Below are 118065 nucleotides of genomic sequence, written 5' to 3'. Positions count from 1 at the left end.
TAATAAATATAGATTATTGTTTAAACTTAATTCTGAAAAATCAGATCAAATCAGATCAGAACAGACCGGACCTGTAATATCCCGAATTTTTAGAAATTATTTAATAAACAGTTCTTATAATTTAAATTAATCTTATGAGTCTTAAGTATATAATTTTATGATTTTAATTAAATAAAATTCTGAAATTATTTTTCGGATATAATTTATATATTTTTCTGAAATTTTCATTTCTGAAAGTTTTGGACTACTTATAAATTTAACCTAAACTATAAATACTCCGTACCAAACCAAATTGCCTCGTGTAAGTTGACCCTTTCTTTTATTTGTGTTGTCCTCTTGTCGTCATCCCTAACCCTATCTCCATTGCTATCATCTCTAAGCACTGCGTTGCCTGAAACTAGAAGCATCAATTATCACATATACTTCTCCCTCTAGGATCTGCTTGTGTGTTATAATGTGCAATGCTAACTGCCTTGGAAAAGATAGCCATTGGCACCAACACTTTGGTTTTCACTTGAACTCTTAATCTCTTTTCTTTCTCTATGTCGTTATTTGCATTACCAACACCTTATTTTGATTTTATTATGTTTACAACTAATAGAAAATAAAACCATCATTAGACCATCGTGATTTGCGAGTCTATTACTTAAGTGTGATTTGCGAATTGAACTTATATAAGCTTCAGATTATTACTTTCGATTTTGATAATCTATTAATGTCTCAAAGGTGTGTGATTTATTTATTTTCCTCGTTGTTTTGGTATTAAGAACCAACAACATGATTTTTAAACAGAACTTTGACGACCACATTTTTAAAAGAAAGAATTTTGTTTTCGCTTGACAGGAGATGTTTTGAGCCCTTGAGGTGGTTTCTTTTGTTTTGTTGCTTTTAAGAAAACTAGTTTAAACTAGGGAGGAGAGAGAAGGGCGGCAGGAGGAGGGAGAAGGAAAGGAACGACGGTGGCGGAGGAGGGAGAAAGAGAGAGAAGGGCGACGAGAGGAGGGAGAAGGAGAGGAATGAGGGAGAAGGGCGGCGGGATGAGGGAGAGGGAGAGAGAGAAGTGAAGGGAATAGAAATCTCACCCAAACAACCTACCAAATCAAATGGTTTTTCTTTCCTTTTCTCCAATAATCAAGAAAGGAGGGAGTATTATATAAGAGAAGTTAGAGACGACGTAAATAGTGATTGTCTATTTTACCCTTTACTCAAATTTAAAAAATAAAAACAAATTAAACACAAATTTTTTTATAATACGATGTAAAAGGAATTAATTTAAAAAATATTTACTAAAATCATCAAATATTAAAAATATCAATAAAAGGTAAAAAGTTATTACCAAATAAATGTTATTGTGTATATGTTTTGTACGCATCGGGTGCATAAAAAAACTACTAATCAAATAACTATGGTCCTTAACAAAAGAATAGAAATGTTACAAGTATTTTGAAATGGCCGGAAAAGACAACGTGTTGCAACTTGCAAGTATTCTGAAACCAAATGAGTAGATTCAATTGGTGATTCCAAACCAAAACCATACCGCGCGCCGTACAAAGACTACAAAGCACAGTGGCAGTTTAAAACAACTCCGTCAGTTGATAATTCAATCATATTGGTAGCACGACTGAGTCACTATCATTCCAACAAATCAAAACACCTGCAATTCTCCATTAAACAAAGGATAATCCAGCCAAATCAATCGCACACCATGTTGAACTATTCCATTTCCAGAAACATTTGTTGGGAATTCAAACAACCCCATCAATTCTTCCCTGGAAAAGTTGTCAACGTTTTTCCAAGGAAAACATGGCACCTCTTTTCGAGTATTTTGTAGTTTGTGGAATTGGCCCAGAAATTCGTACTTTAGATGGAATTACTGGTTATTATGGCATGAATTATGTATATGAATCTTCTCTTATTGATCAATACCCTCGTTTTGGTCACTCCCTTTATGCTCCTTTGCCACCTGAGCTTCCTATGGTCAGTTGACTCACTTCATTTTTTTGAATTTTTTATATTCTTTTAGGGTTTTGATTGGTTTTGTTTGCTGTAATTTGAAATTTTGATGGGGTTGTATTATTGCATGAATTGGTATATTAGTTGGTTTTTCCGGGGAGTCGTTGTATTGGTGGCAATGTTGCTTGATTGAATTATTGGGATATTTGCACAAAAATGGAGTAGAAAAGTAAAATACATTAATAATAAGCTGCTGATTTTAAATATTAATAATACATTAGGGAGTATCTTAAAATGAAAAAGAAAGCTTGGAGAAGAATTACTAGACATGCTCTAATTTTGTGTTATTTTGAATGAATTCATATTGACTCGAATTTAGTTTTAGTGTCCATAGTTCAAATTGTGCTACTTAGCTGATTCTCTAATAGGTTGTGTGTAGTGTAAGAACGATTTCAGAAGACTGACATTTTGTATGGAAAACAGCAGTATGTTTTTTCAAGGAAATTTTCATGGAAGTGGAATAGCAAAAGATTAGAGTGTATATATTAAAAAGGAGTGTTATAGAACAACAGCCGACATACGTTGCATATCGGTGACCAGTTAGTCTTGTTTCAGTTTGTTGATATTCAATGGCCTTCATGTAGACAATGGCGACCTGAGACAAACCTGCAACCTTTGTTGTATGTATTGCATACCAGTTTCTTTGTCACAGTGTGATGCCACAAATGATTGGCAAGTAGAAATTAGGTAGTGTTTCTAGGGATTTTTTTACAAGGAACCATCTATAATCTAGGCGCTGGCACCATTCTCTAAATTAAATTGTAATAAACCACCTGGAACCTCAGGTTTGTTACATGTGCCTATATTTTTTGCAATCTCAATTGGTTTTCACCACAAATATCCAAATATCCATGCACATGATGCTTAACTGAGTCTTTGTTCTTCTTACTGAGTATAAAGTTTTGAGAGACTCATAAAGAGTAATTGTAGGAACTAGGAAGAGGGTAATGTGTAAACAAATTTGAGGTTCAGTTGATTTCTCAATGTTTTGAAACTTACAAGTGGTTACATGAACTACACCCCAAGTTGAGGTGGTCCCTTGCAAAATAACAATTTTACTGCCTCATAAACCTTTTTAGCAATAATTTAAACCATCAAGATTATTAGAAGCTTCATATGGGAAACTGATTTTGGCACACCACCTTGCGAGTAAAGCACGGAAAAATGTGTCTCACAGTGGTGTGCCAAAATCATTACCCCTTAATGTCAATACTCAAATACTGATGGCTACTTATGTTTCTGGGCACGGGAATAGCATCTTTACTGATCTTGTTGAAAAGCAAAGTCAGGTCAATATGTATAATAGCATCTATTGACATAGTGTGTCTAATTTCAAGCCTGCAACTTTATGTATGGTTCACTTTCTTGGCTGTGCTTAAGGAAAGATGAAGGTTCTTTCTTACTTTCAAATACTGTGGTTATACTTAATACATATGAAATATATGAATTTAATTCCTCTTGGTGCCTATAAATGCAGTGTGTTTTGCCGGCAGGGATTGAGTTCTATAGGTCAGGCTTGGATGCAAATGATCCCTCAAGTTATCCGCGGAGCTATCCCGTTGTTTTAACGGGTAAAGTTGTTAATTTGGGAATTTTTTCAATCGCATTTGATGATTACTCTCCATTATCATAAAGTTTACATAGCGGCAAATTAATAGTCGTTTTGATCTACTTATGTTTAACATTTTTTTCCTGTCCTTTTCCAAAATTTGGAAGGGCCCCTTCGTCCTCATGCGAGGCATGCCTTCTCTTCTGGGAACGTGAAGACAATTAAAACGGAATAAAATTACTAAGAAAATAATGTTCAGTGGATATAGGCTACTTGGTATGGCTAAAACTCATTGAATATGTGGAATTGTGGTGTTACAATCTTCTCATAATTTTATTTATGGTGATGATTTCTTTCGTCAGTGGGTAAAGGGATTGTTCTCAACGTAATCACATGGTTGCTTCGTGACCGACTACTAAATGTATTATTTTATCTGGTGTACCAGACTAGTAATTTTCCTATGGGACTTGCTGCCATTTAATTTCATTTTTCATTTGATCTAGGGTTTTCTCCTTTTTGTGCTTTAGATCCCTAATTAATTCACTTTTACATTTCTTTCAGCGGGTGATGGGGCTAAAATTTATGTTAGCTGTATTGCTTTCCGGGATTCTGTTGATGAAGACATTGGTGAAGCATATGGTATACCACTGAACTCATTTGCTGGAAAGTGTATTTCTCTCGTTTCACGAATGCCCTGTTTTAGTGTACTTCGTGATGCACTTGAGGAGATATTTGCTCTTTGCTTTTCCACTAGAGGAAGTCGGTGAGTGGCCCGTGAGGATGAACTTTGATTGCAGCTAAAACTTCATTTATTTTAGTTGAAATCATGTAGGATAAGAATTTAATGATGAAAGCAGAACAGCCTCATCCACATTGCTCTTTTAGAACCAACGATTAGCTTTCGGAGCTTACAAAAAAGCTTGCAGCCGTTTAAACATTTAGTTAACTTTGACCTAATCAATTCAATTATATTTCAGCAAGCCACTTTGGGAGGTTATATCAGCAACAGTTTGCAAAGTTCCTATGCCCACTCCAGGAATTGATAGAGTTCTGTTTGCAATCAACAACTGCTTGTTCTCTGCTGAGGCTCCTCCATACGGACTTCCGCATGCTGATGTATGAACTTATAGAACTTTAGCCCCCTTCTTATGTGGCAATGTACATTTATGCATGACTTATCTTAATGAGCTGTTAACTGTTGACAATCATTCTGAAATTGCAAGTAAATTAACAATCTTTTGACAAATGTTTGATCAATGATTGCAGATATCCTTTCAGCCGTTGGTAGAATGCCTGGATGCCCATAACATAATTATTCTTTTTACGGCAGTATTGCTTGAAAGGAGGATCTTGCTTCGATCAGATAAGTACGTGCCTTACTACAAAAGTTGAAACTTATTAGCTCCCCCTGACCCCCTCTAGATAGACTACAAATAAAAAAGATAAGTTTTCAAGTGGAAGTAAACCTCCTTGTTATTTTACGAGAGATTTCAAGGAATATCCCTTTTACACAATAGCAGTGAACTTGTGAAGTTAAGTAAGATTTAGAGTTTTTTCTTTTCACCTTTTTAAAAAGAAAAGTTTCGGGAATAAGTCAAGTTCAGATAAGGATGATGTAAGTTTAATTCACTGATACAAAAAGTTCATATTAGGGCCAATAAATAAGTCCAGCTGAGGAAAACATGTCTTATAGGAAGGTGATGGTGTGTGCAATAACAGATTGTTTGTCGCCAAAAGTACACTGCAAAAATCTTGTACAGATGTCAGCAATACTTACTCACCAAGTCACCACTCACCAATCACCATAGTGATCAATAATGGTTTTCTTTCTCTAGCTATTATGTCATATGATTTAGTGGAAGTCTGCATCCTTAAATTCTTCCACCCTCTTGTTGATAGAAGGATAGTTGTTCAGAATAAAACGAAAATCAAAACAAAAACTACCCACAAAATAACTAGAGACTAGATTGGACAGTTTTTTTGGTTTTGTTTTACCCCCAAACCCCTTGAGCTCATTCACCTCTCCCCCTTGAGATTTTACTTTCCGAAACTTCGAATTTTAAGGCTAATATGTACTTTAGGGTACCTCCGCACACTAGGAAACACTTATTAGATTATTCAGCTTATGAAATACTACCTCCGTTCCTAAAAGTTCTTTACACTTTGGAATGTGTCCAAATTATGAAAAATTTGACCGTAAATTTACACTATTATATATTTATATACATCAAAATATTATCGCGTGAGGTCTTATTAGATTCGTCTCGATGTGTATATTCAAAATATTAACTTTTAATAATTTTATCTCACACGGAATCGGATGTATTAAGATCAAATATTGCACTGGAGTCCATGCAAATAGTTAGTGTAAAGAACTTTCATGAGCAGAGGTAGTATATGTTTTCCGAGTTGTAGACTTCTACTATGCGTCGCGGACCATGATTTAATTCCTTTTACTGTAGCGCACCATTGCTAACTTCACCTTCACCTACCATAACCTTTATTGTCACTTGACACCATCTCCAATGATTCCACCCTTCCTTAACCATTTTCTCTCTCCATGCCAATTTTGCTTCCTCCGACAGAAAAAACAACTGGATTGCGCAACCAATTAGAACCTTTGCAAGTATCCCATATCTTATAAAATAAAAAATCTGCTTCTCCTTTTGATTATTTTTGTGTAATACCCGTTTTACTCCCATTTCTTGATGTTCAGGATATGTCCATATAAATATCATGAGAAGTCTATAGAAGTTTAATCATACTTTCTAGTGATTTTTTTTTACGTTGCTTATAATAAAACATGGATGAGGTCTAATGATAGAAAAACAAGAGCAGTGACAGCAATGCATGGTAATGAATGTAGAGTTATAATTGTTCTGTTTTAGGACTGACAGTGATTGCAGCAGTGAGAGAGTAGGAAGTGGTGATAATGAAAAGAAGGAAAGTGAGAGAATGAGGTTCTTTGGTGGTTGGAGTGCGGGGGGGGGGGGGGGGGGGGGATGCCACCACCACGAGGGAAAATGCATCTTGCTCCCCTTGAGGATGTCTAGTTCACATGGTCCATTGAATAGAAACATAATGTGGATTGGAGTACTAATTGGCAAAATGGAAGTGTTTCCCGGTTTGGTGAAACCTTGGCCTGATGGCTGTTTCCAATCATTATTCTATTGCGTTTGTGGTCTTACCTTATCTATTATGTAGATCTTGTTTAAGGATTTCAAAAATAATGTATCGGTATTGGAACATGTGTTTGGTGACTTTGCTGAAAGATAGCCTTATTTTAAATTCACGAGGGAGCTGAATATTTTTAAGAAGTTGGAAGCACAAAATTGAAGAAATATAGGTCCATTCGTATTAGTAAGAGATTCAGATCAAAAGGACGATAGAATGAGATGGAAGGAGCATGACTGACCTTTAGAAGAATTTGAGGACTAAAAATCTTACATTATTAAGGATTGAAGGACCATGTGCCAAAAGGTATGTTATGTCAGAATGTTAAATGTCAACATTAGTCGCTGTAGCAATTGAAACAAACAAAAGAGGTTGGAAATGAGGAAAAAGCCAATATGGAAATTAGAAAGTGAATAAAACAAGATGAAGAATAAGAGGTGTAAATTTTGTGGGAGTTATTTTTATTACTAATTTGTGGTGCGAATTTTCTGTTTACCTCTTCGTGCCTAAAATGATTGTGATTCGAAGAATTTACTGTCTACTTGTGGGCTGAAAAATCCCTGAATGCAGCATTGCAGTCTTCTTAGAGTTGATATATCGTACAATATCATCAAATTTGGCACATCTGTCATATTTTCCTTTGTTATGTAACAGGTACACACTCTTGACACTTGTCTCAGAGGCTCTATGTCATCTAATGTATCCATTTCAGTGGCAGGTAAGTTTTACAAGCTTCAGTAATAATCTGTAATTCATGTAGGAAATGTTAATGTACAATCCAAAAATGATTAAGGAAATGTGGGCCGAATATTTGATGTATATATGTGAAGCTGCAACGTGTAGAACCCTGTCTTAGAAGCAAAGGTGCAATCGGAATAGGCGTTACCCCCCAAGATTTTACACAACAATTTGTCTTAATGTGCACTCAAATAAGACGAACTTAGGAACTCATAATATGCTCAGAACAATAGGGTTAGAAAAATAGAAAAGAGAGGAAGAGTAAGAATATTTTCGGTGTGTTCAAATGAGCTCCCAAAACCTGATTATATCGGCATCAACATTTGTAACCGAAATCAGAAATCAATTACACAATCAAAACGTTTGTAACCGAAAATCAGAAATGAATTTCGCAATCAAAATGGAGACATAAATTAAGGGAGCGTTTTTTACAGTTACGACTTCAATTAAGAGTGTGGAGTGAGCTATGTAACTGAACGGTCTCATAATAACTGGACCGTCAGGTTACGAGTGGGGCCAAGGCCAAAAAGGAGGCCCCACCACATCGCACATGTGTCACGAAACGACTGCCCGCTTGGGGATGCCCCTTCTAGCCCAAACCATTAGGGGAAGCACTTCAAAGTATTTACAACACTTCCCCATATATAAACAAGGGAAACATCATTTTTCCTTTCAATGTGGGACAACCACTTTTCATTAAATACCAGACTTGAAACCCACACTTATCATTTCTTCCAATGTGGGACAAAACCCATTTTCACAGAATGGTAGAATTAAAACTCATTCTTTGCATTGTATCCAACAATTCATGTTCCTTGTTAACAGCTCTCTCTCTCTCTCTCTATAGCGTGTTGGTGTGTTCTTTTAGTAATGAGCCTGGCTCATAAATGTGTTAGAGTCAAGAACTTGTTGGCTTGTTGCAGGATAAAGTTCTGTAATATTTTAAATGCCTCCAAATCATTATTGATAAGTTGTCCGTAAGCTGGTAACAAGGGAAACAAAGAAACATAAACTTATTAAGGGTTTGTTCCCAAAGACAAATAATGACTTATTTGTTGTATTTACTTCATTTTGAATACTTTTTCGTTTATTTATATTGTGACTACCTGTCAGAAGATATTAGAGGTATTGGGATATCGTTGATGCTGATATTGTGTTGACTTTTAAAATTAATTTACAACAACTGAATTATGATTTTGTAAGGTCTATTCGCTAATGCTCCCTGTTACTAGTTTCATGAGCCTTGAAAGAGGGTTCCATAACTAGGTTTACTTCTTTGTAGGAGATTTTCAGCTGTATAGTCTACAACTTTGTTGCTAGTTAAATGGGATTTGAGTTTTCTTATTGCTGACAACTCAAACCATTAAGCCTCCCTTTATACTAAGTTTCATGTGTATGTTTAACGTATTTTAATTGCTGACCTCTAATTTGTTATTTCCGAAGAACGTCTACATTCCGTTGCTCTTCTCAAAAGGAGTGGACTACGTTGATGCTCCAACCCCGTATATCATCGGTCTTCATTCAAGTGTTGATACATCTGGACTTTCAATGGATGGTGTAAGCTGCTTTCATCTTCTTTCATAATAAGTGTGCATCCCAACTATACTGTTCTGCTGTTTCAAATTGTTTTATGTTTATGTATTTTCTTATCCATCTCATCGCACTTGCAGAGTTGCAGCCTTCTGATTAGACATGTCAAAAATCGACCCGACCCGAAAACCGACCCGAACCCCCCCCGAAAATACTGGGTCATGAACAAGATTTTGTGACCCGTAACCCGATTTATCCAAACCCGAGCAACCCGAAAAGTAATGGGTCAAAACCCGACCGAACCCGTTTGGGACCCGACCGATTGAAAATCATTGTATTTATACTAAAAAATGAGATTATGAGAAAATTTAAGCATAATAAACACGGTGTTTTTACTACTGTTGTGTGTAATATGATTTTAATTTGAATTATACGTCATTTTATGGTTGAATTTGAATACATATAAACTTGTGTAGGAAAATTTCTTAATTTCTGCTCATATTTTGTATATTTATCACCTAAATTAATGAAAATATAATGCGCGTTTTAAAATCTCTCAACCCGTTGGGTCGACCCGAACCCGAAAGTTCTGGGTCTTGAACAAGCATTTGTAAACCCGAACCCGAAAGTGACCGACCCGATTCAACCCGAAACCGAAAATAATTTTTTTTTACAACCCGACCCGACCGACCCGTTTGACAGGTCTACTTCTGATCATACTGCTGCCACTGCAATATTATCGATTACAATTTCCTTTCTGCAGTTGGCCAGCTAAATTTTTTAAATTTCTTCTATATGAATCTAACACTCAAGTTCAAGTGTCTGAAACAGAAGATAAAATCAAATGTCCCATTTCAACTAAAGATGCAGCAAGAATCAATCAAATAATTATGAGTTAGGGAACATACTACAGTTTGATTGTACTCCCTTTCCCTTGAGTTTGTGCTTGTGGGTGTAGCATGTCTAGCAACCAAAACCAAGGAAATGAGGAAGTTAGTGGAAAGTGGGTGCCTTCCTCGACCTTTTGGGTAGGAAAGATAGAGTTGCGTAGAGACATGATTATCATTAAATAGATAAATTGGACCCATGTTGTGGGGAAAGGGAGGATAAAACAGAGAATTCAAATTGCAATAAAAAAAGGAATAAAATGAAGCGAGGAAGAACTCAAGGGAACAAACTAAAACGGAAAGAGGAAAGAACTTAAAAGAATGGAGGAAGTATTCTAGATGATGATAAGATTCCCTTAGAGACACACTCCCTACTTCCCACTTTGCTTGTCCACTTTCTTTTTGTTACTTGTCCCTGAACATTGCCTCTTTATTAATAATGCGTATTCATACATTCTACTTCCATGGTTAAATTTCACTTATCAGTTACGCTTCTGTATATTTGTGAATGGTCGTCATGGACAAACATTAGGGGATGGAGGGAACATACAACTTCAAGTTCAGCACGAGAAAAGAGAAGATGGAGATATGAGGTCATATATATAGTGCTTCATACTCCTGAATGTGGATGTAATACTTTTTCAGCCAATGAAGCGCTGCGTCCATTCTTAATATCCACTTAAATTCGAGCCAATAGCTTTTTCTGTGACCTGTGTTAATCCAATTTTGGCAACTGTAGGCAACCTCCCATCAGTTCTACATTTTAAAATTTGTTCAGCTAAACTAAAAAATGTATTAAAATAATAACCTGAATGCCTTTTCTTGACTTATTAGCAGACGATTTAGATCTGGGCTGACTTTTGTGCATATAAAGTTAAAACTTTTATGTCGTGATATTGTCCATAACTTGCAGCACATTTTTGTGACATTCAACATCTCAGTACACTATTTTCTTTCCTTATGAGGAAAATTGAAGTGGACTTCAGTTTCTTGTATAGGTTGTTACTGTTGATATTGATCACAACTGCATCTCCACGTCAGAGGAGATACCTCCTGTACCAGAACCAGAGTTAAGCTTGTTGCATGAGGATATAAAGAATCTGTTGTATCCAGTTGTGATGCGTATAGACGAGATAAATGCTGGCTTTGGGGAACTATATATGGGATGCCCTAAAGTTGCTGCCAAGCCTTGGGGAAAGGGCCATGATCTTCAACTAAGGTGACATTACCATCCCCTCTTAGGTACTAATTAAGTAAGATGCATTTAGAATAACTGCATATGTTGTGTTGAGAGTTTCCTCTGTCATTTGATTTTATATTGCCATCATCATATTAAAGCTTTTCAGTCATGGAAGCAAATTTTTTCCAATCAAAACTGCAATTCGATTTGCAGATTTTAATATCCTTGAGATATATTCTGAGTTTGAACTTTGAAGTATCAATTCTTCAGTGCGCTCTTCTTGTGAATGTCTACTCGATCATGTTTCATTTCTCAAATGTTCATGACCACCTGACTGTGTCCCAAAGGAAAAGAATTTCTGTGTATACTGTATGCTGAACGTTTCTGATGCATCATATTTTTGCTGTTGTTGACCATTCTCAATGGTGTGAACCATGAGGTGATGCAATGATAGTTATGCTCAATATACTTTTCTACTGGTTGGATATTCCTGACGGGATTCTAGTTTGAATTTGAGTTGTCATATTTGGGAAGTGTAAAAGAATAAGATAGCAGTTTCCCTAAATTATTCTTTAGATTTTTAACATCTTGAATGTTCCTTCCATTTTATTCTTTGAAACTGCATATGTAGTATATATTTATAAACAGAGGAAGATATTTCAAATAGTGGATGGAGGGAGTAAAAATGAAATGCACTTGTTAGAGGTAAGGTTGTATAAATGTAGTGCTTTTGTTGCACTGTTCGTGCTAATTATTCTTCTCGCTGTATTGTTAGTAATTTAGAAATTCCTCATATTTAAATGATTTATACATGCAAAACGTTTGTTCAGGAGTCAAATTTATACGTGCCTTGGTTATATTACTTATGTATTTTGTACCGGCTTGTGCAGGCTTATATTCCTCAAGTTCTTTGCTAAGATCTTATCAGGATACCGTAACTTTATTGTATGTTTTTACGTCCAGTCTTATTTATCCGTCTTTCTCTATTTGCATGGTTCACCTTTCTAATATGCCTCATGTTCGTCACTGAACCTAGAATGGTTTGGAAATGTCTTAGATACACTGGTTTAAAATACAGAGATTACTCTTGTTCTCTCTCAGGTAAATAACACGGAATGTACCTTTGATGCTCAAGCATTTATAGTGCATAGGTGTCGTTCAAATAATCAAGTGCCAGATCCTATGGTATGCTGTTTTGCTTGGAAGTATCTTTCTCTTTTGTCATCTTTATATTTATTTTTAATTTGTCTATTAAAAGTCTCTTTCTCTTTTTAAAGGCGCTATTCCATTGCCAACTATTCCATCTTTGTCCTTTGCTACTTCCAATTGCAGATATTTCTCATCTGCGGCAGTATTTTCTTCCAGGGTGCGGTAGTTCAATATCTGTGCAGTTTGACTAAGACAGTATTGTACTTACCGTAAAATGGTAGAAGCTGCATAAGTACCCTGCGTTGTGTTATTTCGTCACATCTTCCTGGCTTCTTGTCCAATGAATAAACAAAGCTAAAAGACATATCAGAGCAAAGCTTGTTCCTTTATACTTATTTAGGTTTACCTTATAGCCTTGTCTGTCAAAGTCAGGCACAAACTTGTTATAATACCTGAGCGCATGTTAGAAATTGGTGGGTTAGAGGCTGTGTGGGGCAAGTCAACTATAAGATTAGACACTTTAGAGTTTTTTGGTAAGCTGTGCTGTCTAGGAAGGGTTGAAGAGAAAATCCTTCATGAATACCTTCAGCTTTTCATTAAACTAAATGTAGACTACCCATCCAGATTTCTGATGAAGAGTGTAACAATGGTGGGCTGAGTGATTTCCAGGGTTGGAGATGATCTTTTTTCATGAATAAGTTAAATTCTGGAAGGAGAAATTTTGGGTGTGGCTATTCTATTAGCCAACCCTGAAGAGTTTGATTTCCACCTAAAATGCATAAATTGCCCTGGCCGTTTGTGTACTCTTTTAAAGTGGTTGGTGTGCATGTATTTTGAAAGGTGAAGCACGCATTGCATGCATTTAGCTCTTGTAAGGACTAAGAAAGCATCTTATGCATAGGTATTCATCTGTCGGTTTTCGTGAATCAAGTGTCAAGTATGACCTACTCCCTCCATTCCATAATGTTCCTCATCCATAATATGAGGTCTCTAATGCATTACTTTGACCATTAATAGTCTTAATTTCGCATTAGTAAAAATTATAAAAATTTGGTATTTAGAAAATTTACATGGAAAGAAATCCAATAAAATCCCAAAATTTAATATTTTTTCCATTATTTATACTATTAATTAAGGTCAAAGTTTTTAAACTTTGACCATATGAATAGTAAACATGAGGAACATTATGGAACAGATGAAGTATAAAACACGTTCCTTCCCTTTTTCCCCTTAACTCCATGCTAAAGAGTATTTGTCCTTGTTTTTCTGGTCATGCTAAACGTTTGAAGTTAAATTGTTTCACTGCAACTAAGTCCTGATACCCTAGCGTCCCAAAACTGTCTCCCCCACTCCTCTAATTGTTTCTCTACAACTTGGTGTTTTCTAAATAAGACACTGTTCTTTTGAGCTGAATTTTACTGAACTGAACTACACTCGAACTGAACTGAACTCGCTCGAAAAGAAATGAAAGAACTGAACTCGAAAAGAACAGGGCCTAATTATACTTTCCTCGCAAATAGTTTTTACCATTCAAAATAATGATGTAATTCAAGAAAGTATTAAAGAGTATGTCAAAAAAAAAAAACTTCGTATATATATATATTAGGCATAGAAGAAAGATGTGATACCCTACAGAACGGAATTCTTCATGAGGTATTGTGCATCTGCACTACATTTACAGCCTGGAAATACTAACAGTTAAGAAATCAAAGAAAGGCTAAAGGAAACTTCTTTTAGTTTATTCATTTGTGGACTTGTGGTTGTTTCAGACTTACATGATTTAGTCAGTAATCATAACCATGTATTCTAATCTTGAAAATTGTTATTTATGGCAGATAGCTGAATTTCTTAGCTCTCAAGGGTTTTCAAATTACATAGAAAAAGTAATGTCATCTGGTGAAAGCAATGACAATGTCCTCGATAAGTTAATAGATGCAATTTGGAGAGGTGAAAGTCCTATGTCGGTATTTCCATCATCTCATTCAGACTTGATGATTATAACCATACCAGACCCTACAGATGGAGTTTCAGGTACTTTATCAAACGTTATTCATAAATGAATTATTTAGCCGGTAAAATTCTGTTCACAAGTTCATTTCGTATTCTTGCCTTGATTGTGCAGGTGGTGCTAAATGCACATATGCTAAATTTCCTGCTAACATTAGAGAAGAAGTGGAAGATGAAAAGAGGAAGCAGATCCTAAAATGCATAAAAGACAAGGATGTAAGATCTCTTGCACAAAACATAGCAACTTTTCATCATTCCCGTGCTGAGTGCTTTTACCAAACCCCCATAGTTCTTTAACAGTGTGCCGCCTGGAGTTTTGGTTTGCCTTTGATTAATAATAAATGCTATTATCCAATTAATTGCAAGTCATGTTGTAGTTTTCAGTCATTTCTTTTCAACTTCATGTTCTGGTAATTTCATATTTCCAATTTTAAAAAATAATCTAAGGCGGCACATTGTAAAGGATACATCGAAAGAAGTTGTTTTACGTTAATGAATGCAGATATGAAGTGTCAAACTGTCAATTAATCGAATTAGGCATTGTATAATTGCGATAATTAGTTTTAAATTACTTTTGCTCACAGGATGAGGAGAAAGGAGTGATCTTGGACATAAAAGTGAAGCTGCAGGTAGTGAAAATTCAAACAACTTTTTCGCCTAGAAAGGCTCACTTGGGACTTTTCAATTTTCCCAAGTGGCTTTTTGTTGCATGATTCTTCTCTTTGACTCGTAAGCCATAAAATCAGCATTTTACATGCATCTATATCAAGCTGTGGTGTATTATAACTGGAAACAAGCTACTGATCGGTGGGAGGAAGGAACAGTATTGTTGGAGATTTTAAGTAAATACCGCATAAGTTTAAGGTTTTCACAAGGCACTTTGCCTGGCCATATTCTGGAAAACATGACTTAGGCTATGTTCTCTTCACCTTAATCTTATTGGATATTACTTAATTTTGCTAAAATCAAACCAGATTAGACCAGACCAGAAAAAGCTGGCTTTTGTTGAATCTTTTTCACGGCTCGATAACAGAAAACATTCAAACCCAGGAAGACTCGAGCCAAAAATCATACGGGACCAGGCGAAGAGAAGAGGGCTCAAGTGTTTACTTTTATCTAATTGTTAATGATAAATAAATAGGTGGACATGTATTATATAGCCGAACCCAATTCACTTGGGATTACATATATTCAACTTTTACTCCCCTAAAATAGAAACCATCAAATTTAAACTTCAAAACTTCTTATGAACAGAAATACGTTGTGTGCTTTGCTTCTTTCTTTCAAATTCCTAACTCGTAAAGCAAGAAATTTACGAAATGGGAATTCGACCTTCGTTATGGAACCTACTAAAATTATTCAGCAAATTGACAAGAGGATTCCCTTCCATCAAACATCTTGAGTATTTGCCTTCCATTATTACATCACTCTTTCTTTTTGACCTTTTTGTTGGTGTGTTCATTAATGCTACTATTGCTGAAAATTCTCTATTTATGGCCTAATACACGATATAATTGAAATGAACAACGTTTTGAGCTGAAGAGAAGGAAGCTTGTGTTGACCTGCAGTTCTACACACGTTATTGCACAGATTGGGGGGGGGGGGGGAGAGAGGGATATGGGTCAAGTGTTTCATTCCTTTTTACCAGGTTCGATAAAAGGAAAAGGCAGAAAGTATCAGTTCCAGCATTTTCTTCTTCGTTTATTCGTCCACTCAGATGTTTCACCACCTAAAGCAACTTCTTTTCCTCCAGGACCAGGATCTCATTCAAAGGATGTGGGGTGGTTACTACTGAACCTAGCCCTGATTCGCAATAACGTTAATCCTCTGAAAAAGAGGACGCCGTTTCAAGTGTGTTAAGCAACCTATCGTGTTTTTGTTCCTAAACACCTGGCATTCAAGAAACATATGTCTCTTTAATGGAAAGGACAAGTAGCTAAGGAAATATAATTATTTTATTTTATCCTTATAGTTCGGTTTTTCAGTAACATTTTGCATCTATAGTTTTGATTGTTGACGAGAATACTGTAGAAAATGTGAAAATGTTCTTATCTGCTCACCGTTCGAAGTCTTCTGACTCTACTGAGTAAACTCTCTTTTGTTTTTGGTTATGTCAAAATAAAAACTTAACAAGTTAACTTTTTGTGATGTTGACGTCACTAGTTGCTTACTGGAAAAATTACAAGAGATTATTATTCTTTAGGATTTCCATCACTTTTATAGTTCCTCACCCTTCTAATCCTGGCTCTATAGTCTAAAATAGCTCTGGTTTGGATGGTCACTGTGATTAAGTTTGTAATTATGTTGTTTTGTTATTCAGGGATTGTGGATCTCCCTTCTGAAACTTGGAGATGCGGATGTTATTCTTTCATCCGATGAATATGAGACAATTCTTGGTATGTTTTCACTAAACAGTGTTCCAGAGGGGTGGTATCTCTTATTTTGAAATCAAAACTGATTGGGCATGGTTTTCCGTCTTTGCAGCTCTAGTTGAGACAGATGCCAAAGGAATTGTTGGTAGAACCTTAATTGAGTGTGTAAGGGAACACATGAATGATGTATGTGTTTCTGCCGAATATTTACTTGGATTATTGTCCACAAACTGTACTCATACTCCATTTTCATGCTGTGTTCAAGGGATGGAATGGTCAGTTGTCTGAGGAACAGTTTGTTGCTGTGAAGGAACTGGTAATGTTTTTTAAGTCCACGTTTTCAAGTTACATGCATGAGCAAACAGAAATTTGCATTCTCAGTTATAAGTCCTTGCACATCTTTCCAACTATTCCTCATCATACAAGTGTGGAGATTGTTTCCTTGTTTATATGTGAGGGAAAAGGTTCTTCAAAAAAAATCATTTGAAGACAGAATTTATGCTAATTGTTTAGAAATCTTTCTGTCTGATCATGCTAGTTACTGAGGCTACCAGTGTGTCTCACTTTTGTACATTTTTTTGCTCAACGTGGCTATTTAATTTGTGGGCTTCTAAACATCAGGTGAAAGTACTTATTACATGTGCAACCTACCAAAATGACATGCCAACTTTGAGAGAGGCGCTGGAAGTGTCGGCAGAGATGTACAGGAAGGATTTCAATAATGTTTCAGACTACATCCAACGTCATCTCATTTCTCTATCCATCTGGGAGGATATAGGGTATATTTTGTTTCCCCTGAGAAGCTTCTTATTCTGGTGATGTCAATGGAGTTTGAGGTTAGGGTGGTGGACTGCATATTGTATTCCATTGCATAGTTAATATCTTTTACAATGATTTTCACATGGAAATTTATTTGTCAACGTTTTTCAGGATTTTGACAAGTCTGTCTAAACATGAATACTGCAAATTTGATTTGGTTGGACTTAATTGTAACCTTTAATGACATTCTTAATCTGTGTTTTTCTACTTAAACTAGGGTATAATAAAGACTAAGCAACAAATACAACAACGGTTGGTTATTTGATAGAAAGTACTTCGGGACAAGTTTTGGGATCTCTTAAGAGGGAAAAGAAATTTGTGTGTTGCTCTATGTTGACTGAAAGCTTGACATTTGTTAGTTAAATAATAGTTTAAGCAGGAAAACTGAGAGAACTGCCATAGTAGGAAACTTCACTTCAGGAAGCTTTTTTTTAAGAGAAGGGGAATGAAGAAATTCAGGCCTGAGAAAGCTGCAACATTTCTAATGTTGAGTTATAGCAATTGAAATTGAACGTTTAGAATGATGTGGGATGGAGATAGCTTTGGAGAGGTTAGGAAAAGAGACCGTAATTTTTTTCAAGGGATACGGTTGATTTGAATCATCTATTTCTCAAGGGTAGCACCCAATATCTTTTCCCAAATCCTTACATTCAACTTATTCAAGTTTATCAGATACATATATATTGATATGAGGGATACCTAAGTAGAAATGTCATAGCATTTCCCTTTGATAATGAGACTATTCAGAATAAATTTGGTAGGGTCTTGAAAGAAAGCCATGGTTGATTTTGCAGTTTTGCCTCAATTAGTGCCTCCTATAGTCCTATATACACTTGAATCTCCCTTCAAAAAAATAATATACACCTGAATCTTATTAATAGTTATCTAGTCTTCCCTGATGAGATGTAAATTTTGGGGTGGGGGATTTTTTTTATTTAGGTTGAGATCCTCGTATGCAATTTCCAATTTGAAAATCTTTTGTTAGATCCATCAAATGGGCTGAGTTTCCAGGCTCAGTTAAGCTCTCAATATGCATTTTGTGCCATATCATTATTTAAACCAACTAGCTGATTCAGTTAGTTTGACATGCCTGATTCAGCTAGTATAAACATGCTCTGGAGCTCATTTATATTATCTGGAGTTCTGGGAGCCAGATTTTGCTGATCCTAGATGAATAACTCGAACTAGACCTTACTATTTAGTGTCTAGGAACCTATCTTTAGATGGTACGTGGCTTTTGTATTCCTGCTAGAATCAGGTTCCTCGTGGTAGGGAGTGATTAATTGCATGTAGATATTCCAAAGGAATAGATAGGACATGCTGGCAGTGATCCATGCTTCCTACACGGGATATGGAAGTTTCTCTCTTGGATTTCTTCTTTTCTTTCTCTGTGTAATAATCATTAGGTAAAGCGAATCTTGTTTCTTTTGCCAAAAACTCAAGGACAAGAAAGTGTTCATTATTCTCCACTCCTTGATCTTTGCCGTTTGTGTTCTGTACGCAATGCATTTGACACTATATTTGGGGTGGGAAACGATACTTCTATTTCAGGAGTCCTTTATATCGGGAGACAAGAGAGCTTTCCTTTTGAATTTCTTGAGTTTGAAGTGATTTCCCATATAGGTGAGTTAAGTTTACAAGTGCTCTCCCCTGTGTCCCGTTTATAAAAAACCAACAAAGAAACCAACCACAGCCTGTTGATTGAACCATATTCATTAGGAAGACTAAGATTCCAGTGAGTCAAAGCTTTGAGAGAATTTTATGGTACTAGCTCTCTAGTAAGGTAGGGTTGTGTTCACTGTGTCTTGCAAATATCTTACGGCAACTGCAAGAAAAATGTGTCAGCTTTGAGTCGGATTAAGGGGCAGAGGTACTGGTTTGATCAATTTTCTGCACTATTATTTTGTGTTATCTGGTTGGAAAGGAGTGATAGAATCTTTTGCAATCAAGTCTCAAACATTTTTTATAAACAATAAGTTTACCTTGCATTTCTGTCACATGCTGAGCCTGAGAGCCTAGTGGGCTGACCCTGAAATATTTTTTTTAGATGTACGATGAGATCTGAATGTTGTTCTTGTATCTACCTATTTTTTTGGAGGACTGCAGTTTTCCCTGCTGTATTAACTGTTTATTTTTTCAATAATGGAGTGTTCTCGTCTACAAAAACTTATTTGTACCATGATGGGCCTATGGTAGGGTTAATCATGGTTCATCCACTAGGATGAATACATGATGCCCTCCTCGAGGCCATCTCTAATAATGATTTTGATGTAATATGGCTCCATATCCTCTTTTTTTTTCCGTGTTTGACTGGGTAATATTGCAGGTTCTGGGAAGCATACTTCGAGAGTCTGATGGAGCAGTGTTTGAGCAAGTAAATTCTACATCTTTCCATACTCTTTTTCACTGCAATTGGTTACTTTAGAAGTTTAGTGGACCTTCCCCTTTTGTTCTCTTTACCATCTCAGAGAAAAAGTGGTATTTTATAAATTTCTTACAGCTATAACATGTTTACAGTTCAAGAATACTGAAATTTACAGTTGCTCTTTTTTTTATTTTTTATTTTTTTTATTTTTTTCTGCTAATACACTAACCTTATAGAATCCAAAATTATTTTCTCGGCGACTTATTAACTTCTATTTCCCACCATGTCTTGCTGGAATATCTTCATGGTAAAAGTGTAGCCTTCAAGATCAAAGCATAGCTATACCTGTCAAACGGGTTTTTCGGTTAGATAGTTTTGGGTTTGTGCGGATCTGTTTCGAGGCTGATATTGGGTCATAGCCATTTCTCAATTGCTTTTAGCTGGTGCTTTAGGAAATCTGACCAAAAGTTTTGTTCAAGACTAAAATTGTAGGCAGGTTTGGGTTGCCTTTTCAAGTTCTATCTATTCTCTTTTTTAATCTAAATACAGCACGTGATTAATGCATATACTGTGGTCTTTTCTGGTCGTATATCATATTTCACAAGAATGTAGGCCATTAATTGGCTACTGTCACAAAAGGAATATCAATTTGATCTTTCATGTAAATCAAATTTTTAGCTTTGTAACATTTGTAAATGTATTTGTTAGCAATATAAGAAATCAGACTCAGTTGTGATCCTTGTCGTCCCGTTATCGCTTTTGGGTCAATTGGAAACAACCTCTCTGCAATTGCAGGGGTAAGGTTGCGTACGTCCGACCCCCCTTACCCCGCTTCTTGCGGGAGCCTCTTTGAGGCAATGGGGTAATGATAATGATAATGAGGACTCAGTTGTGATCCTTGACACAATAATATTTGTGGCCAAAATTGTGTAATTAAGCAGTAGTCAAAATCACTAAAGGATGTGAACAATCTTGTTTCGTTTCTCATTGTGGTGCATTCTGTAGATGGAACGAACAATATGGTGCATTTGGCTCCGTTTGGTTTGACTGAATACATTTTCAAAAATGCTTTTTGGTGTAAAACATTTTTCAATAAAAAACAATATAACTAGTTTTCTTTTGTTTGGTTCCTTACAAGAAAGAAAAGTCATAGAAAAAAGAAAAATGAAAGTGGATGGGTGAGGATTGATGGGAAGAAGAGGGAGTTACGGAGGAAAAGTGGTTTCCATTCCTTTCAAATGGAAAATGATTTCCACCCTTGAGAGAGTTATTTAATCATTGGAAAATTGTTTTCCACTCCTTATCAAAACAAACAACATAAAATGTTTGAAAACATTTTTCACCAAACAACATCCCTGATCACATAACATCCCTTATTAAGTGCTTTTATAATCTGTGTGAAGAGATTATTATAGACGTGGTTCCATAGAAAAGGCTAGAAACACTATTTTGTTCCACAAAGAGACTTGTGTAGAATCTTGATTTCAGAAGACCATGAATTCCTTCTCAACCACAGGACTCGTTAGATACAATGGTTGTCAATTGATAGTCTTCTAGACGTGAACTGGATTTCTTCAATATATGTTTCGCCTGAATAGAGTTATGATGACATGACTTTTCAATTAGATAAAGCTTATGACAACAATCCAATGTTGAGAATGAGATATCCATTTTCCTTCTCGTTTCCATCCTTCCTTTAAAGTTAATAATTCCTCAATTTGTGGTTCCAGGACTTCCAGTAATGAGAGCCTCATTATGTCACAATTGGTCGTGGTAGCATCACATATGGTATTTCCTGAACATTTTCTTTTCTCCTGGCAATGCAACTTCAAATTACTAACGGTTCAGGAATGCCCGATATTTTCTGTTTACGTTCAATTGGAAGGGAGGCTTGGGTATGGCAGATACAGATGCGTGGCCAATAATACAAAATATAGCCCAGAAAAATGTCAGTTTTGAGCATTATGTAAGTGTTTTCAGTTTCTATCATGTCCTCCCACTCCATAAATAGATATATCAAATTCCATTTGTAGGGTTAACGAGTCATTTTGTCATTCCTAGCAACTGTAAATTACTCTTTAAGTAGCGCTGGAAAAATGATATGGACATGAGTACTTGAGAAGACCTTAGCATGATGACATGTAATAAAATACAAGCCATTTTATTTGTTGAAAACTTGACATGGAGTATATATCTATTAGTCTATCAGAAATCTTCTTGTCAAGACGGACTCTATTATGTCCCAGCCAGCAATCTAATTTCAGGGAGCTAGTGTATATAGTATGATCACTTAGAATACTTGATTGTTCAATTATCAAACCCTTAATTGTCATTTACTTCCTGCATATTGCTAGTTTTCAAGTTTCATGCATTATTTCTGGATAATTATTTTTACAGAATCCTGTGTATGTTGAATTTAAGTGTTCCTTTACTTAATTATCAAACCCTTCAGTGTCATTTACTTCCTGCACATTGCTGTGTCTGGAATTGTTCAGATACAACTCAGAGGGTACTTTTCATATATTCATCAACTACAAATGGTTTACTGGGGAATATCAGATTTAAAGGCTCAATCATTATCTTCTTCTGGCTTGCAATCCCCACATTTTCAAGATGCTACAGTAGATTGTCAACAACCTTCGAAGGCATCTACTACCGCAAGAAACTGGGTCAGGAGCATGTTTGGGAGGGAATCAGTGCTAAAAGTAAACTCTTTCAGCCATGCTCCTGGGTGGACATTTGAAACCGAAACAGCAGGTATTGTCTTGACATTCTCTCTCTCTTTCTCTCATCCTTTCAAATGTTTATTATTTATTACTTAACATGTTAATGTTTTCTGCGATCATGCTTCATTTTGCTACATCAGCTGCAACTGAGAGTGGTACGCCTCGCAAACAAAATTTTCCGAACTCAGGACAGAAGAGAAGTCAAACAAATGTGCGAGTTCTTAGGGGCCACCGTAGCGCTATTACTGCTTTACATTGTGTCACGAAAAGAGATGTTTGGGATGTGGTCAGCGATCGTGAAGATACAGGCTTCTTTATTAGTGGAAGTACAGACTGCACGGTAAGCCAGTTACTTGTTAAGTTTTGTTTTTGCAAAACTTCCGTTTTGAAGGATGGTATTATGTTATGGTTCCTGGTAAAGTAAAATTCATTAATCATAATAGAAGTTTTCTTTGAATTTGTTTCAGATGTAATGCAGGGAATTTATTTATATTTTGAATACAAGTATCTTTTTAGGGATATTTCATTGAACACGCATAAATGCGAAAGATCCTTTTTTATGACTGGATTTACATGAATTTCTTCTATATCACCCTCAGAAAATGGAGATTGGAGTGGAAAAAAGGTTATTACAAGTGGCATACTCAATAGAAAAAAAAAATTATATCCGGAGTAGAAAATTCATGAAAATAAAACAAATATCATATGAAATTGATTAAGATCAATCCGAGTTCAATGCATTAACTAATGAATAATAATTTTGAGTTACATTTCTATTATCTTCACAAGCTCTTTCACTGTCCAGGTTAGAATATGGGATCCTAATCAACGTGGTTCTGAACTTCGGGCAACTTTGAGAGGTCATACAGGGTAATCAATGCAAGTCCTTATCTATATATAGTTTGTTTAATTCATGCTGGTTTCTTCAGTGTCATATAGGTTTGGCAGGGATAAATTGTCCTTTCCTTTGGTGATCTTATTTACTCAAAAGTTGCATCCCTTTTGTAGTAAAATCCCTGTGTTCTCTGGTCCTTCCCAAGATAGTTGTCAATGTTTTCTTGCTATTTAACAGCATGCTCCCTTTCCAGTGCCGTGCGTGCAATAAGTTCCGATCGAGAGAAGGTGGTATCAGGGTCTGATGATCAGTCTATTGTGATCTGGGATAAACACGAGTTTATTCCTCTGGAAGAGCTGAAGGGTCATGAAGCACAGATTAGTAGCGTGCGGTTGCTCTCAGGTGACCGTATCCTTAGTTCTTCCCATGATGGAACTGTTAAAATGTGGGATGCCAGAAATGGTAGTTGCATAGCAACAGTTGCCCGTTGCCCAGGTTCCGTGCTTTGCATGGAATATGATGACACTACTGGAATTTTGGCTGCTGCTGGTAGAGATTCTACTGTGCACATATGGGATATCCGTGCAGGTAAGCATATCCACAAACTACTCGGACATACAAAATGGATCCGTAGCATCAGGATGGTGGGAGACACTGTGATTACTGGAAGTGATGACTGGACTGCTAGAGTCTGGTCCATTTCAAGAGGCGCTTGCGATGCAGTTTTGGCAAATCATGGGGGGCCAGTTCTGTGTGTTGAGTATTCAGCACTGGATGAGAAAATCATTACAGGGTCTGATGATGGGTCAGTTAGGTTTTGGGAGTATGCTGCTTACAACATTGAATGTACTAAAAATATGAATCTGCATAGTTCTATACTGTCTATTAATGCTGGAGATCAGTGGTTGGGAATTGGTGCAGCAGATAATTCCATGTTGTTATTTCATCAGTCTCAAGACAGGTCTGGTGGGTGGCAGCTGTACAGAACACCACATTCTTCAGCTACTATGGTTAGATGTGTAGCTTCAGACCTGGATCAGAAAAGGATCTGCAGTGGTGGTCGTGATGGTCGACTTAGACTATGGGATGCTACCACCAATTTCTAATGCTACATTGTCATCCCATTCTGGATCTAACAACTTCAGCTGCATTTAGAAAACTAGCAAGTGTTTTTGGGAGTGAGATAGGTTTTTATTGGTTGGAAACTAACAGTCCTTCCCTTGGAACTTAAGTAGGGTGGAAAGAATGATATTCTTGTTGCTTTCATTGACGATACAGTGCATCATTTACTGATTTATCCTTTGCTTTTAGATGGAGTGAAGTAAAGTAAAAAAAAAAAATCAAGGAAATTGAATATTGGACGCAGGCCACAGATGTAGGGCTTCTGTTAAGTTGGAATGTTTTAAGAGTTTTGTTACAGTGCACTTGTATTAGTTGTATATGTTGGACATGATATAAAAAAAATGTAACTAATCATACTCAAAACTATACAGGAAAGTTCTCATTTATGCAAAGAGTGATACCTTGGTAGGTTTGTACTTTGTAGCCATCTATAACCGCATTCGTGTGCGAGCCAATGCACAAACATCCTTACCTTTTATGGTCCCTATTTCCTATTATATTGATCTTTCTATCTATTTCAGAGCCTATACACTTACTTACACATCTTTTTTTCCACAATAAATAATTCATGCACTATCAATTTCTTTCAATAAATAATGAATTCACTACCCCGCTTGTAATTAGTTTATTAAATTCAATTCAAATTAATCTCCAAAAACTTTGTATTGGTCGATGCGTAACTCATATTAAAATACGGAGGAAGTATATGGAGTGCAATGGATTCGAAATTCTTGTTACATTGTTCAAAACATTGTTCAAAATGTAGGTAAATTGTTCGTCTTTATTTTTATTCATTAATATTAATATAAATACAATATTTCATGTTAATACGTTCTAGTTTTTTAGTGTACGTATTTAAAATTAAAATAAATAATTAGTTGAAGAACTCAATACTTAATATAAGAAATAGTTAAATCATGAGCAAAGTCAAATGAATAATGTGTAATTTACAATAAATTGGATGAAATTTATTTTTGAAGATTAATATTGATTACGAATATTAATAATAATTGTAGGTTTTTACTTAAACTTAGTTATGAAAAATCAGATCAGATCAGACCAGACATATTAGATCAGAAAAAAAAAAAAGTTCAAATCAGGAGAAAAAAGGTGAACTAAACGGGGCCTTAGTCCTTGTGGAAAAAAGACCCTTGCTTGTCGGAAGTTAGGATTTGTTTGATTAGTGGAAGTTAGTAACGACCTAATTTTTCCTTAATCAACTAGAGCGGTATGAGATTCGTCTTAAACATTTTGAAGGCCACATTCTAATCTAAAAAATTGGGTCCCTAATTTAGAAAAATGTATGATTTAAATAGCTCTTATGTTCAAAAAAGTTAATAGAGTTAAAAGTTGTTCGATTATGTAACACCCCGACAATTCCCATTTTCTAAAATAACCCTTTTTAAATATAACTCTAGGGAATTATCAAAGTATTTGTAACACCCCGACAATTCTCTCTTTTCTAAAACAACATTTTAATATAAAACGTAGAGAATTATCAAGGCATTATCGCCCGTGTGAAAACGTAACGGCTTATTCAGAATTTTGCAGCGGAAAACATAAAACTAACTTTAGGTTTATAAATAATCGATTACATAGTTAATCCCAAAACCAATCAACGAAAATAAGATCAACTAACAAGTTTAAAGTCCAATTAAACAAACCCAAGTTAACTTAGCAAATCAAAACTAAATACAAGCTCTCTATTCCCGATCCCAATGATGCAACATCTTCAAACCTGCAGATGGACAATGCTTATTGATCCTTAGAGACTGCTCACCAAAGATTGGGTCATCGCAGGATCAATAAGGCATAGCCATGATCAACATGCACAAGCAAAAGCACGTAATCAGCAAAGCTGAGTATTACATACTAAATCAATAATAATCCTAACATGATTCTATTAAACGAACAATCCTAACATGGTACTAAATAAAACATAAGCAAGGATAATCCAGATATATTGACTTGAAGACTATACTTGACTGAACTAGACCTTTGTATCATTAACATTATTTTAATTGAAATAGTCAATGGACTGAGTTGTCTACTAGAAACTTCTTCTTCTTCACTAAGGAAGACGAGGTACGGGCGCGACTCCGTAAACCCCAATGACCTGCGATATCGAGGGACTTTTTAAATAAAAATAGAACCGGTGATCAATCCGGCCCCAGAAAAAGCCATAGGCTACCCATGACCCCAACTCCTGATTGTCCGTCACTTTAGACGTGCACAGTCTAAAGCTATTGCTATTCATTTTCACTTTACATGACTTAACTTTTAATACTTGGTTATGACTCATCAAACATAAATATTATATTCAACAAGTAAACACAACTTCTTTTATCTTTGAATTAAACCAGTGATCACAACATTCAACCAAGAGCCAATTCCAACTATTTTAATCCTTCCTTTATCCATATTTTAAAAACCTTTATTAGGTATAAGGTTCAACTACCAAACAAGGTCCTCGACCCTTATAAAGTAGTGAAAATCTAAAGAGGAACAACGATCAATAAAGATCTAAACCAATATTAAATACTATAAAGTTCCCCAAAACCAACATGCTTGCATCAATATTCCATGCTAACATGATTCAATTCTTATAAATAAAGTTCTATGTTCAACGCATTAATTCAACGACATTAAACATGAAACTCCAACATAAACAAGTTCATAAATATATTCATCATATTCTCAATACAACACACATCCAAGCACACGGTATGTACGTACCTTGTGTAAACAAACTGATAGGCCACTTTAACGAATTCAAAAGTCGCCCACAAAGAATTCTCCGCCTAAAAACAACCAATAAAATTCCCCAATCAATTTCAAACAATTTACAGCAATACTAGAGTACTCTAAATACATCCTAAACATATTTTGTACCATCCTCAATATCGAAACTTAACTAATTAACCTCCAAGCATAATAACTATTAAACTAATGATCCCAAATCGTTCTAAACTCCAATAAAACATCCCTTTTAAAATTTCCAGCAATCTAAAATAATTAAAAACTTGCTCAAAATATATTCAACCTCTTTAAAATCATAAAAATAATAACTTTAATAATATATAATCGTTCTATTATGATTTAAAGCCATTAAAACCTCAAAAGTCACACTTTACTACTTAAAGACACTAATTTAACCAATATAATATAATCTGAAAATTAGTAACTTTATTATATAATTCGTATAATCTGAAATCTATAATTTAAATCATAAAAACTATAACTTTAATTCAAGAAAACATAATTCGAATTAATAAAACATGATTAAACCCTAACTTATATTTTAATCAACCAAAACTGAAAATAATTAGTTTATAATATCAACTCCAAATCTGAAAATCATATTCAAACCATAAAGATTATAAATTTAATTCAAGAACATAATTAGAATTAATCAACATAATTAAAACATTTAATTAGCTTAGGGTTTAAGAAAATCAACCAAATCAAGAGGAGAGAACGTGCTGGTCGGCGATAGGGTTGCGCGGCGGCGAGCAGGGGTGGCGGAAAGAGGTTAGCGACGAGCCGAAGGTGACTGCGGTGGTGCTGGGCTGGTGGTTGCTGGTTTGAACACAGAGCATCAAGTGAGAAAGAGGGGAAGCACACATACGAAATAAGGACAGAAACGCGAAGGGAGAGGAGGAGAGTTACCGGAATGGCGGAGGAGGAACGACGGTGGTCGGGTGGCGCGACTGTGTCGACGGCGGCTGGCAGAAGCAAGGGACGCAGCGTGAGGGAGGAGGAAAGTCTTGGGGCTTGAGAGTTCATGTGATTGCAAGGGGAGAAGATGAGGGTTTTTCTTTTTCTTTTCTCTTTTGGGTTTGCACGTGAATTAGAGGGAGAGAAGGATTGCTTTGGGTTTTTTTTGTGATTTGGGCTTTGCAAAATGGGCTAGAAATAGGATTTGGCTCTTATGATTTGAATCCAAAGATGGATAGGATCGTTTTCTAAATTCAATCGAACGGAAAGGATCGTTTTCTAAATTCAATCGAACGGAATTTCGTAATTCAAATTCGTTTTAACTTAAAATTCTAAAATCATTTTCGATTTCGTAAATCGTTGAAAATATTAAAAAGTAATAAATAAATATACGTTAATTATATATTTATTACTAAAGTTCATAAATTCCATTTAAATATAAATAATATACGTTAAAATATATTAATAAAATTTATAAATTTACGGGGGATTACAGTATTATCGTCTGTGTGAAAACGTAACGGCTTATTCAGAATTTTGCAGCGGAAAACATAAAACTAACTTTTAGGTTCATAAATAATCTTATTACATATTAGGTCCAAAACCAATTAACTGAAATAAGGAAATACGAATAATACGACAAATTTCAAATTAAGTTAACAAACCAAATCATTTAATAAAGCAAATATAACTACAAGCTCTCTAATCCCGATCCCAATGATGCATCATCTTCAAACCTGTAGATGGGCAACGCTTATTGATCCTTAGAGACTGCTCACCAAAGATGGGTCATCACAGGATCAATAAGGCATAGCCATGATCAACACACACAAACAAAGCACGTAATCAGCAAAGCTGAGTACTACATACTAAAACAATAATAATCCTAATATGATACTATTAACGAACAACCCTAACATGATACTAATGAACATAAACAAGGGCAGACAAAACATGATAATTTGACGACCATACTTAACTAGACTAGGCTAGACTGGACTGGACTTTTATAACAATACTAAGGAAGACGAGGTACGGGCGCGACTCTGTAACCTCAGTGACTTGCGATATCGAGGAACGTTTGAATAAAAATAGGACACGGTGATCAATCCGGTCCAAATTAAAGGCCATGGGCTACCACCATGAACCCCAACTCATGTTTGTCCGTCAATTTAGACGTGCACAGTCTAAAGCTATTGCTACTCAGTTTCACTTTACATGATTTACAAATTGACACCCTGTTATGACTCAACAATCACATAAGGCATACAATCCACATTTATTTACAACTGTTTTTATCTTGGAATTAAGTAAGTGATCATAAAGGCATCAAACAAGACTCATTCCAATTAACTCCAATCCTTCCTTTAATACTGATCAACCCTGTATATGGGTATAAGGTTTCAACTTACTAAATGAGGTCATCGACCCTCATAAAGTAGTGAAAAGCTAAAAGGGAACAACAATCCACTGATCTGAATTATATACAAAGTAATCTAGTGTTCCCAATCAAACATGTTTGTATCAACCATCCATACTAACATGCTATAATCCTCAAAATGCAATATAGGTTCAATATGTCTAACCAACAGTATTAAACATGCAATATTCAACCTGACTAAATTCATCAACGATATCAACATAACCAAGTTCATCAACAATTCAACATGGTTTCAACAATTAGCACACATTCCAAGCACACAGGTATGTACGTACCTTGTGTAAACAAACTGATAGGCCACTTTAACACTTTCAAAAGTCGCCTAAAGAGAATTCTCCGCCTAAACAACCAACAAGTAATCTCAATCAATTTCTAATCATTGACAACCATAATAAAGCATTCTAAATGCATCCTAAATATATTTAGAACTTTCCCCAATATCAAAACTTGAACATTTGCTTTCCTAGCATCATAATTATTGAACTAGTGATTGAAATTCGTTGAAAACTTTTGCAAACATCGTACTTTAAATTTTCAGCAATATAAATTCATTTAAAAACTTCACCAAGGTCAATCTACGTTCCTAGTATCTCAAAACAACCAATTCAACAATTCATACTCAACCTACCATGATTAATAATCATAAAAACTTTGAATTTCATACTTTAAACCATCAAAACCAATATTTCAATGTCATTAGGTAATCTGAAAATCAATAACTTTATTATAAATTCATATAATCTTAAATTTATAATTTAAATCACAAAACCCATATCTTTAATTCAAGAAAACATAATTCAAACTAATAAATCATGATTAAGCCTTAACTTAATTTTAATTAATCAAAACTGAAAATTAATTCGTTTTTAATCTCAACATCAAATCTGAAAATCATATTCACCATAAAAATTATAAATTTAATTTAAGAACATAATCTAAATTAACAAGCTTTAATTTAAAATAATTAGTTACTTAGGGTTTAAGAAAGTAACCAATTCAAGAAGGAGGAGAGAGAGTTGGCCGGCGGACGGAGGTGGCTCGCGGCAGGGGCTGGGCACGGCGGCACACGGTGGTGCGACTTGCGGTGGCTGCGCGAATCAGTGAAGGTCAGCCACGAAAAGGGAGGAGGAACACGTACGAAAATAAAAGAAAAGAAAAAAGAAAGAAAAGGAGGAAGGAGGAGAAGTCACCGTGCTCGCGGCGGCGTGAGGTGGTCGGCGGTAGGACAGTGCGACGGCGTGAAGGAAGGAGAGAGAGAAAACGGCTGAGGGATGGTGTATGGTGTTGTACGTGATTTGAAGGAGGATGGAAGGAGGGTTTCTTTTCTTTCTTTGGTTTCACGTGAGGATGGAGGGGAGAGAGGAGTATTTTTGTTGGGTTTATTGGTTTGGGCTTTGCCCAATTGGGCTAGGAGTAGGAATTTAGGTTGATGAATCCAAAATGTTTAGTACTTGTTTTCTAATTTCAATAGAACGTGGTTTCGAAATTCGAATTCGTTTTAAAGTAAAATTCGAAAATACATTTTGATTTCATAATATTAAAAGTATTCGAAATGAAATATAATAATTACATTTCAATTACATATTCGTTTCTAAAATCCGTAAATTATGTTTAAATATATATTAAATATATTAAATATTCGTTAAAGTGTATAAATAAAATTACGGGGGATTACAGATTACTCATATATTTTTATAAACTGACCCACCAAAACTCAGACTACATTATTTAAAGTGTAAAAAAAACTTCACAGAACAACTTCAAGTTATTATTCCTTTTACTGGAAAAGATCTATCCTTCTAACACTTTTTGAAGAAAATTCAAAAAGCTTGATGACATCTTTCCAAGTTTCGACATCCTTGTATTTGAGAAAATAAAACCACTTCTAGAAAGCTGGCTCTAAGGACATGGGGAAGACGACGAAATATTATTTCGGATCGACTCCCTTAATAGCCAACATTGTCCGAAAAGTTTCTCAGGTCGGATTGATTTGAACTCGGGGATGTCATTGGCAGACACAAGACAACAAGCAGATCCGTAAAGGAGGGAGGAGAGAGAAGGTATTGTTTCTTAACTTACGGCGACGAGGAGGGAGGGGGGAGATGAGAGAGAACTTGCGCCGACGAGGAGGAAAAGTGAGAGGAGATAGAAATATGCCGACAAAGATGGAGGTTGTATCGATCACGAGAGAGGATTAGAGGATAATGAGAATTAAAAAGGGACTAATGGTACTTAACTTGTGGGGGTCGAGTCCGGAAATAAAATGGGGAAAACAACAAGGGATGAAGGGAGTAATTTGATGTCCATTGACTCCAACGAAATAGCCTAAAAAGTAAATTAGGCGTGGATGTCTAAGCTAGCTAGTTATCTCCAAGATAAGGTTTTTGCCAACATATTCATTATTTAATTCTAAACCCTTATAAAAGCAAGAATTCCTCTTTGGAACAGTGGATTGACTGTGTCTTTGTAACGCCCCGACTTCTAGACACCATTAATTAGGTTAATTATCTTCAATTAATTAGCAGTGGAAATCCTAGCTTAGTAGGAGCGTCACATGTCGTATCCCCCTCGCGAGAAATATAAGGCAACATAAAGCTTCTTAATTTACTAGATAAACTTTTATAATAGTAAATATTCTTAACATTGATTAAACGTTAGTATATAAACTAACTTGATTCTTGAAATTAAACTAGAGTTAATTTAATACATCAATTATTACTAGTGATACACACTTATTCTTACTAAGCATCGAACGTTATCCTCACACTAAGGCATCTCGTAGTCTTCATTGTACCTAAAACAAAAAGCAACATCTTGACTTGAGGCCCAGTAACATACTACTCTAACAACGTAAATTCATTTCAACTCATTTTATTTAATTTGCAAGATGGAAGAATAGAATATAGTAAAAAACTTCAATAAAATCATTGCATTAAAACATCATTCATGTCTTGAAATTTTAATAGTAGAGGAAAACCTATTCTTCATCATTTGACAGCTTAACATCTGAATTCCACCTTATGAATTCTACACAAAATAGAGAGGAAGATTTTGAAGAAAAAAGTCTTGAAACGCAAAAAAATTTGCAACAAGATATGCTTAATTTTCAAAAGGGTAGAGATGAGGCTAAGCAACAGATGATGGATAAAAAGATAAAAATAAAGGTTTTCAATACATTGTTGGATAAAGATAGATTAAGTCCAAATTAATTGGAAATGTATGAAAAAATTTATACGAAGAATTTAAGAATTTGCTTGGTTAAAGTTTTTTTTGGTCAATTGTTAAAGTTGTTTTATGATTACGTATTTACGTACTTCTGTTGTATGGTTTGCTTTGGTACATGTTACACTTTTTATCCTCAAAGTTAAATTTTGTTATAATAGATATTTTTACCTTTATCCTTTTGTATCTACTATTTTTTTCCACTTATTTTTTAAAATATATTATTACAAATGTTTTTATTGACTACTGTTATTATTATTATTAACATGAGTTATGACCGACACACATTTTAATATTTTGTAGTATCAGTCTTAAGTGACATTATTCTGACTAATTCAAGATTTATGCCGTCAAATATATTAAAATGTGTGACGTTATAGGATGTACACTTTCATTACACCATAATATATATTAAAATGTGTGCCGCCTGACATATCTCACGCATTATAAGTAGTAAGATTTTTTCAAAATTACCACCTTATAAACTCTCCTCTTTCAAAGTTACCACCTTATGAAATTTTAATTTAAAATTGCCACCTTATATAACCATAAACCTTCAAAGTTACCACCGTTAATGGATTCTGTCAATTTTTTCGTTAGTGGGGCCCATATTTATATTTACTCATGTTGGGTGAAAATTGAAGGAGGAGAAAGAAAGGAGGGAGAATGAGGGGTACTGTTATGAAGAAAGAAATTTCGTAGAAAAATTGGAGAGAAAACATGAGTAAACATAAATGTGGGCCCCACTAACCAGGATCAGATCTTGAACAGTTTTATGGGGGGGCCGATAGAAAAAATTAAGCAATATACTATGTAATTATACAATTATATACAAATTTTAGGGGGGCGTAACTAAAAATACACTATAAAAAATTTCGGCCGGGGGCCAGACCCACCTCAACACCAACTAAGATCCGTCATTGCCACAAACGAAAAATAGACAAAATCCGTTAACATGTGGTAACTTTGAAAGTTTGTTGTTATATAAGATGATAGTTTTAAATTAAAATTGTGTAAGGTGGTAACTTTGAAAAGGGGGAGTTTATAAGGTGTTAATTTTGAAAAAATCCTAAGTAGTACTATAGGATGTACACTTTCATCTACATATCTCCTCAAATTGAGTTATTCAATTTTCTTATCCCTTAACATAAAATGGCTTATGATTCCAATTCTAGGAGCTCAAATTCCCTAGAATATCTTAATACCAGTATTTCCGATTTCAATGAGAGTTCAGAAAGAGCGAATGCAAGAAATAGAAGGAATCGTAAGTTGAGGTCTGATGTATTATTATTAACAACGACAATTGAGAGACCAATAAATAATAGGTAGTATGTGCCTAGGTATCGTGAAGAAGCAGACTTGTGTTCGTTTAATGACTATTTCTCCGATAGTCTTGTTTACAAAGAAGACATTTTCGGCCGTAAATTTCCTACGCATAAACATGTTTTTATGTCTATTGTTGAATCCATGAGTGAATATAGTGAGTTTTTCAACAACGGTATGACGCATGCGGTAGACTTGGTGCATCGCCCTATCAAAAATGCACCGCGGCAAAGAGGATGTTAGCTTATAGTTTATCTTCTGACACAGTAGATGAACATTTGAAAATGGTTGCTTCTACAGGAAGGGAGTGTCTTCTCCACTTTGTTGAAGGTGTGATTTACAAATTTGGTGACCGTTACCTAAGAAAGTAATGAGATGAACAACTTCCCAATGCTGCTCGAAACCGACGTTTTCCTAGCATGATGGGTAGCATCGATTGCATGCACTGGGAGTGGAAAATTTATCCACGTGGTTGGAAAGGAATGTATCAAGGAAGATCTAAAACAACAACTGTTATTTTAGAAGCGGTTGCTTCTTGGGATTTATGGATTTGGCATGCATTTTTTGAAACACCTGGATCATGCAATGACATTAACGTTCTTGACCGCTCTCCTGTGTTCACCGACATTTTACAAGGTAAAGCTCCTCCGGTTAATTTTGTTGTCAACAACAATGAGTATAATGTGGGATACTATCTCACATATGTTATTTATTCAAACTGGGCAACTTTTATCCCGGCCAATAAACTCCCACAAACAGTTAAGCGCAAATTATTTACAACAAAGCAAGAGTCGACAAGAAAAGATGTCGAGCGTGTATTTGGGGTGTTACGAGCTCGTTTCGCAATTACACAAAATCCATCTCTCGCTTGGGATACAAAATATTATGGAAAATAACGGTGGCGTGTATCATCTCGCACAATATGATAGTAGAAGATGAACGACATAGATATCTAAATTATACCCCCTTCGTAGTTTAAAAAGAGATATACTTTCCTTAAACGGCTGTATTTTAAAAAGAGATACACTTTTATTTTTGACATGATTTGATCTCAACTTTCAATTATATTAATATTTCTCTTTCTTGTGGACCCTACACTTACTCACATCATCTTTTTAATATAACAAATAAAATCACCCATTACCCCACATTCATCTTAATCTTATTTTAATATATTCAACTCACCCTCCTAAAACTATGCGTCAGTCAAAGTGTATTTCTTTTTAAAATACTGAGGGAGTAACGACTTAACAACGAATTTGTAGAAGATCGTCCAATAAATCAAGCAGAACCATACAATACAGATGTTCAACTAAGTACGAATCCTATCGGAGAATCTATCTTACGGTACATGGAAAAAAGGAATGAAATACGGGATAGTGATGTTCATAAATCAATTAAAAATGATTTGATTGAACATATATGGCAAAAAAATTCTACCAAGGGAAACTTGACAAAAATTAGTAGTTAGTTATGGCAAAAAGGAATGAAATACGGGATAGTGATGTTCATAAATCAATGTATGTATGTATAAGATTATCCATTACATTTTCATTTATATGTATGTTAATTTAATTTCATATTTATTAGTTTGTTAAAATTAATAATTGTGTTGGAAGGTGATTTTGAAGTGACCTTGAGCCAAGATTGTAAAAAAGTAGGTAAGAAAAGTTAACGACCTTGAGTCAAGATTGTAGAAGAAAAATGAGATATTTAAGTTAGAGAGCAGGTGGAATCAAGTTAGTGGAAAAAGGAGAAGGATGAGAGAGAAATTATTTTTCACTTGATCGAAAGTCATCCGATCAAAGATACACATGGTCTTAGTTATTAATGAGATAGAGCTAAATCTTTTTAAACTTCAGAAAAAATAAAAATAAATGCCCTTCAATTTAAATTGCATTTAGAAGTTCTTTTTTTTATTTTTTTTTTTATTTTTTTTATTTCAATATACTATATACAGAATATCTATGTCCATGCATTAGATGATATACTAAATGTTCTCCCCTAAACCTATTATTGCTAGCTTTCTTTTTGCTATTTTTTTTAACACCTTGAAAACCAGGTAACGCTCGGTTAAATTACACTAGTATTGATAAAGATGACTCCATATTTTTTTAAAATCATCACTTCTCGCTTTCCCTAACAATATAAAGTTTTTTCCTTGTAAAAAAAATAACTTTTTTTGGGTGTGAAGAACCTAGATGGATCACCATTCTGAGTATCGGGTTAACCCAGCCGGGTTAAATACTCCTAATAAGAATTGAACTTCCAACCATTAGGTCAGAAGGAAAAATCATTTCCACTAAGCCAACCTTACTTGGGGAAAAAATGGCAATGTTTAGTTAAATTTTCCAAGGGGAAAAATACGATCATATAAAATTAATGGATGATTTTTTTTGGTGGGAACGATCCACAAAGGCGGATATAAATTACTAACGGGGAAGGGGGATTAAAACCTGATACCTATTGTACACAAGCCCTCAATCTTAACCACTAGGCCAAGACCTCATTGGTAAACAAGATTGTACTTGCTTGGACTCTTGGAGTATGCTAGTTATATAAATACAGCAGTGTACAAAATCTGGTCTAAACTCTTAAAGAATTCAGACTAACCACATACCCTGCCTAAAACTATAACCTAGTGATTACACAGCTTCAGACAAACATTTAATAGATCTGCAAAAGGTAGGATTTAGATAGCTCTTGGAACTGCTCATCTCTCATAAGAGTAATAACAATGAAAACCGATATTGCTCAAAAAGTCAGAACATCGCTTCATCTGCACCGGCACTGCTCATCTTCTCAACATCTTCCTGTGACAAAAGAGTTCTCTTACCACTGGCACCAGTCTTATCATATGGCTGAGCCATCTTTCGAAGAAACTGCACCAGAAAGAAGAAAAAAAAGTATCTCATCCACATAAGAAATACTTCGTATGTAATAGCTACTCAGCTAGGACTGTGGAAATGTTGTTGGAGGAGATTTTGCTGGTTTGGAAAAATATATAATCTCCGGATACAATAAAGAAAAACAGCAAAATGTCACCTCTCGTGCTGTGTGTAAAGCCATATCTGTGCTCAAATTAAGGTAGGCATCACGTAGGTGAGATAATATCCATCCAGGTAGCTTGGAGCGCTTATCATGCCGGTTGTATCTGCAGAAGGAACCAGTAAAGAATTAAGCATTTCAAGTCTCGACGGCACAAAGTCATCCAGTGATATAATCTACTCCATCAGATTATCATTTTAGTCCATATCCTAGACAACACACAGCAACAATAATCACTGTCACATCTAAAATCCCAATTCACAATACACTCTTGACAAATACACTGTTGTCAACAGGCTCTTGATGACATTTGAATCTGCAGCATTATGGAACATATTTCTAAAGAGTGACCTACGGTGTAATAAATTAAGGTTACTTTGAAAGAATTATCAACATTTTTAATACTGTGAGTTTGATATCAGAGAGCCACTGAGTCAGATATATTGAGTCCAATTCTAAATCAATGCTTATGATATTAAATTTGGACTCAAATACACTGTTTATTTTTCTTTAAACAAAGTTTGCAACACTTAAGGTATCTAAATGATCATTAAGCAAACAAAACAAAATTTCAAAAGTGATACTACAATTACAAACCTTTTGTCAGCGAATATCATCATTCCATAATCAGCCTTTGACCGAATTACTCTGCCTACACATTGAGCAGCTTGTCTCTGGTTTAGAACAATTTAATTAGTCCAATAGTTCAAAGCAAACATTACACAATGTAAGAAACAATAAATGAAGAGACAATAGTTATACCAATGCATCAAAAGTCAAAAAATCGCCTTCTTTTATCTGAAAAGTGTCCCTCAAATATTCCAGTCGAGCAAGCAATATCCTGCAATGTAATGATCCAACAAAGTCAGTTTTTCGCCTTAACTAAGGGGAAACTGAGGGGTAACAATGCTATAAAGATGAAACCGATCCCACATCATAGAAACACACAATTGGTAATTACAACAGTGAAAATTATTCAAGCTACTCGGGGACTGTTTGGTTCACTTGAAGGAAAGCGGGGGGGGGGGGGGGGGGGGACCCAAAACTTTATATGAGAAACTCAAGAAAGGAAACATGATTACATGGATTTGTTGAAATAACCTCACTTCCTCTTAGGCGCACTTAAGTTGAACATCGCGTATAAGCTATGAGCCTAAGCATCACACTCATGCGTGTTGGATGGTTAATACCTAGAAACTCATACTACTAAGGGTTTGGTTGAGAAAAAATAAAACTCAAACCCGACACCCAACAATTTCTGCCAAAAGTAAGACACCCTCTTCCCTTATCTCTGTCACCACCTGCATTCTAAATCTTCTAATATCTCTCTTCCCACGTAAAATCACGCGTGTGAACAGCCACCAGGACCGGTCTCACTGCAACTGCACCGCCCTCTTTTACTTTTTCTTTCCTTCCTCCTTATCTGCACTCCTTTTTCTGGTGTCACCCACCACCTCTCTACCCCTCCAAGGTGCAGCCTCTTCTCTTCATCCTGCTTCAAGTTTATATTTGGAAGTAACTGGCCTTTGTTGGTTCATTTTACACACTGAAGCTCCATATTAAGAACTTTAATGCCACAAACTAGTGCTAGTCTATATTTGAAGAGATTAGATGGATGGAATTTTTTTGGAATTGGTGGTTACTGATTACTGTGTGGTGGTGAAGTTTGGCTGGTTGTTTTGATGGCTGTGTAGTAGTGATTGTGGTGGAGAAAAGTTCACAGTGGTGTCTTAAGGGAAGGGGGTGAGGAGAAAGATGGTGGAGAAAGGACTCAGGGGGATGACACGGGAAGGCATTATTTGTGGTGGTGTTTGTGTATAATGGCACGAGGATTTTTTATCTCAATGTTATTTTTTAATCAAAATTTTAATTCTGGGATGATGGCATGGCCCAAATCCACCTCCCTGACTACCTAAGGGGTTTGGGGAGGGGGGCTCACAATCTCATATGGTACAACTTACAAGGCTTGTCTTTATTGAACCAAACACTAGGTATGGGCTTGAGTGATTCCTAACCCATATGTGATACCAAAAACCATTGAACCAAACGTCCCCTTACGATGTTTGGTTCCCAGTATGAAATAATGGAAGGGGGCGTTTGGTTCACACGAGGTAAAGGGAATGGAATCAACAAAGGGAAGAAAGAGAATGGGAATAAAACCCTTTGATTTAAAATATTGTTTGGTTATCATTTTGTTTGATTCCACCCCTTGAAACAGCCACCGCCTTCTTCTTCTCCCTTGCAGCAGCCGCCGCCTTCTTCTCCCTTCCAGCCGTCGCCGCCTTCTTCTCCCTTCCAGCCTTCTTCTTCTTCTTCTTCTCGCCGCCGCCTTCTTCTTCTCCCTTGCAGTCGTCGTCTCCTTCTTCACCTAGCAGCGCCGGCGCGTTCTTCACCCTCGCGCGGCCTTCTTCTCCTTTGCGGCGCCTTCTTCTCCCTCTTTGGTGGTCGATTTGTGGCAGTCGGTGGTGTTAGGAGGGATTTTGGGGGTGATCTCTAGGTAGTTGCGTGGTGGTTGCGTGGTGGTTGTGAGGTGGAGGGAGACGAAGGTGGCGGTGCGGCGAGGGAGAAGGTGTGGGGGTGGGTCGACATTGAAGGTGGTTCAGGTGGTGGTGGTGGTGTTATAATGTTGGTCAATGGTGGTCAATGATTTTGGGTGGTGTGGGAGGAAAGGGAATGGAAATACCTTGGGGGGGTAGGGTTTCAATGTAGAGGGTTTTTGGGGTAAGTGAATCAGAAAAAGGGGTAAAGGGAATGACAAAAAATGCTTAACAAACAACAACAAAGGGAATCATACTAGTTGATTCTCATTCCCTTTGTTGAAGACCCCCAACCAAACGGCCCCGAAATGTTTTCTTTAATCTTTTTCCTCTCTACTTTCTCTCTCCTGACCCTTCTCTCTCCTACTGTGCCATTCTCCATTCTCAAACAGTATTCCCTCCACCCCTATTTGTTTTCCCTGTGGGGTTTAGCACATTATTTAATGAAAGTGAAAGGGAAAAGATAGTGGGAACACATTAGAGAAGAAGTAGAGAGAAAAAAGTGACCATATAAAGAAATGGGGCAAGAATTTAGGGACGCTCCAAAGAGGAATATAGGGAAAACAGAAAGGGAATTCCCACCCTCCCCCCCCCCCATGCCTCTTTAAAAAAGGATCTGAATCGCATTTGTGAATTGTGTACATAAATAACATAGTTCTATGTTTTGTTTTTTAGATTTTTTCTATAAACCTTTATAATAAAAGATTATCGAGGTGTTCGGATTAAAGTTAGTGTTCGCTAAGGATTTCATACCCTTGTTGGAGTATCCAACACAGGTACAAAAGAGATAAAGAAGTGACATGGTAAACTAGGCCACCGTGAATAAATGCCGATGTACTCTTTTCACATCCTATTTAGTTTTGGCTGTGTGAGGTGTTAGGGTTGGGTTGTGCACAAGTGCCATACTGGCATTGTCACAGTAATTTTAAAATAGAGAAGCAGGTAATTTGAATCGGAGGTGTCAAGTATGACATGTTGGGCAGCTGGGGATTGATGGGTTGTTAATAAGGGGACTGGGAATGAAGATTATGGACTTGGATTGACCCATTAAGAAATAGTGAGGAAAAGAAATGATAAAAGTGGTAACCAAACATATACAATGTGAAACAAGATCTCTTGTCCCTTTTTCTTTCACAGTACTCCCAAACCCAATGGCCACTTGCAAGAGATGATGATTTTTAAAACAAATCTAGTTCAAATAGGAGGTTCTAAGTATCAAATAGTAATCTTTCCTGTTAAAGAAAAATGAATGAACAGTCAAAGGTCGGAAAGAAGAAGTTTTACAAATCCAATTTTCATTCACCCACGAAAAGTATTTTTTTCTAAACAATGTCCTTATCATAGAATCAACAGCTACGTTAAATAGCAATAGATTTGAAACACTGGTAAGGAAGGAAACATCAACTCAATGATGAACTATTGATTTCAAGCCTTTTCCGGCTAAATCAACACTTCAAAGTTCTTTTCTTGCATACTCTAGATAAACTAACATTAGTATATAGATTTAGGAGAATCTATCTAGGAAGAAGAATATATATGCAATCAGCACTTGAATGGATGCAAGAGAAGAAGCTTAGAACAGTAGCAAGCTAAAACACAGAAGGGAATATAACCACTCACTTGCTCAATGTGTACTGGAAAGGAACCCCAAACATAATCACTAGTCTGCCATAATGCCGATCAAAATCAATACCTTCAGCTACCTTTCCCCTGCACAAAAGTGAAGTACGCAAAAAACATCTAAATTCAATCATAAAAAGTCAGGTCATGCTAACATCAATATCTAGGGAGAGGGGCACCTTAGTAGTATGGTTAACTTCTAGTAGCTTTAAGAATAAGTTAGAGTTTGTTTCAGGAAAAGCACTGTATATAGAGCATATGAGGGGGAGAGAGATTTATGTTGAATATTGTGGAAAGAAGTCGGTTGTAATTGGGAGTGTCATTCCTCTCGCAAGAGTGACCGAGCTGTAATTGGAGAGTAGTCACCTTGATTAGCACTAAGGGTTAGTTTTTTACAACTTATTTTAACTTAGGTAGTGTTCTCTTCACCTGAATTTCACTTATCTTATCTTATCTTATCTTATTGGCCCTGAACTTATCTTATCTTATCTTATTTTATCTTATTGACCCTTGTCTTATCTTATCTTATTGACCCTTATCTTATCTTATCTTATCTTATTGACCCTTATCTTATCTTATTGACCCTTATCTTATTGAAACTTATAGTATAACCTTATGTAATATTTACCTTATCTTATCTTATCTTATCTTATCTTATCTTATTGGCCCTGAACTTATCTTATCTTATCTTATCTTATTGACCCTGAACTTATCTTATCTTATCTTATCTTATTGACCCTGAACTTATCTTATTTTATCTTATCTTATTAGACCTGAAATAAGTGAAAATAAGGTGAAGAGAACAGAGCCTAGATAAGTTCAGCAAACATAAGTTCTTTTTTCAGACAACTATTTTCTTTTCAGCAAAAATAAAACAAGTTTCGACAAGTTCAAATAACTTTGGATAAGTTAATTTCCAAATCAGGTGAACCAAATAGAGTCTCGGTCATATCCTTACTTGTTTTTCCATAATCATCCTTCTTCCTCCTTTAGCCCTCTTTTTCTGTCCAAAATCTCTTTGTCATGCTCACTATCTATGCTATAAAATTCTCCTACCTTTCATTCGGCGACATGATATACATTAAACAAATATTTGAAAATTTTCCGAGTTAATACCTTCCGTAGAACTTTTTAGAAATAAATAACATTCTAAAGGTTACTTCACTATACTAACCTTTAAGGAATGACCTCATTTGACCTTTAATTAAGGAAATTCTACATGGTAACCTCATGTTTTAAGGTTTTCTACTTGGCAGAAACTTGTTTTTTTTTACTTTCTAAATTGGCCCAATGATTATTGCCAAACAACATTTATGACCTTTATTGGAAAAACACAAAAAGATCAAACACCCAATTAATAATTTATAAAAAGCCAAAATATTTGTTTGAAAAATTAACCCAAACACCCTAATCCCTTCCTCCTTTATCAAGTACAACTATTCGACTGCCACCCCAATTGCTTCTGAAGCTTTGCTTTTGTCGAGAGTTCCAACAAATTTTGAGTTTATCGTTGACCTAACTTATGAGATGGAACCTTGACTCAATTTTTCATCCTTTGACTCACTTCAACATTGACTTAGCGCGTATCTGACATTTGACATTAAAACAAAACTTTATTATAATTATTTTCGCCTCTTCACTGTCTCCCATTTAATATTCCTTGATTAAAATCATACGTTCTGCAAACACCAACCCAACACCACCGACAAACGTCGATCTCCTCTTTTCTATGTCGTTGGCACTACCACCATCACCAACCGTTGCCTTTGGCCAATTTAATGTTGGGTTCGTAAGAGTGTCGAGAATCCTAAATAACGGCATTGTCAATCGACAACCATGACAGCTCTCCGTATCAAATCGCCATTTCATTTTCGCCCTAAACCCAATTATACCCTATTCTCGGAAAATGCCCGAGCAATGAAGATTTTAGTGTTTAGAGTAGTGTGTCTAATACGCAGAAAAGTAGAGTAAAACGGCAGTAAATTTTGGATCAAGGTCCTATTTTTACAACCAAAAGAAAAAATATGGTCCTTGTTTCCCACTTTTGGAAAAGTGTCACGGGGTTCCTATGTGATCCAGGCATGTCCCAAAGATTGAACGTAAAATTCTACCGCACAACAATTCGACCGGCGTTGTTATACGCACGGAATGTTGGACAGTGAAACATAGTCACGTGCATAAGATGAATGTGGTTGAGATGCGCATGTTACGTTGGATGTGTGGGCATACAAGAAAGGATCGTTTGAGGAATGAGATTATTAGGAAGAAAGTAGGAGTTGCACCTATTAAGTTTAAGATGATGGAAAATCGTTTAAGATGATTTGGGCATGTAAGCAGAAGATCAAGAGATGCCCCGGTTAGGAGGTTAGAAGGGTGGCAAAGTGATAGAATTGCAAGGGGTAGGGGAAGACCTAACAAAACTTGGAGGAAGGTGAATGAGCACGATATGGGCCTACTTGGGATCTATGATGCTCGGACTCGGCTCACCACCCATCTGTACCGGTGTCGACACGACGCGACCCGGGTGCGGACACGGAATCCGAATCGAACCCGCCGGAGAGAAAGTGGACTCGGCACTCACTAACCCTAGATATAAAATTGAATCTCAAATACAAAAAATCAAGAGCCGAAACCTTAGGGCTTTTATCCGGCCTGAAAAGATGAGTAGATCGGAACCACGGAGTTTGCTTGCGAAGGGTGGTTGTCTTCTTCTTTATCTTCGACTTTTTTTTTTAAACCGTCGTCGAGTCGACTGTTGGATGGTTTCTGAATTTCTGTTTTTTTTATATATATTTACTTTTTTATGTGGGGCTGGATAGGTGGAAGAAAAGTCACGTGATTCCTTTATTCTACCTCTTTTTCTGTTTTTTTACTTTATAGGTGGGTGGTAGGTAGTCTTGACTCTTCAGTCCTTTTTACCTCTTTTTCTGTTTTTTACTTTATTTAAAATATGAGCAATAAAGTATGGCATCTTTATTTAAAGAGTTTGACTTTTCTCATCTAATACTTAAACTATGTATATTTAAAAAAACTAATAATCAATACTTTCTAAAAAAAAATCCACAAATGAAAGTTAAGAAATCTTTACTTTGTTTTTGCATTGCCGTGTCCCCGAGTCCAAATACAAGTTTCGGACCCTTTCAAAACGTGTCCCCGGGTCCTTGATTTTTTAGTTTCTCATGTCCGACACTTGGATCCCTTACCCGGGTCAGACACCCATACCCGAGTCCGAGCATCCTAGCTTGGGATTGAGGAGAATATAGCGTTGGATATGACAGAGTGGAGGGAGAGAATAGTGACTTCATTTGACTTATACATCTTCCATTTTGACTTTTTTTTTTAAATGCTATTTTGAAATGTTCTTATTTTACTTATATTTATTTTAAACTTTATTTATTTTTATTATCCCTTATAACATTTTTATGTAATATAATTCCACTTTCTTCTTTATTGTTTATTCTTTTAACTTCCCGCTCCTTTCTAGTTTGATTTGGTTACAATGACGATCTCCTATGACGATTCATGTTAGCCGACCCCAAATATTTTGGGACTGAGGCTTTGTTGTTGTTTTGTGACAGAAAATTAAGCAAAGTTTATCTAATGGCACGTGACCGGCACTCGCTTGGTCAACAATGGAAATTATGGTCAAACGTACGGAAATGGGGTAAGGTCCTATCTCACAACCTTTTCCCCTTATTTTGGTCCTTGTTTTCAACCTTTTTCTGAAAATATCCTTTTGCCACAAAAGTGACACAATAAAAGGTTTTTTGTGACAAATTTTCCTAATTTTTTTTTTTAATTTTTTGCATAATAAAGACATAAAAGTTTGACTATAATAGAAGGTCAATTTAGAAAGTAAAAATTTCCACCAAGTAGAAATCCCCAAACACAAGGTCACCATGTAGAATAGAGGTACAAAATCGGAAAAAAAGAAGATTCCAACAAGTAGAAAACCCCAAAACAGAAGTTCACCATGCAGAATTTTACTTTAAGGGGAAAATGGTGATTGTTACTAACTTCAGTGGCTAATTTGAAGCGACACGGTGATTGGGGGTTGCCATTTTTTAGCTTAACCCTAAATACTATCATTAACCCAAAAAAATTACACTATAAAAGGCACTCCGTAATTGATTTCCACAAGTGCTACATCAAAGGTGATTATTGACAATGTTTCCTGAATTTTTTAAGAGGTAACACTTTGCTTTTAAGTTAAACTATGCAACATGTAAACAAAATAAACCATGGTTTAAAGATGAACAAATTTAAGGCTACAACGTGTATGGATTTTTTATACAAACCGCCAAATTGATGAATAGTGTTTGAAGTAAAACCTAAGGACTATTAGCGAACCTGTATGAAGTTGTGAACTCATTAGCCTGTATGGCTATATAAACTTGTAACACAACCTAAATCATACATGCAATTAGAGATAAGGCTTTATGACAAAAAATACTACGGTGTTAACCACTAGATACAAAATTTTCCCATCCATAAGAAAAAAATTCATGCTATATAAGATGCAACAAAATATAGGTCTTGCACCACATTTATGATATTAGTATGTACAAAATATAACAATTAGCATTTCCAAATAGGCATGGGGGATGTAACACATACCTCACCGTAATAAACAACTAATGCCATTAACATTTAGAAAAAGAAAAAAACATCAAACACATCTTAAGTACCTCGCAACAGAGAAAAAGACAGCACCTCTCCCACAATCACAAGCCTTGCGGTAGTTGTCTAGAGCCAATGTAGTTTCTACGACATCTTGAGTTTCAATGAATACAAGCTTATGCTGCATTATTTCCTGAAATAAACAAGGGTTTGAGAAGCTTTTCTTTCATAGAAAACAAAGATTGCATGCAGAAGACAGGGTGCAAAGAGCAGATACAAATCCACTCAACCGTTGTACACCACTGATAGATTTCAGTAATTGGTCATCCAATATCAACAAATCAATATTCACCAAGCAAACAAGCAGAGTAAGTAGATTGAGGAAGAAGTCTGGTCATGCAAAATACTAACAAAATCTGTTGCTCATACATCATCTATACCTTTAGAATTCCTGTTTCATTCCAAGTATTAATAATGGCATCCATGTATGAATAGCTGACAAAAAAACACACTACTCCATCAGGAACAACAGCAGCCATTTCTAGTAATAACCTTCCATAGTTCCTTGCAACACCCGGATCACTTCTCATATCGTATTTCGTGCTAACTGGAAGTTGATCACTGAAACAAACATACAAGCGATATAAGTAAACAGCAAAAGAGAAACTATACATGTCAACCAAAAATTACTATAATGTCATTCAAAATTTAATTACAGAAACAAGGTCTTTAGACTTCACACAACGTACAAAGACAAGATGAAGATCCGAGATAAAACCTTTACCTTCCACGAGTTAGGACCATTGGACAGATGCACTCCCTTGTCAAGGACATAGTAAAACTTCGACTGACTACAGGATTGAAACTCAGAAGGCGTGGGTACAGATCAATAGGGCTCAGAGTTCCTGAGGTGATTACAACTGATTGAAACCGTTCAAATACAGGCCTTATAGCAAGCGAAGCATCATGACAACTCAGCTGAAAATCCAATTTTGAAGCACAAACATGTGTTATTATGAGAAATCAAAATAATAAAATCTAAAAGCAATAAAGATACAAAAGGTAAGCAATAAACTCTAAATGGAACTCCTAACTGAAATTTGGGATATTGAACAGTTACAGAAACAAAAGGAAGAGGAAGAAACAGTGTTTATACAACAATAACAAGCTGTTAGCTATATTTCATAACAGAATACAGTAGTCTGAACCAACCTGCAGTATAGGGTCAGGGATATGAGGCATTCTCTCATCATACGGTTCAATAATAATTGAGAAACCCCTGGCATATGTGCCCACCAGTGTTGCAAAATCACAAATTGTCTGAATACTTAAGAACTCATCTGTATCGGTTATTTCAAGGGTCATCATAAGGGAGTGGAGGCGGTCATAACAAAATTTTAAGGTTTTTTGGTCAAGTCCAACTTGTGCATTTAGGGATGCAACAAAAGAAACAGGTGACTCCTTTTCAAAATTCTCACTTAGCAACCGGCCTTTGATATATTGCACCAACCTACGCAAAACAGAAAGAAAATGCTCTGCTCGGCGAATATTCCCCGGTACAGCCTCTTTCAGAATATCCTCAGGCAGAGCTGGGTTGGAAAGCCAAGTATCGCCAACTAAAAAAAGAAAATTTCATTAGAAAAAGCATAAAAAATTCAATTAAACTGAAAAAAACTGCCATCGCCAGAAAACATAGCAGAAATCTAAGCAATGACATACTCGGTAAATTTCCCCTTTGGGCCAACCCTTCAACAAGGCGATTGTATTCTGCACGTAGTTTTCCAGCATCTGTGGCCTTGAACCTTCCTACCACATCAAATGAGTTAATATTAACTCATAAACAATCCTTCCTTTCTACATCAAATAATTTGAAGGTCAAACATTTTACTTATAAACTATAAAGCCAAGTCAAATAATCAATACATAGTAAAATGTTTCAACGGAAACCATTGAATGTAAGTATGCCATTTCCAACAACACGGCTACATAAAAACTTCTGCTGCTATGAGCAAAATAATTATTTTCAAATTATACCAATATAACAACCTAGTACCAATTATTCTCTAATCGATGAGACCTAGTGAGATTGAATTGTTCAGATGAATGCAACAACATCTCTAACTGGTTGACTGGTTGAGCCTGGGCTGTAGAAGGAAAAACCTTACATCTTCTATCATATTACTAACTAGCACTGTGATGGGCCACTTTTGAGACAATTAGGACAGTTTCTACAATGAATATCAAGAACAACAATACCAAATTAACCTTCAATCAAAGTAGCATGTTTTTACACAGTAAGAAAGGGTCCATATTAACAAGTATCATATTGGCTACGTACCTCAACAAAGAGAACAAATATTCATATAAGCTACATAAACTGCTGAGTGCTGAGTTAAAACATCAAGCATAGTAAAACAAGACTTAAAAACAAATTTCCAATTACCTCTCAATCTCTTGAGACATCCTAGAAATATTTCTGGTGGCCCCTTCAAGTGTTTGTCTTCTCACACTAACACTAAGAGCCTCAATGCACACATTATCAATGTTATGAGCCTCATCAAAAACAACCACACACTCCCGCTGCATCTCTTTTGAAATTATACCTGCAACTTTCGGATCAAGTAGATACTGGTAGCTGTAAACCACAACATTTGCAAATTGCACCATATGTCGTGCCAAGAAATATGGACACCATCCTTTCTGCTTGCCAAATGCTCTCAAATCTTGCAAAGTGTAAACACCTGGTGGCAAAATCGCCTCTGAACCCGACTTCTCGTAATTATCGAAAAAAGAGCAAGTAGGGATATTTGGATTTTCCACTGCCAGAGCCCTAACCCAGCTCGCTGTGAGCTTCCGACAACCAGCATCAACAGAGTCTCTGTTTTCAGCAGAGACAACAGCCGGGTTGATACATAGGTTTTTACGGGAAGAAAGCCCAACAGCGAGAAGCCGAGCTGACGGGCCCAAATGGCGAACCTGATAGTCATGGAGTAGTTTAAGCTCAGCAAGGGTTTTTTCCATCTCATGAACGGTACGAGTGCAGTAAATGAGTTTGATAGGATTCGAGGGTTTGGAAAGAGCATAACTGGTAATGAGAGATAGAAGTGCAATTGTTTTGCCAGTTCCAGTGGGCATCTCGAGCAGACAATGGCCCTTTGCATCGAGTGCTCGTTTCAGTTCAACCATGTACGAATGTTGTTCTGGGTATATATGATCATAGGGAAAGTAGACTGTAACATCTTCTATTTGGAACTTCATCCTACCACCCAGGCCCGTCCCTGAGGCAGGAGGGGCGTCCGCCCTGGGCCATAGAACGGTGAGTGTCAGAAAAATTGATTCGGGTTATACAGTAGAATTTCTCATGAAAAACACCAAAACAAACCCAACAGGATGTATTTAACAATTTGAAATCAGAAATTTTGAAACATATCATACAAGTATAATATGAATTTCACAACAACAAAACAAAGATAACAAAACATCAACCTAGAATATATTTAACATTTTAGAACATTAGAAATTAAATCAACAGAAAAATCGATTATAGATAATTACCGAGAATAGCAGCACCAGATAAGGGGAGGTGGTCGGCAGAGGAGGCGGCGACGACTATGGATACAACTACCGACTACCAGACGCTGCCTTTGTTGTAGAGGAGGAGAATGCGAGAGGACCGAGGAGGAGAAAGGAGATGCATCTTTGCCGATGCACGATTTCAATAGTTAATATCTTTCATTACGGATAATAAAAATTTACAAAAAGTTAATATAAAAAAAAAAATTATTAAGACGAATTTAATAAGATCTCGCATAATTATATTTTTTCTTAAGTATAAAACGCAAAAGTCAAATGAGTTTGTGTGAATATTGTCGAAAACTAAGTTGTATCATATAAATAAGAACAGAGGAAATATTAAAGCAGTCATTTATACTAACGGAGTATTTTTTTTTTATCGCAAATACTAAATAGTAAATACAGTACAAAAAATCCTAAATTTAGAACAAGTTAAGTGTATCGATATTCGACGTCCGCGTACGATAAAATCGCACATAAAATCTAACGTAAAAGTACTATTTTACCCGTATTAAATGTCACCCCCACCGCTTTCAATTTTCACCTCAAGTTTTTTCACTCTCGAATTTCCTAGAGCCCACTCTAAAATTCCGGCATTCCCACTTTAATTTTCTGGCAAGTTTCCAGCAGCATTATTTTTAGTGTCTTATTGCACCACCACCTTCTTCGTTGCAGCTGACCACAACACCCTCTTCTTTGGAGCCGGCCAAAGCAGCCTTGCGCTCCCTGCTGACCACCATTGTAACACCCTAATAATTCCTTGCTTTTATAAAACCATTTTCCAACTTAAAATAAAGGAATTACTAAAGCATTACAGCCACCGTGATAACGGTTAAGGCTATTACCAGAATTACGCAGCGGAATTAAATGTCAACTAACTTTTAAAAACCATAATTAATGAAATATTGAGGCCTCCTACAATTTGGAACCATAATGGCCCAAAACCCAAAGTATAAATAATTCAAACGTTTCAAACATAATTAAAGTAAAGTTAAATAGTTCAAAATACGAAAACATGCAACTCTCTCGATCATCCCAAGCCACATGATTCCAATCTACCAACCTGCTATTTTATTCTACTCCCCATCAATGCAAGTGCAAATGATAGATCATCATAAGGTCATTAAGGCAAGGGCCATGACCAGAACACACAAAGCACGTAGTCAGCAAAAGCTGAGTACTTACTGATGTGGGTTTGAATAAATCTCCCACAAAGCCCAAAGAGACAGCCTACAACTCATACTGATCAGATGGGCCCAGGCCTGGAAAGAAAGCCCAAAGTCCTGCTACTCCACCAGAATAAAGACAGAGCCCCATTTGACAAAGCCCATTCTCTTTAAAAGGCCGGTCCAAATATGGAAGGTCCATCATTGCAGGCCGAAGGCCACGTGTCCAAAAGGGGCACGTGTCCTAAAGGGGCACGTGTCCCATAGCTAGGGTTGAGGGTGCAGTCCCCAAGGAACCCTAGCACCATAAATAACTCAGATCCCAAGGTAAAAGGGCAATCAATTCATTCCCACCAACCAAAAACTATCTTTGCTCTGCCTTCTCTCTACAAATTACTTCTCTCTCTAGCTTATACTTACTTAAGTATCGGAGGGAATATTTCCGCGGGAATATTCTTGTTTTGCAGGTTGGCAGAAGTTCGTGCCAGCTCATACTTGATACCTCCGAGGAACGCGTGACACGTCATCACCGTAAAAGATCCCACAACACTTACAAGCATAGAGTGAATGAAACTAAAGCATGCATCACTCACTAAGTACTAATCAACATGCAAAAGCCATATAATAATTAACAACCAATCATGAATACAAGACTCGACACTTGACTCGACTCTTGACTCACAATTTAATTAGAATAAGCTTCGAACGGGCCAAAAGAATATTCCATAAAGGAAAGGTGATGGGAGCCAACCATACACCAAATAATAAATAATAAAATCGGGCCATACCGAGTGTCGGGTCATACCGACGGAATTCCTGCGCATAATATAAATGAAACAACGTCTTGTATCATTAGTAGGAGTACGAGCTTTCCGGCAAGACTCCCCCCATTGTTCATACTCAAGGTATATACGTTCCAAGAGTTTTGAAGCTTGTTCAGGTTGCACTTTACGTTTATTAATATTTTATTAAAGGCGAACTCAAGACTCGACAACATGCATACATACAATTAATAAACCACAACCAAAACAATCTTATTTTAATTGCTTTAGGACTTGTGATCAACCAAGCCATACACTTGTGATATTACTACCATGTTCCTCCTCACCAAAGTGAGACTCCACATCATGCACATTAACATGAGGGTTGTACCCTTGCACGACAACTCCTAATTCATTTCATACATAATATTCCCAACTGAACCCTACATGTGCGGTGGCTTACGTGAGCTAACCCTTTACATGTGGTAAAATAAATATTACAACGAGGTACGAATAATTTGCTCAAAGTATGCTAGACATCCCGTACAATAGCATACAAATAAATAATCCATCCCTTGCATGTGAAATAAACCATACATGCATAAATATTGAACAACATGATTGACAATGAAATCCATACTCATAATAATTCCAACATGCTTGTTCAACAATTAATCCAATAAATCTAACATCACAAATCACATGCTCGTTCACCAAAATAAACATGATTCCACATAATGTAATTCACATCATCAACAATCATGTAATGTCATTGACAAAAAGGTGTGGTCGCCCTAGACTTGTACGTACCTTGAATACCTAAGCGTAGGGGTGACAGGCTAAAGTCGTATTACCTAATCAAAAATAACCTAAGGTCCACTAGCTAGGTAGCAAGGGAAGTCAGGATCGAATCCACAGGGAAACAAGCGTTCTTTCTACTATCAATTAATTAATCTAGACTATTGTGAACAAAGTTGGCTGATGGTTTGTATACTAAGACTATGAACGAATATTAAACAAGAATGAATCAATATATTAAGGAATCTAGGTATAGGTTCGCCAACAAATAATAATCCAGGACATTGAACAATCACGATTATCAACAAAGTAATTGATTAGATTAACATGCTCTCTCAAGTCGATTCTAATCATAGACTTAGAATTAACGGGCTCTCGCTACGTATTAACTCTAATTCTACCTATTGACACAAGCCTAAACATCAAATTGCATATCTCGAATCTTAATTTGATATTGCATAACTACCACAATTAAACCTGCGCAAATCTAATTGTATAGTGAAATAAACCAATCAATAGGAATCAATTACAATGCCAACAATCATAATCATTCAATCATCCCTTCATATTATTCATGGATCCCCAACCCTAGAAATTAAACTACTCAAGCATGTTGACAATAAACAAAGCAATAATCATAATTGAAAGCATTATTAAAGCAAGACAATGAATTGAAATAAGAATTAATACCTATTTGAAGAACAAGAGAATTGAAAGCTTGAATTTTTATTGAGAATTAAACTAAGTGTTTTTTTGCATAAACTAGAGAGAAAATTAGGCTAAGGAAATAATACTAAGGTTTTAATGCTAGAAAATAAAGTGTTCTCTAAAAACAATTAAGGCTTGCTTATATAGTTTGCCCAAAATAAGGCCTAAAAAACGGAAATAAAACTCGCGCATAAGTGCTGGGGGTTGGCGTCGCCCGATCGGGCGTCGCTTCGCCCGATCGGGCGATCCACTCAATAGTCGGCCCGATCGGGCCAAAATCCGCCCGATCGGGCGGATTGTGAACTCTCCATATAGCCTCCAGATTGACCGCCCGATCCGGATCGGGCGAGCTGCGCCCGATCGGGCGCGCGTTGATAAATCCAGATTGCTTATAATTCCGCCCGATGGTTGCATTTCGCCCTCAGCTTCCAGGGCGATTTGCAATCTTCAATGTAGCTCGCCCATATCACTGAGTCTAACTCCCGGGGCTCAACCATAAGCATCCAGGGCTCCCGAAAATCGACGATGGAGGTCCCGAACTTCTCGGACTCATATAGTGGCCTAGATCAACAATGAAACGGGTCTAAAACGACCAATTTCTCATAATCAAACCTGAAACTCAAGGCACACTCAATAACACACATTAGTACTAGAAACGGCTCCTAAGAGCACGTTTGACACATAAAATGAAGGAAATAATGCCCTTGGTCCAAGTATGCATTCTATGTTAAGTCTAATAAATGCGGTTCAGTATTAATTAACAAGTTAATAATTCAGTGAGATCAAGTGAGCTGAATGCCTAGCTAGAGGCCGCTTCAGTTCAAGTGGAATTAATGATATTAATCCACAGCTTACTCTTGACTGAACCCGTAGGGTCACACAAATAGTACGTAAACGGATCAAGTATTTAATGGCATTAAATACTCCATCTATGAATATTCGGAACCGACGGATCTTGGTTTCAGTGGGAGCTAAGATCGTCACAGGCAAGAAATGAATACTCCGGAAACGATGATATTACCGGAAACGGAAATATGGATCGTATCGGAAATATAAATATTATCCAAGTCGTAGATGTTGCCGGAAACGGAAACATGGTACGTATCGGAAAATATTATCGGAAATGGAAATATTGCCAGAATCGGAAATATTGCCGGAAACGGAAATATTGTCAGAATCGGAAATATTACCGGAATCGGAAAATAATTCCGGAAACGGAAATATTAAATATTTGTTCGAAACGGAAATTAATTCCGGAATCGGAAATATTAAATATTGTTCGTATCGGAAATGAATTCCGGAATCGGAAAATTTAATCGGAAGCGCATCGTACGAATAAGCATCGGACGAGGCCTGCCGGACGAGGCCCAGCACGAAGCCAGGCCATCGCCCAGCAAGCCAAGCGCGCCGCACAAACAGCCACGCCAGGCCCAGCGCAAGGCCAGGCCCAGCAGGCTGCGCAGCGCGCACAGCGCGCACAGCGCGCACAGCACGCGCAGCGCGCAGCGCGCGCGGGCGCTGCGTGGGCTGCTGCTCGCGCGCACGCATGGGGGGCCATCGTGGCTGCCGTACGTGTGTGTGCAAGTGTTTGTGTTCGTGCACGTTTCCTAAAACATGCAGAGTTCGGTTAATGATTAAATTCCTAATTCTATTTGATAAATTAATTAAATTAGAGTTCTTGTAGGATTCTAGGTTTAATTAATTTGTATCTGAATAGGATTTCGATTCCCTTTCCATACCCCTATAAATATGAGGCTAGGGCTCACAATTTATAACAAGTTTCAAAGTATTCAAAAAGTGAGTTTTTGAGAGAAAACTAAAACACACATCTTGCTCATAAAAGTGCCGAAATTTTCTAGTACCTTAAGGGCGATTCTAGTTGGTCAATCTTAAGGCGGATCCGGACGTGCTGTGGACTATCTACGGAGGGACGACACTTGGAGTCCTAAAGACTTGTTCTTGTTCGGTTCGGGCGCAGCTAGGGAGGGCACGCAACAAAGAGTATGCATCTAAATTATGCTATATGATTATGTGTAAATAATATGTTGTCCTGGGTTAATGGTTGTTTCCGCATGATCTATGTAATGTCATATGTATCATAACCTAAGAGTGGTATCACGAGCCCCTTATTATTTTCATAATCTAAATTGCATGAACATGGTTAAATATTACAAATTTGCAAGAATTAAAAGGGGTGATTAATTTTCGTAATTGTTAATTAATTGCAAATTGCGTTTATTTAATTATACGTACGCAGTTTTTCGGCAGTTTCTTCGTTACTCATCCGAATTGAGTGATTTTTGTGTCAATTCCGCATGTAAAAGGCATTCTAAAATTTTGACAAAAATAGTATTTTTCTACCGAACCCAGAATTCTCAAATTCGAAGCCTAACTATGACTTTTCGAAGGTTTTAGTTTTTCGAATGCAAAATTTCGTAAATTTAAGATGTTAAATTAAATATTTGCGATTCTTGTTGATAAATCTTGAATTTTTGATTGACCTACTGCATATGTTTAACAAGTTTGAATGCCTAGTCTTGTTAATTATGCAATCTAATTTGTAATTATGATTAATTTGTTGAAAATTAGAATAATTTAGAATTAATTTGATTTTCATAATTAATTGTAATTTAATTAGAAACCTATGATTAAAAACCACCATAAAAATTGTAAATTTATGATAAATTTTAAATTTTTATGACCTAGACTTGAATCCATAACAATCGGAAATCAATTGGATAATAAATTTTCGATTTTTCGCCCTAAAATTATGAAATTAATATTATTTATTAATTTGTCATTAATTTTAAATATAAATTTTAAATTTTTATGCGATTCGTTCATAAAACTTGCACGCACGAAGCAATGGACGCTTCGTGTTACCCTTAAGGGGTGTTGTATAATGCGGGCATGCGACGACGAGCAAGGGAGCTCGTCGCCCGTGCGGCACGAATGCAATGAGCAAGGGCGTAGTGCACGAGCACAAGGCAGCAGCCCTGCCTTGTGTCGTGTGCCACGAGCAATGGACGAATGGGCATGGGCGAAGGGCGAGCCAAGGCAGTCGCGTGTGGGCAGCAAGCGAGCTGCACCACAACGCGCGCTGCCTCGCACAAGAGCGCGCAGCCTCGCGCGCAGCGAGCGCAAGCTCGCGTGCCACGAGCGCTGCGCCCAGCATTGCTCGCGCGCACAACGAGCGAGGACTCGCGCGCACAGCCAGCATTGCTCGCGCGCACAGCGAGCGATGTCGCCCGCCCAACGAGCGATGTCGCGCGCCCAGCGAGCGATGGCTCGCGCGCCCAGCGAGCGATGTCGCGCGCAGCGAGCACCAATGCGTGCGGAGGCTTGCGATGGAGATGCAACAGCTATGCGACGAGCGCATGGGCTGCGCGCACATGGCCAGCGATGGCTGTGTGCGTGCGGCCCATGGGCGTGCAATGCGTAGGGTGTTTGCGTTACGATTAGATCGTTTTGAATGTTTAATTTGAAAATTTCAGTTCACGTAATTTTAATTAATTTTAAAATTAATAATTTAAATTATTTTCTTGGATTTTAATTTTGAATATTGTAATTATAATAAATGTTATTTATTCTAATTATTTTACTAAAATTAAAATCATGAATTAATTTAAATACGACTGAAATTAAATTAAACTTTTTGGATTCAATTATAAATTTATATGAGCTTTAAATTTTAATTAAATTTGTATGTTTCCGGTTAGACTAGAAATACATTTTTATGTTTAAAATTAGTAAAGCATATGAATTTATTGGTTTAAGTGGGAGCGCTTTTTAGTCATAAACTCTTGATTAGGTCTACAAATCCTTAAGGTTAAAACAACTTGATTAGAATTAATAAGGACTGAATAATTGGTAGATTATTGGTGCCCTTGATTAATTGCTGCAAATATTTACGTGATGCATAATGTGTTTTACTAACCAGCTATGTGGGCCATTCATGATAATGAATGGGTGAATGGTATATATTGTATATGTACTGTTTTGCAGGTTATGAAGTGACTAATATGGCCCAAATAGGATAGAAAATATGGTCTGCGTACCATTAATTTGAATGTAATTGGTCTAAAGTACCAAAGTTATTTTTCAATTCAAAGATGGTCTGCGTACCATCAAATAGTTGTAATTAGTTATAGCTTATCCTATTTGAAGAAAATGGTGCCTCCCACGGAGATTTTCAAGACGGACTTTGAAGTTAAAGCTTCAAGATGAAGTCGGGCCATACTAGATCACATTTATCTTATGCATGTTTTAAGTTATTTATTGCTTTTAAATATGTCTTAAAATGCATGAGATCAAAAGCTTGATTATGTTGCATGATTAAGGATTTTAGTTCACTTAAAATCTAACCAACATAGTAAGAGCCTTAAGTTCCAAACTTAAAAATTGAGTTATAAGGTGCCATGCCAAAATATACACTTGCTTGGATATCCTTTACATCAATCTAGTAATAGTTTTCGCTCAGCGAGGTGTTACTTATTGGTCCTAAAGGGGCAAGGTACACAAATAATTGTGAGTACATGTTAGTTTTGGTGAAACTCAACGATATAAGTAAGGAGTCCTTTTATGTCGTGGCAAAATCGATAGGTTTACCTAATAAGTTCTTAGACGTACCTATCAACCAAGAGTAGTTTCTAGACTATTAGCAAAAGGCTTTTGCTTACCTAAGATGTTTTAGGATTAAGTCGACAAACTGTGCTTAGTTCTTCAATGATTTTAGGATCTTGGAATCATTTTATTCACACCTGCCGGAACAATAAATTCGAATAAAATGCTAATAACTTGTTGAAATTGCATGATTGCTTTAATTTTCAAGTTATTATTCATGATAAATGTTTAGACTTTGCATGCTTCAATGTATGTTTTAATTATTGTTTATAATTAAATATCTTGCACTGCAATAAATCCTTTTAGAAAGGTAACAGTAAATTTCCTCGATTGGTAGTGAATCCAAGAACGATTCACGGAAATGAGAGAAAGTGAGCAATTTAAAATGTACGTTTCTTTTAGCGACTTTTATGGTTGTTTTCGAAGATCAAAATCGAATGGCAAACCAATTGGTGCTTGTGAATTCAAAATACAATGTAGTTTTGAGATCATAAAGCATTGAGCTTAAACGCTCGGCTTTACCAATGGTTAACAACCTAATATCTTTGTCCATTTAATTCTCGAATGAGTCTAGTCCCTAGACATTCGAATAGATCGATGCTTAGAGAACTTTAGAAGCTTCTTGTAAGATCATCTAGTTGAAACAGAATATTCAACATAAATTAAAATGGAAAAGAACCTTGTTGGTGACATTGGACATGTCTAACAAAGTATAAAAGTCAACACTAAAGAATTCAATTCTTAAGACTATAAGAAAGGGTACAAGAAATAGGAAAACAAAGGAACATATGAAAGGAATTTACGATTCCGTTTCTACCTATAAGTTTATGTTTAAAGAGGAGTGACCTAGCAATCAAACTTCCTTGGTATCATATACCGCTTGAGGTTCTTACTTCGGTAATAACTCAAACAATGGAAGCTAGGATACACTAATGACCTACAAGTGGGAAATGAAGCATAGCAATGCTACATTAGTTGTAGGGTCATCTAGTTTGTTTTAAGTCCTTTCAAAGGCTGGAACTTAATGGCTATTTTGTTCCATAATCAGCATACCTAAATTTCTGCTTCAAACACAGAAAGACTCACATTCAGAAGAACAAAAACAATGCTTGATTGTTTGTTCATTTGAATGAAATGGTCATTTACAGAATGAGTCAATATGCTTGATTAAAACAAACAACTCTTTAAAGAACTTTACTAGGTTCAAATCAACCCCTTGATTTGAGTTCCACTAATCTTTGGCATTGTTGCTTAGACCATATCAACAAGTTAACATTCAAAAGCTCTATTTTAATGGACTTTTGAAAGTTGGTTGATTTCTAGATCAACTTAAGACAAGCTAGTCTTACTTGTTGAAAGTAACAAAAGATATGAACTATTGTTAGAACGCCTAGACGATAGAGTTCAAAGCTAAAGAAAGATTTTATGACTTTATTATTTCACATGGATTTGAGTGAATATAGGTTTATTTACTCAAATGTGATATAAGTTGAATCTGTTTGGCTAGTTCAAAGATTCAGAAGTATAAAATCCACTTGGCAAGAAATCATAAAGATCTAGGTTAGATCATGTTGATGATTACTTGAGACCAAATATGATCATCAATGATTGTGTGTTGTAATTTCACAATCTAGCTCCATAAGATATGGCATATCTAAGTTGGAATGATCGAAGTCGATTAGTACTTGATTCAATCAATGATGGATCATAAAGACTTTTCCTATAATTTCTAAAACAAAATGCTCAACTACCACCAAACTAAACCAAATTCGTCAAAGCTATTGAAAAGTAATTTCAGAATATCTTTTCATAATATATCTAAAGAGTTCTTAAACTCAGTGGGAGCTTAGTATTTGTTATTCAACAAACTAAGGTCCAAGTATAGATATATGTTTCATTGTGATTTATTCAAATGAGACACAAGGGTATTGTTTCTACCACGAATTTTTGAGAACATAATGTTTGTTTGCTCGAAATAATGTCCTTTTGGAGATTCGTTTCCAAAATGACAAGTGGGAGAAAATAGACCTCGAAAGTTTTCGAGGCGAACAACAAACATAAACGGACATTCCGGAGGCTTTTCGAAGTGCTTCAGAAAATCCGAACTTATTCTTTAAGGACTTTAGAAGTGGCTTTAAAGAATAGATATCTCTTAGAAGACTTTACAAGTGCTTCAAGGAGAACAAAATATTCAAAGGACTTTCAAGTGGCTATTGATATTCTATTGTTTGATGTTCTATACCCAAGTAGGCATAGAATTCAAGTCACTGAAACTATGAGATTCTTCTATTAGATAGTGAAGAAACATAGAGATCAGGTCAATGAAACTATGAGATTCTTCTATTAAATAGTGAAGAAACCTACAACTTGCAGTCAAACTATTATCATGTAGATTAATGAGTTTGTGACTTGTAAGAAAGCTATGACGAAACCCAGATTCCCTAAAATGGTTAGAGGCCATATATAGACTCAAATGTTTTAAATGGTTAGAGGCCATAAAACATACTCAATGTTTTGATGACAAAATTGAAATTTTGTTGATTTGCAAGAATGGGTTCACACCTATTGGTTGCAAGTTTGTTTTAAGGATAAAAACCATCAAACATGGAATTGTGTTCACACACAAAGCTAGATTAGTTGCTAAAAGTTACAAGCAAATTCACGTTGTGGATTGTGTTGAAACCTCATGCATAATCGTAATGCTCAAGTCTATAATTCAAGCAATGATTGCATATTGGTACATATGGCAATTGGATGACAAAACGTATTCCTCAATCAAATGTTGGAATAAACTATGTACATGGTATGTCATAGGATTTTTGGATCCAAATAAATGCTTGAAAAGGAAAGCTAGCTTATGAAATCTAAGTCCAGATTTAAGCAAGCAATTGGGAATTAGAACTGTATTTTAGTGAAGCTAATAAGTATTTTAGTTTCATAAAATGTACATGATTCTTATAGATGTATAAGAAGTTTAGTGGGAGTACATAAAAACTTATTTGGTCCTATGTGTATCACACACATATCTCTCTATTGTGAAATAACATTCAAATGCTAATGACTTAGATTTGAAATTATTCATCAATGATGGACCATGGCGAAACTTAGTACATATTGGGTATTAAGATCTATTTACAAAGATCTTATAATATTGTTTTAGATTAAGTAATGGCATTTACTAAATCAAACACGAAAGTCTCCATTGGAGATATTCGACCCATGTGAATAAATCTAAGTAAAGAATGTTTGAACTATGTATAAGCATTTACTAAGTTAAACATCAAAGAGTCTAAATGAGATTCTTAACCTATATTATATGTCAAAGAATTTAGTTGGATTCAGTATCTACTAAAATTGAATGAGCTAAAGTTACATGAATAGAATTCAATTGGGAATTATTCTGCAAAAGAATTTATCATGTATGATATAATATGAGGATCGCCAAAAACGTATCGTATGACTTTAGGCATGACGAACATATACCAATCTCTATTGATCTAAGTGAAGATCAACTAGATTGAGATCAAGAATACTTATGGTACTTGAAAAGGTACATAGGAATAGTTCTTGATTCAAGGAAATAAAGATATGCTAAATATTGATGCTACACGCATAAACACTGGCAAAGGATCAAGCAAGACCCTTTGGAGTTAACCATTGATAAGGACGAGCTATAGAGCATCGTGTTTTGAAATGGCAACATGGATTGGAGACCATGAGTTGTTGCGTGGGAAATTAAAATATTAATTTCTATGTTCTAAGATATAGTTGGAGAGTCTTCCACATATCTATGAACTGCTTGGATAGGTAAATCCAAACAAAGCATCACTAGCAACCTATACAGTTGAAGTAAAAGTAATTATTGCCTAAGAAGCAATAAAACAGGGTTGTTTAAAGTTCTTCACTGAACTTGGGTAGATCACCTATCTGCTGGCTTGATGGTTCTTCATTGAAAAATGCGTGGAACCACTCTTGAAGCAAGAAAAACGTCTGCTAACTTAATGGTTCTTCATTGCAAAATGCGTAGAACCACTAATGTAGTAAGAAAGACTAGATCACATAATAAACAAACTCGAAAAGATCTTATCATCATATCTCAAAGAACATTCGATGAAAAGGATGTTAAGATTGGCAAAGCATGATAACTAAACCTATGCAACAAGTGAGAAGCAACACTCACATTGTCGCACTGGAAATCAAGCATAGCTTTGAATTCCATGAATTGTTTTAGAAAATGGGTTTGAGGCCCATGGTTGTAAAACATTGGGGTTGAACATTTATCATATATGAAATGTATTTTCATATTCCATTTAATCTTGGTTTAGTATTAAATGATGAGTCCCTTCAAATTTGACGAAATATTCAAGATAGACTGTCAGGACCAGTCCTGTGACTAAGAAATGTCTATCAAGTGAACTTGAATGTCAAAGGTTGAAAATGGTCCCTAGTCGGAGTTTTCTATAAAATTGGACGCATAGAAAACGTTAGACGACTAGAATGCAAGATGACTAGTAGTTCTGTTTCTTGAACTATGTGGACATGGCAATGTCATAATCATTTGCATAGATACTTACTTTGGGAAGACTAGTATCGGACAAGACCTATGAAACTTTACTGTAAGAGATGAAAATCTGTCATAAGTAAATTTCATTAAAATTATTAGACACTAAATCCTCAATACCTGAGTGATTTGAGATTACTTGTTTGAGAACTGGTTGCTTTGACGTTGACCAACCGTCGCACCGTAAAAGGAGGCTATAAAGGCAACGCTCAGGTAATCACCTATCAAACGAAGTCTAATCTCAAGATCGCAAGATTGGGATTGTCCTCCCATAAATCGGGATGAGATGCTTAAAAGTTGTACAAGGCCACTCGGAGAGCTAGAAACTGTGAAATGCATGGCCGTGCTCGGATGAATCATAGGCTATGATTATCTGTTTATTTGATCCGTTGAACTCTGAAATCGAGGAACACCTCTGGACATAATAAAGATGACAACTCTTACCTTATGTTCAAGAGCAAGCATCGAGCGACAAAGGAATTAGGAAATGCACACTTGTCCCTAAGGACAAGTGGGAGACTGAAGGAAATAATGCCCTTGGTCCAAGTATGCATTCTATGTTAAGTCTAATAAATGCGGTTCAGTATTAATTAACAAGTTAATAATTCAGTGAGATCAAGTGAGCTGAATGCCTAGCTAGAGGCCGCTTCAGTTCAAGTGGAATTAATGATATTAATCCACAGCTTACTCTTGACTGAACCCGTAGGGTCACACAAATAGTACGTAAACGGATCAAGTATTTAATGGCATTAAATACTCCATCTATGAATATTCGGAACCGACGGATCTTGGTTTCAGTGGGAGCTAAGATCGTCACAGGCAAGAAATGAATACTCCGGAAACGATGATATTACCGGAAACGGAAATATGGATCGTATCGGAAATATAAATATTATCCAAGTCGTAGATGTTGCCGGAAACGGAAACATGGTACGTATCGGAAAATATTATCGGAAATGGAAATATTGCCAGAATCGGAAATATTGCCGGAAACGGAAATATTGTCAGAATCGGAAATATTACCGGAATCGGAAAATAATTCCGGAAACGGAAATATTAAATATTTGTTCGAAACGGAAATTAATTCCGGAATCGGAAATATTAAATATTGTTCGTATCGGAAATGAATTCCGGAATCGGAAAATTTAATCGGAAGCGCATCGTACGAATAAGCATCGGACGAGGCCTGCCGGACGAGGCCCAGCACGAAGCCAGGCCATCGCCCAGCAAGCCAAGCGCGCCGCACAAACAGCCACGCCAGGCCCAGCGCAAGGCCAGGCCCAGCAGGCTGCGCAGCGCGCACAGCGCGCACAGCGCGCACAGCACGCGCAGCGCGCAGCGCGCGCGGGCGCTGCGTGGGCTGCTGCTCGCGCGCACGCATGGGGGCCCATCGTGGCTGCCGTACGTGTGTGTGCAAGTGTTTGTGTTCGTGCACGTTTCCTAAAACATGCAGAGTTCGGTTAATGATTAAATTCCTAATTCTATTTGATAAATTAATTAAATTAGAGTTCTTGTAGGATTCTAGGTTTAATTAATTTGTATCTGAATAGGATTTCGATTCCCTTTCCATACCCCTATAAATATGAGGCTAGGGCTCACAATTTATAACAAGTTTCAAAGTATTCAAAAAGTGAGTTTTTGAGAGAAAACTAAAACACACATCTTGCTCATAAAAGTGCCGAAATTTTCTAGTACCTTAAGGGCGATTCTAGTTGGTCAATCTTAAGGCGGATCCGGACGTGCTGTGGACTATCTACGGAGGGACGACACTTGGAGTCCTAAAGACTTGTTCTTGTTCGGTTCGGGCGCAGCTAGGGAGGGCACGCAACAAAGAGTATGCATCTAAATTATGCTATATGATTATGTGTAAATAATATGTTGTCCTGGGTTAATGGTTGTTTCCGCATGATCTATGTAATGTCATATGTATCATAACCTAACATAAAAGTACTAAGGGACGGGGGTAAAAATACTATATAAAACATGCATATCAAGGGGCCACTTTGCAATAACGAGCACTCAACTAGAAATCACCTCCTATCATCAAAATAATGAAACTTAAATTATTTCCATGTTCATTAAATTTCCAGCAACTTTATAAAATTTAAAACCCCCTTTAGACTTTAGAATTCAATTGTTTTTCAATAATAAAAACGTCTCAATTTGCAAAATCAATCCCTAGTACGAAAACATACTTTTTCCGCCTTTAAAATCAATAAAAATCGACACTTTAGACCTTTATTCAAATCTGAAAATATAATTGATTATCATAATTAAAATCATCACCTAATTATGCTAATCAATTGATCCATTAGGTCTAGGTTAAAACCCTAACTTGAAAATCCCAATAACACTAGTTTATTATCATAAAAATCAATGCTTTATTCAATAAATAAATCTGAAAATTCGTCCTTTAATAGTTAAAACAAGCCTAATGAATCACAACACACAAATCCTCAAACCACGGTATTCATAACCGGTTCCCAGCATTTTAATTACTCAAAACAATATTAATATAATAATTTAAAATATGGAATTTAAATAGAATAGGTAAGGAAGAAGAGAATTATACCAATCCGGCCTATAGCAAGGAACAACCACGAATTAATGTGATTGGGCGAAAAAGAAATCGAATTACGAACACGAACAACACACACATACACACACACGACCGTGTGTGTGCGCGCAGCAAGGGGCGACGGGCAGCAACAGGCGCGAGCGAGAGGGGGCGCGCGCGCTGGGCGCGAAGGAGAGAGCGAGAGTGTGGGTGCAGCGCTGTGCGCGAGGGCACAAGCGAGAGAGGGACAAGGCAGGGTGTGCGCTGAGCACACGGAACAAGGGAGGCGAGAAGGGGTGTGCACGAGCACACGAGCAACAGCAGGCCGGGCACAGCAGCAGCGCACGAGTGCTCGCTGCGGCTGCGGGCAAGAGAGGAGAGGCGAGAGAGAGTGTGTGGGCGAGAGGCGGGCGAGCACGAGGGCTCGAGGGCACGAGGCCGTGCGGGTGCCGAGCAAAGAGAGAGGAAAGAGGAGTGTTGGGCAAGCAAAGCAAAAATAGGGTTTATGAATTTTAGGGGCTCATTTAATGATGGGGGAGTCCTATTTATAGGCTCCCTAATCCCTTGATGGGCTAGGCTTAGGACATTTGAGTTGGGCTTAGGAATTAAATGAATTGGGCTAGCTTAGGATTTAAATTGAACTCTTTGGATTGGGCTCGATTAATAAAACGAATTGGACTTTTTATTTAAAACCCGAAGCTTTAAAAATCATTTGCAACTCATTTAATTTCCCGACTCAAGAATTAAATTCGTTTCGTAATTAATTAAAATAATAAATATTCTAATTAATTAAAATACATTAAATGCAATGCGTTTAAATATTATTTAAATGATAATAAATCGTAAAATGCTTTATAAATATAATAAAATATATTTATAAATATTATAAAAATACGAGGTATTACAACCATCACCCGCACCGCCGCATTTAACTACAGTCGCCCCTCGCTCCACCATCAACAGCAGCCCCACGCTCCACCATCCACACCACCACAGCAACCTCGCGCTAATAAACCGCACCTCCTTCACCATCATGGACGACGTCGTTCCTTCAACGTCGTGGTCGTCGGCAATGATTCATGTTTCGTCGTCTGAGGTTTTGAAAAAAAAAAAAAACTTTTGTAGTATAGGGCCGCCTAGAATTGGCGGCTCGAACCATCTCTAGGCCGTCCAGAATTGACAGTCGGAACCATGTAAGGGCAGCCCAGCAGGTGCAGGTATTTTTCATGTCTAACAGCTAATTCGTGTATATTATTGATAGATGGATCTGTTCATCCATGGTCCATCTCTTGGCGGCCCAGACATTTAAAAAAAAATTGAATTTGTTATTTCCCTCCAGGTAAAAACGAATGTAACAAAAATAAAATTTTAGTTTATTATTTCGTTTTTAATTTTGGATATTTAAAAAAGTATTACCAAAAAAGAAATTGAATAATTACTGAATTTCATAATTAAAATAATTAATATAATTGAAAAAAACAAAATTGTTAGAAAATTTTGTTTAAAAATTGTAATTTAAACAATTTATTTGTTATTTATTAATTTCGATTCAAAAATAATGTGAATTTATTTAAGAATTTTCTAATATTTTATATATAAGGCCTTTATAATTTTTTTATATAATGTCTTTATAAAATCTTTATAATTTTAATTTTTAACATATATTTGTTTATTTAATGTTATTAAATGACATGTTTAAATAAATTTTAAACACGATTATAGTTTATAAGCATATATTTGTTCTTATCATCGACTTAAAACTAACTTATGAACTATGATGTAATTATATAACTTAATTGTTTATTTCATTATTTAAATTTCATGTGAAAAGTCAAATTATGATATGATGTATAAATAATAAATTAAATGTACATTATATAATTTAAATATGTTAGCGTATGAATTAAGTAATAAAATATTATTGATAATATTGTTAGTTATATAATTCTGCGTCAACTTAAATAAGCGAAATATTAAATATGAATATTGTGTTTTTTAATAGATTCCTAACCCGGAGGTTACACTTCCGGATTATGGTGGTGACGGTGTTAACTATAGCTATCGATTTATGACAAATGAAATATTCGATGGTTTTAAGAACGCAACGAATTGGGCAATGTAAGTTGTTATCAGATTATGATTCATCTTGATGTAGGGGTTTACATTTAAATGGACTTGCCCGTATCCTTTTGAAACCAATCTAGCTTTGAAAACTTCTAGTTTCCCGTCATTGTCCTTTTTCAACTTGAAAACCCATCGGGCAAATCTGTAATACCTTGTATTTTTAAGTAATTATAAATATATTTAATTATATTTAAATTAAAGTCGCATTTAAATAATTATTTAAATATATTTTATTAAAATTTAAATATATTTTATTTTTAATTAAAGAGAAAATGCATTTATTTTAGTTGGGAATTTAATTGGGTTTTGAAAAGGATAAACGATTTGAATTATTCTAGCCCAGTCCAATTTATAATGTGACCTCAAACGAATAATTAATGCAACTCGTTTAATTTAAGCTCGGTCCTTTTAATCCAAGCCCACCTTTAATACTTGCTAATCCTAGCCCAACTAGGATCGAAACCTATACATACCCCATTATGATTCATTAATCCCCACTTCCATTATTTTACAAACCCTCATAAACTCTCCCTCACTTTCTCTCTCCTCCACCCGGTTTCTCTCTCATCTTCGTTTGAGTGTCGCACCTAGGTCCCGCATCCACTCGTCGTAACACCCCGACAATTTCCTTTTTCTAAAATAACCCTTTTATAAATATAACTATAGAGAATTATCAAAGTATTATCGCCCGTGTGAAAACGTAACGGCTTATTCAGAATTTTGCAGCGGAAAACATAAAACTAACTTTTAGGTTCATAAATAATCGATTACACATTAAGTCCAAAACCAATTAACGGAAATAAGGAAATACGAATAGTACGACAAATTTCAAATCCAAGTTAACAAACCAAATCACTTAATAAAACAAATATAACTACAAGCTCTCTAATCCCGATCCCAATGATGCATCATCTTCAAACCTGTAGATGGGCAACGCTTATTAATCCTTAGAGACTGCTCACTAAAGATGGGTCATCACAGGATCAATAAGGCATAGCCATGATCAACACACACAAACAAAGCGCGTAATCAGCAAGGCTGAGTACTACATATTAAAACAACAATAATCCTAACATGATACTGTAACACCCCGACAATTCTCTCTTTTCTAAAATAACCTTTTAATATAAAACGTAGAGAATTATCAAGGCATTATCGCCCGTGTGAAAACGTAACGGCTTATTCAGAATTTTGCAGCGGAAAACATAAAACTAACTTTAGGTTTATAAATAATCGATTACAGGTTTAGTCCCAAAAATCAACCAACGAAAATAAGGAAATATAAATCGTACGACAAGTTTAAAGTCCAATTAAACAAACCCAAGTCAACTTAGCAAATCAAAACTAAATACAAGCTCTCTATTCCCGATCCCAATGATGCAACATCTTCAAACCTGCAGATGGACAATGCTTATTGATCCTTAGAGACTGCTCACCAAAGATTGGGTCATCACAGGATCAATAAGGCATAGCCATGATCAACATGCACAAGCAAAAGCACGTAATCAGCAAAGCTGAGTACTACATACTAAATCAATAATAATCCTAACATGATTCTATTAAACGAACAACCCTAACATGATACTAATGAACACAAACAAAGGCAGACAAAACATGATAGTTTGACGACCATACTTGACCAGACGAGACTAGGCTAGACTTTTAGCAATAATATTATTTTAGTTGAAATGGACAATGGACCGAGTTAACCGTCCGACAACCTTCACTAAGGAAGACGAGGTACGGGCGCGACTCCGTAACCTCAGAGACCTGCGATATCGAGGAACATTTGAATAAAAATAGGACACAATGATCAATCCGGCCCGAGATAAAGGCCATGGGCTACCACCATGAACCCCAACTCCTGTTTGTCCGTCACTTTAGACGTGCACAGTCTAAAGCTATTGCTACTCAGTTTCACTTTACATGATTTACAAATTGAGACTCTGTTATGACTCAACAATCACATAAGGCATATAATCCACATTCGTTCACAACTGTTTTTATATACTAACATTTGTTTTCATAAACTTGAAATAAAATAGGGTCAAAGTGAATTATGTGAATAGTGCAAAAAGTCAAACCGTTTCGAGTATTCCGGGACGGAGGGAGTAAAACCAACAAGGCAAAAGTCACATTTTCACATCACCAATACAATAGTTTTATTATAGAAATCTATTAAGAGTAATTCGTAAAACATCTTTGACAATTCAATGTGTATTGAAAACATTAGCTAAACCAAAGTTTAAAACTTTTATAAGAGAGGTTGCTTAATATTGTAAAAATGAATATTCATAGATTTGCATTTAAGTCGTTAACACATAAATTCAAAGGTTATGAATGAAAGAGGTGTCCATGGGGTTACCTTGAGCAAGCTCTTAGCGCAATTTCGGATGTTCTATTCCCCAACTCGTTCTTCTCGGTCCGCTTAATAACCATTCTTTACTTCGACAAACAAGAACTCCGAGATATCTATAACTCCACCCAACTTTCTTCAACTCCATACTACTTCTTCATAATGAACCTCAATAACAATAGCAATAATCAATAAATTCATCAACCAAATTAGAAACCTCAACTAAATCCCATTTCAATAAACCTTATACCAATCATAGTTGAAATGAACTCTAAATTTAATTTTAGTAAAACAAATTCGGTTTATTTAAATAATAAGAGATGAGAATACCCATTAATATACCATAATCATATTTAGTTACCATTTTCTCTCTAATTAGATAAAGTAGACATTACTCTTAATAATCTTTTGTAAAAGTAAAAACAGTTAGAAATCTTACTTTTAATATTTGAATAAAAAACCCTAAATAAAACTTAAAGACTTTAAAACCTTCTTTTGCTAAAATACCTAACGGTAGGTAGTACTCAAGCTAGGACTTTAATTAGTTAATATTGGTATTGGGCTTTCAAAATTAAGAGTGTAAGGAGGAAGAATGGGCTTGAGAATTTCACCTTGCAGGCTATGGAAGGACATCAACAACAACAACAAGCGACATAGTAGCAACAAAGTATCAATGTGTAACTATCGAAGACCGGCACCAACAACAGAGCAACATCACCGACGACGCTCAACGAGGTACATCCGAGCACGCCGGCGACCACAGATGGGCCGTCATAGCGGCGCACCGTCATCATAAGAACAAGATCCATGAATTAGAGGAGAGAGAAAATCGAATGGGTAGGCTGGAGTTTCCTCAACTCCAATGATTGATGATAGAAATTAAGTGATCGAGGGTTAAGATGGAGGCAGTGGTTTGCTGACGAACACCAAGACACAATGGAGGAAGGAAACAATGAACCAAGGAGGAGAGAGATGGTTCCAGTTTTTTTTATATATTTTATTATTGATATTAATCCCTCTTTTGAATAAATTATGATAGTAAAATATTGAGTAATTGACATCTAACAAGAGGCATTATGTTGGCTTCTTCATCAAAGGACACGCGGACAAGAGGAAGAAAGGAATGAGCCATTCAATGTATTTATTAATTGGAAATAAAGATCATATTGGAGTTATAGCATTTCCCCTTAAACACTATTCAAACAAAAGATCCAATACTTAATTTAGATAATATAATTATCGTTTAATTAAAAGTAGTTTAAACAAGGTTATTACACAAAACACCTTAAAATCATAAATACTAAATTATAATTAACCATACTCATTTTATTAGAAGAACTTAAAAATGATAATTAAGCTAATAAATATAATTAATTATTTAATTAAGAGCTATTAAAAAAAACGGCTATTACAGATATGGGTTGTGAAGTTGTTAGTGTTTTGCATTATGGAAAACTATGGGCAAGCCTATGCTAGTGTAATTATAATGTTGGTATGGTTGATAAATAGTGTTTGAGCATCTTTCAAAGTATTCGAGCATTGGTGTGACAAATTTTAAAATAACCTACGAATACATGCATGATTAGAAAACTATGAGTACATGACTCATATATATTGACCTATTTTCGGGATTAATAAGGTTTATCAAGAACTACCGATTGACCCATACGTGAGAGATAGATTTCTTTTGTACTCTTTGTTTTCTTGAACCATTATTTGAGCCACACAATTTTATAACAATATCTACAAATTATTTTTATGAGATTATTATTTTCTTTATTTATGTTATGATTAAAGTTATCACTAAACGATAGTTTCACCAATATACCAGTTATTGTATGATTTTAGTTCGAATATGACGAAAATGATTGGTTACAACGAAAAAAGACTTTTTGAAATAAGTTTTATGATTTGGGTAATCATAGGAAGTAAACTAATTGATCTTCTAAAATCTAGTTTTTGAACTGCTCAATATATAATGTAATTTGATTTTCCGAATTATGATTTATGGCCTATATTTACCAAGTTATCCTTTATCGAGTTGTGAAGCTCATCGTTTATTAAATTATTTCATTTGAGATCTTTATATGGTTTTCTGCAAAGAGTATGTTTGAATTTGAAAGACTAAGATTATTCTTTGAATAAGATAAAATCATATAAATAATTCATATCTCAATACGATTAAATTGTGGATTTATGTATCGTTTTATACTTTAACCCTAATGAGAATTAGTTATAAGATCTATGTGATAGAGTTTTGTACGTAACCATGTGCGGTTGAGCATGAAGTTAAGTTTGACTAGTACGGATTGAGCTATTAAGCTTGTTTGGGTATAGTATTTTATTGAGAAGTCAGATTCATTTAGGATTACTTATAAGTGATCAGACTTTATGAAAATTACGCATTAAAAGGATATGAGATTATTATGCTATTGTGATTATAAGCTAATGGTTTTGAGGTGTGATCTTTGTGTTACAAACCAAATTGAATGTGCAATTGTGTAATTGAGATTAAGGATTTCGATGGATTAATAGTGAGTTGAAAATTTGAGCTGGAGAGTATGATTTGTGATAAGTTTAAGAAATATGATTTGCCTTGAAGTATAATTTATATTCGAGTGTTGTTAAGAATATTGGACTATAAATATATACTATGTTCAAAATTATTTTTCAATAATTACGTATACGAAATTTGTGAAAAGTTATGAGTAATTCATTATGATATTTAAGCGAATATTTTGGACAAATTTATCACTTTGTATAAGTATGGTTTGTGCCAAGATTTTCAATTGTGTTTAAGATTTCAGATGAGGTTTTGTTGTGATACCAGACTTTGAGTAAGAATGAGAATATATATTTCCTCAATTTATTGGATAAGTTTTCAAATGTGTTTTAGTGGGGAAGAAGCCGTTAACAACGGCCATTAACAACACTTGTGTATTTGTGTGTGATCTGTGTAAATGCACAATTGTGCATCTGTGTAAATGTACATATGTACATCTGTACATCTGTGTGGGGACATGTCCTACAGTCTTGCAAGCATGTGTGAAAAGGTGGGTGATGACCCCAAAAAGTTTGGAGACTGTGGTTATTGAACACGTCTCTATTCGTGTCTCTTCCCCCGGTTAGTATATATGTTTAAAAAATATATTGTGTTTGATTTTGCTAGAAGTAGCAAATATTGTGAAGCTTGTCAATGTGTATGATTTGAAATGTAAATAACTTGCTAGAAAAAGCAAATATCTCTTAAATCATTGATTTTGTGCAAGCTTTGAATTATAAAGGATTTCTAAGAAATACATGTTTGATATTATTATTTGATATTATTTCCAAAATAAATTATCGAGAGCAATCCGTATTTGAGTTCATTGTTTTCAAAAGGAATATATATGTGTGATTTGGATGTGAGCCTCAACATGAGATTTTGTTCATGTTGTATTGGAGAATGGAGAATTAGTCTTAGTTGAGCTGTGTTAGTTGTTTAAGCTCGGGTAGACTTTGAGATATGAGTTGAGAATATGTGATGGATTCATTCTCAAAACAGATGAGATTAGTTATGCTGAAAAATGGATTTGAAGACTTCTGAAAATATAAATCGCTCGATCTTCGGAAAACACCTAGTGACTGAGTGCAAACCTTTGCTTGATTTATTTATCAATTATAAACATCAAAGTCGTGTTCAATGGTTCATGTGCTTTAAATTATTGCAATTTGATTACTGAGTTTAATTTGAATATGATTTGATTCATATTGAATCAGTTTTATCTTGAAATAAATAAATCACTAAATTATATTTTAAACCACTAAAATGAGTTTCAGGTTGGGCAATGTGTACTCGATTTCCCTGACTTTGTTCTTTAAACCTGTCCTGGTGGGGGCAGAGTCCTTTTTAGTAATTTTGCAGGTATTGTGTAAGCTCGGATGTGGATTATAGATGTGATTGAGGAAAGAATAATTTTGCTGAAATGTTATGAGGACATCAAAGATTCTGATAGGTTAAAAACTCTTGTGTATTTATAGTTGATTATAAGGGTTAATTCAGGTTTTGTTTTGTAAATTGAATTCTAAGTGTAATTACTGAGAAATAAGTGTTACAAGTACCCTCGACCATCATTGAATTGTTTGTACGACATTTTTGTCAATAAGAAACCCAACCCGATAGCCACTTGGTTAGCCCATTCCGCCACATCTTCAAAACTCGAAAAAATGTCATTTGTAACAAAATGATCAGAATAGTCCTTACCATCACCACCATACTCATCAGGAAACGGAATCTGAGCATTAAATAATAACCCAAATTACTAAAATGCACAATAACTTAAAACTACATAATTCAACATTAAACGTTTAAACATTAATTAATTGACGATGGCATTCATTAATAAAATCAATTTAGTTTTTTTATAAACATATTTAATATTTTTTATATTTTTATATCGAATAATTACATATTTATTTTACTTACCTGAAAACATACCAGTTTAATGCACGTAAAACACATTAGTTGACTAAAAGCTTAATTCTAGTCAGCTAGTAGACAAACTAAATGTTACAAACTAATCAACAAAAAGCCAAGAATCCTTAAAGAAGTATGTCGGTGGACATTACAAATAAAATCTAAAACATACAAAACACGGAATATGTAATCCCCCGTAAATTTATAAATTTTATTAATATATTTTAACGTATATTATTTATATTTAAATAGAATTTATGAATTTTAGTAATAAATATATAATTAACGTGTATTTATTTATTACATTTTAATATTTTCAACAATTTACGAAATCGAAAATGATTTTAGAATTTTAAGGTAAAACGAATTTGAATTACGAAAATCGATTGAAATTAGAAATTTGGATTCTAACAACTTAAATCCTACTCCTAGCCCAATTGGGAAAAGCCCAAACCAAAAATAAAAACAAAATCCAAACCAATACTCCCTTTTCTCTTTTCAAATTCACGTGGAACCAAAACCCCTCCATCCTCCTTCAACCTCACGCACAACACCAGCAATTCCTCTCCTCTCCCTTGTCAGCCGCCACACCGCGCTCTGACTGCCGGACTACCACCTGCACCGACGACCACCGTCGACCCTCGTGGTAACTCCTCCTTCCTCTTCTTCTTTGTTTCTTTCTTCTCTTTCGTTTTCCTCCTCTCCTTATTTGCTTCTTCTGTTTTGCGTGCAACAGCCACCAGCCGCCGCACCACCGTCGCTTTGCCGCCCAACCCCTTGTTGCGCCGCCGCGTCCTCCTCCTTGTTCTCCCTCTCGCTTGCCGGAACTCCTCCCCTTCGTTCTTACTATGCCGCAAGCTCAAGGCAGTCGTAGCCACCACCATTGAGCCGCCGTCCAGCCCTGCTCCGTTCGCTGCGCCGCCCACCTGAAGCGTCGCTGCCGCGCCGCCGTGTGTAACACCCCGACAATTCCCATTTTCTAAAATAACCTCTTTTTAAATATAACTGTAGGGAATTATCAAAGTATTATCGCCCGTGTAAAAACGTACGGCTTATTCAGAATTTTGCAGCGGAAAACATAAAACTAACTTTTGGGTTCATAATTACTCTATTACATATTAGGTCCAAAACAATCAACTGAAATAAGGAAATACGAATAGTACGACAAGTTTCAAATCCAAGTTAACAAATTGAATCACTTAATTAAACAAATAGAACTACAAGCTCTCTAATCCCGATCCCAATGATGCATCATCTTCAAACCTGTAGATGGGCAATGCTTATTGATCCTTAGAGACTGCTCACCAGAGATGGGTCATCACAGGATCAATAAGGCATAGCCATGATCAACACACACAAACAAGCACGTAATCAGCAAAGCTGAGTACTACATACTAAAGCAATAATAATCCTAACATGATACTATTAAACATAATTAAGGGCAAACAAAGCATGATAATCTAACGACCATACTTAACTAGACTAGGCTAGACTGGACTAGACTTTTTATAACAATAATATTATTTTAATTTAAATAGGCAATGGACCGAGTTTTCTAGCTAGGCGAGGTACGGGCGCGACTCCGTAACCTCAGTGACCTGCGATATCGAGGAACGTTTGACTGAAAATAGGACGCGGTGATCAATCCGGTCCGAATGAAAGGCCATGGGCTACCACCATGAACCCCAACTCCTGTTTGTCCGTCACTTTAGACGTGCACAGTCTAAAGCTATTGCTACTCAGTTTCACTTTACATGATTTACAAATTGACACCCTGTTATGACTCAACAATCACATAAGGCATGCAACTCACATTTATTTATAACTGTTTTTATCTTGGAATTGAGTAAGTGATCACAAAGGCATCAAACAAGACTCATTCCAATTAACTCCAATCTTTTCTTTAATACTAATCAACCCCTGAATATGGGTATAAGGTTTCAACTTACTAAATGAGGTCCTCCGCCCTCATAAAGTAGTGAAAAGCTAAAAAGGGAACAACAATTAACTGATCTGAATTATATACTAAATAATCTAGTGTTCCCAATCAAACATGTTTGCATCAATCTTCCATACTAACATGTTATAATCCTCAAAATGCAATAAAGGTTTAATATGTTCATCCAACAGTATCAAACATGCAATTTCAACCCGACTAAGTTCATCAACGACATTAACATAACCAAGTTCATCAATAATACACATGGTTTCAACAATTAGCACACATTCCAAGCACACAGGTATGTACGTACCTTGTGTAAACAAACTGATAGGCCACTTTAACACTTTCAAAAGTCGCCTAAAGAGAATTCTCCGCCTAAAACAACCAATAAATAATCTCAATCAATTTCTGATCATTGACAACCATAATAAAGCATTCTAATTGCATCCTAAGCGTATTTAGAACTTTCCCCAATATCAAAACTTAAACATTTGATTTCCTAGAATCATAATTATTGAATTAGTGATTGAAATTCGTTGAAAACTTTTGCAAACATCGTACTTTAAATTTTCAGCAATATAGATTCATTTAAAAGCTTCACCATGGTCAATCTACGTCCCTAGTACATTGAAACAATAAATTTAATAATCCATACTCAACCTACCATGATTTACAATCATAAAAACCTTGAATTTCATACTTTAAACAATCAAAAACTAATATTTCAATGCATTTATATAATCTGAAAATAAAATAATATTGTTTAAATTATAATATACAAATCTGGAAATTAATAATTCAATTACGCAAGTGTAAAAATCTGAAATTTGCAAATTAAATCATGAGACTTATAATCTAAATTCAAGAATCATAATTTAAGCTAAAAATATATATAATTAAGACATTCAATTAGTCTAGGGTTTAAGGGTTTAACCGAATAAGGGAAAGGAGAGAACTGCCGGCGACGAGGAAGGCTGGGCGGCACGCGGCGGTGCGGCGAGGTGGTGTTGCTGGCAAAACAATCAAAGCATGGTTTGAGAGCCATGAAAAGGAAACGAAAGAAAAGGAAAAGCACGACGGGAGAACGGAAATAAGGAGGAGGAATCTACCGTGCAAGGGTGGACGACGAGGACGGCGGTTATTGCAGAACCACGAGCGCTCAGCGTGGTGGTGGTGCTGTGCGAGAACAAGAACCGGTTGAGGAGGAGATCAAGAAAAACGAACAAGAGAAAAAGAAATAATGAAAAAGAGAACGACAAGAGAGGAGGTGAGCGTTACCAGCGGCGACGGGATGCCGGTGACGTGCTGGTGGGTCCGGCGGCGTGAGCAGCGGCAGCAAGGAGGAGGGTGTTGAGGGTTTGGTGCTTGTTACGTGAACAGTGAAGGAGCAAGAGGAGGTTTTCTCTTCTTCTTTTTTTTGTTTCTTTGGGTTCACGTGCATTAGAAAAGGGGAGGGAGTATTTGTTTTGGGTTTTATTGGTTTGGGCTTTACCCAATTGGGCTAGGAGTAGGATTTAGGTTATTGAATCCAAAATGGTTAGGATTGCTTGCTAATTTCAATCGAACGTGATTTCGAAATTCGAATTCGTTTTAACGTAAAATTCAAAAATACATTTTGATTTCATAAATCATTAAAATTATTCAAAATGAAATAAAATAATTATATTTTAATTACACATTCATTTCTGAAATCCGTAAATTATATTTAAATGTATTAATATACGTTAAAATATATAAACAAAATATATAAAATTACGGGGGATTACAATCTACCCCTCTTAAAAGAAGTTTCGTCCCGAAACTTGACACGAAAATTCACATATCTTTCCAAACTTTTCAACTTATTCTTATTGTAGAAGCACTTTGTGCCACTCTTGTTCACTCTTTTGCCAACTAAGAGTTACTTGTAATATTCAAGAACACATTTTCTTATGCGGAGAATCTATTTACTTGCATCAACATGTAAAAGTGGCTAAAAATAAGCATAAAATGCATAAAAATACCATAAAAATAGGTAAAAAGCGCGAATTTCTATCGCATTCTACCCCCCTTAAAGAAAACGAGTTACGCCCTCGTAACTCACCTCAGGAAATAACTCTGGATACTTGATCTTCATTTCAGCTTCGGCTTCCCACGTTGCCTCTTCGTACTCGTGGTTTGACCAAAGCACTTTCACTATGCTGACGTCCTTATTGCGTGTACTACGCACTTTTCTATCAAGGATTTTCACAGGCCTTTCTTCGTATGTGAGGCTACTATCGATCTGGATTCTCTCAGGCTCTAAGATATGACGCTCATCAGGGATATAGCGCTTTAGTTGGGAAATGTGAAACACGTCGTCCATCTTTTCGAACTCCATTGGCAAGGCTAACTTGTATGCTACTTTCCCTATTCGTTGCAGAATCTCATATGGGCCTACATACTTGGCACTTAGCTTCCCCTTTTTCCCGAATCTCATCACACCCTTGGTTGGTGATACTTTCAAGAACACTTTATCACCTACTGCAAATTCATCATCTCTTCTTTTCAGATCAGCATAACTCTTTTGCCTATCCTGGGCAGCTTGAATTCTAGCCTGAATCATTTTTACATTCTTGACAGTCTCCTCAATGAATTCCGTTCCCAAGACTATATTTTCACTGAAATCATTCCAGCAGGTGGGACTTCTACATTTTCTCCCATATAGTGCCTCAAAAGGTGCCATCTTAATGCTTGCATGGTAGCTATTGTTGTATGAAAATTCGATCAAGTCTAGATGGTCTTCCCAACTACCCTTAAAGTCAATCGCACAAGCCCTCAACATATCTTCCATAGTCTGGTTAGTTCTCTCAGTCTGACCATCGGTTGCAGGGTGGAAAGCAGTGCTCATTTTCAAAGTTGTCCCAAGGTTCAACTGGACCTTTTGCCAAAATTTCGAGAGGAATCTTGAATCACGGTCTGAGATAATATCGGTTGGGACCCCATGCAACCTCACTACATGCTTAATGTAAGTCTTTGCGAGCTGTTTCTTTTTCCATGTATCTTTAATCGGAATAAACACGGCTGATTTTGTTAGACGGTCCACAATAACCCAAATGGTATCATTTCCGTTCTTTGATTTAGGCAAGGCAGTAACAAAATCCATCGAAATGGAATCCCACTTCCATCCAGGCACTTCTAAAGGTTGAACTTTCCCCATGGGTCTTTTGTGGTCTATTTTGACTTTCTAACAGGTTAGGCATCTAGACACAAACTCGGCAACTTCCCGTTTCATATTAGGCCACCAATAGATTTGCTTCAGGTCTTTGTACAACTTGTCACCCCCAGGGTGCACAGAATATGGAGTATTATGCCCCTCATCCATAAGACGTCTCTTGAGTTCTTCACACTTCTGTGGTACACACCATCTCCCTTTGAACCTCAAACTACCATCCTCATGAATCTTGAAATCTACTTCTTTCCCTTGACCCATCTTTTCTTTGATCTTCCCTAAGTACTCATCCCCAGCTTGACTTTCTCTAATCTCCTCGAATATGGACAACCCCAAGGATAATGCACTCAATTTTGCTCTGGTTTCCCCGGGATTTACTATTTCCAGGCTAAGTCTCTGCATGTCTCGACACAACTCTTCAGGAACTACCAAGACATTCATACTATGGCTAGATTTCCTACTCAATGCATCGGCAACTACGTTTGCTTTCCCCTCATGATACTGGATGTTCAAATCATAGTCCTTGATCAACTCTAACCATCTTCTTTGTCTCATGTTGAGATCTTTCTGGGTGAAAATGTATTTTAGGCTTTTGTGGTCTGTGAAGATCTTACATGTTGCCCCATAGAGGTAATGTCTCCAAATTTTCAAAGCGAAAACAATCGCAGCTAGCTCTAGATCGTGGGTAGGGTAATTAGCCTCATATGGTTTTAATTGACGCGACGCATACGCAATCACCTTCCCATTTTGCTGTAATACACACCCCAACCCATTCTTCGACGCATCACTATATACCTCAAACCCTTCATTCCCATCAGGCAAGGTTAAAACAGGTGCTGAGGTTAAACGCTCTTTGAGAATTTGGAAGGCTTCCTCACATTTTTCGCTCCACTCAAATTTTGATTCTTTCTTCATCAAGTTGGTCATGGGTCTTGCTATCTTTGAGAAATCTCTCACAAATCTCCTATAATACCCAGCTAGACCTAAGAAACTCCGAATATCAGACACATTCTTCGGAGTAGGCCACTCACTCACAGCTTGAATCTTGGCAGGATCCACAGAGACTCCTTCCTTTGACACATAATGCCCCAAAAATGCTACCTTTTCCAGACGGAACTCGCACTTAGAGAACTTTGCATACAACTGGTTCTTCCTAAGCGTCTCCAAGATAACCCTCAAATGTTCGTCATGTTCCTTTTCATTCCTCGAATAGATCAGAATATCATCAATGAATACCACCACAAACTTATCTAGGAACTCATGGAAAATCCTATTCATCAGGTCCATAAAGATGGCGGGTGCATTGGTTAACCCAAAAGGCATTACTGTAAACTCATAATGGCCATAACGAGTCCTAAATGCAGTCTTAGGAATGTCTTTTTCAGCTACCCTCAATTGGTGATATCCCGAACACAAATCAATCTTTGAGAATACACTTGCCCCGTTCAACTGGTCAAACAGGTCATCTATCCTAGGCAAAGGATATTTGTTTTTGATTGTTACGTTGTTCAACTCCCTATAATCAATACATAGCCGCATACTCCCATCTTTCTTTTTGACAAACAATACTGGAGCTCCCCACGGTGATGCACTAGGCCTAATGTACCCCTTGTCGAACAAGTCCTGCAATTGTGTCTTTAACTCACTCATTTCTGGGGGTGCCATCCTATAAGGTGCTTTGGATATAGGTGCGGTTCCGGGATTTAACTCTATGGTAAATTCAAGGGTTCTAGCCGGTGGCATACCCGGAATCTCATCCGGAAATACATCTACAAATTCTCTTACGATTGGGACATCCTCTATCTTTACCCCAACTTTCTTACTTACATCTTGGACGCTACAGAAAAATAGTTCACACCCTTTATTGACCAGTTTCCTCACTTGTAATGCGGAGATCACCCCAAAGTTCCTAGACTTCCCAAAACGTCTATACGATATTGACTTCCCAGTAGGGTTCTTTAGGCTTACTTTCTGAATCTCACAATCTATCCTGGCCTTGTATAAGCTTAGCCAATCCATCCCCAGAATCACATCTAGTTCCCCCAAACTAAATTCTATCAAATTAGATGGAAAAGTGAAATCTTTTATCTTCAAAGGCAAGTTCTTAAATAATTTCGTACACCTTATTGTTGCACCATTAGGCATACTAACAGGTAAATCAATTGCCTCAAAATCTACTAACTTCAAATTTTTAACAATAGAGGTCGAAATAAAAGAATATGTTGCCCCTGAATCAAACAATGTTTTAACAGGTAAGGAGTTGATAGAGAAAGTACCCGAAACTACGTCTGCAGAACGTTCAGCTTCATTTCTACTCATTACGAACAGCTTTCCGGGAGCCTTGATGTTATTGTTGTTTCCATTGGCAGGTTTGTTTTGGTTTCCCTGGTTGTTTGGTGCCCCAGCAGGCTTCGAACCTTGGTTCCCCGAATGGTTAAACCCTGGTTTCCCTTGTTTACTACTCCCACTACCATTCTGCTCTCTCTTCTGCTTTGTAAAGCACTCATACTCTCTATGCCCCTTCTTACGACAGTAGTTGCAAGTTACCAATTCCCCCTTACAGTCCTTCCCAGGGTGATTGTTGTTGCACATCTTACAGTGATGCACTCTGTTAGGCTGGTTTTTGTTGGTGTAGTTATTCCCCTGATTATTCCTTCCCTGAAAGTTACCATTATCATTACCATTCCCATTTCCATTTCTATTCCTTTTGAAGTTCCCCTGACTTCCCCCAGCATTAAACTCTTTCCTTTTATCCCCAACAACAATATTCTTTTTGTCCCTCCTGGTCTGCAGGCCATAAATATGGGCAGCTCTTCCATACACAATGTCTAAGGACGTAAAGGTTTCCCCGCCTAATCCCAGTTGGATCTCATCGGTTAACCCCTGTTCAAACCTCTGAGCCTTTAGTTCCTCAGTAGCTACCACCTCAGGTGCAAACCTCGACAAAGCTATAAACTTACTGTAGTATTCAGCAATGGTCAAATTCCCCATCCTAAGGTTGATAAATTCCTGGGCTTTCTGCTTCCTCATAAAAGGAGGATAAAACTTCCCCCTCAAAGCAACAATAAAAGAATCCCAATTGAATCCCTCAGCAGCACTTAGTCTAGTCCCATTTTCCCTCCACCAAAGGTCGGCCTCATCTTTCAGGTAGAGGACAGCTTGGCCTACTTTCATATGCTCAGGACAGTTCACCGCCCCAAATAGTTTCTCAAATTCCCTGATCCAGTTTTCAAGGAAGGTGGGGTCTGCCTGCCCCTTAAAGTATGGTGGCTTAACTTTCGCGAGCCTTTCAAACATGTCCCCTGCAGAATCGGGACGCTCAGTTCTTTCCTGGGTTAGTTTTTCCGCCAAGAGGCGAATAGCAGCAGCTAGGTCACTATTATTGGCCATTCTAGAGCGCGACCTGAAATTAATATGCTCTAATTCAGGTTCAAAACTTTACTTACATTATCCTCTAGCAATGCAATATCACATTAACATTCAAAATGCACACGAAATGGACAATCATGCAAAACATTCAACTGAGAGACGAGGAATAACTTCAATCATCACGAATAATAAGTTAGAATAAAAGAAGAAAACATTCCCCTTGCGTGCCCGTAAAACTTTGATCCTTTAGATAGTCAATAATCTAACTTTTATTCCTCAGAAGAATGTCAATAACAATCCTAAATATTAACACACACCTGTTCTCAAAATAACGTAAAAAGGTTCTACGATATAAACATAAACTATGGTTGGGCGGATTGTCCAACATTTTTCTCACACACAACTAAATATGTAAGCAAAGCTAAAGGGAAACGTCATCAGACTTGTCCTTTGATTCGCTATAACCTTCTAGGGTGAATAACTCATATTTAAGTTCATCATCGTCATCCATATCAAAATAATAAGCTTCTTTTCTTGGCCTAGAGGATCTTCGTAGACCTTGAAGTTGATGATTAGCTTCCTCTGGCTCAGGCTCAGGCTCAGGTTCAGGTTCATGTTCGGGCTCAAACTCAAACTCAGGTTCAACCTCCAATTCATGTTCGAACTCAAACTCAAATTCTTGTTCGAACTCAAACCCAAATTCATGCTCAAACTCAGGCTCCGAATCGCTTTCAGGTCTCAAAACAGCTTGATAAATATCGACCCTAGTTTGCCCTCTAGCACGATCAAATTCACGAAGGGCTTCATCATCACTATCAGGTTCTCCTGCTCTTAAAACTCGACGCAGAACAAGTTCATGGCTGGTGTAACTGTTAATGTCAGACTCGTAATCCATTTCATTTTCATCATCGCTTAGAACAATAGGGTTAGAATTGCTCCCTATTCTATTTCCTTGTATGCCAGACATGATTAGTGATCTATAACAATTAAACATAGTTTCTATGTTAGTAATTAGTACTCTCACTTACCGTATGATCCCACAATACACAATAAGTAAGAATATATATATCAATCGTAATGCATAGGAAAGACACGACAGTCAGCAGGTAGAGAAATTACAATCATGTTGACATAATGCATGCACGATGCTTCTATTCTATATGCCCTTTCCTATACTACCCAACTCTCAAAATAATCATAGTATATCAAACATTGAAGCATAAAAGGATAAACAAGAATGATTTATAAGAATTAGATTGATTAAAAGAATAATTATTAAACGATAAATAATTAATTTTTTTTTTTTTTTTTTTTACGGTACTGTAGCAGCAGCAGCAGTAAATTTTTTTTTTTTTTTTTTTTTTTTTTGGAAATATTAATTTGAATTTCAAAAGAATCGAAATACATTAATTCACATAAACAAGAACGTATTTCAAAGCACGTTTCAAGAGTCAAAATTAAAATAAATTCAAACATTTCTAGCTAATAACTTTAAATTTATTCACTAGTTTGAAATTACTTTTACGTAACTAATTAGTTGGTTAGGCGCCTAAGATATAAAAGGTAGACACGAAATCTCAGTAAAACCTTTAGCTCAAAAATACCACTTTGTAACACCCCGACAATTCCCATTTTCTAAAATAACCTCTTTTTAAATATAACTGTAGGGAATTATCAAAGTATTATCGCCCGTGTAAAAACGTACGGCTTATTCAGAATTTTGCAGCGGAAAACATAAAACTAACTTTTGGGTTCATAATTACTCTATTACATATTAGGTCCAAAACAATCAACTGAAATAAGGAAATACGAATAGTACGACAAGTTTCAAATCCAAGTTAACAAATTGAATCACTTAATTAAACAAATAGAACTACAAGCTCTCTAATCCCGATCCCAATGATGCATCATCTTCAAACCTGTAGATGGGCAATGCTTATTGATCCTTAGAGACTGCTCACCAGAGATGGGTCATCACAGGATCAATAAGGCATAGCCATGATCAACACACACAAACAAGCACGTAATCAGCAAAGCTGAGTACTACATACTAAAGCAATAATAATCCTAACATGATACTATTAAACATAATTAAGGGCAAACAAAGCATGATAATCTAACGACCATACTTAACTAGACTAGGCTAGACTGGACTAGACTTTTTATAACAATAATATTATTTTAATTTAAATAGGCAATGGACCGAGTTTTCTAGCTAGGCGAGGTACGGGCGCGACTCCGTAACCTCAGTGACCTGCGATATCGAGGAACGTTTGACTGAAAATAGGACGCGGTGATCAATCCGGTTCGAATGAAAGGCCATGGGCTACCACCATGAACCCCAACTCCTGTTTGTCCGTCACTTTAGACGTGCACAGTCTAAAGCTATTGCTACTCAGTTTCACTTTACATGATTTACAAATTGACACCCTGTTATGACTCAACAATCACATAAGGCATGCAACTCACATTTATTTATAACTGTTTTTATCTTGGAATTGAGTAAGTGATCACAAAGGCATCAAACAAGACTCATTCCAATTAACTCCAATCTTTTCTTTAATACTAATCAACCCCTGAATATGGGTATAAGGTTTCAACTTACTAAATGAGGTCCTCCGCCCTCATAAAGTAGTGAAAAGCTAAAAAGGGAACAACAATTAACTGATCTGAATTATATACTAAATAATCTAGTGTTCCCAATCAAACATGTTTGCATCAATCTTCCATACTAACATGTTATAATCCTCAAAATGCAATAAAGGTTTAATATGTTCATCCAACAGTATCAAACATGCAATTTCAACCCGACTAAGTTCATCAACGACATTAACATAACCAAGTTCATCAATAATACACATGGTTTCAACAATTAGCACACATTCCAAGCACACAGGTATGTACGTACCTTGTGTAAACAAACTGATAGGCCACTTTAACACTTTCAAAAGTCGCCTAAAGAGAATTCTCCGCCTAAAACAACCAATAAATAATCTCAATCAATTTCTGATCATTGACAACCATAATAAAGCATTCTAATTGCATCCTAAGCGTATTTAGAACTTTCCCCAATATCAAAACTTAAACATTTGATTTCCTAGAATCATAATTATTGAATTAGTGATTGAAATTCGTTGAAAACTTTTGCAAACATCGTACTTTAAATTTTCAGCAATATAGATTCATTTAAAAGCTTCACCATGGTCAATCTACGTCCCTAGTACATTGAAACAATAAATTTAATAATCCATACTCAACCTACCATGATTTACAATCATAAAAACCTTGAATTTCATACTTTAAACAATCAAAAACTAATATTTCAATGCATTTATATAATCTGAAAATAAAATAATATTGTTTAAATTATAATATACAAATCTGAAAATTAATAATTCAATTACGCAAGTGTAAAAATCTGAAATTTGCAAATTAAATCATGAGACTTATAATCTAAATTCAAGAATCATAATTTAAGCTAAAAATATATATAATTAAGACATTCAATTAGTCTAGGGTTTAAGGGTTTAACCGAATAAGGGAAAGGAGAGAACTGCCGGCGACGAGGAAGGCTGGGCGGCACGCGGCGGTGCGGCGAGGTGGTGTTGCTGGCAAAACAATCAAAGCATGGTTTGAGAGCCATGAAAAGGAAACGAAAGAAAAGGAAAAGCACGACGGGAGAACGGAAATAAGGAGGAGGAATCTACCGTGCAAGGGTGGACGACGAGGACGGCGGTTATTGCAGAACCACGAGCGCTCAGCGTGGTGGTGGTGCTGTGCGAGAACAAGAACCGGTTGAGGAGGAGATCAAGAAAAACGAACAAGAGAAAAAGAAATAATGAAAAAGAGAACGACAAGAGAGGAGGTGAGCGTTACCAGCGGCGACGGGATGCCGGTGACGTGCTGGTGGGTCCGGCGGCGTGAGCAGCGGCAGCAAGGAGGAGGGTGTTGAGGGTTTGGTGCTTGTTACGTGAACAGTGAAGGAGCAAGAGGAGGTTTTCTCTTCTTTTTTTTTTTGTTTCTTTGGGTTCACGTGCATTAGAAAAGGGGAGGGAGTATTTGTTTTGGGTTTTATTGGTTTGGGCTTTACCCAATTGGGCTAGGAGTAGGATTTAGGTTATTGAATCCAAAATGGTTAGGATTGCTTGCTAATTTCAATCGAACGTGATTTCGAAATTCGAATTCATTTTAACGTAAAATTCAAAAATACATTTTGATTTCATAAATCATTAAAATTATTCAAAATGAAATAAAATAATTATATTTTAATTACACATTCATTTCTGAAATCCGTAAATTATATTTAAATGTATTAATATACGTTAAAATATATAAACAAAATATATAAAATTACGGGGGATTACACCGTGCCTCTGACCGCCGGTCGCTCTCTCTCTCCTCCCTATTTGGTTTATTTTCTTAAACCCTAAGTTATTTAAATGTTTTAATTAATTTAATTAATTTGAATTTATGTTTCTTGAATTAAATTTATGATTTTTATAGTTAAGTTATGAAATTTCAGATTATATGTTGTTGAAATTAATTTAATTATTTTCAGATTTGTTAATTGCGTTTAAGTTAGAGTTTCAATGGAGTTTTAATAATTTGATTCATGTTTCTTGAATATAAATTATAAGTTTTTATGATTAAATTAGATTTTCAGATTATATATTATGCTTAATTAATAATTTAATTTTCAGATTACATAATTGAATTGAAATAAGAGTTTTTAATTATTAAAGCATGGATTTTTAAGGTTTTAATATTCCAAAATCATAATAGAATGATTATATATTATTAAAGCTATTATTTTTATGATTTTAAGAACGTTTGATTATGTTTTGTGGACGTTTGAAATTATTCTATATTGCTGGAAATTTTAAAAGGGATGTTTTATTGGAGTTTATAACGTTTTGGGATCATTAGTTTAATAGTTATTATGCTTGGAGGTTATTTAGTTAAGTTTCGATATTTGGGATGGTTCAAAATATGTTTAGGATGTATTTAGAATACTTTAGTATTGCTGTAAATTGTTGGATATTGATTGGGGAATTTTATTGGTTGCTTTTAGGCGGAGAATTCTTTGTAGGCGATTTTTGAATTCGTTAAAGTGGCCTATCAGTTTGTTTACACAAGGTACGTACATACCTGTGTGCTTGGATGTGTGTTGTATTGAGAATATGATGAATATATTTATGAACTTGTTTATGTTGGAATTTCATGTTCAATGTCGTTGAATTAATGCGTTGAGCATAGAACTTTATTTATAAGAATTTAATCATGTTAGCATGGAATATTGATGCAAGCATGTTGGTTTTGGGGAACTTTATATTATTTAATATTGGTTTAGATCTTTATTGATCATTGTTCCTCTTTAGATTTTCACTACTTTATAAGGGCCGAGGACCTTGTTTGGTAGTTGAACCTTATACCTAATAAAGGTTTTTAAATATGGATAAAGGAAGGATTGAAATAGTTGGAATTGGCTCTTGGTTGAATGTTGTGATCACTGGTTTAATTCAAAGATAAAAGAAGTTGTGTTTACTTGTTGAATATAATATTTATGTTTGATGAGTCATAACCAAGTATTAAAAGTTAAGTCATGTAAAGTGAAAATGAGTAGCAATAGCTTTAGACTGTGCACGTCTAAAGTGACGGACAATCAGGAGTTGGGGTCATGGGTAGCCTATGGCCTTTTCTGGGGCCGGATTGATCACCGGTTCTATTTTTATTTAAAAAGTCCCTCGATATTGCAGGTCATTGGGGTTTACGGAGTCGCGCCCGTACCTCGTCTTCCTTAGTGAAGAAGAAGAAGTTTCTAGTAGACTACTCAGTCCATTGACTATTTCAATTAAAATAATGTTAATGATACAAAGGTCTAGTTCAGTCAAGTATAGTCTTCAAGTCAATATATCTTGATTATCTTTGCTTATGTTTTATTTAGTACCATGTTAGGATTGTTCGTTTAATAGAATCATGTTAGGATTATTATTGATTTAGTATGTAATACTCAGCTTTGCTGATTACGTGCTTTTGCTTGTGCATGTCGATCATGGCTATGCCTTATTGATCCTGTGATGACCCAATCTTTGGTGAGCAGTCTCTAAGGATCAATAAGCATTGTCCATCTGCAGGTTTGAAGATGTTGCATCATTGGGATCGGGAATAGAGAGCTTGTATTTAGTTTTGATTTGCTAAGTTAACTTGGGTTTGTTAATTGTGACTTTAAACTTGTCGTACTATTTATATTTCCTTATTTTCGTTGGAAGATTTTTGGGATTAAACCTGTAATCGACTATTTATAAACCTAAAGTTCGTTTTATGTTTTCCGCTGCAAAATTCTGAATAAGCCGTTACGTTTTCACACGGGCGATAATTCCTTGATAATTCTCTACGTTTTATATTAAAATGTTGTTTTAGAAAAGAGAGAATTGTCGGGGTGTTACAGAATATGGCTCTCACCCCTATTCCTTCCCTAGGACAAAATAGGGGTCTCAGCCCTATTCCCATCCTAGGCCGGAATAGGGATCTCAATCCTATTCCATATTTTGTTTGTCGTTTGCTACCATTACCCAACACGGAATAGGGCTACTTTCCCAATTCCCACGTCCCTAGGACATAATAAGGATCTCAGCCCTATTCCGTGTTTATCATTTATGTAGCCATCCACAAACACGGAATATGGCTCGTATCCCAATTCCTGCCCTAGGACAAGATAGGGATCTCAACCCTATTCCGTGTTTATCATTTTTTGCTCCAATCCAAAACACGGAATAGGGCTCCCACCCGTATTCCCACCCTAGGTTAAGATACGGATCTCATGCAGCCCTATTCCGTGTTTTTAAATTTTTTGTTATTACACGTTCCTTAACTAATGGGCTAATTCTTTGTCAAATTTATTATAGGTAATATTATCTCACTAATATTTTTTTTATTATGTTTTTAATAATTTATTATTAAATATGTTCTTTTTTTTAAAGTCATTTATTACTTATATCATCAATAAATAATTTATCCAAATGAACAAAACATAACATATTTTACTTACCTAATTATTAACTTAGTAAAAGTCAACAAATAAACAAACAAATTTAATTCTAGTCAACAAATAAACAAACAAATTTAATTCTAGTCAACAAATAAACAAACAAATTTAATTATAGTCAACAAATAAACAAAACTAAATTAAAAACTAATTAAAAAAATAAGCGAAACAAATTTTATATTATGGAATGGGATTATCATCCCTATTCCATGTCTAGGAAGAATTGGAAAAACAATCCCATTCCATTCCATGGAATTAAATTGCTTTTTCATTCCCTCTTATGCATGAAATATGGCTCGTAAATACTATACTTCCTTGCCTAGGAGGAATGGGATTTTCAGCCATATTCCGTTGTTTTCTGGACAAAAAAAATATTTTTACCTCCCAAGTTGCCGCTGCCGCCGTCGACGACGATGACAGGGGCGTTGAAGGAAGGTCGTCGTCCATTTACGTTCTCGATCAAAATTTCACTACAATTACGATGATGACGACATCGGTGGTGGTGGTGGTGGCGGCGACGACGATGGTGGTGCTAGTGGTTGAGCTCACGGAGTGGAGAGAGTGACAATAATAAGAATTGAGGTGGTGGCTCGGCCAATGATAACGGTGGTTACGGTGGGGACGACAAAATGGTGATTGTCGAAATTTCGTGGTGTGTCTAGTAAGAGAAAGTTGGGTAAGGCCCTGTTCGGCAAAATTAGCGGTAGCGGGTAGCGGTTAGCGGTTGAATAGCGGGTAGCGGTTAAAGTAGCGAGTAGCGGTGAATAGTAGCGGGTAACGGTTAGCTGTCAAAGTAGCGGTAACTAATACGAGTGTTCGGTAAAAGTAGCGGTTGATATTATAAAAATAAAAATAAAAGCAAGAATATTATTTAAAACTTTATTATAAATTTGTCAAACGCTACTCGCTACCTTAAACGCTACTAATTTTAACGTTAGACAAAAGCTACCCAATCGCTACCTCAACCGCTAACCGCTACCTAAATCGCTACTTTACCAAACACTTACAAATTTTACAAGTAGCGTCTTGACTAGGTCAAAACGCTACCCGCTACCTCAAACGCTACCGCCGAACACGCCCTAAGTGGGTGGGGAAGTGGGGGTGAGAAGGACAAGAGGGACATTTTTTTTTTTGATGGCAAGAAGGAGAAGAGGGACATTTACTTAAATAAAGGTGAGCGTTTTGGATAAAAGCAGGCTACGAACAGTAACCCCCTTCTCACGGACAAAAATCTACTCGTATTGGGCAGGAAATAGGAAATTTCACGCTTCACTCTCAAAATAAAAAAAAACGAAAAAACAAAACACAAACCGCCATGAAAGTGCTTCTGAAATTGCACCAAGCATTCAAACAGATCTGACTCTCATTTCTCAGAATTCTCAAAGTATAATTCCGCTACTCTCTCATTTCGGAAGCCCGAGTAGGTGAGAGAAAGAGCAGAAGCTAGAAATCTGGGTGGGTCGAAAATGGCGCCGATCTTCGAGTATTTCATAGTGTGTGGAATTGGACCAGAAATTCGAACATTGGATGAGAATAAAGGATTTTATGGCACCAATTATAGATACTTACCGTCGCTTCTTGATCAATACCCTCCTCTTAATCACACCCTTTATCCTCCGCCTCCTCCCCAGCTTCCTATGGTAACTTTTTTCCTCTCTCTCCACATTTTTGTTTTTCTTGATTTTTTGGGTTTCGTGCTCGTGATTTTGGGATTAATTTGGTTTATGGGTGTGCTTTCTTTTCTTTGATGCTTTTCGGTTGTCGAGCTTGACGGGTTTTTGGTTAAGAATGAATGAATGAATTTAGTATTGATAACAGGTTTTGCTTCTATTGCTTTATCCTTTCTATTGGGTGTGATATGGTAAAATGATGCTCAGGAAATGCGGAATCATGTTGAATGTTGATTATTTGCAAGTTTGAGGCTCATGTTTGAAATTTTAATACATATCATCGTAAAAATCTGGGGAGCAAAGAGCTAATGATATATGTTAAAGTACCGGGGATTGCCAGACATAGTGATAACTAAATGATAATGGGACAGAATCAAGGGAGGCATCAAAGTAGAAATTCCGTTAACCTATAGGTAGAATGATAGATACATTTGTTTGCCTACTTGGTTGTTTGCAAATTAAAGTTGTTCCTTGTTGGTTGTAATTTGTGAAATGCTGGGGTCTTCTTAGAATGCCGAGAGGGGTATAATGTGTGTCAGGTGGCTGAAGTCTTTGATAGACTCCCATAAAGAGACACGAAAGAGAGGTATGATAGAGAACTCATAGGTCTTTATTGCACAAATATTTATGCTTAGAAGACCTAGTTCACTGAAATTTGTTGTTCATTTCTTACCATATGATCCATGGGGTTGCTGAACTCACATTATGATATAATTGGTTTACAAGTTTCCTCTTATATCATCCAGGATGACCATGCTTGAGCTGTACCTTTTCTTTGCCATAAAAATAATGGGCTTGACAACACTTTTTGCAAACTTCCTCCTATATTGAATTTTGTCTAAAGCAAACTTCCTCCTTCTTGACAATACTTTGACTTGCACCTAAATGCATAATAAGAGGGATCACAAACACACCCAGTAGATTTTTAAGACGTTAAAGCACTGAAGGAAAACACATACATCAGGGGAAAGAATATATGGTTTTGCAAAGTGCTGATGGAAGGAGGTTAAAGTGAGAAGTTAAGATAGAATTACTGATGAAAGGGTGGCTGGTTCAAAATATTGGAACACGTTGATATGAGAACAAGAAACTCGTGACTTTGGATTGAAAACCCATTATTTGAATTCAGTTGTTTGGTTGTGACATTTCTCACTCTATATAGGGAGTAAGGCCTAATATTTGATTTAGTTGGTTACCTGGAATGATAGATTTCAAATCTGTATACCCTTTTAAAAGGAAACCACCTCTCTTTCTCTTCATTCTCAATTTTGATCTAATAATGGCAGCCATCTGTTTAAAAACCCAAATAGAAATATAGAAGAATAAAACACTACTCTTCATTTTTCCAATGTCTTCCATTGTTTTTACATATCAAAAAGGAACTCGCATTCCCCAAAAAAAAAGACATCTTCGTAAATCAAACATCACATAGGAAAGAAATTGTATTAAAATGGGTGAAACTTTTGCATAGCACTTGGCACCAACGCGGACTCAGATATGGTGTATGTCCAAGTATCTAACTCGGCCATTTTTGAAACCTTTGCATGATCTTGTCCCAAATCAAGTTTCGAATTGTCAATACCCATGTCGGAGTTTGAGGTGAATTATAGAGTTTGACTGCATCACTTCTTTGGTTCCAGGACTCGCACAAGCAAATTAAGCCGTAAACCACCTATGGTGAAATAGCTGCTAGTGCGAGAGTGTGGGAAGTAGAATTAAGGGTTATATTGAATCACTATTCTTAGGGAAAATGTGGATATGAAGTTTAAGGGGTCGGGTAGGGATATGATTCCTTAGGGTATTAGGTTATGTTTCCAAAATTTGTGTTCTCTAAGATTCCTCGGGTAAAAAACAAACATGCTCTGCCCTCTCTAGAAAAGTAATCACGAAAGGAAAAAAACCACCTTCTTTAGACTAATCTTACTCTTTATATCTACTCATGTGTAGCCTAATTTTAAGAATCCTCTTAGTTTTCTTCAATTCTCATAGCAATTTCATGAAGTAATCTTAAGCAAACGCTTCTTCCAGCTCAACCCTTTCAATTCGCAATTTGAGAAGTGTCCTCAGTTGGACCAATGCTAAACTTTATGCCGACAATATTTCAAATTTTTTTCGCCCTCCGCTTGTCTGTGAGTCTTATTAGATTTTCACTGCCATGGAATCCCGTCAACGACCGAGATTTGCAAGATTTTGGTGTCTCCTTCGTTTTTCTATATTACATCACCTCCTATCACCTCTTGGACCGTAGGCAAGATGCGGAAGCCTATTCACATGTATAATTGTATTTGTTTTGTAAATTTTCAATAGGTAATTTGTTCTTACTCAACCTATTTTGTATTTTTAGTTCTATGTTTAAATGTTTTTGTTCTCTATTCAGATCTAGTTGGTTTAATTTATTTGTTTTATAGGTTTCGAGTAATTTAGAATTAGGATGTTAGGTGGTCTTGGCGTTGCGTTTTGTTGAGTAGAACTGTGAGCTTATTATCTTAAGGTGTAGTTTGTCTTACCCACAATGAAAGGTTACATGAAGGTTCCGTAAGTTTGGCTTGAGGAGATGTCTTGGGTTGCCGTGACAAAATTAGTACTATGTTTTAATTATGCTCTCTTTTCTCTATTTCAGGTTTATCCCAGCTTGTAATTCATCCTTTTTGATATTTGTGTTTAGTGCCCTTGGCAGGCAGTTAGTATTTCTTTACTAGTTAAAAATAAAACAAATAACTGCTTCCAACGATCCTACGCACCTAATCTTGAGAGTTTTGGCTAAATGGATGTTTCATGAAAGATATTGTCCTCTTTGACAATTAAAACATATAAATGGGTGTTTTGTTTAGTTGAGAGGTGGAAAAGACTCTTCTCAAAACTTTTCTGGTCATGATATTTAGAGAGATTAAGTTGTATTCCAGCTTTTAATTGCGTGCTCCTCGCTGTCTCGTACTACTTTTATCATGTACGCCTCCTTTTCTATTTCCGCTTCACCATGTAGTGCATCTTCAAACTATATGAGGGATATGGTCTAGGTACTCAATCCTTTCTTGCCTGATTTTCGTCTCCATTCTTTGTGAAAAAAAAATAATCATGTTGCCAATCTAATTGGTTATACTATTCTTCGAAATTCAAAATTTGAAATGGTGTACAGAGGTGGGAGGAAGAATGTCTTTTTTCACTTCTTTTCTTACTTGGTCAGTCTTCCTCATAAATTGTATATGTAGAATAATTATTTGTGTTTCATTTCACAATAGTCCTCTTTGAAAGACTTGACACTACAATCCTGATTTTGTGACAGTTTTAGATAATATGTGATTGTATTCCGTACTGAATGTCCTTCCTCTCCTCTCTTTTTTCCCTTCTTAATTACCAGCGATTTCCCCCTCTTTTTCAGCATTTCTTTCTGAAAATTAGAAGAGGTCTATATGAAGTTGTTTGGTGACCTGATATTTATGTTGGAATGTGTCAATACAGTGTGTTTTGCCAGCTGGAGTGGAGTTCTATGCATCAGGCTTTGATGGCAATGATCCCTCAACATATCCTCGCACTTATCCTATTGTCTTAACTGGTATGTTTGTATTTGTAAGGTGTGGTTAGATGAAATTATAGAACTAAATTGATGGCTGCTGCAAGCCTCTCTTGGTAGTTTTGCTCAAGTTTGAAATACGGTGTCAATTTTTTGTAATCACTGAAGTTTCTAGATCAAATTTTATTTGTTTCTCATCAGTAATGGTAGCTTAGATGATATTATGTTATACCCATGGTGTCTGTAAAGTGACTTTCTTTCTTTTATTTGGTCGATCGCAGAGGGTGATGGTTCCAAAATTTATGTCACATGTATTGCTTTTCGGGATCTAGTTGATGAAGATGTTGTTCAAGGACATCATATCCCCTTAAATTCATTTGCAGACAAGTGCATATGTCTTGTTTCACGTTTGCCAAGTTTTCATGTGCTTCGTACTGCTCTAGAGGAGATATTTGCTCTTTGTTTTTCACCTAAAGGAAGCTGGTAAGCTTTCATATCATTTATTTAGTTGCACCTGTAGGAGCTTTCATTTCATCTTAGGCTGTTGGATTAAATCTTTATTCTCAATATATCACCATCGAAAACGCTCGAATTGGGTGGGGGTGGTGGTGGGGGGGGGGGGGGGGGGGTTGGTTTCAGCCTGTTACTTCTTTGAATTCTATTCTAAATCTCTGCATAACTTTCTGTATTATAGCAAGCCATTGTGGGATGTCATTGCGTGTTTGGTGTCCAAAGTACCTTTGCCTACACCTGGAAAAGATAGAGTGTTGTTTGCTATTGAGAACTGTCTACTATCAGTTGAGGCTCCACCAAAAGATAGTTTACCTCATGCTGATGTAAGATATATCTGTCTATCTTCTTGTCTGTAATTGTGTCCTAGACTTGCGAGCACATGTAAGTTTACCTTTTTCTTCTTTGATGGATTGCAGGTATCCTTTCAGCCATTGGTGCAGTGTTTGGATGTCGACAATTTGCTCAAACTCTTCACAGCTGTACTGCTTGAAAGACGAATCCTACTTCGATCAAACAAGCAAGTATCTATTTCAAAAAATTTGATTTAATCCCTTAATGCAAGAGGAATAACCAGATCTTTTAATTAATGCTTTGTCCTCAGTTTGATTTTTAATTGATCAAGCTTTTAGGATGTCCTCATTTTATACAGTCTTCAATTTGTTGCATTCACTTTGACATATTCTTTGCCTATTTGCTATAGTAGACTTCTAGAATATCTTTCTTGTCACCTAATGTATAGCATAGTCGCATATCTCCAACTTTCATGGCTTATGATGTTGAATGTGTTGCACTAGACACAAGGTTGGTTGGTGAAGCATTTTTTTTTTTCAAATAATGACCTCGAGCTGCAATAGCTGTTTTATATGCTTTTCATAATTTTCAATATTTTTTATTCAAATGTTTCTGTCATTCTTTTTTGTTCGTCCTTTTACTTAAATTTTCAATGTCTTTTGGACAAGTCGCTAGTGAACTTAGAAGCCAAATACATTTCTCCAAGTAGTAATTAGTTTTTCTGTAAAAAGTTACAGCAACAAAAGACAAATGTGGTGAGTTAAGGGCTTTCATGCTGTTAGATTTGGTGAAGGCTTTGGTGAAAGATGGAACTTTTTGCATGAATAGTGATTTTTTATGCTTGCGTGACGTTTTCTTTATATTCTTGCTGATGAAAAATTAATTTGTAATCAAACTTGATAAATCTAGTGTGTATAGGCCTGTGGGAGTAAAACCGTTTCTGATATGTATATATTCAACTATTTTTTATGACAGGTATTCACTTTTGACTCTTGTATCAGAGGCAATTTGTCATCTCATCTATCCATTCCGATGGCAGGTAATACTTTTTCCTATTGAGACCATATTATAAGATTGTTAAGGTTGTATTTTTTCAGCCCACTCTTTCAGTTTTAACCTTACTTTTTACCGTATAGGAAATGTGTAATTGCTTTTGAATTTTTGTGATAAATGCTGATTCTTTCTTTTATTATTTCTATAAAATACTATGTCATGAATACTTATCTGTCCCTGATTTTTCCTTTTCTTTTGTCTGATGAAGCATGTCTACATTCCATTACTATTTTTCAGCGGAGTGGATTATATTGATGCTCCAACACCGTACATCATGGGTCTTCATTCTGGAGTGGATACTACTGGCCTTTCAATGGATGGTGTAAGCTTCCTACCTAAATCCCGCCTTCTATTTAATTAATTTAATCTGTTATTTTTGCTTACCATTACATTTTGGTTTTACTTCATATTTATCTGTTTCTGTTTTTCATTGCTTCCTTGTTGAATCAGTTTCAACTCTGCCTGTGTTCCTGGACTGAATCAAGCAGTTATTCAGTCTATAATATTGTCATCCCTCTTTAATACCCCTCTACAATTTCATAAGGAAAATGATATTCTAGGATATACTCCATCCGTTTCGAAATAATGGGGACGGTTTCCAAAAGTAGATGTTTAAAAATAATAGGGACACTCTACTTTATTCTATTTTTGGGTAGATGACCCACCATATTTAATGCAATCACATTCTTCTTTTTCCCCTTTACTTACAACATTCCACTCGATCTACTTTTACATTATCTTTTTACTCATAACTTTTCACTCAACCTATTTTCTTACACCACTCCACTCCACCTAGATTTTGATTTGTTTTTTCTTACTACATTCAACTTTTCCCATACTTATTCCTTACTTTCCAATCATTTATCTTGATTGTTGTGAAATGTATAAGTGTCCCTATTATTTCGAAACGGAGGGAATAAAAACATTGGAGGGAATCACCCAATGTATCATAGATTTTGTTATCTTATTTCTTGTCTTTTCAATATTAGATCAATGACTTATATATCACTTGGCTTTGTAGCAACACATAAATTCTAAATTACATTGATTTATTGAGTGAGACAGCGTCTGCCTACATGCCTTAGTCGAAAAGAAACCTTAAAGTGGTGATTGGGGTCATCTATTTCTTGCGATGTGAGATTGCAACATCCTAGATGAATGGACTCTTTGACATTGTAGGGTGCAATGGACTTGTGGAAAGTTAGGTTAGCTTTGGGACTCTGAATATGGGTAATAAATTTCTTTTTAGTTTTGTCGAACTTTTTGAGGTAGTTGGTGTTCTATATTGTAGATCTTCCTGGGTGTTAATTTTTCCTGTCTCGTATGATGTTCTTGTTTGGTACTTGGATAGCTGCAATGGAAGTAATCCTCAATGAGGTGCTTCTTGTTGAGGTTCATGCTTAGCGTCGTTGAAGTGGAGGATGATCATGAAAGCTAGGGACATTCTGAATGCTTGGGGAATAGGAGGGTGATGGTTACTTGATTAATGTTTTTTACCTTTTAAATGCCGGACACAGTTATGTCCTTTAAAAGGATGATGTTAGTCAAGCTACCACTAGCTGGTAGTTTTTGGAAACTAGTCTTAGTGAATGGAGTTGTGGCCATGGCACTGTTGTGTGCTTGTTTTGATGCTGCACCTTGGCTTTAATGGCTTTAGTCTCAAAGCCCTTTCAGAAATCTTTAGTTTTAGGAAACCTTATGGTGCTTCGAGGTGTACGGCGTGAGGCGGAGGCACACTTTTTGAGAAGTCGTTGATAAATTTATTCGAATATTATATTAACACTGAAGGTACATTTTTGTTTATTTTAAATGATTGAACAGTGGCAGTTTTGATACTAATATAACATAAGTAGCCCAAACATATTTATGTTATTTATTGTTTATAACTTTCATGTATAGCAGTTAGAGAAACATATGGGCGTTAAATATATTTCTCAAAATGGTATTAACCTGGGAATATATTGCAAATTATGCATCATTTGGTGATGTCAAATGTTTAGGATTGAACTATTTTTACTTTTGGAAATGTATTTAATATGTATTCTTAGCTGAAGGGCTAAACTTCAGGATTTTCATTAATTGATCACTGTTATAGTGTTATAGACATAGTACTCATTTATACTTTAGGTTCTTTTTAAGAACATTTTTTTAAAGTGATTCCTTCCCTTTTATAGTTGATGAGGTGGCTCCTCTATTCACCTAATCTAAACATGTGAAAACATTTTTAAGGGGTAGAAAATTTAGGAAGTAAGGCCAGTACTGAAGACGAAACGACATGCTTACTATAATAATTTTAATACAAAGTTTTTTTTTTTTTTTTTGTAAAGTTCTATGTCCAAGGGGTCCCACCACATTTCCTTTCTAATATCCAATTTGTAAAACAACTAAAAGAGTTCAGTCTTTTCTATTATTGGAGGTACATGATTCTAGGAGGTTGCTTTTCTAAACACTGTTCCTTACTGTCCTGGATATTAATTTTGACTGGCTACCTTATTCTGATGTAGGTAGTAATCGTGGACCTTGAGTCGAACCGCATCATTACTTCAGAGGAAATACCTCCTATACCAGAGCCAGAATTTAGCTCTTTACGCGGAGAGATATTGAAATTACTATATCCTAATATGGTGGATATAGATCTGATAAAGGTTAGCCTCGGTGAATCACGTGATGTGTATCATAGAGTTGCTAACAAACCGTGGTCAGACGAGCATGATGTTCAACTGAGGTAAATTCATCGTTTCTTCCCACCACAGTCACATGAGGATAAAAAAGTACCACCATGCACCACTAAAATGAATCATTGTGAGATTTTATTGGTTTTGTATGAATGAAATGCGCTCTTGAACAACATTAATGACACTCTCCGATGGGTGTTATAATACGTGATGTTGTATGACTTGTGTCTAGCTTTTCTACATAATGTAGGGGTCTACATCGGTATCATTTAGATTAATATCCAACATGTGTGTTTATATCTAGACTCACACTAGGGTTTAGACCTCTGTTTAACAAATAGAGGAAAAATACGTATTCATTTGTAAGAATGTAAGAAGTGTTGGATAAGTTCTTTAATATGTTACCAAAGGAAACTATAACCCTTTCCATTTTTTAATACGTCAAGGAGAAAGGAACAAGGGGATGACACGGGTTCGATTCCCGTTAAGGGAATTGTTGGGATTATTCGGTATCATATCTGATAATTCGCTGGAAGTACTTTCTGTGAAGGAATAAACAAGAAGATTAATTTGAATTACCTCCAAGTGGGGGTGTTATTCTCAATGAAACGCCTAAGTGAAAGAAAAAAATAATAAAATACTCCAAAGCAATAATTTTCCTTCCCTCTACACCTTCATTGATTTTTGTTAATCCCACATTAGTTAAGAGCTTGTTATGATAAAGCATTTCTGTGTATGAATAGATCATTTTCTCTAAAGATACCTTTACTCTCTATCTTCCAATAAAAATCTCCTTCCCATGCAAATCCCCTCATTTTGTTACAGGTGATAAGTTAATCAACATTAATCAAGTGATAACTAATGTTAATTAACGGTTACTACCTCATAGTTGACGTGTATCTGAAGAAAAGAGTGTAGGGGTGTTAGGGACGAGACAAAAGAGGTTTCATGGGATGCTTAAGTTTTTTTTATTTTTGTCACTTATAGATGTCAATCAGAATATGACCCATACTTAGGGTACTTTGAGGAAAATTCTTAAGATATACTCTCTCCTGTTTGCAATAACTGACAAACTCCCTTGAGCATATATTTTAAGAAAATAGTATATGGGGACCATAAAATGAGTTGTTTAATGTAAACTAAAGTTAGTGGATCAATTTTATATTGTTAGAATAGGGAATGTGAGGGTTGGAAAGTGATTCGGTCATGGTTGGGTGAAGTAAATACATATATAATGGTGCCCCCTTTCCTTTTGTAGTAGTGTGTCAATCATTCTGAAACGGGCGGAAAAGGGAAGTGTGTACTTATTCTGAAACGGAGGGAGTAAGAAACACTTGGCCACTCTACAGACCATTATTAAATCAGTCCCTAGAGCTACTGCACAAAGAGGGTATGCATGCTCTTCACTATCAAGGTGAAAAATAAAAAAAATTATCCACTTTACATGCATACTTCTTGGCCGTTTCCCCATGTATTTGTGTATCTAGTGTTCCAGTGAGAGGAATAATATATTTGAGCAATAGAGTAGTCATATCCTTTTAAAAGTTTTCTATAATCAAAAGACACCAATATCTGTCAGCACCTAGCGAACAGCCCAAAGCCCCAAATTCTAATCTGTTTCACCTTTGTCAGAATTTGTACTCTTAGCTCATTTGACAGCCAACTCCATGAGTTAGTGTTGTCATTCCCTTGTCTGCACCCATTTTATCTTGTTAATATAATTTATTATGCCGTAATGTGACCAGCTTTGCCACCATACTTATGGTGGAAGAATATGATAATTTATCCGCGCAAGACTATCAGTGTGAGTGTCTTTTGTCATGTTGAACATTACCAGTGTTGTCTTAATCCCCTGCAAGGTTCTCATGTCGAATATATTGTTTCTTTCCTCAGATGTCATATTATTTATTTGTTTATTTGCATGATGAATCATGTTTCTATAATGAGATAAGCTGCAGCATTTTAAGCAGTTCCATTCTCTGTGTGCAGGATGATATTTCTGAAGTTCTTTGCTTCCATTTTATCTGGATACCGGAATTTTATTGTATGTCTTTACTTCTTTTTGCTGTTTCAAAATTTTAAAATATTATTTACGTCAAATATTAAAATACTGCTAATGGGAAAGTATTTTGCCTTATTGTATAATTTAGTATTGTTTTTCCAGGAAAACACTGCAACCAATGTATTTAATACCCAAGCATTCTTGAAGAAGCGCTCTCGATTGACTAATCAGCCCCTAGATCAGATGGTGAGCTTCAGTGCAGTCTTCTGTGGTGATTCTTTTTTGTCTTTTTGTTTGTCTTGGTTTGTCGTTTTCTTCTAACTACATCTGGACAGCACTCAAACTGACTTGAGCCAAATTTCAGCTTTGTTCAATAGTCACTCGCTCGATTAGTGGAGCTTGTTTAGCTGAGCCAAACTTAAGCTTGACTTGAATAACTTGAGCTTGCTCTGGTTAAGTAGAGTTTCATATCTTCCTCTTTGACATAAGTTTTAATTTTTATTTTACTGTTCATTTCGTAAACTGAAATTGAAAGGAACAATTAGAACTCCTGATTAAGCTCATGAACTATTGGGCCAAACAGCATTGTGCTTGAGCAATGCTTTTTTGTTTAACATTCTGTGAGCCAAGCTGGTGCTTTTGACAGATCTCAACTTGTACTGCATTTGAGATGCTAGGCCACTACCATTCATGATTCCTTAAAAAGGCTAAGTTAAACTAAAGAGGCTCTGTGCCTTCTCTTCCTATACACTTGTTTTGTCACCAAAGCAGCACATAAACCAAAATGGAAACCAAGAAACTGGATATTGGGCAACAATACAACAACAACAACAGCAACCAAGAACCTAGTCCCCAAGTGATCGGCTAACATGAAACGTCATAAGGAACCGTCTGCGAATTGTAAAGTAAGAAATAAAAGGTTATTTTAAGGAGAGTAAACACGAGGCACGAAAAAGAGGGAACAAGATAGGCCTGTTTGAAGAAAAAACCTAAATATGCTTTAGAAAAAAAAGAAAAAAAAAGAGAGATTTGTAAAGAAAATAGAAAAAGAAAAAAAAAGAGTAGTAGAGGAAACAATCATGTTGAGTCGTCGGCAATTCGACATGTATTATCTCCCTCCACTCCGCATATCTAAAGCCATATTTTCCTCAATCACCAAAAAAACTCATATCACTCTCAATCACCCTCTTCCGTGTGTGTTTTGGTGTTCCCCTATCCCTCACAATTCCATCCGTTTGCCACTCTTCAATCCTTCTAACCGGCGCTCATTTGGCCATCGTCTTATATGGCCAAACCACCTTAGTCGATTCTCCCTCATCTTGTTTCCAATCGGTGTAACATCTACTTTCTTCCTAATCACTTCATTCCTCAACCGATTTTTCTTGTATGGCCACACATCCAACACAATATGCACTTCTCCGCCACATTCATCTTATGAATGTGACATTGTTTCACCGCCCAACATTCTGTATCATATACTAGTGCATGTCTAATTATCGTACGCTAGAATTTCCCCTTCAATCTATGGAGGCACGCCATAATCACATAGAAACTTGCAATACTTTTCCATTTCAATCTACCTGATTTAATTCCATGGGCGACATCTCCTCCAACTCCCTATCTTTTTGGATAACAGATCCTAGGTAGCGGAAGAAATCTGAACCTTCCATCCAAGTTGACCGTCTCTACCTCTCTGCTTCCATTACCTCTAAACTTACACTTCAAATATTTTGTCTTACTTCTGCTCAACTTAAAGCTACGAGATTCCAACGTATGTCTCTATAGTCCCTAACTTACTTACGAGATTCCAACGTACTTCCTCCGTTCCACAATAGATGCATCGTTTCTCTTTGGACACTATTCATTAACTAACTTTGACAATAATTCTTTCATATTATGTAAAAACAAACATAGTCAAGTGAGATCTTGTTAAATTTGTATAATTTATACGTACACGCAATTAGAGATATTAATGTTCAAAGAAACATGTTGAGATACGTGAAAAATGAAATGATGCATCTATTGCGGAACGGAGGTAGTATGTCTCTATAGTCCCTAACTTAAGGCCACCTTCTTTCGTTTCATTGACCAGCACAATATCATCAGTAAACAACATGCACCATGATATACTATCTTGAATTGAACTCGTCAATTCGTCCATTACTATGGCAAAGAGAAAAGGGCTAAGTGCGGAACCTTGATGCACTCTAATCTTGAGAGGAACTCCTTTGTCTTTCCAACACTGGGTCCGCACACTCGTGCTAGCTCCCTCATACATGTCCTGATTGGGCAACAATGACAAAAAAAAAGTGTAAGTTTGCTTACCAGCTGTAAATGTCTTATATATTACCAAAGTCATGGCTGGTTGAGGTTGCATGACTAAGTTCAAGATGCCCTTGAAGTCTTGAACCCTGCTAGTAGCTGTATTCACAAAGGGTGGCTGTTGTTTTGCTCGAATATTGCAATTTTTCTGAGAAATATAATATCTAAAAGAACACTTACGGTGACATTAGCAGTTCTTGAATGGGGTTGGTGAGTAGTTTTTGGCTCATTTGGAACTAGAACATTAGCATATTTGAAAATTGCAACACCTCTGCTTATAATCAAAATATGATTTGATAAGTTTCTTTACACAAGCTTCTTGAGTGCGGAGAAGTGTGGACTGCATTATTAAGTGGCTTTAAGAAGAAGACAGTTAGTCATGGTAGAAACTCTAAATATAAGAGCAATCCAGAGAGTGAAGGATTGCAAAATATTGATGAGAGTTTTTGTTAGTTTGTTTTACAATTTGGAAGAGAACGGGCTTCTCAAAAGCTTGTAATTGTCCTCTATGATTGCTGTTTTCTAGTTATTATTCAATCAATTTTCATCCTCTTCCCTTAACCTCACATTTCATCTCTTAATTCTGTCCAAAGCCAAGTTAGTTCTTAGCATGAACGTTGTTGTTTTGTAATGTCTGTTTATCAATTTTATTTTTCTTGTTGTTTGTATACTGTATGTTAAAGACTGCTTTCCTTCACAGATAATACAATTTTTGGAGACACAAGGTTTTTTGGACTTTCTTGAAAGAGGCATAGGCTTCAATAGCAATCTTCTTCACAAGTTGCAAGATGCTATTGGCAGAGGACAAGATCCTATGTCAATTTTGCCACCACCTTTGTTAGAGCCTGAAATTATTACAATATCTGATCTTGGTGGCAGTTTACCTGGTAATTTTTTTATATAGCTGGCATTATTTATTTTCTATAAGTTAAAGCCATTTTGAAGTTCTTTGATTTAAATTCCTTACCGAGATGTTGTTACTTCCCTTTGATTTACAGTTAGTGGTTCTCGCTATACGTATGACCGATTCCCTTCAAATACCAGAACAGTAGAGCAGGAGGAAAAGAGGAAACAGATTCTTGCTGCAGTTAGTGGAGCCATTGATAACGATGCAAAACTTACTCCTGATCGTGCTGAAAGTCTCAGTCCAAGGGAGAGAGCCGTGGGTCCTTCTTTCAGTTTTCCTTGTAGATACAATTATATTAATGATTGGTTGCCTTGGTATTCATTCATCAGCCATTTGAGTATTTCTTTAAGGTTTTAGTATGGCTGTTAACCTTAAAAGGTGGTTTCTCCTTGAGCACCTTCTTTCCACTTTTAATGCTCTCCCTAGGTCTATTAATTATTTATCGATTAACAACTGTGAGGAGCTTGTGCAAAATTCTCTGGTTTAGTAGATTGTCGTAAATCGAGGCAAAAATATTACTTATGCTTTGTGCGAAGTGAATTAGGTGTAGCATTTCCTTTACTGTGCACTCGGCTTATAATGGTTGAAAATCTTGTCAGCAAAACATAATTTAGATTGTGTGGATGGAATTAAAATTTTCTCAAAATATCCCTAGACCTAACTAAGTTTTAATAACTTCTCTTAGCTGTATTTTTCATTTTACAGGCAGAGCGGGAACGCATGGTCTTGGACATAAAAGTGAAGTTGCAGGTGAATATTCAACTTAAAATACAACATGGAATTTTGATTTTACGATCTTGTTATCTGCAAGATGTTGTTTCTACTAGTCATATTATACTTTTCTTTGCTGTAAATCCATTTTTCCCTTTAGCAAGAACATTGCAGAAAAGCATACCATGATCATTATCGTTCATGGCTGATGAAAACATTTTTGAAGAAACATTCTTGGTTATAAGCGTAGCTTTCTGCTTTTATGTACTTTTGGTTGGATGAAGGGTATATTATGGGAATGTGGAGATAGGAAATACAGTTAATAGGCAAGAAAAAATAAATGCTACCAGGACCAAATTAAAGCACAGTGAAAGACAAGGGGAAAAGAGATTTTGAAGTTAATTCCTGCAGGTGGAAAAGATAAACAGGGTTCCACTTAATTTGGAGAAATCTGAATGGTTGATTGCTAAATTATTAGTGCCCCTATTTTATAATATTTCTCTTGGTTGACTTATCATAAAGATTATGTGAAGTGGAAAAGCCTGAAGGACCAACATTATTAGTTTTCCATGTACTCGTGCAGTACTGCATGTACTGATTGTTAAATATTAAGTACTGAATTCAAAACATACCAAAATTTAAATTTGGAGTTTTAGACAAGGAGAACCAGGTTATGGTACACAGCCATCTTCCAACAGGATTTTGTTGTTATAGACCAAAAGGTGTGATTTCCCTGACCTCTTGCCTTCCTTGGATTTCCCCAACTTATGTAGAGAAAGAATAACGAAAGAGTTCTCTGTGTAGAATTGTAGATAGTTGCATTGTTGGCTCCTCATAGTTTTTGAATGTTATATGTAATAGACTTAACCTAAATTGAGATTGGATGTAAGTTGCAGGAGTTTATCAAATTTCTGAAATTTAGTCTTTGTTAAGTAGTTTAATGCAAATAAATTGTCGACGGCTCAAGTATGTTCTTTCAATTCAGTTAAGTAGCTTTGAAATTTGTGAATGTGTTTTTATTGAACTTTGCCTTTACTGAGTTGAATAGACTGACTTATGATTCTCAACCTTCTACCTTGTTTTTGTGAATTTGAGATGGTCTTGTGCTAAGCATTTGAAGTGTGAAGTTATATGACATTTCTTACTGAACAGGGGCTGTGGCTACGTCTTCTGAAGTTAGGGGCAACTGATGACCCTTTGTCCTCATTCGAATATGGAACCATTGTTGGTAAATTTGTCGAAATCTCTGTTTATATTTGTGGTCGGTAGTCTGACTGTTGTTTGAAGTTTATTTAATATTTGCTGACTTCTTTTGCAGCTCTCATTGAATCTGATGCAGATGGTATTGGTGGAAGTGGGTTTGTTGAATGTATAAGGGAACACATACATACTGTATGTTAGTAGTGAAAGAAGATGCATTTTCTTTGATAACAATATATCTGGGACTGCTTATTTTATGCGTGGGTCTTGTCATGCAGGGGTGGAGTTGTCAATTGACTGAAGAGCAGTTTATTGCTGTCAAAGAACTGGTAGGTTTTATATAATTAGTATTCCGAGTTTCTGTCCCAATAAAGTTTCTGAATACCGAGTAAGAGGTCATAAAAATGAATAGCTTTATTTTTCCAATAGAAAGCCCTTAAATGTAAAAGTCTTGTTTTTTTGGAAGAAACAAAATGGATGGTTTTGACAGCTCTATAGAAGTCACAGAGTAATGCGTGCTACTAAAAGATCCTCGAGGACAAGAGCTTAAAATAGACTAACAGAGGACTATACACCTAAACAGATTACTATTCACAGTGTGAATTTGTGACAATGCGAGTTTGAGTTTAGCACCAAACTATAGTATGAATTAATGGAGTAATGATGAAATGTTTGTACAAAGTTTATCCATGACAGGCTCAATATTATTACTGACAAATTTCTTAGTTCCCACTAAGATTTATCCTTTCACAGTTCCTTTTTTTCCTCTACTGGTTTTGCACTTCGTTATCTGAGATTTAGCCTCTCTATGGTGTGTTTGTGTTAACTTCAGCTGAAAACTGCAATTACCCTTGCAACATCGCGCAATGACATGTCGACAGTTAGAGATGCACTCGAAGTGTCAGCTGAAATCTATAAGAAGGATGCCAATAATGTTTCTGATTGTGTCCAACGTCACCTGATATCACTGTCGATTTGGGAAGAACTCCGGTAAGCTTCAAATATTTATCAGCCCTTAGTTGTTGAACCCTACCTGTATTTTATGCTTTCTGTGATTAATGTTCGATTATTATATTTCTGATGTTTTAGTTTTCATCTGGATAATTTACTATCTTGTACTCTGTGTGGTATTGGTGAATGAATCATCCACTTGTCTCTTTCTCTTTTGAACTTTCGAGGATTCAACCATCGTGACCTCTAGTGTTAGTCAATTCCTTTTTCTTTCAAATGGTTGCTTCCTGACTTGGTCCTTCTTGCGCCTATTAATCCCCTGGGCCGCCTGAGGCTCGGAATCTAGTCATCAATAGGCAAGAGTGGCCCACACGGGCCACACTCTAGTTGCCAATAACCCATTTTACTAATGTCATTCTTAATTCCATCGAAATCATCTTTGGCCTGCTTCAACTCCTTTTGAAATCTCCATTATCCCAACTCTCCACCTTCCTTACCGGTGCATCCTCTGGTCAACGTCTCACATGCCCAAACCAATGCAGCTGATTCTCCCCTATTTTATCCTCAATATCCGCAACTCCAACTTTCCTTCAAATATCTATGTTGGTAAATTAATCCCTCAAGGTATTCTCACACATCCATCTCAACATGTGCATTTCTGCCTCACTCATTTTCTTAACATGCTCCTTCCTAAATGTCCAGCCTTCTCCCTCCAATATGCACATTTTATTTAAATTCTTTTAGAATGGGCTCGCTTCACCTCTGCTGCTTGTGCTATTTAGTGGGGGCTAGCTGCACTTTTCAATGATCAAATTTGTAGCACGTCGAAGGCTGAGAGGGGAGGGGGGGGGGGGGGGGGGAGGTAGGATTTATGGGTGTATATCATTTTGGAGTCTGATGCTTGTGCTATTGATTGGAGCTGCCTGCACTTTTCGATGATCAAATCCGGAACATGGCGGGGTCTGACGGTGGGGGGGAGAGAGGAACCTGGATGCGTGGGTGTAAATCTTTTTGGAAACTCTTGTTCATTTACCCTTGCCAACTGCCTATGTCTATTTTTTTATGTTCATTTTTGGAGCATAAATGTTGTCCAGTTTACTTTGCGCTTGAGTATAATGTTAAGTGGCCAATGTGAAAGTCTTTTTAGAAAAGGTGATGATAATTTCTTAAAAGACTATAAAAGGTAAAGGAAAACAACAAAGATGGATAGAGAAATTGAAGGACATACTTCCCTTAATCTTCTTGCAACATGTCAATCTATACCCTACTTAAAAAAACATTTTCGGTATCTATAATATTATTATTTTTATCAACAAGTAACTTTTTGAAAAGTAATTATTATATGAGATCAAAACAACCACTACTACACACTTCAGAACAACCTATAACATGGAGAATGTGGATATTCTATGTAATGAGTTTATTTATTTCGATAGCTCTCGCTGATTACTCGTCTTTTTCAGATGTAAAATATTTGGTATTTGTTCAGTTTGTGTTAATATTTTCGTAATACTCTGATTTTAATTTCACATTTATGTGACTCCATTCTTCTTTCTTGTCTTTACTCTAGGTTTTGGGAAGGATATTTTGACTATCTTATGGATCAAACCTCTAATAAGTAAGGATATACAGATTGTTTGTTATTCCTTTAAAGCATGTTGACATATTGTTTATCTATGTTCCTTTATGTTTCTATTTTCCAGTTGTCAAACTGTTGTCTAATTACAAACTGACTCTTTGATCTGAAGTGCAGCAATGTTTTCATACCTGGGCCTTCTGTTTTTGGATATTTCTGTTGCTATTAATAATTTTAAGCATCACCTCCTCTGTCCCAAAACTCCAAAAACAAGCCTTGCATTTTACGGTCTTAACCAGCCAGGTTTCCCATCCACATTAGTCAAAATGTTTATTGTGTGGTGCAGTAATTTCCTTTGGGTCAACCTCCAATCCTCCATTTATGAATTCAGATTGATGACCTCCTATCAACTTTTGCTATGTCCTCTGCTTACTTTTCTGAATTTATTTGTTTATTTATTTATTTATGAAGTGAACTAATTTTGTTGAACTTTGTTGAAATTGTTTTGACTGAAATTATTTTAATAAGCTGATGAGAATAGATGTGTCATGTGCTTTGTGAGTATGATTTCATCAGGTTTCTCAGCACTTCTAATACTTTTCGTCTCTTTAGGTCATCCAGTTATGCTACCTTGGTTATGACACAGCTAATCGTAGTAGCTTCACATATGGTACCATCTATTCTCTTTCATTTTTTTAACCACAAATGCTGCTGGTGCTGATTACTGAATCATGATTCTTAACTTCATGAAGGCTGGATTGGGGCTTCCTGATACCGATGCTTGGCACATTATTGAGACCATAGCAGAGAAAAATAACATTGGGTTTAAGCAATTTGTGAGTATTTTATAACTTTCTTTATTTTCTTCATCCATGTTCCTTCTTCCTCCACATTTTCTGTCAATTTTGTAGTGAACACGATAGTACTACTTGCTCGTTCCAGACGTGAAACTAGCTGTCCTGCTTAAGGAAAAGGTTCTTCCTTCAATCCATCTTAAGAGTCTGAAATGGACTCCTTTTGGGTGTGTGTTTAAATATCCCCTTGTACCCAGAAGTTATGGAGTACCACTGCTTGTAGTGCGCATGCATTGTGAACTTAGAATTTAACTACTAGTAAACAGCAAGTGGGTAATATTGTTTGTAGTGTTTAAGAGTAATTTTATAGTAATAAAAACATTACTATAAAAACATATCATTACTTAATTATTATAGGGTTCGAATATATTAATTAACATAACTAAAATGTATTATTGAAAAAGAACTATGAAATTGTTGTAATTTTTTTTTTCTTTTTTTCTTTCTATTGTTTTAAAAAGAACGGATTTTTCATGAAATACCCCTGAGTTTTTGCAAAATTCACCAAATGCCCCTCGACTTTCAGAAATTCACCAAATGCCCTCCACTTTTTAACAAATACACTAAATACCCTTATTTATAAACTTAATACACAAGATACCCTTAATGATGATTTTCCGTTAGCTCCGTTAACTTTTTTCCTTAACTAAACTAATTAACTCCTAATTAATCTAATTAACACAATTATCCTCTTCCTCTCCTGACTCTTCCTCCTCTGGTTCTTCCCCCATTGAACTTGAGGGATCCCCTTCAAGTCAATACACGCATCAGCTAACAAACTCGGATTCTGGAGAAAGCAATAAAACGAATTGTAATCACGAATTATAAGGTTTTTCAATTTGGGCGCATCAATTGATATCTTGCTCCGTTCTAGGTAACTCCAGGAATTCATACGCAACTCCAATGATTTCAAATTGGGAGAAATTATATTCATCAAAGAACGTTCATTCTGGGGTTGGGGTAAAGAGATCAGATCAAAACTCAAATGTAAATCTTCCAAAATTGGGCAAGATTGACACATCGTCCGCAAGACCGCAACCAAAGAGGCACATCGAGAAGGTAGCACAAATTAAGTTTCTTCAAATTAGGGAGTTCGATAGCTACGTTTTTAGGCAATTCAATCTTAAGCATACCAATCAATTTCAAATTACCAGTGATTGAGAATAAGGGGTGGTCAGTTGTTGTAGGATGTCGCCGGTGATTGAGAGGATATTCCGTGAAGTTTTTGTGGAGGAACTAAAGTTGAATTCAAAGCTTGTAACTCTAGTCCTAAGGTGGCGCCACCGGAGGGATAAGACGGAGGTGGTGGCGGCGGAAATGATTGGGAGGAAAGAGAGAATCTCATTGAGGATGGCGTCTGGAAGTGAGTTAAATCGATCTTCTTCTTGGTTGTTTAATCTTCTGCATTCTCTTCTGCCATTGACCATTGTTGTTGATGTTCAAGATCTCATCCATTTTTGTCTTGAAGCAAATTTAAGGGGGGGGAGAGAGATTGGGCGGTGACGATTGATCTAAATTTCAATGGTGATGAGAAGAGGAAGAATGAAGGGGGAGGAGAGAGATTGGGCATAAGATGAAGACGGTGTGAGAAAAACATACGAGGGAAGAATAAAGGAAAATAAAAAAAAAAAATTGGCTTTTTATTTTTAAATTTAATTAGGGTAATTAGATAAGTATGGATTAATAAAGTTTATTAGGGTAAAGTTGACGGAAATCTAACGGAATTGGCAGAGAATGCTCATTAAGGGTATTTAGTGTATTTGTTAAAAAGTGGAGGGTATTTGGTGAATTTCTGAAAGTCGAGGGGCATTTGGTGAATTTTGCAAAAACTCAGGGGTATTTCATTAAAAATCCGTAAAAAGAATTATCGAATTGCAGTAAAAAAAAATTCCATCTTTCTTTTTATCAACTTTCTATACAGTAAACTGGATATTTTTTCCAGAATTTCCGGACGTGTCATTTTACCTCAAGAACCCATGTTAACACTCGACATGAGTATGAGACTTGGAAGCTTTGTTGTAGGCCAAAATCAATGCAAATTTTTCATGGAAATGTTTGACACTATGCCACGAGTATGCGTCCAAGACTCCAAGTGCGTTGCTCTGTCATATAGTTTTCATATGAAGGATGTAGCTGACATATATAATTTAATTTTCAATTCAACACACTGTAATTTGAATTAAATTGATTATACTACTGTAATATATTCAAAAATTAATCTATTCAAATTGAATATCATAAAACTAAAATTTTGCATTGCACTATGCATGGGGTTTAACCTAGTTAAAACTATTTATTACTGCCTGCCAAAGAGGCCTTGCATGTATTAAATTTGAAAAAGAAAAATGAGGGCAACTTACCATTCAAGAAGGTAGTCAAGTAAATCCCTGGAAAAAAAGATAGTCAAGTGAAGATTCATTTTGAATCTACAATGGTTATTGTACATGTTATGATTAATGAATCTACCCAATGCTGCTGATAAGGTTAGGTTAGAGATCATTTGTACCACTAGCAATATTATGATCTCTAAATTTACGTTGCGTACAACAAGAACAGTTTTTTGAGATTTTGTTTTAGCTAAGATGAATGGTCAAGTATAACTAACAACTATGTTATTTGGACATTTTTGCCGGACGGGGCTGGTTTTAGATCACCTACGAAATGCAGGCCCTGGTGATTGGCACACACTGCTAGATCTAGGGTTAGGGTTTGAGTAGGAAACCCTAATCCTTTAATCGGATGAGATTTTGTTTTACCTAAGATGATAGGTTAGTGCTTTTTCTCGGGAGGTAGATTCGTGGGTGGTGGTGTTTACTTCCGTCACCATGGCTTATCTCACAGGCTACTTCTCAGGCGATGGTAAAAGAGAGTGAAAGTAAAGGGGCTGAAGAGTCATGTTACAAATTGCATTTCCCTCTTCTTTTTCCTTTTATTTTTAGAAAAATCAGAGGTGGATATAGTGCAGCGTTTGCCTGATTGCCTGTATACAACCTCATTTAGTGTATGTGCTTGGGGCATTATAATCATCCTTTTTAAGTCTTTATTTCCCCTCCTGGTGCCCAATTGTTAGGCTTTATTTTCCTGTTGACAGTACCTTGACATAAACAACTAATGTTGTTGGAAGATTAGTTCAAAAATGAAGGTAAGATCGTAAGAATGCAGTATTATTGTCTATAACGAAGTATCACAAATTTTGAGAAGTAGGCACCAAATATTTTATCTCCCATGGTCGTTAACCGAAATTCTCCTCCTCCATGCTCTTATAACAAGTGTTTTATGCTCCTTATCATTTTTAACTCACTCCCACCAAGTCATCTTTGTCCTCCCTTGCCTTCTTTTAAATCCCTATATTTTTAACTGTCCACTATCCTTTGCTAACCAACACAATCGGTTCTCCCTAACATTATCCTCAATATACAACTAGCTTATATTGTTGCTAATGGAGAAATTTTTATCACCCCATGTGTGAGGTAAGCCTAATGACGTATAGGTCATTGACGTAAATTCTTCTTACTAATTTCTTTGAGGCTATGCTAACTACTTATTAGATAAGTTCCTTGATCATGTGCCTTATGGAGTCATTGATTGAATCCTTGGTTTCTTGCCCATCAGCACCAGTTATTTTCTTCTTGTGTGGTTTCACATTGTTGTCCAATTTGTATGTAGCAAAATTTTCGTACTCATGTTTGTGAATCCTCTGATGTTGTTAATTCATTTTTATACATGTCTGTTATGAATGACGTGTACCTGACGATGTTCAAATGTCTTTTTATAACCCTTGTAAGATAAAGTTTGATTTTCTTGAAAGTTACATTCTTTCTTTTTTATTTGTATCCTTTTTTTGATTCATTGTTTGTGTTTTTTTTACTTTGATTGGTCCTAGATTCAACTAAGAGGGTTTCTGTCACATATCCACCAACTTCGCTTTGCTTATTGGGGAATTGCTGCTTCAAAAGTACAATCCTTGTCGGCATATGGAGTACAATCAGCACTACCACAAGATGCTGCACATGACAGTCAACAAACTATTGAAGCGTCTAGTGTTGGGAGGAGCTGGGTCCACAGCATGTTCAGCAGAGATACATCATTAAGGGCACAATCTTTTACTCGTGTACATAGTGGAGTATCAGGTAGTTCCTACTTATGTGTAAGGAGTTACATTGCTTTAATATCATATAGGTTTATGTTCTTTTATCACTAATTTCATATCCTGCTGAGTTCAGATGCAAACGAGAATAAACAGGATCCAACGAACACTGCAGGTCAGAAGAAACCTCAAACAAATGTACGGGTGCTTAGGGGCCACAATGGTGCAATCACTGCTTTACATTGTGTCACAAGAAGGGAGGTGTGGGATCTTGTTGGTGACCGTGAGGATGCAGGCTTCTTCATTAGTGGAAGCACAGATTGCCTGGTACGTGAACATATTTTTCTAATCATGTCAACATTGATAATTGTTTGCCTTGTTTTTGGGGAGCTTGGATGTCGTGTAAAGTTGTTTTTTCGTTTTCACTTGAATGCTACTTTGTACTAGATCTTCCAATGTGATGATTACTGTTGAGAAGACTCTTGAAAGTTTCCACTCTTTCCTGTAATTACTTGTGTGAACTCACATACGAAGTATTTCTTTTTGTTTCAGCCTTCTGGTGTAGCTTTTTAACAGATGTAGCATATAGTGTAGTTAAATGTTGCTTGTTCAGCCCTTGTAATCACCAATTGCCTCGTAGTGTATTCTGTGTGCCTTTACATCTTGAAGGAATATTTGTATGATTATTTTGAAACTGACTTACTCTTTTATTCACTTCAAAAACTTTCAGGTTAAGATATGGGATCCAAGTCTTCGTGGTTCTGAGCTTCGGGCCACTCTGCAAGGCCATACTGGGTAACTTATACATCTAATATTTCTTTCTTTTTCTTTGGGGACAAGTAATGAAGAAATGTAGTATTAATGGATAACTAGTTGGTGACACTCATTTAAAAGGAACGCTAGAGAAAAAATGTCATCCGTTCAAGCTACCATGTTAATTGTTTCAGATTTTGCTTAAATGTGACAAAAGGGTTTGTCATTAAATGAGATTTGTTCTGCATTTGGTTTGGGTTTGTTTCAACTGGTTGGGTTTTGTTTGGGTCTATGGTATTTGATTCTGGTCATTTTTCACCTACCAAGAAAAAGGTAAAATTGGGTCAATGTGTCCCTTTTGCATAGGAGAGAGAGTATGTTTAGAGAAATAAGTGAGGGGAGTGGTCCCAGAGTGGGGAAATTTAAGGTAAAATGAGAATTTTCTTTGTCGAGATTGGAATAAAGAACAAGGTGGAAGTACTTTATGGAAAGGACTTACACATGATGGAAGAAGTTGAGAGAGAGACAAGAAGGGTTAATGTCTACCATCAAAACTGTTATTAATGGCTGAGATTAAAAGAGTCTGACCTTTTCTTACTTCCCTCGTTCTTTTAGTTCTACCCTCTTTCACAGTCAACTGAGTTCAGTAGAAACATGCACCAACTATTGTTGCCGTAAAAGTTGCCCTTGCAATCTTCTGGTGGAAAAAATGGCAATTTTTTTAACCTTTGGTAAGACTTAAATTCTCTTCCCACTCTCTTCCATGGCTGAACCTTTCCAATTTGGTAGCACACGCGACAGACTACGGTGGCACTCCTTTTTTTATTCACGTTTTTTCCTCCTTGTGGTGGTGGCGTGGTGCTCATGGTAGTGCAGGAGAGGAAGTGTAGTTGCTTATCAAATGAAAATATTAGCTTAACTTTTCAAAGGAATTTTTCTTTTGAATCCGTGAAATTGTTGTGTTGTGGACTTGTGGGCCGTTTGTGGCTCTTGCGAGTCTTTCTAAATTTTCTGTACTTTTTTGCAGATTTGAGAAAACTGCCACTTTTCACTTACCAAGCCCCTTCATTCATTGTTTCTACTCAGGGTTGTCATTCTAATAACTTATAAGTCCTGATAAACTACGTAGTTCATGCCCTTCACAGAGAAATCTGATTGGAGTGGTTCAGTCAAACAAATTCTTAATATCAGAGCTGAATGAGTATACTAGATAAACCCTGAGTCATGCTCGGTTTTTTAACATTAATGTATAGAAAATATATTAGGCATTGTCCAATAAGATTCGTGTTTTTAGTTTTTATGCAACCATATACTTAGTCTAGTTAATTGATGCGTTTAGGAGGGAATTTTAGGAGGGAAAACTGATTTAGTGGACTCCACTTTAGTATTGTATATACATATAGGTTCCCTAGAAACATGCAGATATTCAAACATACTTCCTCCGTCTTTTAATACTCGCAACGTTTGGACTTGCACTATTCATATAATCTACTTTGACTATTCGTAGTGTTTTTTATATAAGATAAAACATAGTCATGTGTGATCTTGTTAGATTCGTCTCAATGTGTATTTTCAAAATATCAACTTTTTATAATTTTTGCATAAAGAGAATTTAAGATATAAATGATCAAAGTTGTGCATTGGCATGCGTGAAACTAACAAACGTTGCGAGTATTAAAAGACGGAGGAAGTATTAAACTAGCAACAAGCCTATTGGATTCTTAAGGCGTAATATTCTACAGGTGGAAGTAGCATAGAAGGATACAGAGATAAGTGGTTGGTGGACCTTTTTTCCCCCCATAAAATCTTTATACCCCCTCTAATTATTTTTGTTGGTTATAGTTATTGTAGCAAAATAAACCAAGGAAGACAGGAAAGAGAGGAAAAAGTACCTTTCTATGCAACATTCTCTAAGGAACACTCTTCTCTTTGTTCCACCTATCACAGATTTTTCCAAATTATTTATCCGCTTTATTTTAAGTCTTTTATTTGTTGCATACTTGCATTCTCATGTTTATATCAATAATTTATCCCTCCATATTGCACGCTAATCTGATGGAAGACTACAAAAACGGATCCTCATCATGCAAGCATGTTGCTGTTGGTTGTGTGGTTACTCTTGCCCCTTTGGCTAGTACTGTCTTGAGTGTTGACGTAATTTTCATTTTTCTTGTCCCCTTAACTCAGATTTACATATTTCAATATATATCCTTTAATAATGCTTTGTCTGCCAGAGCTGTGCGTGCTATAAGCTCCGACCGAGGAAAGATAGTGTCAGGATCAGATGATCAATCTCTCTTAGTATGGGATAAGCAAACGCACCAGGTTCTAGAAGAGCTCAAAGGGCATACTGCACCAATCAGCACTGTGCGTATGCTTTCAGGAGAACGTGTACTTACTTCTTCTCTTGATGGAACCCTAAAGATGTGGGATGTGAGAACTGATACTTGTGTGGCAACTGTTGGACGTTGCTCTAGTGCTATTCTTTGTATGGACTATGATGATTCTACAGGTGTTTTGGCAGCGGCAGGTAGAGATTCAGTTGCATACTTGTGGGACATCCGTGCTGGTAGACAGATCCACAAGCTTTTAGGGCACACAAAATGGATAAGATCAATCAGAATGGTAGGAGATACCTTGATCACTGGTAGTGACGATTGGACAGCTAGAATGTGGTCAGTTTCTCGAGGCACATGTGATGCTGTATTGGCTTGCCATGCAGGTCCTGTTCAATGTGTTGAGTATTCACCATTGGAGAAGGGAATTATTAGTGGCTCAACAGATGGGATGGTTAGGTTTTGGGAAAATGCTGATGGAGGCATCAGATGTGTTAAGAATGTCACAGTACATTCTGCTGCAATATTATCTATTAATGCTGGTGAACACTGGTTAGGAATTGGTGCAGCAGATAACTCTATGTCTCTCTTTAATCGCCCTCAAGAAAGACTTGGTGGTTTCTCTAGTTCCGGCTCTAAAGTTACTGGATGGCAGCTTTACCGGACACCCCAAAGATCTGCTGCAGTTGTAAGATGTGTGGCGTCTGATCTTGAAAGGAAAAGAATATGTAGTGGTGGCCGTAATGGACTTCTTCGATTGTGGGATGTTACTATAAACATCTGACCTTCTACCTCTCATTCTTCGCAACTTACTTTGTACCCTTTGACATGAACACATTATGGTATTGTAAATTCCTTTGGTTGAGAATATGTGATGTATTTGTAAATCCCTTTTGTTGATATTCTTGAAATTATATGATGACTGATAATAAAACTTTTTTTTTTTTAACTGAATAGAGTGATCATGAGAATTGTCTGAGGATTCTGAGTTTTATAATTGAACGATGTGATGGGAAGTATAAAAGACATTCGATGTTATGGGAGTCGAGCAAACCCCAGTCTCTTTTTTTTTTTTTTTTTGGGGATAGCTGAGCTAATGCATTAATTAAGGGATAAAATGTCCGAGTGAACATAAGAAGAAATCTACGTAGGACAACGATTGACCCACATTTGTTCTACACCAAATGAAACTAACTTAGCAAGGTGATGCGCAATAAAATAGTCCCTAGTCTTTTATCTCTCCACTACTCTACTGGAGAAACATAACTTGTACATTTACAAAGACTTTTTTTAAAATAAAAAAAAACAAGAAAAGAAACTAAAGGCTCGTTAGGTATCAATGCGGATTTTCACTTTTTGGTTTTTGAATTACGAGCTAACAAATAATCGTACTTATAGTTATCTTGTTGATTTTGAAAACTAGCAACAAA

The 118065-nt window shown here is 36.1% G+C and overlaps 4 protein-coding genes and 2 long non-coding RNA genes across 8 annotated transcripts; 2 read left to right on the top strand and 4 right to left on the bottom strand.

Annotated features, from left to right (window-relative positions):
- Positions 1-1574: 1574 nt before the first annotated feature.
- LOC110796437 (DENN domain and WD repeat-containing protein SCD1) lies at positions 1575-24878 on the top strand. 2 transcript variants are annotated; one of them, XM_022001497.2, is made up of 24 exons: positions 1575-1977; positions 3491-3584; positions 4124-4325; positions 4540-4678; positions 4829-4929; positions 7391-7454; positions 8918-9031; positions 10890-11110; positions 11962-12016; positions 12173-12256; positions 14056-14251; positions 14343-14443; positions 14812-14856; positions 16548-16623; positions 16712-16785; positions 16865-16915; positions 17221-17378; positions 19745-19792; positions 21514-21571; positions 21669-21749; positions 22279-22540; positions 22650-22849; positions 23315-23379; positions 23598-24878. In XM_022001497.2, exons 1-24 carry the CDS (start codon positions 1804-1806, stop codon positions 24448-24450), a joined length of 3516 nt encoding a protein of 1171 aa, XP_021857189.1. In that variant the 5' UTR covers positions 1575-1803; the 3' UTR covers positions 24451-24878. The 2 variants fall into 2 exon arrangements, with proteins under 2 accessions (XP_021857189.1, XP_021857190.1); XM_022001498.2 differs by lacking the exon at positions 1575-1977 and having other exon boundaries at positions 3522-3584; positions 4124-4201.
- Positions 24879-25984: 1106 nt separating this feature from the next.
- LOC110796419 (uncharacterized) lies at positions 25985-28329 on the bottom strand. The gene is made up of 4 exons (XM_056828189.1): positions 28136-28329; positions 27927-28045; positions 27203-27267; positions 25985-26238 (listed from the first exon to the last, which is right to left on the bottom strand). The coding sequence occupies exons 1-4, from the start codon at positions 28250-28252 to the stop codon at positions 26222-26224; spliced, it is 318 nt and encodes a 105-aa protein (XP_056684167.1). The 5' UTR covers positions 28253-28329; the 3' UTR covers positions 25985-26221.
- Positions 28330-36506: 8177 nt separating this feature from the next.
- Positions 36507-49713, bottom strand: LOC110796438 (general transcription and DNA repair factor IIH helicase subunit XPD). 2 transcript variants are annotated; one of them, XM_022001499.2, is made up of 12 exons: positions 49550-49713; positions 48438-49295; positions 47714-47796; positions 47207-47610; positions 46779-46972; positions 46435-46615; positions 46063-46187; positions 41375-41494; positions 37980-38058; positions 37815-37891; positions 37215-37323; positions 36507-37051 (listed from the first exon to the last, which is right to left on the bottom strand). In XM_022001499.2, exons 2-12 carry the CDS (start codon positions 49250-49252, stop codon positions 36932-36934), a joined length of 2307 nt encoding a protein of 768 aa, XP_021857191.1. In that variant the 5' UTR covers positions 49253-49295; positions 49550-49713; the 3' UTR covers positions 36507-36931. The 2 variants fall into 2 exon arrangements, with proteins under 2 accessions (XP_021857191.1, XP_021857192.1); XM_022001500.2 differs by having other exon boundaries at positions 41375-41464; positions 49550-49712.
- A 25037-nt stretch (positions 49714-74750) lies between these two features.
- On the bottom strand, positions 74751-77462 carry LOC110775618 (uncharacterized). The gene is made up of 5 exons (XR_008922121.1): positions 76898-77462; positions 76729-76795; positions 76554-76629; positions 75930-75994; positions 74751-74974 (listed from the first exon to the last, which is right to left on the bottom strand). It is a non-coding gene; the product is annotated as an uncharacterized lncRNA (long non-coding RNA).
- Positions 77463-83309: 5847 nt separating this feature from the next.
- LOC110796420 (uncharacterized) lies at positions 83310-86336 on the bottom strand. Its single transcript, XR_008922125.1, has 5 exons — positions 86055-86336; positions 85886-85952; positions 85711-85786; positions 85087-85151; positions 83310-84131 (listed from the first exon to the last, which is right to left on the bottom strand). It is a non-coding gene; the product is annotated as an uncharacterized lncRNA (long non-coding RNA).
- Positions 86337-90431: 4095 nt separating this feature from the next.
- Positions 90432-117584, top strand: LOC110796439 (DENN domain and WD repeat-containing protein SCD1). Its single transcript, XM_022001501.2, has 24 exons — positions 90432-90863; positions 94353-94446; positions 94686-94887; positions 95099-95240; positions 95334-95434; positions 96184-96247; positions 96470-96583; positions 98766-98986; positions 100926-100980; positions 101101-101184; positions 103961-104147; positions 104259-104422; positions 104873-104917; positions 106031-106106; positions 106197-106270; positions 106357-106407; positions 106911-107068; positions 108600-108647; positions 109218-109275; positions 109358-109441; positions 113343-113589; positions 113683-113873; positions 114277-114341; positions 116534-117584. The coding sequence occupies exons 1-24, from the start codon at positions 90690-90692 to the stop codon at positions 117417-117419; spliced, it is 3585 nt and encodes a 1194-aa protein (XP_021857193.2). The 5' UTR covers positions 90432-90689; the 3' UTR covers positions 117420-117584.
- Positions 117585-118065: the final 481 nt, after the last annotated feature.

This window comes from Spinacia oleracea, chromosome 5, assembly GCF_020520425.1.
Source record: "Spinacia oleracea cultivar Varoflay chromosome 5, BTI_SOV_V1, whole genome shotgun sequence".
Classification (NCBI taxonomy): Eukaryota; Viridiplantae; Streptophyta; class Magnoliopsida; order Caryophyllales; family Amaranthaceae; genus Spinacia; species Spinacia oleracea.
This window is presented reverse-complemented; position numbering and strand designations above follow the sequence as displayed.

Coding starts and splice junctions, on each gene's coding strand:
- LOC110796437 (XM_022001497.2), top strand. CDS start 1,804: ATGGCACCTCTTTTCGAGTATTTTGTAGTTTGTGGAATTGGCCCAGAA. Junction 7,455..8,917: donor TGTATCCATTTCAGTGGCAG/GTAAGTTTTACA, acceptor TTATTTCCGAAG/AACGTCTACATTCCGTTGCT. Junction 12,257..14,055: donor ATCAAGTGCCAGATCCTATG/GTATGCTGTTTT, acceptor TATTTATGGCAG/ATAGCTGAATTTCTTAGCTC.
- LOC110796419 (XM_056828189.1), bottom strand. CDS start 28,252: ATGAACTCTCAAGCCCCAAGACTTTCCTCCTCCCTCACGCTGCGTCCC. Junction 28,046..28,135: donor GTTCCTCCTCCGCCATTCCG/GTAACTCTCCTC, acceptor TGTTCAAACCAG/CAACCACCAGCCCAGCACCA. Junction 27,268..27,926: donor CGTTCTCTCCTCTTGATTTG/GTTGATTTTCTT, acceptor GGTTGTTTTTAG/GCGGAGAATTCTTTGTGGGC.
- LOC110796438 (XM_022001499.2), bottom strand. CDS start 49,252: ATGAAGTTCCAAATAGAAGATGTTACAGTCTACTTTCCCTATGATCAT. Junction 46,616..46,778: donor ATGGTCCTAACTCGTGGAAG/GTAAAGGTTTTA, acceptor TGTTTGTTTCAG/TGATCAACTTCCAGTTAGCA. Junction 38,059..41,374: donor TTCCAGTACACATTGAGCAA/GTGAGTGGTTAT, acceptor ATTACATTGCAG/GATATTGCTTGCTCGACTGG.
- LOC110796439 (XM_022001501.2), top strand. CDS start 90,690: ATGGCGCCGATCTTCGAGTATTTCATAGTGTGTGGAATTGGACCAGAA. Junction 95,241..95,333: donor ATAGTTTACCTCATGCTGAT/GTAAGATATATC, acceptor GATGGATTGCAG/GTATCCTTTCAGCCATTGGT. Junction 96,584..98,765: donor CTGGCCTTTCAATGGATGGT/GTAAGCTTCCTA, acceptor ATTCTGATGTAG/GTAGTAATCGTGGACCTTGA.